The sequence below is a fragment of the Petromyzon marinus genome, chromosome 42 (assembly GCF_048934315.1).
Source record: "Petromyzon marinus isolate PM22_M1 ecotype Great Lakes invasive population chromosome 42, UKy_Petmar_22M1.pri1.0, whole genome shotgun sequence".
Lineage (NCBI taxonomy): Eukaryota > Metazoa > Chordata > Hyperoartia > Petromyzontiformes > Petromyzontidae > Petromyzon > Petromyzon marinus.
Genome location: NC_133708.1, coordinates 5805106 through 5944693, shown reverse-complemented (window position 1 = coordinate 5944693; position 139588 = coordinate 5805106). Strand labels below are relative to the sequence as shown.

Genomic DNA, 139588 nt, shown 5'->3' with positions numbered 1-139588 from the left:
CTGAATGCGCGTGTCCATGTGCGTGCGTGGTGTTCTCTGCGCATGTCCGCATGTGCGTGCGTGCAGTGGTGTTCCTGGAGAACGAGCTGCTCTATGGAGTCGCCTTTGAGATGTCCCAGGAGGCGCAGTCCAAGGACTTCGTCATCCCCATCGGCAAGGCCAAGATTGAGCGGCCTGGTGAGGACGCGACCCTACATTGACCCTTACCTTGACCTTGGCCCCACCAGGTCTGTGAAGGCGTGACGTGATGGCGTGTCTGGCCGTGATCGTGTGGTGTGCCGGTATATCAGGCGGTTGTGTGGTGATTGGAGTGTGGTGGTGTGCATGGTTGTCTGTCGGTGTGCATAGCCGTGGCACAAAACTGTGTAGTTGTGGTATGACGTTGCGTGGTTGTGGCGTGACACTGCTGTCTTCGGCGTGCTCCGTATGGTTGTGGTGGCGTGTGTTGTTATGACACTGTGTGGATGTGCGATGCTGTGTGGATGTGTCGCGCTGTGTGTGGTTGTATGACGACGTGCAGTTGTGTGATGCAATTGTTTGTGGTGTGCCGCTGTTCTTCGCATGGTTGTGCCACACAGGGAAGCACATAACCATCGTGTCGTTTTCGCGCACCGTTGGTCACTCTCTGGAGGCGGCCACCGCCCTCGCCAAGGAGGGCATCGAGTGCGAGGTGAGGAATCGGCCTCAACACACACAACTTGGCCTCAACCCAGACACGCACAACACACACCGGCCTCAGCATGCACGCACAGCGGCCTCTACAGGCATGGCAGCTTGAGCACAGGCACAACGCGTCACTCCTTGGGGAATTCTGACAAATTTCCCACCTGCCCCCTCCCCACCGTGCCCCCCCCCCCCCACAGGTGATAAACCTGCGCACAGTCCGGCCACTGGATGAGGAGGCGATTGAGAAGAGCGTCATGAAGACGAACCACCTGGTGACAGTGGAGGGCGGCTGGCCCCAGAGCGGAGTCGGATCCGAGATCTGCGCTCGCATCATGGAGGGTCAGCCACCTCTCTCGCTCCACCTCTTGCCCTTGACCTTGCCTCTTGGCCACCCATGACCTTGCGCTCCAACCTTTGACCCTTCGCCCGTGCTCGACCGCGGCATAGAATTTCGATTCGGCTGCCGCTGGAGTCGGCTGGTCACGTGACCCTCGACTTGCCCCCTTCCCCCCCCAGTCCCCGCATCCCCATTGTCCCACCATGCCCCCACGTCTCCCGTGTGACCTAGAACCCTGCGTCTCTCCCATGTCCACATCTGCCGCACGTCTCCTTTTTCCACGTCAACCTCGTCTCTCCCTCGTCTCATGCGTCCCACCATCACCCCTCGTTTCTCTATCTGCATCTCCTCTTTATCTCCATCACCTTCCCACCCCCCCTCACCTTCCGCAGGCCCTGCATTCAATCACCTGGATGCGCCGGTGGCTCGTGTCACCGGAGTGGACGTGCCCATGCCGTACGCGCGCAACCTCGAGGAGGCGGCCAACGTGCAGGTCAAGGACATCGTGGCCACGGTGCGGCGCGTGCTCAACCTGGGGGAGGCGCGCACACAGGCCACAGGGCAGCAGTAGGCCCAGACCGTGGGCAGCAGCTGCGGGGCAGCAGCAGCAGCAAAAGCGAGCGGGCGCAATGCGGCACTGGCCTTGAGCTAACGCCAGCACTCTTGCCGCACGGGAACGCACAATCCCTAAGTTTTCCGGGTTCCCCCCCACACACTCCACCTTGGTGGTCCCCGAGGTCCCCACTCAACCCCGGGTTCCCTTGGGGTCTCCCCTTCCGCTCGCTCCAAACCCTTGTCCCCTGTGCTTTGACTTGAATGTAGAACATGGAGCGCACTGTGGGGGTGGCGGGGGCAGGCAGCTTCTACTGTGGCCCCCTCTCAAACACCCACCTCCCTCCCACTTTAACCCCCCACTTTGATCCTGTGCCCCCTCCTCCCCCCCCCCCCCCCCCACTGCCCCCCCACCCATGATGAGCTCCATGTTCCTCTGCTGGTTGGGCGTGAGCACCTGGGCGTGGTGTGACCACTCCTTCCCCCTCCCCGTGTGTCCCCTCGGGTCGGGGCGGTATTCTCCTGTAGGGTCAGACCTCGGTGTGACCCCCGCTCTTGTATTAAACGACCATGTCCCACGATCGCTGTGTGCCTCTTGCTGCCGTTACCGCCAGCGTTGCCGCGTCCACGCTCGCTGAGCCACGGGCAGCGTAGACTTCTTTATTAATCATCATCATCATCATCACAGTCGTCTTCATCACAGTAATTTACATGGGCAGGCCCTGCTGGACCACCAGCGCCGGGCCTGGCGTGGCCGCCCGCGCAGTCGATCTGCTCACGGCGCCAGCTACCGCCCGGGACCACCGGGGCACCGGCTGCCACCGAGGAAAAGTGTTGACGGTGGCGGTGGCGGCGGCGGCAACAGCGGGTGGTGGTACGGTGCTGCAAGGCGGGTGAATTAGTGGGGCACTGTGGGATCGTGGTGTCGCATTGCAAAGGCAGGCGCGTGCGGGAGGATTATGGCACAACGTGCGGTGAACAAGTACAGTGAGGTTGGTGAGTGGGGGGAGGTGTGTGCTGCATATAATGGGTGCGTATTTCGTGTAGCGAGTGTGAGGGGTGGCTGCATCGTGTGCAGTGTGTGTGCTGTGTATTGTATAAGGGGTGAGCGCGGTGTTGATGGTAGTGCCTTGGTGCAGTGTAGACAAGCGAGCGGTGCTCGGTTAGTGTTCAACGTCACACTTTGGCCGAGTTGCGATCGCTGATCGACACCGACTTGAGGCCAGCCTTGCTGAAGCTGCGGATGGAGCCCAGCAGGGCCCCTCGTCCCACGTCCCTCCCAGCCCCAGGGGGGCTAAGTGAGGGGGCGGGGAGGCCCGACAGCGCGGGCGGGGCAGGTGGTGCGGGGCCTGGCGGCGGCGGTGGCGGCGGCGGCGGCGGCGGTGCTGGCGGCGCCCCGATCCCTAAACGCAAAGACGCAGCGAGTCACAGGCAGCCTCCACGTACCGTCCTCCCAAACCGGGGCCGACGCTCCGCAGCCACGAGTACAAAGAGAGCAGCGAGCGTGCGAGGAGGTGGACGTAGGAGGGAGAGGAGCGAGCGAGCGGCCGGGGTTAGTGCGGTAGCGGCACAGCGACACCAGGAAAGCTTCCCCTGGAAGCTGCCACAGACGCCCTGTTATCCAGGCAACGGTTACTACGGGAACCGCTGTCATAGCAACCGCAGCATCCACGAGCCTGCAGTGAGTGTTAGAGCCACGTCTGTTGATTCTGCTGCTCGTGTTGGCTGTGTGGTGCGAGGGCCCGGCGCTAATGGGGGGGGGGGTTATTTGTAATCGATTGCTTACGTGGCACGCGGTCAAGGCTGCGAGTCTGCAGCGTGGACAGAGATAGAGGGGGGGAGAAACAGAGTTACTGCCCACAGTCAGCCCAGAACGGCACTTCGCGCACACCATACTTCGAACACGGTGCTCTAGCGCCACACACAGTAGCACACTGCACGCACAGAATACTGGCATCACGCACACAGCACACTCGGGACAAACTTCACACTCACCCAGGGCACAAACATACCTCGCATACACACACACACGCAGTATATACTCGCCGGACTTGCGCACGCACTCGCATCATTCACGCCGCGCAACACTTCACACGCCGCAGAGTGCACCACTCGTACCGCACACAGCACGTGTTGCCAAGTGTATCCCGTGTGTATCCAAGTCTCCTTTTGTCTCTCCACGTATCTCTGTGTGACCCCGTTTGTCTCTATGTTACTCGATGTCACCGTTCGTGACCCCGTGTGCCCGTGCGCGACCCCGTGTGTGACCATACCCGTGGGAGTTGGCGTGGACGGAGTGGTGGGGGGCGAACTCGTACAGGAACCTGTATGGGGGGATGGATGGGGGATGGTCGACATGGTCAAAGTTGCGACTGGATTCATGTAAAACAGCAAATCGGGCGACCAGGTCTTCACCGCTTCTTCGTTCATCGCGATACAATACGAGTCGTGCAGAGTAAACAACGATACTCGGCTCCCCGTGACGGTGGGGACTACGGGCGGGACTTGGCACATTCCCATAGTAAGGCCAGAGGCAAGGCCGCACTCGTTTTGTTACCTTTGTTCTCCTTCATCTCGTCCGGGGGCCCCCCCTTTACGGGGGTGTCAATGGCGGTGGGGAGGTGGGGAGGTGTACCTGTGGAGGTGCCGTTTGTGGGGGGCTCCTCCGTTTCGTCCGTCGTGAGCTGCCGCGATTTCTATGGTGGGGGGGGGGGGGGGGGGATAGCGGATGTAGGTGATTGACGGCGCTGTCGGTGAGGCCAGGTGGATGGACACGGTCAAAGTTATGTCCGGATTAGCGATTGGTTTATCACTCTGACCAGGACTGCGATGAGGGTTAGCGCAACGAGTATTAACAGCCCCCCCAAAATTCACAGTAAAACAAAGAGGAGGGGATGTGGGGCAGGGGGGGCACACGAAACATTACCTTTGCTCTCTGAAGCAGGGGGCAGGGAATGGGGCCAGAGATTGGAGTTCGGAGGTTAATAGTGATGAGCATTTGTCTTTATAGTTTCTGCCTTAATAGGTGCTCGCTAACAGCACTTGAGCCCAACGGTGCGTGTGGCTCCCCGGCCCTCACCTTGCGAGCGAGCATTTTCCGTTTCTTCTTCTCCTCCTCGGAGCCGTGGTAAGACTGCGCGCGCGACAGCTTTCGGAACTGATGTAACTGCAAAGACAAAGATCTCCCGCTTAGTATTTACAGGACTGTTGGGTCAAGTGCTGTTACGAGTATCACCTATGAAGGCCGGAATGGCACACGAGGGAGAGGGGGTGGCGTGGCCAATACCACGCCCGGCCGCCTTCGTCTCCCGAGTGGAGATGTTTACGCACTGCACCAGGTAATTATTTGAGGCTTCATAGATCTAGGAGAGGCCCAGGACCGATTCAGATAATCATCACTGGTGTTGGCTGTGAGCGAGAATTGAACTTGGGTCACTGGGTTCTTAGTGCAGTGCGCTAACCGCGACAAGGTATAACTGCATGCACGTGCATACAGTGAGGGAAAAAAGTATTTGATCCCCTGCTGATTTTGTACGTTTGCCCACTGACAAAGAAATGATCAGTCTATAATTTTAATGGTAGGTCTATTTGAACAGTGAGAGACAGAATAACAACAAAAAAACGCATGTAAAAAATGTTATAAATTGATTTGCATTTTAATGAGGGAAATAAGTATTTGACCCCTTCTCAATCAGAAAGATTTCTGGCTCCCAGGTGTCTTTTATACAGGTAACGAGCTGAGATTAGGAGCACTCTTAAAGGGAAGCACAGTCGCTCTCCAGCATCCCCCGGGGCACCAGACCTTAATCCCATAGAAAATCTGTGGAGGGAGCTGAAGGTGCGAGTTGCCAAATGTCAGCCTCGAAACATTAATGACTTGGAGAAGATCTGCAAAAAGGAGTGGGACAAAATCCCTCCTGAGATGTGTGCAAACCTGGTGGCCAACTACAAGAAACATCTGACCTCTGTGATTGCCAACAAGGGTTTTGCCACCAAGTACTAAGTCATGTTTTGCAGAGGGATCAAATACTTATTTCCCTCATTAAAATGCAAATCAATTTATAACATTTTTTGACATGCGTTTTTCTGGATTTTGTTGTTATTCTGTCTCTCACTGTTCAAATAAACCTACCATTAAAATTATAGACTGATCATTTCTTTGTCAGTGGGCAAACGTACAAAATCAGCAGGGGATCAAATACTTTTTCCCTCACTGTACATGTACGCACGCTCACATGTATGCACGCGCACGTGTATGCACGCACAACCATCTACGCCTCGGTTGGAATGTGGGCACTGGTGCAACGTGGTCCTTGGTCATCTACGCGATTTTGATGACGATCATCACACATACACAGGTGTACAGTTAGAGCCACACACACGTGGTGGTAGTGGTGATGGGGGGAGGGCCATACCGTGCGCTGGTCTTCATGGAGCCGATTCTCCACTGCCTCCCGTGCCACCTTCAGCGCCTCTCGCAGTCGGCTGGGGATCTGAAAGGCCCAGGTAAAACAGGAGCGCACAGGTGTAAACACACAGGGGTGCGTGTGTAATTAACTGGGTCTGAGGGGGTGCCCCACTCGTACACCAAGCAACACGTGCGTGCCCTCGCACACGTGACCATTCACCAGGCGTGAGTGAGAGCTCGTGTGAGTGGACACGTGTGTATAAAAGCCGTGCTAGGTCACCTTAAACTGTGGTTTCTCTCCGCCGTTGGGCAGCGTCACATCCCGGAAGAGCCTGCGGGACACACAAAGAGAGTCGGTGTCTCGCATTCACCGTGCGCAAGGCGGCAATGCACGACGGCATCTTCGCTCCGCCGAGTGGCGAATGACATCTGAACCGATCCCGAGCCTTGCTTCATCAACCAACACGGACCAGTGTGGTAAAGTATGGTGAAACAATTCCCATAACCAATAAGGTAGAGGATTGTCAAAAGGGCCATAAATTATAATTGTTTCAGCAGGCATTGGGGTGGCTGTCTGTGGTGTTGTCCACTCACCCGCTCGTGTGCCGTGCCGTGCCTCATCGGTGCTCGCTAACAGCACTTGCCCCAACAGTCTGTTACAGGCTACAGGGGGGGGGGATTATTATCTGTGTGTGCGTGTGTTCTTACGGCGTAGCGAGCAACTGCTGCAGCGTGGGCAACCCTGAGCGGAGCGCGTCGGCCGAGAGGATCGACTCCAGCACCGTCGCTGGAAACGCACAGAAGATGGACGCATGGAGCAGACTCATTACATGGCATCCCCCGGGGCACCGTGCAATGGGGCGACTCCCCGGAGCACTGTGCCATGGAGCGATAGGACCGAGCGTAAGCGAGGTGGGAAGCCGGTGCGGGTTTGCGCGTCGTTACCGATGTAGGGCGATGACGAGGGGCCGAGTGAGGGGGCGTCGATGGGGATGGCAGAGGGCGGCGCCCCGTACGCCATCTCGTGCAGCAGCAGTCCGAACGAGAAGACGTCCACTGCGTCCAGCGTCTGCACTCCCAATCGCACACGCAGCACATGGCGCACGTTGCGTGTGTGTACTCGCTGATCAGCGTGGTTGGGTACATACGGTGCGAAAGAAGTTCAACATACGTACATGTGTATATGTTTAACACATAGGCATTCGTGACCAATATCATCCATAAGAGGTTTTTTTGGGTTAGATCGCGTAAATATGTGTCGCTAAAACTCACCACCACCCGAAACAGCCAACTAGTAAGGGTTGCCACACCGGTGTGCTGTACTAGTGACGAATTGGCCACGTTCTGTTTACGTGACAACCCTTACTAGTTAACTGTGTCGGGCGGCGGCGGGTTTTAACGACATATTTAAATATTTACGCGATCTAACCCAAACAACTTCCATTATGGAGGCAGTCGCCCTCCAGCAATGGCGTTATATAGGTGTGTACTTTGCGAGAGTGCAATGATCGTCACGTTGATCTTGGAGTGCTGTGTGTACATTATCGGCGTGTGCTCTGCATTGTATGTGTGTGCTCTGCGAGTGTGTAAGCATAGTCACGTTGATCTTGCGGTACTGTGCTGTGATCCCGCGCATGGCACTGGGCAGCCCGAGCAGCGCGTTCTCCAGGTCGAGCAGACGGCACGCCTCCCCCTCCACGCTCACGTTCCCTGCGTGCACGTGTCCGTACGGGAACCCGCGCTCCTGCAGGAACCGCAGTGCCTGTATACGCACATGCAGGGATAAACATCCCTATGTAGCCTTCGTAGGCTGCGAGGCCAAGTGCTCTAAAAGAGAGCCCGTGTGCAGGCTGGCACGGCACATGATGTGGTTTGATCGGTGTCAGGTCTGGCAACCTTGTCTTCCAAGTGCTGATGTTTACACACAGCACTAGTTAAGGCCTAGGACCGGATAACATATTAGTAACCGTGCACAGGAATCAAATTCAGTTCGCTGTGTTCGTCGCACAGTGAGTCAACCAACCTGCCACCACTTCCCACCATAAACATAAAGATCCCCTGTATAATAACCTTATCAGACTGTTGGGGCAAGTGCTGTTAGCAATTACCTATGAAGGCCGGCACGGGACAGGAGGGAGTGGGTGGCCAGCACCACACCGGGCCGCCTTTGTCTCCCCAATGGCAATGTTTACACACCACACAAGGTACTAATTTGAAGCTGAGTCGACCTAGGGGAGGCCCAGGACCGGTTAAGATAACAAATAATCGTCACTGGTGTTGGTGGCCGTGAGTGGGAATCGAACTCCGGCTATCGCCTGATGAGCCTGGTTGGAATTACCGGCGAAACGTAATACTCAAATTGTAAATGTTGTGGGTATACTTTCCAACACGCCGGAGTGCTGAACTAGCAACCAATTGACAAAAACATACGAATTGGCTGTGTCGGGTGGTTGCCGGTTTAACGACACACTTAATATTTACACGATCTAACCTATAAACCTATATTATGGGAGGTCCTCTTTGCCAGGCACTTCACCTGGTCTCAGGCTCTAGATCACTCTCCGCACCTCTTCGGCAAATAGCACAACAACCAGACACTCACTCGCAGTGGGTGGGCTACTTCCTCGAATATATCAGGCTCCGCAGTCCAGCAGAGTAAACCCCAATTTGCCCCATGATACTCTTTCATGGGGAAACATATTACAACCACACATATATATATACATATGTAGTGACATCGGGGATGTCGCTGTATGGTAATGGCCCGGGAGGGTCGTGGCGTGCGATGTTCCTACGTTGCGGACAGCACTGGGTGGGTCGCTGTTTGATGCCGGCTTTACTATAGCACGGCGTGCGATGCATCGTCATCGCGTACACCCCGTAGATCGGTGTAGTACCAGCCCTAGCGGGACTTGGTGAGCGCTGGGATAGCGCGGGCACCGCGCAGAGCGAGTAGTGCGGGCTCCCACAAGGGGAAGCGGGAGAGTGTCAGCCCAGGGACAGGGTTGCCCCGAGCCATGGCACTCTAGTTGACCCTGTAGACACGTGATCCGGAGTGTCCACTGAGAGGGCCCCAGGTGGGAGGGGGGGGGGGCTAGGGGGTGATCACGTGTCCGGGGAGAGCTCTCAAGAGGGATTGAGAGGGAGCTAGAACACTCGAGAAGGCGGGCGGGGCCAGCCCCGACCCGGGAGGATATAAAGTGGGTCCCTGAAGGAGCCTGGGGCCGCTTCGTCCTACAAGCTGGAAGCTCTTCGTCCTACAAGACATCAACACGTGGCCAGGACCCAAGTGAGGGTCTGAACCTTCGTAGCTGTAACTCCTCCGTATAGTGTAGTTAGCTGGGTGCTCACCACCCTAGGCTGTATCTGGTAAAGGGGCAGTTACCCCCTTGTATATACGTGTTATAATAAATGTCGTGCCTCTAAAGTATAACGTCTGCGACTCAGTTAGACTCACTACACATATCCACACAGGAATACACACACGGACTTATACGTGCACACACAAGGACATAGTGTAACTCTAGCCACCCGGTCCCCGTCACCTCGAGTATTTGGCGTCCGTAGAGGCGCACGTGAGCGATATCCAGCGGCGCACTCCTTCGCGGGCTACAGTACTTGTACAGGAAGTGGTCACGTGGCTTCGTCTGCAGATGTACAGACACACAGAGACGCATGAGGATACACGGAGACACAAGGAGACGCATGAGGACACACGAGGATACACGGGGAGACACGGACAAGGGGACAAGGTGACACAAGGACATGGACACGGAGACACACGGGGACACTCGACACGCCATTAAATTGGCACCAACATTAACACCATACAGACAACACCATGAACATAACACCTCCAATTCAGCTGATGGTTTAACCAACCCCCCCCTAACACAGCTTTCAAAATAAATTAAACTGCACATGTGGTACGGCATAAACGAGCGGCACGCACAACGACCCGGCACAGTCGCAACCCCACACCTCCCCAGTTCTCTCCCCAGACCCCTACGCACCTTGTGGATGAGGTCCCTGAGCGTGCCCTTGTCATTTATGGTGCGCACCACTAACCCCGACGACTCGCTCGCCTCCGCAAAGGCGGCCGGCGCCACGTATGGGTGCTGGGGAAGGGAGAACCGGGGTGGTAACACAGGGTTTGGTACGCAAGGTGTGGTACACACGATGCGGTAGGCACGGTGTGGTATGTATGGTAAGTACAGTGTGGTACGGACAGTGTGATATGTGCAATGTTACGCACTGTGAAGTACACCGAATTCAGTAGGCATGCCATGACATTCACTGAATTGTATATGTTGTGCGGTACGGACGATGTGATATTCTCAATATACACCGTGTTTTACACACAAAGTGGCGTGCACGGTATGGTACGTATGGTATGGTATGCACAGAGTGGTACCCACGACGAATTATGAGTGCTGCGGTACATATGGTATGTTCGGCACAGAACGTGTAACACACGTGTTGTACACAGTGTGGTATGCTTGAGATGGTTCATATCCTACTATACGTGTGCCATGTATGTTTACGTATGTGTTACGTGTGTTGTGTGTGTTTATGTACGCTTGAGTTACATGTGTAGTGTGTGCGTTGTGTGTTACATGTGTGTGTTACGTGTTAGTATGTCATGTGGTACATGTGTGTTGTGTGTGTTACATGTGTATGTGTGTGGTCTCACGCCTCTCACAGAAATGTTAGGCAGGAGCTTCATGGCTGCCTGCAGGTCCTTGGTGGACAGGAACTGATCCGGTCCAAAGTCAGCCTAGTCCAGAATGGGATGGACAAAGACAACGACAAAAGGTGAGTCGGTGGTTGGGTGAGCGGATGGGGGACTGAGCGGGTGAATGGGTTCGCAGGTCATTGATTGGGCGAGGGAGTGGGTAGGTGAGCGGGCAAGTGGTTGGGTGAGCGGGTGGTTTATCGAGTTAGTGAGCTTGTTGATGGCATTGGGCATGGGTGGGCGAGTGAGTGGGCAAGTGAGTGAGTGGGCGAACGGGTGGGTTGGTGCCTGTACGAGTGAGTGGGTGGGTTGGTAGATGGGCGAGCAGGTAACGGTGGATGCTCACCCAGCTCAGAAGCTGCCTGGTCTTGGGCTCCTCCTTGGGTTTGATGAGGAAGTAGCGTTTCCTTATCCTCCACCCTGCGGGCGTCATGATGTCACGTCCAGCACCGTTATTTCTCAACGTGCAGGCACGCTAACCATGGTGCGTGTGGAAATGTGCGTACGTACGTGCAGCACACTCTCGCAGTGGTGGCATAGTGCTTATCCCTTCCAAAGACAAAGATCCCCCATATAGCCTTAACAGAACTTAGGAGCAAGTGCTGTTCGTGAGCTTCTATGAAGACTGACACAGCACGCGAGGTGGGTAGCCAGCACTGTGTACGGCCTGCCTCCCGAGTGGCAATGTTTACACAGTACCACACTCATTTGAGGCCGAGTCGACCTAGAGGAGGCCCAGGACCAGTGCAAATAATTGGCACTGGTGTCAACCATGAGTGCGAATCTAACACATCCCCATACAAAGATAAAAGATCCCCCGTATAGCCTTAACAGACTGTAGGGGCAGGTGCTGTTAGCGAGCACCCCCACACATGCACACCCCTACCCATGTCACGTAGTGGCTCCACCACCTCCCATCGCGGCTCTGAGCGGAAGAACATGGACACCTGCTGCAGCGCGAGCTCTGGGCACCGGCGGGAATGGGCGGGGGAGGAGACACACGTACGAAAGTGGACGTGTCACGTGCAATAACACACAATAGCGGTTGTTGCAGCAATTGTTACTATTATGAGCGGTTGTTGTGTGGCTGTAGCAATTGCAGCGGGGTAGTGTTTGTCGCTCCCTCGTTGTTGTGTGGTTGTTCCGGTAATGCTATGTTGTGGTTGTTGCTGTGGTATGTTTGTCACTGTTCGTGTTTTATGTGAATTACCCTGGGTGTTACTGTAGTTGTGGCTGCTATGTGGTTGTTGCAGCGGCGTGGTTTTTATTTTACACAGCTACTGAGCACAGGCTCAAAAAGGCACAAACCGTCAAGCGGGTAGAAACAACAGCACTATCAAAGTTGTGATAGATAAGGGTTCACACATTTCCGAATTGAGCAAGGTTACTTATTATAAAAGCTTGGGAAAATAGACGTTGGGAAGGAATTCCAGAGTGGAGAAGTGTGAGGGAAGAAGCAGAAAGATAAGTGAGGTTACCTGCAGTTTGGTGAGTGGGTGAGTGAGTGAGACGTTGTGACCTACAGAGTGGTGGTTGCACACATTGTGGAAGAGATGAAACAGCCGGTCTGGTGGAGTCCTCGACATGATACTGCGGCTGTAGTGCAGTAGTTGCAGTAGTGTGTTGATGCTGCCGTTGCAGTAGCGTATTTGTCACTACAGTTGCGGTGTGGTCGCGCCGGTGGGCTCTCTCTCGCGTGCCACACACCGGTGTAGTTTGCCGGGTAGGAGTCGGGGTCGAGAAAGAGGCGGACGGCGGTGCATGTGGCCAGCACAGGATGCGCCGTGAGCGCGTCCAGGTAGAGCTGCAGCCCGCGCTGACGCTCGGCCACAAATTCCCGCTCCAGCTTCCCCAGCAGCCTCTTGGGGGGCAGTGCCAGCGGTACGCCCGACACCTGGAGCGCACGAGCCACCGTCACGCTATTATCACTACAGACCGCAGCATCTGATTATGTGCTCTTTATGACCTGGCGAGGGATACACAGACACCAAGACAAAGATCCCCCCATGCAGCCTTTAACACACTGTTGGGGCAAGTGCTGTGAGCGAGAATCTAATACACAAAGTTTCCCTATGCAGCCTACACAAACTGTTGGAGAAACGGAGCTAAAAACTTGTCTGCAGGGTGGGAGGGAGCCTGTACAGGTTTTATATTAATAAAAAAAACAATGCATTTCCTCTAATGGAGGTTGTATTGTTGATTATTCTCGCACAAGCTTATTTTGGTGTTTCCACCATGGTGCTTGGCAGAACGGAGCACCGGGCGGCTAAAATGCAGCAAGTTGGCACAGCTGGTGCATCTACCAGTCATCTCAGTCAGCCAACCCATGGCACCTGGGTCTGTCCCGAGACCTCCTGTCAGCGAGCCTTCGACACCTCACGTGGCCTCAAAGTGCACCTGGCCTGGCACATGCGCTGTGATGATGTCACCATCACTTAGTGGCGAATGGCAGGTATTGGTTGGTATTGTTATGGTAAATGTGGTTGGTAGTAGTGGTAGTGGTGGTGATGGTAGTGGCGGTGAGAGTGTTGGTAGTGCTCATCGTGATGGCAGTGGTTGTAGTTGTTGTGGCACACGTTTACATCTCACCTGAAGGCTCGTGTTGAGAGCGTCAAAGTCGCTATATCTCTTTTTGACCTGGTGAGGGATACACAGACAAAGAAAGCGATCCAACGCTAAGCCAATACAGACTCATAATAAAGATTTTTGCGTTAGATCACGTAAGTATAAATGTGCCGTAACCCTCCACCACCCGACACGGCCAATTAGTAAGGGATTTGTCACGTACACAAAACGCCAATTAGTTACTACTTCAGCCCACCAGTATGTTGGATAGTAAATCCACAACATTTACAATTTGATTACGTTTCACTAGTAATGACATCCAGCATCATCGGGCGATTTGTCACGTGAAAGTTTTGTTTACTAATTGGCTGTGTCGGGTGGTGGAGGGTTTACAACACATTTATACTAACTCGATCTAACCCAAAAACCTTTATTATTAATATTGGTCGCGAAAGCCTACGTGTTAAACCATAACAGACTGATGGGCCCAGTGCTGTTAGCGACCACCTATAAAGGGTGGCACACTATTGGTGGCCAACACCACGCCCGGCCGGCTTTTCCGATACACAAGCACGCACAATCAAACACACACACACACGTAGGCTGTCGAGGCAATATTGCTGTCAGCGATGGTTGTGGTGACGATGACGACGATGGTCCTCTGTACCTGCCAGCTGTTCTCGGGATTGGGTCCCCGTTGCACTCGCACGATGTATTCCTGCACAGGCACACACGAGGTGGAGAGGGGAGCGGGGGGGGGGGCAGACGGTGGAGTGTGACGGTGCGAACACGGAGACGGCCCAAAGCAACCTCACCACGAGCCCTGAGCCCAGGTTCACACTGCCCGCCCTCCCCCCCCTTCATAACAATCACACGCACAGCCGCTGTTGTCAAATCCACTGCTGAACGAGGGCCTTTCCCGCGCAGTTCGGGTCGTGAAGTGACGAGTGGAGGGTAGATGAGTGGCATGGCGGGGGCTTCAGGGTGACTAGGGGGGGGTTGATCTCGAAGGCGTTAAAACTTGTGGGGTAACCTGGAGGGTGTATCGAAGGGGACTGGGGAAGGCCGAGGAGAACTCGAGGCGGTGCTCATCTCCTTTAAAGCCCGTGATGGAAACTCCACATTCCTATGGTGGGGCGAGTCTATCCAACATTAAACACACTGTTGACTTGATTTGACGCTTTCTGCAGGAATTACTCTTTGTTTTTTTTTCGGTAAAGTCAAGTAGAAATAAGAAATAATAAAAAAATATAATAATAAAATTACATAATAGCGTACGACGTTTCGATTGGAACACAAGCAAACATCATCAGGTACAGTGTCGGCTTCCGCACAACGTGGTACTTATTTGTATCGACCCTAGAAGCAGGAACGATGGGCTAAATAACCCCACAACCAGGGTTTGAACTCGCAAGCCTTCCGATTTGGAGCGCTACCGCTGGGCTACCCGGCCACGTTTACAAGGGCGACTCATCGGTGGCTGAAGGGTGAGTGCGGGGTGAGTGCGGGGTGTGAGTGCGGGGTGCGAGTGCGCGAGTGCGCGGGGTGTGAGTGCGCGGGGTGTGAGTGCGCGGGGTGTGAGTGTGCGCGCTCACCGTGTGCGTGTGCACGTTGTGCGCCGCCTCGATGAAGCACGCGAGTGGGGCCGTGTCGTCCACCAGCACCTTGCTGGGGGCGCGCTTCTCCAGCAGAGACATCGCCGTGGAGCGGAGCAGGATGCACCTGACCCTGGGGCCCCCACCGATGAGACCCCCCCTATCCCCTGATATAATTAGTCCAAGAAATCTCTACCCGCTGGGACCCCCCCCCCCCCAAACCTGAGACCCTATCCCTAAAAGTCCTAACCTTAGAACCCCTGTCAAAGAAACCCCTACCACAGACCCCCCCCACCCCCCCGACTCGTCGGGACCCCTACTCCGGGGACCCCTACCGCCGACGAGGCGCTCCGAACTGCGCGCGCTACCGCGGTCAAATGACCTCTACCCTAAGACCCCCTTAGCCCTGGCAGCGTCTACCCCTAGAACCGCGACCAAGTGAGACCCCTTTCCAGGAGACACCTCAACCCCGGGGACCCCGCCCGGGCCACGGCGCTAGTCGAGTCGCGGTGCCACGGGGGGTGCCCAGCGCGGTGGAGGCCCAGGCGAGGCGAGGCAGTGGGGGGGAGGGGAGACCCTCGACTCACTGCGCGATTTCCCCTCCGCTTAAAAGAGGCCTCGCGTTGCTAGGCGACACCTTAATGAGGCTGCCGATGATGATGGTGGTTGGTGATGGCTGTGATGAGGCGAGGACTGTTGGGGAGGTGCGGAGGTGGGGGGGGGGCTCCGTTGCCCCGGCAACCGCAGCTCCGGTCCCTCGTGAGCGGGGGAGGGGGGGGGGAAGCGGAGTCACGTGTCACGTGCCGCGGCGTCACGTGGCATTGTTCTCGGCGAATCGATGGGAGAGCCCCGCCGCTTTAGCCCCCCCTCTCTCTCCATCCCCTACACCCCCCCCCCCCCCCGAGTGCAGGAAGTGACGTCCGTAGTCGCGTTGCTCGCTCATTGGTCGGATTTAGCTGTTTCCCACGGTCCGGGTCGTTGAGGCCCCCCCCCCCACGTGATGTGTAAATGAGTGTCAAGTGCCGGTCACGTACGTGCCCCGTGATCGCTGTGTCGGATTCCACGTTCCCACGGCGGGGCAACTTGTTGACTGTTGATTCCCCAAGTTAGTGGAGCCTATTTAATACTAATAATAATTACGTGTATATAGCGGTTGTCATCAAGTTTTATTCACGATGTACTTACAAAAAATTCCGCAGACTACCTGCTGGATCTCCTCTCTGTTTCAAAGAACAAATTTGACCTCAGGTCTTCGCTCATTTACCAGCTTCACATTCCCTATTGCCGTACAAAAACTGGAGGAAGGGCCTTTGCTATTGATGCCCCCAGGGTCTGGAATGCTATTGCCAATAAACTGCAACTTGAATCACTACCTATGAGATCTTCACTCAAAACTGCTCTAGAGGAGTTGTACAACCCTAGCTGCCACTGCTATTCAGTGCCCTAAAATATGGCTCTAGATTTTGGTGTTATAATTTATTTATGTAGTTTATTGTTAAAAATTCGGTCACAGTCCCTATGATCACTGTTACTTTGCATTCATGACTTTTATTTTGGTGATTTCGAAAAGTTTTTTTTTTAATTTTGGCCATGTTATTGTTTATTGTAGTACGGAGTTAGACTGATGGCCTTAATCTTAGTTGTCTTGTGGTTGTTGTTATTGACTTGCATCCCACTAGGATTTTTGCATACAGCGTTGGTCTACGGTGCTATTTCAGGAATATTTTGATATTTTTTTCCTGGATTTTCTGTTTGCACAGTCACATAATCACTTTAAGATGTTTTCTTGTTCATGTTTTTTGTTTGTTGCGGTTGCACCCGATTCAAGAGCCGAATGGCTCACAGGGCTATACCAAATAAATGAACTATGAACTAAGCATCTCAAAGCGCTAGTGCAGGACACAGCAGCAGCACTCAGCGTTAACGTAATATAAATACATTTAAAACATAATTTACAACAAAAAAACCCGGTATTGTGCTGACCCTTATTTCGCAAACTGCACTTTTGATCGTGCTGACTGAGCACCGTGTTGGTTTGGTCTACAGTGGAACGTGTGGCAAATCTAGTCACTTTAAGATGTTTTTCTTGTTCATGTTTTTGTTTTTTGTTTGTTGCGGTTGCACCCGATTCAAGAACCGAATGGCTCACAGGGCTATACCAAATAAATTAAACTATGAAACTAAAAACTATCTATTGTGGAGGCCGGTAAGTGGCCGGTGTCGCAAAATCCAATCTGCTCCCCAGCTTCAACCAAGTGTAGGGAGACATTGTCCACGACGCACGTGGCGTTGGAAGGCCCTCGTCCAGCAGGGGTCGTAAATTGGGGCATATTTGCTTATGCCGTGATTGGAATTGGCTCTGTGATATGGTGGAAGGCTATAGTAAATAAGTAATATTTAAAAATATATATTTTTTAAAACACGCTTTAATGAAATGTACCGTACTCGTAATGGCAGAACTCCACCACGACTCCAGGAAGTGGCCCCGAAGCTTGCCACAACGTATGGGGACCGTGGTCATTTACAGCCAACGTGAGTTCAGCGTCGACAATCAGACCCAAGCCGAATCATAACATATAATAAAGATTGTTTAAGAATATATTTTTTTAATGATAGAATATAGTATTGTCATCAGTATGACATAATTATACTAAGTTTGCAGTCGATACCACATTGCGAAGTGGGTTAAAATTGAGCTACAAGATTTGAGGATACAACAGTGAGGTAAATAAAAGCGTGTAAAAAAGATATCAAGTACACTAAACGACGATCTCACCCAAAATAATCTAATTAAGGATCATAGCGCCTTATTGTTTTCTGTCTTGCAGAAATTTTTAAGTTCAATGTTTAGAGTGCAATATGCGTTTAGAGTACAGTATTTGGCTGCTATACATTTCCACGTAAGCCACTTAGTTGAGCTGTCATGTGTGGCAAGTACTCTTCTGAAAAGAGCTTTATCGCTCAGTGGGCCTTACATGGTAAAATAAAGAGAGTAGTTTAGTACGTGCAATTTGTTTGGATTGACTGTGTGTTGCCTTGGTTCGGTCTGGGATTGTTGTTGTTTTGCTGCCTTGCCCAAGCTTGCATTTGTTGAAAAATCGACAGGAGTTTATGTAAATAAGTAATTTGTATTCTTGGTTCTTTCGGTAAAGTCACGTAGAATGTAAATAAAATAATAATAAAATAACTTTATTGCTTTCTTTTTATTATATAAAATAATAATAAAATTATTTTGCTGTTTTTTATTATTTTATTTCCATTCTACGTGGTGGTGACTTTACCGAAAGAACCAAGAAGATGAATCTCTGCAGTCACGAAAGCTTTAAATCGAAAAGTAATTTATACTTAAAGCATACGCCATATTTATTTATTTTCCATGACTTGCGTACCTTTTCTCTATTTTGCACTCCTATTGCATACCTGTCAACCCCTTAGGGGCCGTCGATAAATGACGTCACGCACCTGGGGGAGGGGGGGTCAAAATAGTCCAAAATCGCGTGACGTAATTTGTGGACGGCCCCTTATCAGTGCCTACCTTATTACAGACCAATTCAGACCTTACTGGTCACCCCGTGCCCTTATAAATCTCAACGTTCATCCTAAAAAGTCCCATCAAAAAGCCCCCTGTACAAGAATACGGGTAAACCGTATAGGTTAACAGCTATGCTATTGTTTGTTGTAACGTTCTGACACGCCCCTACCGGACATCCGTAAAAAAATAACTTCACAGCTCATCGGATTCCGACATCCGGTCTAAATAAAGACTCTTGACACAACAGCCCCTCGGTTTATCGGGACTACGCAATTCAAAACGGCTGCCTAACCGTGCTGGGAAATTAGAATCGTTTCCCGTCAGCCAATAGAAACTCTCTGCGCCGTTGACGTCACAAGCTTGTGTTTTCCTCTTTCGGCGAGTCACGTGCGACGAGGAGTCACGTGGGTCTCGCGGCGGTGGGTGGGGTGTCACGTGACCGGGGTAGATCAGCTGATCGGGTCCCGCGTGCAGCAGAGGAACGGTCGGGGCGTTGCTGCTGTTGCTGCTGGTGGTGGTGCCGACAGGAGACGCACACACACACAGTGAGTGGGTGAGTGAATGGGGCTACGGTGGCTGGGAGAAGTTAAATACCTCGCCTGGTATACACGAGGGTTTGTTGACGACCCTGACGCCCTTACTGCTGTATATTTGGGAAGTTTGCGTGCTCTCCCCGTGGTCGCGCAGATTTTTCTCCGGTTCCTCCGGGGTTATCACCTCTTTTAGAATCGTGCGTTTAGGGAGTATTTGGCTGCTATGCATTTCCACACGACGCGCCACTTTGTTGAGATATCATCTGTGGCCTGGTCGCTTCTGAAGAATAGCTCTATAGCTCAGTGGGCCTTACCTGCTAAAATAAAAATCTAAAAGAAGAAACAAAAGCTGTATTATGGAAAAAAAATGTTTTATTCTTTTTTAGTGGGTAGCCCTAATCTCAGAGTCTGCGGACGGGGCTCGTGAATGTCGCGACTTCCAACAAAAAAAGGAGGAAACAGGAGCGACGCTCACAACAACGAGCAGATCGCCGGGCGGGTAAAACGCAGAAAGTGAACACAGTGGCGGAGCACACAATTGGCGCATCTACCAGCCATTCCTAAATGAGTCGGGCCATGGCACCTGGGCGTGTTCCGTTACCTGCTGGTGCTGCTGCTGCTACCAGCGAACCTTCACGCGGCCTCAAAGTGCACATCCACTTTTACACCCAGATTGAAAACTCCAGAGTTTCTTTTGAACGGCTTTTTGTGTTTTAGTTTATTGTCTCCCACCTCCGATTAGCGCGGTTGGCTACGTACGGTGCGAAAGAAGTTCAACGTTTATACATAGCCTGGCACAAGCGCCGTGGTGACGTCACCGCCACTTGGTGGTGAACGGCGGCGGCTGTTGTTGTGTCTGCGAGTGTAAACATCAGCACGGGGGAGACGAAGGCGGCCGGGTCGTGGTCCTCCTGGCCGTTACTTGCCGGCCTTAATTGGTTATCGATAACACACTTTATCCGACAGTTGAAGGCTATAGGGGGGGGGGGGGTCTTTGTCTTTATGTATATATGGTTTATGTGTGTGTGTATAATTCATGCGTACTGTATGCAATATGCGGAGCACGTGCTCAATGAGGTGTCAGGCGGCCCGCAACAAACGGCACACACCAAAGTTGCAGTGGGTAAAGGGGCCGTCCATAAAAGACGTCACGCACCTGGGGGGGTGGGGGATGGTCAGACGTTCGTGACGATGTGTGACGGGGGGGGAGGGTGAGAAATGTGACGTCACATCAAAATGCGCAACTTTAAATACATATAGACAACACGTTCTACTTAATTAAATAGACTTTTTAATAAATGTTTTCTCCTACAACATCAGAGTGCAGCGCCACATTAAATACGCACTACAATGACGATAGTTTAAAGCGACTTGAAGCATGTTTTATATATTTTTGGGGGGGCGGGGGGGGCAGAGCTTTGTGACGTCATATTTGGGGGGTTTGACTTTTTGTGACGCCGTGTGACGAAGGGGGTGGGGGGTCAAAAATCGTCCAAAATCGCGTGACGTCATTTATGGACGGCCCCAAAGAGTTGACAGTTGCGTTGAATTGAGCGAGGTAATGACGATTGTAGGAGCGCTTGGGAGAGAGGAGGAGTCTCCCGGGTTCGATTCGACCATACTTCACCACGCTGGTCAGTGCGGGTTGGTGAATAGGTTGGGGGTGGAGTGGGGGGGGGGCTGTGGTTGGTGGTGAAGAGACCCAGGGCCAGTTGAGATGTTTGCCACTGATGTTAGCCGTGCCTGGGATGTGAACTCTGCTGGCGAGGTTATTAGTACGGGATAATAATCCCGACGCAGCTGCTGCATTTAGCTAAAGCGCTTCTCGGGTTAATGGTTAACGCGAACATCTGCGCTCCGCTCAAACCACCTGTTAATTCAGCCTGCACTTAGAGCAGGGGTCGGGAACCTTTTTGGCTGAGAGAGCCATGAAAGCCACATTTTAAAATACATTTCCGTGAGAGCCATATAATAAATTTTTAACACTGAATACAACTAAATGCGTGTATTTTTAACTAAGACCACCAATTTTGGAATATAATAAGTCTCTGAATATATCCTTTTTAATAACGTTATACCAACAACCAATAATAAATAAAATACTTCTTACCATTAATGCGACTTCTGGTGCTGCATGGTTTTGCTGATGGCTTTGTAGTCTGGTTGATACGAGCTTGCACTCTTTGACAGTAGCTCTTGGCGCATGCCTTCTTTCTGCTGTCCCCCGCTGGATATTTCGATGCAAATGTAGCATGGCGTGTGTCAAAGTGCTGCTTTATATTTGACCGTTTCATCGATGAAATTTTATCATTGCATATTAGATGCACCGCAGAACCTGCTCTCTCCACAAAGGCGAATTTTTCTGTCCATTCGTGCTGAAATGTGCGGTAGTCCTCGTCTTTTTTTTACTTTTCGCCATCTTCTTCATCAAAAGGGTTTGCTCTGCATAAATTAGCTAGCTGACTATTTGATTAAAAGGACGGAAGTTTACTTCTTGACCTCACAACGACCCGTAGGCTACCGCATTATCCAATAAAAAGAGTTTTGGTGTCGGACAGCTGGGATTGGCTCCAGACACCTGCAACCCTGAGCAGGAGCGGTAGAAAATGGATGGATGGATTAAAATGCATGAGAATGTTTTATATTTTAAATGTTATTTTTAACACTGTGATTTCTGTAATGTGTTACTTTAATGTTAGCGGAATGATTCATTACTTATCATGTTAGGAAATGTCAGCTAAGATTTATTTGCGAGCCAGATGCAGTCATCAAAAGAGCCACATCTGGCTCGCTGTGCCACTCCACTCTACTGCTGGATGGATGAGAAAGACCCCAAGCACGCCGTGTCGGTCATGGGGGCTGGGGTGGGGAGGGGAAGTTTATTGACCATACTTCACCACGCTGGTCCATGCGGGTTTTGTTTAAGTGTGTTCGTTTGCTTAAAACTTGGGGCGCTGTTCAGATGTCACTCGCCGCTTATGTTCGCTGGGGTCGGGAATTCAAATTTTAAAATTTGTTAGGTTCGAAGCGCAGTGCGCTAACCACTGCGCCACCACTCCACCGCCGTGCTTACTCCATCGTAGTGTACATTATTTGGTGACGCTCTTGCGTTGCTAGTGGTGCATAAGTGACAATAAAACTCAGCACGTTCGTTAATAACACTGCGTGCCCTTAAAATCATATAATATGCGAAGTTTCGGGAAATGGCACTTTTTTTGCGTTTTTCCATGAAACGTCGCCCATTATATATGTTTTCTTAGGGCCACGCAGTGTTATTGGCACGTGTGCTGGGTTGCTTATATAATGACACACGTGTTTCTGCATTCCCGGCGAACTTGTCGGCGTTGTTTGGCCTGTGGGGGGGGGGGGGGTGCACACAGGGGAGGCTGTCGCGTCCCACGCTTTGCGGTGAGCGTCGGGTCTGCATTCGGCTCCGCGGACTCTGTGCCACATGAGTTGGACTCCCCGTGAAGGGGGGCTCGGCGTGACTGGTGCCCACTCCTGCTCTCCGCCTCATTTGTGTTTTTCCTGGCTCAGCTGGCACGTCCTCGTTTTGTTTCGCCACGCGTGCAGTAGCTTCGTGTGTGCGGTCTGTTTGCTTTGATCACCTTGTTGGGACTGGATAAAACACATTCTCCTGCGGAGGGAGCTGGTAGGAACGTTGGGTTGCTCGGTCAATGGCCAGGGTCAACGGCGGCACCACGTGGTGTATTCCGAAAATATGCCCGACTGTGAGGGCGGGCACAAGCCGGCGTGAGTAGGTGAAACGGTGAGTTTTATAAGGGCACCACGGGGTGACCAGCCCCTCCCCACCCAGCCCCTCCCACCCTCCACCCAGCCCCTCCCATTTTTGGATGCGCGACGGACGGACACAATAATCCCCAGTGGGCTGGTGGTGTAACCAGGAGGTTCCTACCAGTATTACTTTACTTGTCCCAGAAAAGCCTCACCTAGTCTCAAAACTTTTTCAGGAGGGTCCTGTCAAGTTTGTTCGCAGTAGCCAGGGGGGGGAGGGCAATGTAGCTGCTGTGTAGTGTGATCCGAGTTCAGTGATTTGCAGGTGATATCTCAGCATTGGGATGTATAATACCCAGTTACACTGTGTGTGTGTGTTGTGTATTTAGCTGTGGAAGGAAACCGGAGAACCTGCAGGAAACCCATGTAGAACGGAGAGAGAGAGAGTGATGACGTACAGACTCCACGTAGAAAGGCACCGGAGTCGGGAATCGAACCCAGACGCCTTCTTGCTGTGAGGCACGAGTGTCACCACCACACCACCAACCCTGCCGCCCGCTACGTGTCGCCGGCATTGAAATCTGTAAATGGCGAGAGAGCACTCGCCATCGCAACGGAGTAATAGTGCGGGCCCGAAAACCGTGCACACCACTCGAACCTCTGAAACGCACAACGTCAGGAACTGCTGATGGTTTTGGCACGGTGCATAGAGGCCGCGTGCTTTTTACACGTGTTTATTGTCCGTCCCGTGTTATGTCTACCTTTTTTACGCTATGTCTGGTTTGTACTGCCTCGTTCGCTACGAACGGTCGTATTTACAGTCTGTATGTTGAACTCCTTTTGTAGTGTACGTAGCCAACCGTGCTAATTTGAGATGCGGGGGAAGTACAACACCTAAAGGGAGCGATTCCACGAGGACCACAAGCAGCTGAAGCACCGTTATCCCCCCCCCACCACCAGCGCGTGTCACGCTACACAGGGTGATGGCCACCAAGCGGCTGCCTGAGTTGCTCACCCGGGTGCGGACGGAGCTCGACCGCGTCATGGCGTTCTGGCTGCGGCACTCGCATGACCAGGAGCACGGGTATGGCGCAGAGGGGGACGGCACCGACGTCCTAGCCTGACCTCTTGACCCCCTGACCTCAGACCACACACCTCCGGGATGAAAAAGGCTCAGCAGTCGTTATCATTGTCACCTATGATAACTTTGCTGTCAGCATTGTCATAATAATCATAAGCAGCAGCATCATCATTGTATCATCATAGTCATTGTGATAATAATCAACAAACGCATAATCATTGTCATCATTATTACCATCATTCTCAGCATTATTATCATCAGCGTCATCATTGATATCAACGCTGCACGATAATCTTAATTTTCATCATCATTGTCTTTACATATTATCATCACAATCATCGTGGTCGTCATTGCCATCTTTTTTAGCGATGTAATCAAATCATCGTCATTGCTACTGACGGGACTGACCTCCCCCTCCTTCCCAATCTCCCCACCCCAAATCTCACCGCATCATGACCATTGTTTATCATCACTATTGTTTCGATTTAAAGCTTTCGTGACTGCAATGATTCATCCTCTTTGGTTCTTTCGGTAAAGTCACGTAGAACGAGAATAAAATAATAAATTGATAAAATAAAATAACACAATAATATTCTCACGACGTTTCGGCCACAACACAAGCGGCCTTCATCAGGTGAAGGGACGAGACTGTCTGGTAGGACAGCGCTGGAGTGAAAAAGCCTCTCACACAGCTTAAAGGTCGTGATCTGAACGTGGCTTTTTCACTCCAGCGCTGTCCTACCAGACAGTCTCGTCCCTTCACCTGATGAAGGCCGCTTGTGTTGTGGCCGAAACGTCGTGAGAATATTATTGTGTTATTTTATTTTATCAATTTATTATTTTATTCTCATTCTACGTGACTTTACCGAAAGAACCAAAGAAGATCACTATTGTTGTTGTTGCTGCTGCCGATGAGACGGCCCGCACTGTGGTCCCCCACCTTCCCACCCACTCCCCACCTCGCGGCTTGCGATCAGAGGCTTCTTCACGTGCCTGGGCCGCGACGGTGCCGTCTACGATGAGCTCAAGTATGTGTGGCTACAGGGACGGCAGGTGAGTGACGCTACCTTCAGCCGTCTCCCTTCAGCCCTCATCTCTCAATCCCTCACCTCACCCCCCAGTGTTTCACCTGTACAGCGGTGGATCCAAAGGTGGGCGATGGAGGTGATCGCTCCCCCCCAAAAACCTCAAATCTAATTTTGACTAGTAGATTTTCTTTAATAATTGTCTGTCACAAAAAATTAGGCACGATGTGTGAATACAGCAACACCAGAGCCAATACGTGACATGTTTTGTAATCAACGTGGGGCACTGTACCACCCCGCATCTCCTCACCCTACTCGACCACGCCGTAGGGAAGCATCGTTGGAGATGGGGGACCGTCGCAGGTCGGCGTAGGTTGCACACGTTGCCTGGCGTCTCACCAGGCACCCGACGGGTGTGGGCGCCACGACTCGACCTACTGAGTGTTGGAGGCTCAGGATGATGATTCACCAACTCGCAAACACCGCCGTGTGTGCCGTGTGCGTGTGTGCTGCGTGTGTGTGTGCTGCGTTTGTAGGTGTGGATGTACTGCCGTCTGTACCGCGAACTGCCCAGGTTCCGCACGCCACAGATCCTCGAGGCGGCCAAAAAAGGTCCGCACCCAGCTCATCACTTGGCATTCGTCGCTCACCACTCTCACCACTCTCACCAAACTCACCACACTCGCCACACTCACCAAACTCGCCACACTCACCACACTCACCACTCTCACCACACTCACCACTCTCACCACTCTCACCACTCTCACCACTCTCACCACTCGCGGCTTACCGCTCGTTGCTCAACACTCGCCGGTCACCATTCGCAACTCACCACAACAATGCTCACACAGTGCCTATCGTGTTCGCCGCACAGTGCCCCATAAACTGCTTACTTGTGTTCCTCACTCACACCACACCATGCACGCTCTGCTGCTTACCACGCCTCCAACCGCCAGCCTCGTCCTAACCTAGATCACCTGTAATGCTCGGACTGTACCACTGTGCGCCCCATCCCTGTGTCGTCCCCCCCCACCTGCCCCCCCCATGCGGCGGTGCCCGTCGGACCGTGCTACTGTGCTCCGCCAGGGGGGGAGTTCCTGCTGCGCCATGCGCGCGTCTCCGCAGACTCGCCCAAGTGCGCCTTTGTGCTGACACGTGACGGCCGTCCCGTCAAGGTTCAGAGGACCATCTTCAGCGAGTGCTTTTATGTGCTGGCCATGAGCGAGCTGGGCCGCGCTACCGGCGACGCCAAGTACACGGTGTGTGGGCTATGGGGGGGCTGCACGGCGGGCGGCGGGGAGGAGGGGTCCACGGGGGATGGTGGGCGCAGCAGGGGGGGGGGGTCACGGAATTAGGGGGGACGGCGTGGGGCGTGGCGGTCCGCAAGCCGCGCTGTGAAACCGTCGAGCCGAATTCGATTCGCGCTCACGGCCAACATCGGTGACGGATGTTTGAACCGGTCCCGGGACTCCACGAGGTCTACTCAGCCTTAAATGATACTCTGGTTGTGGTGTGTAAAATCTACAGTATTGGGGAGACAAAGGTGACTGGGAATGGTGCTGGCCACCCACTCCATCATATGCCATGCCAGCCTTAATAAGGTGCTCGCTAACTGTGCTTGCTTTAGAGTCGCAGTCATTGGTGAAATAATGTGCCCATTACAAATTGCATTATTATTGATAGCCGGTTAAAAGCTGCATGGGGCATCGTTGTCGTTGTGCGGGAGTTTGTTTGCATGCATGTGCGTGCATGTCTACGCATGTGACTGTATGTGTACGTGCCCGTGCCTCTCCTTGCACGTACGTGCACGCGTTTCTATCTCAGGTGGCTGCCAAGGAGATGATGTCACAGATCGTGCGCTGGGTGCGCGAGGACCCCTCCGGCCTCGGGCGTCCGCAGCTCTCCGGCGCGACACCCGACAGCTCGCTCGCCGTGCCCATGATGTTGCTGTGCCTCCTGGAGCAGATGGAGGAGGCCAGCGAGGAGGGGGAGGGGGCGGTGGGCGGGGGCGATGGCAATGCGGAGCTGGGCCGCTGGTGCGTCGACCGGATCCTCAAACACCTGCAGGTGCGAGCGTCTGGCTGCGCTCCTCGCACGAGCGATGGACGGGAGAGCCGGCTGCACGCCGGGCAGCGTGGGAGACCGCAAACATTGTCCCGGTTAAACCCTCTTATCGCGGTTACCACCATCACCGCTACCATCACCACCATCGCCACTCGGCCATCTCAGGGCTCGCTGCCACCCACCCCCACCACCCCCGCCGCAAGCAACGGGGTGCCTCGCATAGTAGCCACGGTGCCCTCACCTCCTCCACAAGCGGAAACATAGAGAATCGGCCAAACACAGTGACAAACAGTGGAACACGCCGTGACTCTGCGGGTCGTCGTGCGAGTCCGTGGGTCGCTGTGTGAGTATCCGTGTGCGTGTGTATCTGTGTGTGTCTGTATCCGTGTGTATCCGTGTGTGTGCGTGTGTATCCGTGTGTGTCTGTATTTGTGTGTGTGCGTGTGTATCCGTGTGTGTCCGTGTGTCCCCGTGTGTCCGTGTGTGCGTGTGTGACAGAGGGGCGGCTCCGTCGTGCTGGAGACGGTCACTCCCGATGGCGAGGAGCTCCCGGGCAGCGCCGGGCGCCTCCAGAACCCGGGTAACCAACAGAGCTATTGTTGATGATGCTATCGTCATGCTGATAGTGGCGCTGGCTGTTCTACGGCTACTGGTTCTAGTTGTGCTGTGGTGGCGACAGAGTTGCTGGTGGCGCTGCTGTTTGTGCCAATACTGGTCGGGTGAGATTGTCCGTGGTCCTGGTAATGGTGCTGATAGAGGTTATGGTTGTGGTGGTGGAGCTGTTGCTGTATGTGCTGGTGCTAGTAGTCGTGTTAGTCGTGTTGGTTGTGTTGTATGTATGTATGTTGAACTTCTTTCGCACTCTATGTAGCCAACCAGACTAATCGGAGGTGCAGGGGAAGGACAACAAACTAAGCGCAAAAAGCAGTTCCAAATAAATTAGTTTTCAATCTAGATTTAAAATTGCATAGCTCCAGTGACTTCCTAATATCAGAAGGAAGAGTGTTCCAGACCGCTACAGAAGCGCATCTGAAAGCCACGCGATGCGGTGACCGTGTTTGTTCGATGGTCAGCCAAAAGCCGCTGCTGCGAGGATGGCCGGTGCTCGCATGATGGTTTATGCTCCTTGACGAGATCAGCAAGGTGTTGTGGTTGATTAGTAGCAAGCACTTTTGTGCGTAATTCGTGTTGCCGCTGCTGACACTGTTGTGGTGGTGGTGGCGGTGATGGCGCCGGCTCTCGGGGGGGGGGGGGGGGGGTCCCAGGCCACGCCATCGAGGCCGGCTGGTTCTTGCTACAGCGCGCGTCGCGCCTTGGAGACGCGGCACTGGCACGCACGGCGCTCGCCAGCTTCGTGGATGTCCCCTTCAGTGCCGGCTGGGACCCCCAGCACGGGGGGCTCCTCTACTTCCTGGATGCAGACGGGCTGCCCCCCACACAGGCACGGGCAGCAATGGCCACACACACACACGGCATTCTCGTCATCGTCATTGTTATCGTCATCATCGTTTTGATCGTCGTCACGATTGTCATCATCGTCATTGTCATCGTCAGCCACAGTGGTGGATCCTGGGGGAGGGAGCGATTTGTGCGATGCCCCCCCCCCCCAACACCTTGAGAACCCATTTTATTAATTGACATTTACTTGAGAAAATACGCGGCCTGTTTATTAATGTTTGGCCCTATTTATAAGTATTACATCTTGGGACTGCCCCCCTTTGGGAAGTTTCTAGATCTACCCCTGATCAGCCATGATCTATCCACTGCTGCGGTGAAGCCTTCCCAAGCCGTGTCCATCCCTCGTGGTGCCGCGACTTAACAGCACGCGTTGCTCCGTCTCCGCAGTGGACGTGCTCTTGGGCACTGTCGCTCCGTCGCTCATCTCGACCACTGGCATATCTACGCACCCTGCGGGTGCAGATGTGCACTTGTGCACGTGTCCACGTGCGCGTGGACACGTGCGCGTGGACTTGGTCGTGTGTGTGATATTGTGGACGTGTATCTGATTGTGTGTATACTTGCGATTGTGTGTATACTTGCGATTGTGTGTGTGTCCCTCCTGCGGGGTGTGTGCAGTTGGAATGGTCCATGAAGCTGTGGTGGCCACACTGTGAGGCGCTCATCGCCTTCCTCATGGCATTCCGCGAGACCCGCGAGACCCGCCACCTCGACTCTTTTACCCGCGTCTTGGACTACTCCATCTCTAAAGTGCGTACCGCCATGGAGCTCCCACCAGCTTCACCGCCAACTCCACTGACACGTCCACCACCAATATGACCAACAACAACATCATCACCTCCACCACCAAATGACCAACACCACCAACTTCGTCGTCATCGCCACCTCCACGATTAACACAACCAATAACGCCACCACCACCTCCACTACCAAGAACAACACCATCACTTTCACCACCATCACCACCTCTACTACCAACACGACCAACACCATCATCCTGGGAGCGATGACACTTGTGCTGATGTGCGGGAGCGAGATGGATTGTTCCATGGCAGGACTGTGAGCGACGGCCTTCATCCCGCGGTGGATAGACCATGGCTGATGATGACGGTGATGCGTGGCGTGGGATCGGTGCTCCATGTTGGCCGTGTTTCTCTCGTCTTCGTCTATAGTTCTCGGATGCCGATCACGGAGAATGGTACGGGTACCTGGACCGCCAAGGCAGCGTCACGCACACGTTCAAGGGCGGCCCCTTCAAAGGTAGCGCGGTCACGTGGTCAGCCGGCAAACGTTTACACACGCACGCTTGTGTGTGATGGGCTAGTGGGGAGCGGCAGTGTAGTAGTTAGCGCGCCGTCCTACGAACCCAGCGATCTGAGTTGGCCGTGGTGCTGGCCTCCCACCCCCTTGTGTGCCGTGCCGGCCTTCAAAGGTGCTCGCTAACAGCACTTGCCCCAACAGTCTGTTAAGGCTACACAGGGGTCTTTATCTTTTGATGAGCTACTGTGTGAACACCACCGCCATCATTATGGATAGGTGTACCTTGGACTCAGAATTAGCATCTTTATTTAGACCGGAGGAATCCGATGAGCTATGAAGCTCTTTTTCAAAGATGTCCAGTGCTTTCCGCCAATCATCTCCATTCCAAGCCAAGCCTAGCAGCAGCTGGACACATATAGAGTGAGAAATGAAGCCCCGCTGTGTCCATAATCTCCAAATTATTAGTCGCCACTACCGCCGTGAACACATCAGTCAATAATTGGCTGAAAACAACTTGAAGTAAAAACCCAATGCAGAAGCCTCGCGAAAAAGAGTCCTACGACTCGGTGTGGCTCTCCTGCGTAGACAAGTTGTGCTTTTTCTTGTTACATCGTGAAGCATGCGTTGTTTCACGCCCTGCCAGATGAGCACGCAAGATGGGAAGTACCGTTGTGCAGATAATAAGTAAATCAGCGCAATGATTTTGGGTGTGGATATTTGGAAGAGTGGATAATAGGAGGCATTTCAGTACATTCTCAGAGAGCACCTAACTTCACGCAAGTTCTGTGGTGACCTTGCCACTGCATTCTGGCAAATGGCAACCGCGCTCTGTGAATGGTGTCCCGTGGGAGTTTTTTTAAGAGGGGTCCTCGAAGTTTTGCTGGCGACCTGACAATACCCTTCAGATCTATCAACAGATAAGGAAACCGTGATGTGTAGTGGCATGGACAGCATTGTCTGCGATGACTTTTTGACCTTGACCTCTGTTCTCGGTCTATCTTCGCTGTGCACATGTGCCCCAGGCTGCTTCCACGTACCCCGCGCCCTCTACATGTGTGAGAAGATGCTGGCCGACCTGACGGACGCCTCCAAGGCTTCGGGGTAGGCGTCGGTGGGAGGCCAGGGCGTCAAACCCTCGGGCCTCATGGCTGCCAACCAGGCCCAGACCCCACGAAAAAATTAAACCACTAAAAAGGGAAGGTGATTGCACTTACCAGCAGAGGCGCAGTGGGTGAATGTGAGCCCAATCAAAATGCTTTTGTGCTGATTGGTGTGCAGTGATTTAACGAACTGACATGGATGAGTGTTTTGATTGAATTGCAGAATCTATTCCTTTTGGTCTCATTTTCACAGTGTGTGCTGTTTGTCAGTACTGGTCTTATATGAACTGCCTCTCATTTGTACTGCCACTACTGTCTGAATAATACTGGTCGCGAAAGCCTACGTCCATCTCCATTGTGTTTTCCTGTGGCTCGTTGTTTATAGTTTACCACTATCGCTCGTCCCACCTGCCGTCTCATCTGTGCCGATTTGCGCTGCCTGCAATTTGTCTAATTTGTACTGTCCGTACCGCGTCCGTTTTTTTTACGTCTCCTTCATTATGAACGTTGACTATAAAGGGAAACATTTGTGCATTGCAAGCAATCGATTCTCACGCACAAGCGCGATCCATGTATCGCGCCGTATATATGAATCGACTTGAACTGACGAATCGTTATGTGCCTACTTTGCGGGATAGCGGGTTGGGTGCACGAGGTGCGGTGAAAGGTGGGTGGGAGTTGCACACCCCCTCTGCTGCTCGTGTTAATGCACTCGGCTTGCAGCTCCACTGGATTATCATTTCAATGTTTATTGATTGTTGAAACCAAAAAATGAATACAATGCACTAAGCTTATCATAGTAAATGTCTTAAAGCTTTTGTAACGTTTTGTGAACTAATCAATAAAATATGCAATCTGCTGTAAGCTGTAACAAATCAAGTTTTTTTTTAATCATCCAGCAGCCTGTAATTTCTTGGGAAAACTTTGGCACCAAAGATCCGCACTCGTACACTAATTCTAATCTTTATTATACATTAATAAAAAATATATTGAAGGCTATCACAGTGTGAGCGCTGTAGATTTAACATTTGTGCAAATTTGAGGTGCTACACGTTTTGATTAAATCACTTCCGACTCGTTGCAAACTCCGGAGACTACCCGACAATTAATACTGCCCTCTCTGTTGCCACCCTGGGCGTGCCACACTTCCTCTCGCGAGGTTGGGAATCAATTTTAAATGGTGGGCCGATGCATCGTTACAGGCCCCGCAGCCTCTGATCCCTGAGAGGGCCGGGGCATAGCCGCCACCGCCACTGTTGTTGCCGGCAGCCTGTGCTGGACCTGGTGGTGCTGTGTCTCATCCGACCACACCAGGCAGTCGGCCACGCCAAGCGGGCGCGGAGATGGTGCGGCGGAGGCGCCACGTGTGCCAGGCCGGCCGTGGTGGTGTGGCTGGCCCCACGGTTCTCCGGGAGGCACAGCGTTGTGAAGCGCGATCTGCGTGCGGTCGATTGGCCGGCCGTGGGCAGCCCTGCGCAAACAAAACACCCCCTGTTCAGCATTACGCTGTTGTGCAGTTGGCGAGTGCCTATTCAGGCTGATACACGGAGCACTGCGGACCCTGCGTAGTCTTAAGACTTGTTACAAGGGGATGGTTTGACCAGCACCATTCGCAACCATCTTTGTCTCCCAGTGCTAATGTTTACACACCACACTAGGCACTCATTCAACCAAGCTGAGGCCCAGATGGGTTCAGATATTACTCGCCACTGATGTTAGCCGTGGCTGGGAAACAAACTCAGGTCGCCAGATGGCTCTTTGCTTGTGTGTGTATCCCTGAGGTCAATAATGAGATTCTTAATGCACTGAAACCAGAACCCCCAGTGTGGGTGGACGCGGAGCTTCCGAGGATTTCTCTCCACTCGCCTGTAAGTGGTGGCGCCGGAGCTGGCACCGCCACCGCCATCGTCAGGCCTTGAGCTGCCCCGCGCACTGGTGAGGGCCGCCCTGGGCGCGATGAGCTGGGGCAGCAGCAGAAACGGCGATGACGACGAGGTGAAGGCAGGGGGCAGTGAGGCCGGGCGTGGGGGCCGTGCCCCTAGGAAATCCAGGCGGTAGGTGGAGGCGAGGGGCCGCTCCTCGTGCCCCGCGCTGCCCGCCCATGCCACCAACTCGCCGTTGTACACGCCGGCGCTCAGAGCCAGCGGAGTCCTCACGCGCTTGCGGCCCAGACCCTGAGCTCACGTGGAGAGTGGTGGGGTGAGGGGGCAGGCATACAGTATGTGCATCGTGCTAGGATTGGCCATCACACGTGGAAGAGGCTCCAGATTGGAATGTGCGAGCACATGTCGTGCGTCTGCCAGTCAACTCGGTCCATTAACCGATGACACCTGGGATTGTCATCAACGTACCATCAACGAACACCTAGCCTGGCACGTGATTCCATGGTGATGTCGCCATCGCTTAGTCATGAATGGCAGTTGTATCAGCAGTGTTGTGTTCGAAGGACAGGCGCAAGATGGTTGCATTGGCCGTGCATCTCTGCCAGCCCACCACACCGTGTCGCACCGTGCCACACCGTACCGCACCATGCCACGCGCACTCATGCCAGCTGTGCCCGTTTACCGTCTGAAAGTATCCCACGCTGCCGAGGCCGGCGTGGCGGTTGTCGTGGCAGGAGAAGGGGTGTGTGTGTGCCCCATTCTGTAAGGGAGGAGAAACGCAATTCCCAGCCACAACGCAATCTAACTCTAGTCTACAAGCATTAAGCGCATTGGTAGAAGGTCCTTCATGAATACAAAATATTATAGAATTCACAACGCAATCTCATCCAAAACACAGTCCCAGCCACAACACTTTCCAAGCCACAGTAGCGTTGCCGGTTTGGAGTTTTTGTGGTTCGACCAAGTGGCCTTTTGGGTTCCCCGAGCAACAAAATGTTGTCAAAGTAACGAGTGACAAATCTAGCAACTTTCTGAATTGAGGATGATGCAGATGTAGGAGCGATTCCAAGGCGGTTTTTAGGGTGCTGCGTTTAGGATTCTGTGTTGGTTGAACACTGCATGAGACAAGACGGTCTGGTAAACCGAGTCATCGACATATGGTGGAGACATGAACGAGTGAAGTTCACAGGAACATTAACAATGGTGGTAGCGCTAGCAGAGTGACAAGGAGGTGACTGACCGTCCAGCAAGCGAAATCGAGTGCAGGGGTCGGCAAAGACGAACCATTTTTTTTTATCTTTGACCAAAATAGTTCGTGAGCGGCATCACACGCAGAGAGAGCTACTTGTACACAAACACGGCAACAGGTATACAGCAGGTAACAAAGACATGCCTTAAATTAATAAAGTATGTGATGGAACAAACTGCGTCTATTAAGTTTCCCCCGCCCCCTTTATTCTTCAACAATTCAGTTTACAGACATTTAATAGCGACCCATTCTCTGCCATATTTAATACATTATCTTTAAGTTAAATTATGTTTGAAGATTTACGTGTTGTTAATTTTTTTTATTATTATCGACTACACGCAAGGGGGAATCCAGATAAGATTCGCGTGCCGGCTTCGGCGCGGCAGGTTGCCGGACCCCTGATCGAGGCGACTTTCAGTCTCAATTTTCGGTGGGCCCTCGATTCCAAAGAGCTGGCGGCAACACGCGCGGCCAGGCCGGCCCGATCCCGGCCCCCGGGGCTCACCCGCGGGTGGTGCAGGCGGCGCGCGAACGCCAAAGGCGGCGTGGGCCGCGCGGCCTGCCGGAACGTCTGGTCCATGTCGTTGCGGGAGCGGCTCCTGAAGTGTCCATGGAATCCGGTTGGGAACTGGGACGGCGACAACAAAGCGCGGCCAGGTCATTTGCTCTACACTGGAACTTTTATTATGTTAGCTCGTAAGGGCCCATCGAGCCGAACAGCTCTCTTTTTTTGTTGTTTTTGCAACGGCGAACGCAGCAGCCCAAGACCGTCCGGCAGCGGCCGCAGTTAAAAGAACACTGCAGGGTGGGAATGTGCAAACAAGGAGCGAAGACAACTATCTACATAAAACTCATAACTTACAGCAAACAGGTTAAAACAAGTGCCCTAAAAAAACAATCCTGTAACTGGCGTGTGTAAATACTGTAAACTATAATAACGTTGAATTTCGATTTAAAGCTTTCGTGACTGCAAGGATTCATCTTCGTTGGTTCTTTCGGTAAAGTCACGTAGAATGAGAATAAAATAATACAATAACACAATAAAACGTCGTGAGAATTTTATTGTGTTATTTTATTATTTTATTCTCATTCTACGTGACAATAACACAATAAAACGTCGTGAGAATTTTATTGTGTTATTTTATTATTTTATTCTCATTCTACGTGACTTTACCGAAAGAACCAACGAAGGACAATAACGTAGCTTCGGGAAGAGGTGATCGTGCAGCGTGACCTTGACGCACATGGCTAAAGTGGTACATTTGGAATACGGTATTAAGATTACGTGGCCCAACCCGAAGATCAATTATGAATCTCGATATTGGCTGTAAAAGAAAAAAAACGGACTTGAGCCCAGCATATTCGTGTGCACGGATGCAAACCACTGCTGGATGAGGGTCGAGTCGTGTCCATGTGGGTCTTCGGGGGTCGTTTGAGCATACTTCACCACGGTGGTCAAGCGCGGGTTGGAAAAGGCCCACGACCGATTAATAAATCACTCGCCATCGTTAATTAATTGCGAGGCGCGCTAACCACTGCGCCACCACTCCACCCCACAAATCGAGACCCACGGCGAAATCCCTCGTGTATTTAGGGCGCGCCACACTTCCGCACAGATGGATTCAATCAACTTGCCGTGCTGCCATCTACCAGCAATGGCCAGCCTTAGTGAAGTATGGCCAACTAACCCGCCCCACGACCCGTAACCGCGTGGGGAGGCCCTCATCCAGCAGTGGACTGGCCCAACACGACTTGTTGCGGCGCCGTGACGGGATAGTTGAGATCCAGCGAGGCTTTGCCGGGTAAATAATTTACATTATCGTTGCCGAGTCATTATTGTGATGAACCACGACCGCGGTTCATGACTACATGGTCTGGAATGCACTCCGCGTTGTCTCAAGCTGAGCAGACGTGAGCCTGGATGATGCTCGAATGGGCCACCGTGCATAAGCAAGGTGTCGTAGGCTGCTTCATGGCTACGGTGTGGGCAGTACAACAAGTCCATTGCTGTACTCTGCCTTGATGCTCCCCCCCGCGTCGCTTTCACCGACCCAGTGACCGGCGTGGTGAAGTATGGTCAAATACCCCCCACCCACCACCACCACCACGGCTCGCACGTGGTGGTGGTGTGTCGAGGCCCTAATCCGGCAAGGGGGAATTGACAGCACGGGCCGAATAAACATGTGCACACACACACATTTACATCACTGTTATTACTCTTAGCATCATTATTATTTACAGTGCAGTTGTAATGCGCGGCGTCTCTCACCCACGAGCCGGTTGCGTCGCTCGCCATTGTCCAGCAGCGTCGGCAGTGCCTTTGCCCCCTTCGTCTTTATGACGACTCGTAGTTTTGTTTGTAACTTTAAGTTGTTGTCTTTGTTACGATGGCTCTAGAAAATGTAATCTCCCCTCGCCTTTAAAAAATAACCTCAAGGGAGACCGCTTCCCAAGAGCGCCGCGCAGGCCCCGTAAACGCGTTGGCATGGTGACGCCATAAGTTGTTATTGCTCATTAGCTATGCTAATATATGCAGGCGAGGCCAAGTGAAAACATTGAATGTATTATGTTAATTTTTATATTGCCGCCGTGGCTTGGTACGTCGACATATCTGAATAAATTATGTTAATTTGTATATGCGGCTTGCCGGGTTGGAGCGCCTTAAAAACGTATTTATGTTAATACGAATGTTGGGTGGGTCAAACTTGACATCTCTTAATGTTCGACGGCTTGTGCACCAGACCTTATTTATTCACGATGTACTTACATAAAAATCCGCAGACTACCTGCTGGATCTCCTCTCTGTTTCAAAGAACAAATTTGACCTCAGGTCTTCGCTCATTTACCAGCTTCACATTTCCTATTGCCGTACAAAAACTGGAGGAAGGGCCTTTGCTATTGATGCCCCCAGGGTCTGGAATGCTATTGCCAATAAACTGCAACTTGAATCACTACCTATGAGATCTTCACTCAAAACTGCTCTAGAGGAGTCGTACACCCCTAGCTGCCACTGCTATTGAGTGGCCTAAAATAAAATAAAATGTTTTGCTCCGGATGACCGTTGCAAAGTATTATCTGTATTTTGATTTAGTGTGCTGATCCTAAAGGTGCATTGAAAAATGTGATACTCCGACTCATGCTCCTGTCGTTTTTGGAGTCACTCATGCAGCCAGCTATGGCTCTAAGGTTTGGTGTTACATGTTATTTATGTAGTTTATTGTAAAAAATTCAGTCACAGTTCCTATGATCACTGTTACATTGCATTTATGGCTTTATTTTGGTGATTTCTAAAAGTTTGTTGGTTTGGCCATGTTTTTGTTTATTGTAGTACGGAGTTAGACTGATGGCCTTAATCTAAGTTTTCTTGTTGTTGTTGTTTGACTTGCATCCCACTGGGATTTTTGCACACAGCGTTGGTGTACGGTGCTATTTCAGGAATATTTTGATCTTTTTTTCCTGGATTTTCTGTTTGCACAGTCACATCATCACTTTAAGATGTTTTCTTGTTCATGTTTTTGTTTTTTTGTTTGTTGCGGTTGCACCCGATTCAAGAGCCGAATGGCTCACAGGGCTATACCAAATAAATGAAACTATGAAACTAAACTATGAAACTATGCTCGTGCAATACAAAGGCGGGGCCCAAACTACACTTTTAAATAAATTATGTTAATTTTACCGGGAGAGGAAAGGCAGTCGCTATATGAATGCTGTTAAGTGGGATCTCCAACCCTTATCATTGCTAAATCTTGACTTGAAGCTTTCGTGACTGCAGGAATTAATAGGTTAAAATTTATTTTAAAAACAAAAAACTACATTTCGATCACAACACAAGCGATCTTCATCAGGAGGAAAAAAAGAGTAGGATACCTGCTGAAGGCAGGCTGTTTTTATAGTTTTTAATTAGTGTAGCCCAAGGGTCATAAACGAAGTGGGCGGGGCTAGTGATGTTAATGTGATAAATTAGCATGTTAGTGTGAGAGATTAGCATGTTAATGTGAGATCACAGAGCGGCCTCCACGACGAGCACGCGGAGGTGGCTATGTTAATGTGAGATTAGCGTGTTAATGTCAAAGATTAGCATGTTAATGTGAGGGATTAGCATGTTAATGTAAGAGATTAGCATGTTAATAAGATCACCGAGTGGCCTCCACGACGAGCACGCGGAGGTGGCTATGTTAATGTGAGAGATTAGCATGTTAATGTAAGAGATTAGCATGTTAATGCAAGAAATTAGCATGTTAATGTGAGAGATTAGCATGTTGATGTAAGATCACTGAGTGGCCTCCACGACGAGCACGCTGAGGTGGCTATGTTAATGTAAGAGCTTAGCATGTTAATGTAAGATCCGAGAGCCGCCAAAGAATACCTTATCAAAGCTGTCAGCCCATACTGTTAACCCGTATTCTTGTACAGGAAAATTGAGTTTTCAAGTCCATACGGCGTACAGCTGCTTCAATACGGGCAAACATTTTTTGTGTTTCTCCCTTGTGATGGGACTTTTTAGGATGAGCGTTGAGATTTATAAGAGCACGGTGTGACCAATAAGGTCTAAATTGGTCTGTAATAACGTAGGCACTGATATGGGGTTGACAGGTATGCCTTATTAACTCGGCGCGATGAAGGGCCATTGCCTGAAACGTCGCCTGTTATATATTTTCTTTTAAGGTCAGTGTTATTGAATGTGTTAATTTTTTTTCAAACTGTTAATTTAAGGTTTGAACGATAACCGGCAAACTATTAACCGGCTAACCGGTTGCAAAAAGTCAAAGTGATGATCAATTCCAGTGTATGTTTAGTCGTGGGGGCACTGCTGTGTTCACGCGTAAATGGGCGCGTTTGTTTGGCTGTGTCGGGTGGTGGAGTGTGCACGACACACATTGGCACGCGCGGCGAGGCAATCTCACTCGGAAATCAATTATGAGAATGTTGCACGGTAAAACAATTTAAATATCCAATGTGAAGTGGTGAAACTATTGCATCAACGCAAAGAGACAAAGCTTGAGATTATGACTTTATTATTGCAGTAACCTTGATACACGTCAACAGTATTTGCGGTATAAATTACACAGAGCAAAGCGTGGGTCCCCGTGGGTGGTTGCCGAGTAACACCGCCAGTGTTAATCGCTTTCAAAAAAAATTAGTGACAAGAGATATTCAATGGGTTTTTTTTTGTTTAGCTTACGACTGATACGAAATTAACGAGTTTGAGTGAAAACACAGAGCTAATTTTGGAACGTTATTAAGATATTTTTTTTAAAAATCTAGCTCAGTGCAGTTCGTGTTACGAAGACACCAATACAGTTAGAGACTGCAGTGCCCAGAGAACGATTGCTTACGGGCGCTTTATACATTTTCATTATTATTCAGTGCACTGGAGGAGAAAATGGAAATTGGCTAGAAACGTATAGCATTCAAAAACATGACCGTGTTCACCGATTGGCTGAGCTGATACTGGGAGGAAATAATTGAGCGCCCCTCATACTTTGGGAGGAACTGTTTAGACTGCTTTCGTAGCCCCGACTGAATGACTCTGAAATCATCCATAGGTTGCCGTTGACCAGACTTGGAACGAAAATAGAAATACTGACTCAACACTGTACGCCACATGCCACCGTGTTGGCGTCAGCAAGTATTTTCTCAGCCAACGCGCTTCAATCGCTGGACAAAATCAGTGACGTGCGGTGAGGTCAATGGCTGGGGAGGCACTGGCTAGTGTCAGAGCCAGATTCACACACTGAGGGGGGCGTGTTAGACACGTCCCCTTCAGTGAGGCAGATGTAATAGCTGCCTCCCCTGGTGCTTCTTTATTGCAGTTTCATGCCGAGACCAGCGAGCCTAAATATCTTTATACACATACGTGAAATAAGTTACCTGGAGTATGGAAGGCGAGGACATGAAATGAAGGGGTCTACAAACATTACATTGGTGACATACTAAGATAGTAACATCCAGTTACTGAGGGGTTGCACAATCAGAGGTGAGGCTGAGCTCGTTGCTGCCTCACCTTTCATCTCTTCCTGTATTTGCAGTGGAGCTCCGCAAATTTGGTGATTTTGACTTTAAAAATTATTGGAATCAACACAGAAATTACATTTATAACACAGATCAGTGGAAAAATCTGAATATTTATTTTATTTGATTCTTTTTTTTTACTTTTCGTAACAGCTATTTTCATTGGATAATGACAGGTGAGGCTCTGCCTCCCCTGCCTCCCCTGACCGAACGTCCCTGGACGAAATTCGTTTCGAGGAATCTCTTTAATATTTCAGCGAATTGTAGCGCCTCTAGTGGCTGCAGGTTTCATGGTAACCGATTACACACATCATCGTACATCTCTCAAAGACATGTGATGCAACAATCCACGGAGTCGACCCACGCAGTAAACGTATTCTCGTATGTGCTCCGTCCTTAAGCTGCCACTGTCATCAGGCTTGGCCATCGTCCTTTATAGAAACGTGTTCCGACCCCAGCCCACCGACTATTTTGTTTCTTAACGGTCATTACGATGTCTCTAACTTGCGCTTGTTTCTGAAATCCAGTTGAAAGGTGCACAAAGAAGCATGGAGAGGTGCATGCTTGGAATTATACGGAGACAGAATTAAACAACATCTATCCTCACACACGCGATTCACAACTTTAAATAATATCGCAATCTTGAAAATCAATATATTACCCTATGCGTCGTTTCGCTAGGTTTCTCCTAAGCTGCGTATGCTTTATCGCAGTACATTACATTTCGTCCACTCAACCAATATATTGCAATGAGTAAGTGCAATAACCTACATTAGTGCTTATTGCTTCCAGTGTTTAAGAAAATTATGCGACCCAGGACACAATCCCACTTCTCAAAGTGCAACCCTGGCACCGCCAACTGCTTCTAAACTGGCTATGTTCCCAACTGCCTCGAAAGTGACCCTCCAATATAAAAAAAATCATCCCTCCGTGTCTCTGTAGCTGACGTGTAATGGGTCAGCTGACCAGGCCCACGTGGGTAAGTTTGAGCCACAGATTTATGGTAAACGACAGACGTTTAACGATTCCAGCCAATCCAGATTCCACACAATCGCGACGATTGAGTACCGCAATTCGACTCAAGGACCGCCGGTTGTTTCTGTGGTGCGAGCAGCACCTCTAGTGGTTACAGAGGTCACGTGAACCAATTACACGTGACGCGTATAAATTAAACAATTGAGTCAGATAAACGCTTAAATGCACACGTCAACTTTGCAAGATTTAATTTAAAAAATCTCTTATCCCCGATTAATCCCAAACGGTATCAATGTCAGGGCGTGTGACGAAGAATCCCTTTGGACTTCCCGCAGTGCGATTCTTCGCGTTAGAGAAGGGCCCGCAGAAAAGGATGACACTTACCCTGCCACTGCCACAGAAAGTAATGTTTCCCACATGACAGTTAAACTGATACTTGTAATTCTCACACGGTGACATTTATTCAAATCAAGCGGGGAACCAACTTTTTTCTCATAATTTTTTTTTGCATGCACGTGTGCGTGCAATTCCTGGTATCTGAGTAAGTTTTGTGCTGAGACCATTAGCTCTTTACGCTTGAGAACCTGGTTTATTCACAGTGGCTGGGCAGCAAAATCCTCAATTCGAACTCAGGATTTCAGCGGTGACGGCTGAGTGTCTTTGAGCTACCGGGCCACCCTCTGTTAGAATCGACTAATGACTGATGGATCGATACACGCCGCCTCGTAAACTTTGTGGCCTCGTAAATGCCATGGGTTGGTCAGGTGTGAAAGGTGGCGGTGCGAGTGGGCGCTCAGTCGCGCTTGCCGGCACGGGGCTCCAAGTATGCACCGCCGCTGTCGCCACCGCCGTTGCTGCCGTTCGGGCCGTCGAAGTCAAGACTGTGGCGGAACGCAGCGAGGAGGCTCGAGGCCTTGCGGGGCCGCTCCATCACCACCGAGTGGCCGCAGCGTTCGAGTAGGTCCACACGGCATGACGGCAGCACGGCCTCCATCACGGTGGCGCCAGACACGTCCACCACCTGCAGGTGCGCTTTATGTTTATGCTTCATTTTTGTGCTAGGTTTTTATGTTTTTCATTTTCTCAGTTTGATGACCCACATAACTCTTATGAGACTCAATCCTTGTCTCTTGAATTCTCACTGGGTTATACAAAACGAACCTAAAAACTTGAATCTAATCATGGCCCAGCATCCTGTGCACCATCAAACTGCTGGCACGTGTGGATGGTGAATCACTGCATGGCTGACAATCGCTCACAGAGAGACACGCATGCGTACACATGTCTAAGTGAGCAATATCTTTCGGCTCATACGTGCACATGCGTACCTTGTCCTCCTGGCCCCATATGACCTGCGTGGGGGTCGTGATGAGTGGCAGGGCCTCCTGCAGGGCATGACGAGATGACTCACTGGTGATCGCCAAAAACACTACACAGAGAAACACGCACAGCCACAGTGCCAAACCACGTCAGTTCAACCGGACCACTGTCTTCCTTTTTTTTTCATACAGCCTGAGAGCAACGATTAGAGGTACACCTCTAAGTGATTTAGCCATTTCATTGCTTAGTGTAGGAGTTGGTGAACTGCAGATACAACCACTCACCCACTCACCAAACTGCCCAAACCCTCGCCCACTCACCCAATTTCTCGCCTACCCGCGATGAGCCTGGTGCGGCAGTCACCAGCGGTGTGGTGAGCTGTGTTGGCAGGTGGCGTGGACACGTATGGGGGAGCTGTGGTAGCGTTGTGGCCGTAATCGTTTTGCAGGGTTCATACTGGTGAGAATAGCTAAATGAGAGTGCTGTGCGGTGCTTGTAACATGAGCAGTGCAGTGCCGCGTCTCTCACGCTCTCTGTAAAAGTCGTTGTTCTGGCACCGCAACTCCACCAGGGCTTTCAGGATCTACAGAAGCAAACGTCAAAAATTTGTATATGTTACACGTACACAAGATAATAAATAACAACACATTATGGTAATAACATAATACATGTGTATATGTTACCTGCTCTGAAATATAGATTGGAAACATTGAAATTGACACAGAAAATCGAACAAAAGCTAAAAGTGCATAATGAAGCATGGAGAGGTGAACACTTGACATTAGACTGAGGGACGGAAAGAGGAACACGTGGATTAAGAAACACGCGCAAGCTTGATACATCATCATTCTGCGCATTCGGAAAAGTGGGCTCAGGGAGGACGCGTCACACACGGTAAGGAATGAAGATAGCCGGCAGTCTCGACAAACGATGGAGCGGCATCCAAACGACAGAACACCCGCGAGAGCTCGTCCGCCGCGGACAGGGAGTGACGAATTTGGCTCACGTGCAGGAGCTGGAACGGCGACGGTACGGACGGGCGTTCACCCAGCAGTGGCTCGACAACGGGGCTGTGAATGCGCATGAGCAGTCGCACCAACCTGCTTGTGCAGGCGGATGGGCGCGTAGGCGCACAGGTCGAGCATGCCGCGCATCTCGCTCGGCGTCTCCGGGATGAGGCTGATGCGAGCGTTGCGCATGTCCGTGCCCTCCAGGGCGCGCAGCTCGCGGATGAAGGGCGTATCGCACGGATACTGTAGGCCTGCACCGCGACCGCAAGAGGAGGGTGGCAGGGGGGTGTTGGGAGGGGAGGATGACAAAGTAGGATGAGCAGGTGGGTGGGGTGGAGGGGGGAGCAGCGAGGTAAGGGTACCACGGGACAAGCATAAAGAGGTTACGTTTCGGGTTTTACAAACAAACTAACGAAAATATTCGAATTTATGAGGTGTGTTGTTATGATTCGGAGCAGTGTAAGCGCGATGGTCAGCGCACTACGCTACACAACTGCCAACCTGGGCTTGATGCCCAGCCACCCACTCATTTGCCGTGGTGGCCTTTATGGGTGCTCACTAACAACACTTGCTCCAGCAAGCCGTTAAAAGTTGCAAGGGGATCTCTGCATTGTGTGTTGGTGTGTTCGTGTGTGACACAATCACCTGCGGGGCAGATGAGGGTGATGGCGCACAGCTCCTTCGGGTGATGGGCAGCATAGACCCCTGCGATGCAGCCCCCCATGGAGGTGCCCACCAGGTGATACGGGCTTGAGTCGAGTCCCACGGCACCCACAAACTATGGTAGAGCCAAACAAACACAAAGGCAAACAAAGATAAAGATCCCCCATAGAGCCTTGACAGACAGTTGGAGCAAGGACAGTTAGTGAGAAACTATGAAGATCAGTATGGCACAGGAGTGGATGGGTGGCCAGCATCACGCCTGGCCACCTTTGTCTCCCTAGTGGCAATGTTTACACATTTTTATTTGAGGCTAAGTCAACCTAAGGGAGGCCCAGGACTGGTTCAGATAATCATAACATGTGTTGGCCGTGAGCGGGAATCAGTTTCTTAGCATGGTAACCACGACACCACTGCTCCCCACAAGCGTGCACACACACCTTAAACACAGTACACACACCGCAAGCATTTTACACACACCACACAACACATGGACGTGCTTCTTGGCTCGATGTGACATCTCCTTTGCCCTCCGTCCCTTGCAACTGTATCCAAGGTTACCTGGTGGATGCGTGCCACCTGCCCCTGGATACTGTAGTCTTCCCCGGCGATACGGCTGGTCCCCTCATGCCCCGGCATGTCCACGCTCACCACGCGGCACTCTAGCTCCAGGAACTGACAAGAGGGGAAACACAGGGAGAAGAGAAGGATGTCTTGAACTCGGACTTGAACCAGGGAAGGCAGCTGACAGCACGAATGGTTGGGGGTAAGAAGCTTCAGGCCACAGCGGCAGCAACAAAGACAGAGCGTTCAAGGTTATATTGTTTAACCAGGTGAGAACTCTCGCACCAGGATGATCTCATTTGCAAGAGTGACCTGGGGCATAAGTCTGCCAGTATTGGTCTACCATTGTGATGTAGAATCCCAATTGACGAATTTGTAGTATCATTTTGAATTTGGCAAATTTGAACCCTGATGCCGCAACACATTGGCCTGCTCTCGCAAATGATGCCAGGTAACCTTTAACGTCCACTGAGAAGTAGCCGGTGCGTCGTGGTATTATTACGGTTGTGACACCCACAGTAATAACCAGGGCAGCCACTGCATTCAAACCGTGAACCTCTGCAACAAGCGGTGATTGCTCGACCCCTGGGCTGGGTCACCACCCCGAGGCGATGTCACCACCTCAGAATCTCCCCTTCGAGTAAAAAGTGAAAGGGGGGATGTAGGCCCAGGGCAACTCCATGGAGGATCTTGATGATGGAGATTGCGATCTTGTGGTTATGATTGGAGTTGGAACCAGCGGAGGGATCCGGGTATTGGGGAGATGTGGTCTCGTTGATGGGTGTGTATCTTAAACTTATTTCGCACTGTACATAGCCAACCGTGCTAATCGGAGGTGTGGGCCTATGAAGACCGACACGATACACGAGGTGGTGGGTGGCCAGCACAAAGCCTGGCCACCTTTGTCTCCCTAGTGGCTATGTTTACACATTGACCGTGAGCAGGAATTGAACTCGGGTCACCGGATTTGTAGCGCAGCGCACTAACTGCTACACTACCGGTCTCCAATAGAGTTGATACAGGAGGATTCCGGATTGTCGCGGCGAGACGTGTCTCTTCATGCGGTACAGAGTGGTGAACATGACACGGCCTAGCTACAGCGCGTTCACCGCTTGTTGCAGAGGTTCGCGGTTGAAATCCCGCAGCCAGCGATGATTAATGCAGCAGGTGTATTAGCCATTACTTGAGAGGAGAACAAACGTGCGCACCCGCAGCATCGGCAGCCACATGTCCTTGTGCGCAGAGAAGCCATGCAGCAGCAGGATGGCCGGGCCCGCGTTGCTCTTGGCACCGCCGCGCTCCATGTAGCAGAAGGTGTAGCCAGCGACAGTGACGTGCTTCACACGCAGGCCCAGTCTCTGCCTCCAGAACCTTGGCGCAAACAAACAGAAAAACAAAGGCCCCGACATGTAGCCTATAACAAAATGTTGGAGCAAGCACAGTTAGTGAGCACCTATAAAGGCTGGCACGGGACACAAAGGGATGGTGTTGCCACGACTAGCACGCTCGTCCGCCTTTATTTCTACAATTCTGATGTTTACACACTGCACCATGTACACATTTGAGGCCAAGTAGACCCGAGGGAGTTACAGGGCCGGTTCAGATATTTATCACCGATGTTGACTGTGAGTGGGAATAAAACTCAGGTCGCTGGGTTCATAGTGCAGCATGCTAACTACTATACTACCACTCCTCACAAAATAAAAACAGCCGCATTTCGCCAATAAGTGCCGTTGATGTGACCACAGCACTTGTGCCAGGCTAGGTGCCAGGGCTAAGTTGGGGTTGAGATGATGTTCAATGCAGATGCGTGTACATGTTAGACTGACGTTGAGTTGGGTGTAAGACTGGAGCAGTTTGTGTTTGTTTGGAGGGGTCTCCCCTGAGAGAAAGAGGGTGACAGTAACCGTGAATGTGTGGGGGTGTCCCCGTGGCGCTCTTGCCGCCAGGAGGGTTCGGCGCGCACCAGTTGAAGGCATGGAGGTAGACGGTGGGGCACAGGAACCAGGCGAGCGCCAGGGTGATCACCGGCACCGATATTGTGCCGCCGACCACCAGCACCAGCGCGACCGTGTTTGTGGACATACTGAGACAAACAGAAACGTTACGAGTCAACATTGGTCAGCAGAGTCGATTAATCAGCTAAAAACGGTAATGAATACTCGTGGTTGGCTACTTGGGACCCTCTAAATATTATCGGCCGCTCCGACACTCTACCTCCCAAAGGCGGGCAGCTCCCTACAGGCCACACACATGATCCTGATGACATCATTAAGTAACGCTTATCACCTCCTGTCCAGCGGCACACGAGGGGGCAAAGATTAGATTCCGCCCCTGCACCAATTTTTTTTGCATTATCCAATTAGGGTTGGGGTCGAGAAATCGAACTGATAATTGGTAGAGTTGTCGATGATTTAAATAATCGGAGAGCAATATTCACTGGGGGAATTTCTCAACACCGTCAGTGTTTTCTGCAGCGCAAACATCGCGTGCTTCTCATACATCTCCACACAGGGTAGCTCATTTACTTATCAGCCGTGATCTCTCCACAGCAAGAGGCACTACACGGTACTTTCGCACCTGCCCTGCCACACAGGTGTTCATCGCATGCCTGTCAAACCGAGATACTATATTTTTAAATGCTCAAAGAGCTGGAATTCGGCCTCATTAAGCGACGAACCAGATTTATTGACTGGGTTGAAGTCCATCGGTACACTTGTGAGCCCAGTCTAATCACAATTGGACAGGCCTGGGCTCGAAAGCGCTCCGAGCCATCCAGCCACTTGTCACTGACAATGATGGGCAGACATTCATCCAGCAGTGGACAGCTCATGGCTGATGTTGATGATGGGCAGGCCTTCATCCAGCAGTGGACAGCCCATGGCTGATGATGATGATGGGCAGACCTTCATCCAGCAGTGGACAGCCCATGGCTGATGTTGATGATGGGCAGACCTTCATCCAGCAGTGGACAGCCCTTGGCTGATGATGATGGGCAGACCTTCATCCAGCAGTGGACAGCGCATGGCTGATGGTGATGGGCAGACCTTCATCCAGCAGTGGACAGCCCATGGCTGATGATGATGATGGGCAGACCTTCATCCAGCAGTGGACAGTCCATGGCTGATGATGATGATGGGCAGACCTTCATCCGGCAGTGGACAGTCCATGGCTGATGATGGGCAGACCTTCATCCAGCAGTGGACAGCGCATGGCTGATGATGATGGGCAGACCTTCATCCAGCAGTGGACAGTGCATGGCTGATGATGATGGGCAGACCTTCATCCAGCAGTGGACAGTCCATGGCTGATGATGATGATGGGCAGACCTTCATCCAGCAGTGGACAGCGCATGGCTGATGATGATGATGGGCAGACCTTCATCCAGCAGTGGACAGCGCATGGCTGATGATGATGATGATGGGCAGACCTTCATCCAGCAGTGGACAGTGCATGGCTGATGATGATGATGGGGAGACCTTCATCCAGCAGTGGACAGTCCATGGCTGATGTTGATGGGCAGACCTTCATCCAGCAGTCGACAGCCCATGGCTGATGATGATGGGCAGACCTTCATCCAGCAGTGGACAGCGCATGGCTGATGATGATGGGCAGACCTTCATCCAGCAGTGGACAGCGCATAGCTGATGTTGATGGGCAGACCTTCATCCAGCAGTGGACAGCGCATGGCTGATGATGATGGGCAGACCTTCATCCAGCAGTGGACAGTCCATGGCTGATGATGGGCAGACCTTCATCCAGCAGTGGACAGCGCATGGCTGATGATGATGGGCAGACCTTCATCCAGCAGTGGACAGCCCATGGCTGATGATGATGGGCAGACCTTCATCCAGCAGTGGACAGCGCATGGCTGATGATGATGGGCAGACCTTCATCCAGCAGTGGACAGCGCATAGCTGATGTTGATGGGCAGACCTTCATCCAGCAGTGGATAGCGCATGGCTGATGATGGGCAGACCTTCATCCAGCAGTGGACAGTCCATGGCTGATGATGGGCAGACCTTCATCCAGCAGTGGACAGCGCATGGCTGATGATGATGATGGGCAGACCTTCATCCAGCAGTGGAAAGCTCATGGCTGATGATGACGGGCAGACCTTCATCCAGCAGTGGACAGCGCATGGCTGATGATGATGGGCAGACCTTCATCCAGCAGTGGACAGCGCATGGCTGATGATGGGCAGACCTTCATCCAGCAGTGGACAGCGCATGGCTGATGATGGGCAGACCTTCATCCAGCAGTGGACAGCGCATGGCTGATGATGACGGGCAGACCTTCATCCAGCAGTGGACAGCTCATGGCTGATGATGACGGGCAGACCTTCATCCAGCAGTGGATAGACCACGGCCTTTGCCTGGCGAGTCGTACGCATTGCAGGTGGGAGACAGCCGTGGGGGGGTGGCTGTGTGATCTCCCTCACGATGCTTCGGCCCCCCCCACCCGCCACTGTCGTTGATGAATGAGCGAGCCCCCCTCGAGTTATATAAACGGCGGGCGGAGGCAGCAGCACGGATCACAATCGACTCGCTCGTTCGCTGCTATCGCGTGTGACAAACAAATACAACGACGACGGGGGAGCAGTTGGCGCCAAGTTTCAGGCTCGACGGCCCGAGGCTTACAAAGAGGGACAGACAACACTGCGTAGTGGCCATTGTACATTTAACTTAACATTCGCGGTTTTACAACGGTGCGCGTAGAGCAGTTTTTTTTTAACAACGGTAACGAACAAACAAAACAACATAAAACACATTCGAGGCCATCAATTCGTGCAATAGGAGGTGCGGTAACAGCAAAACTAAAATTTATTACGGGGCGGGGCGGAAATAAATCGAAATGACTTGTGCGGAGAATTTTTTTGTATATATATTTGTTTTTACCTGAGGCGAGTTACTGTGTCTCTCCGTCTCCTTGCGTGTGTGGCGCGCGCGCGCGTGCGTGCGCGTAACCCCTCCCCACCCCTCCACACCCCCCACCTCACCCCACCTGGAATCGCCTCGACGCGGCCGCGCGCAAAGGTCGCGCGCGAAGGCCCCGCGCGCTTCCCTCCCCCCCCCCGCCGCCACGCAGCCCAATCGGCAGCGAGGCCGCCCCGGGCCCTGTCGCGAGACGCGCTCCAGCCAATCGCTGCTGAGGAATAACTCAACAGGGGGCGGGTCGCCCGTGCTATTAGCACCGCCTCCACCCCAACGCCCTCCCCCCCCATCGCCCTCCCCCCCCATCGCCCTCCCCCCATCGCGCTCCCCCCCCCGTCGCCCTCCCCCCCGTCGCCCTCCCCCTCGTCGCCCTCCCCCCCGTCGCCCTCCCCCCGCGTCGCCCCACCCCCCGTCGCCCTCCCCCCCCGTCGCCCTCCCCCCGCGTCGCCCCACCCCCCGTCGCCCTCCCCCCCATCGCCCCCCCGTCGCCCCCCCCGTCGCCCCACCCCCCGTCGCCCCACCCCCCGTCGCCCTCCCCTTCACCCCACCCCCCTCTACCGCCTCACGCGCGACGCAACCAATGCGGTGCAATGTCATCCGGTCACTCTAAATATATCATGAGAAAAATGACGTCACGCGGTTACCGCACGCGTCGTGCGAATCCGCGTCACGTCGTTCGAGTCGTTGCGAGAGCCGCCGACGTCACGCGTTTGTGCCCTCGCATCGAGACTCGAATGACGTGACGCGCTCAGCTCGACGCGTGCGGTAACCACGTGACGTCATTTTCTCATATTTCGAGTGACCGGATGACATTGCACCTCATTGGATGCGTCGCGCGCGAGGCGGTGGAGGGGGTGGGGCGACCGGGGGGTGGTAGCTATGACGCATTCCGATTTAAACCTTTCGTGACTGCAGGGATTCATCTTCTTGGTTCTTTCGGTAAATTCTAGATTTAAAGCTTTCGTGACTGCAAGGATCCATAATCTTTGGTTCTATTGGGTAAAGTCACGTGGCTTTTTTCACTCCAGCGCTGTCCTCCAGACAGTCTCGTCCCTTCACCTGATGAAGGTCGCTTGTGTTGTGGCCGAAACGTGATTTTTGTTATTCTATTTTTTTTACCTACGTGACTTTACCCAATAGAACCAAAGAGTATCTTTCGGTAAAGTCACCACCACGTAGAATGGAAATGAAATAATAAAACGTAATAAAATAAAATTCTCACGACGTCACAGCCACAACACAAGTAGCCTTATTCATATTCTTAGTTTTTTCGGTAAAGTCACGTTGAAGAGAAACAACAAAATAACAAAATATATATAAAACAATAAAAAATTCTCACGACGTTTCGACCATAACTCAAACGGTCATCATCAGGTGTGTCGGTTTGCATAAATTTATTTTTAAACGGCACATTTATTTATTTATAAAAAACGTTGGCGTCACGCGCAGCGATTGGCAGTTTGCCCAGGACTAGTCCATCTATTTGAAACTGACGCCATCCAGACTGCCACTCTGCGCCCAACCTTATGGAAGAGGTACGTGGATGACACTTTTGTCATCTGGCCACATGGCCGGCCTGCTCTAGACCAATTCTTCGACCACATCAATTCCATACACCCAGCCATCAGATTTACCATGGAAGTCGAAATAGATGGCAAGATACCTTTTTTGGATGTCCTAATTAAAAAAAGAGACCTGATGGTTCAATGAGCCACTCTGTCTACAGGAAAGCTACCCATACGGATGCTTATCTGAAACCGGATTCCCACCACCATCCATCACAGAAGAATTCTCTCATCAAGACTCTGTATCATAGAGCCCAATGCATATCCGACCAGGAACACATAAGCAGTGCACTCAAGCACGTACACCAAGCTCTTAGGGCTAATGGTTACTCCGACTATACAATCCGCAAAGCTATCACTCAAACCATGAAGAAGAACCCTCTTGAGGAGCCTTTCAAAACCATCACTTTACCCTACATTGCTGGGATCACAAAAAAGATCTCCAAAATCTTGAATAAACACAAGATCCAGGTCCGTTTCAACACATTACATAAAATCCGTGATCTGGTTCCGTCTGTAAAAGATGTGATTCCGGACATACAATACCCTGGTGTCTACAAACTAAGTTGCCTCTGTGGTAGTAGTTACATTGGAGAAACCAAACGCCATGTCTCGGACCGCATTCGTGAACATAAAGCAGACCTTAAACACGGTAGGACCAACACCTCGGCCGTAGCAGATCATTGTTCTAATTCAGTAGGCTCACATGCCATTGACTTTTCCAAGACGGAGGTTCTTTGTAAGCCATCTGGCTTCCATGAGAGATTCGTTCATGAGGCTATCCACATATACAAGCACAGAGACAATTTCAACCGAGAAGATGGATTCTATCTTAGCAATCATTGGAAAGATTTGATAAATCATTTCAGTTCTTGATTGATTGTTCACGCTTACAGTGGCTTTCAGACAGCATACATTATAAAAAATTTCGTCTCCCCCCTCCTCTTTTCAAGAAAAAAAATAGATGGACTAGTCCTGGGCAAACTGCCAATCGCTGCGCGTGACGCCAACGTTTTTTATAAATAAATAAATGTGCCGTTTAAAAATAAATTTATGCAAACCGACACACCTGATGATGACCGTTTGAGTTATGGTCGAAACGTCGTGAGAATTTTTTATTGTTTTATATATATTTTGTTATTTTGTTGTTTCTCTTCAACGTGACTTTACCGAAAAAACTAAGAATATGAATTACTGCAGTCACGAAAGCTTTAAATCAAAATTTAATCGCCTCTACGGGGAGGGTTTTCACATAACTTTAAGATCCTTCAACAAACTCCGGGATAAGAAAGCTCAGCTGATCGAGTCTCTCACCTTCCTGAAGAGATGCCGCGACTCTGGGGTAATACCAATCGCATTTACACTGACCTCTGCTGCTGTAACTTCTTCTAATGCGAAACGAATTCTTTTCAAAACTAGCTTAGCTCTTATCTCAGAAAAAATCAGACTTATACGCACAGAACTAGATCAGTTAGACAAGACACTCTACAAATCACACTTATCATTGACGGCAATAATGTCCACATCGGATTGGGAACATGTAGACAATATGACTGCCTCTTCAGCTGCTACTATGTCGACCAAATGTAAGGAAAACCTGATTTCCAAATTTAACCTCCTCTTCAACAAAAGACCGGACCCACACACCAAAAAGTTAGACGTTAATAAAGTCGTAATTAATCGCAGTAACAGTTCTATTTCCGATGGTCTGAAATCCGTTTTAGCTAAAGGTCTAAACTTTGCAGTCACACCTAAACACATACCAGTTAATGATATAATTGCCCAAGTAGACGTTGCTCTCAGGGGCCTGGGTCACATCGCTGCAGACGTAGCAAGATCTGAAATCGCTGCAACCCTCAAAAACGCTAAGATGCCAGCTAGCAACCTCAGCAAAGATGAGCGTTTTGAATTATATAAATTAAAAAAGAGGAATGATATTGTAGTTCTCTCAGCTGACAAAGGCAATGCTACTGTCATCATGGATAAAATAGAATACAACAACAAAATTAAAGAATTACTCGACGATGGTAGTTATACAAAAATAAAAAGAGATCCCACCAACAGCCTCGTCACACAAACCAACAAAATAATTTATGATTCAACCGCATTAATTGATCAATCTAAACAGTTTTCGTTGAAACCTTCTGCTGCCAGGCCACCAAGATTATACGGCTTACCAAAAATACATAAAGTTGATACACCTCTTCGTCCCATAGTCTCTACTATCAGCTCCCCCACCTACAAACTAGCTCGTTTTTTGTCTGAAATCCTGCGTCCTTTCACTGGAAAGACCACCTCTGTGGTACAAAATTCTACTCACCTGGTATCAACAATCAAGGGTATTTCCCTGTCCCCAGACGACCTGCTTGTCAGTTTTGATGTATTTTCCTTATTCACCAAGGTTCCTGTACCTGACACCATTGCAATCATTGAAGACTTGGTTCATCAAGGACTAAACACTGAGGTACCCCCCCTGGTGAGACACTGTTTAACCAATACATACTTCACTTGGAATGGAACTTTCTACAAACAAACTGAGGGCACCCCAATGGGCTCCCCCCTTTCTCCAGTTATAGCTAACATTTTCATGGAGAAATTTGAGACTGACGCCATCCAGACTGCCACTCTGCGCCCAACCTTATGGAAGAGGTACGTGGATGATACTTTTGTCATCTGGCCCCATGGCCGGCCTGCTCAAGACCAACTCTTTGACCACATCAATTCCATACACCCAGCCATCAGATTTACCATGGAAGTCGAAAAAGATGGCAAGCTACCTTTTTTGGATGTCCTAATAAAAAAGAGACCTGATGGTTCAATGAGCAACTCTGTCTACAGGAAAGCTACCCATACGGATGCTTATCTGAAACCGGATTCCCACCACCATCCATCACAGAAGAATTCTCTCATCAAGACGGCACCATAGAGCCCAATGCATATCCGACCAGGAACACATAGGCAGTGAACTCAAGCACGTACACCAAGCTCTTAAGGCTAATGGTTACTCCGACTATACAATCCGCAAAGCTATCACTCAAACCATGAAGAATGACCCTCTTGAAGAGCCTTTCAAAACCATCACTTTACTCTACATTGCAGGGATCACAAAAAAGATCTCCAAATTCTTGAATAAACACAAGATCCAGGTCCGTTTCAACACATTACATAAAATCCGTGATCTGGTTCCGTCTGTAAAAGATGTGATTCCGGACATACAGTACCCTGGTGTCTACAAACTAAGTTGCCTCTGTGGTAGTAGTTACATTGGAGAAACCAAACGGCATGTCTCGGGCCGCATTTGTGAACACAAAGCAGACCTTAAACACGGTAGGACCAACACCTTGGCCGTGGCAGATCACTGTTATAATTCAGTAGGTTCACATGACATTGACTTCTCCAAGACAGAGGTTCTTTGCAAGCCATCTGGCTACCATGAGAGATTCGTTCATGAGGCTATCCACATATACAAACACAGAGACAATTTCAACCGAGAAGATGGATTCTGGCTTAGCAATCATTGGAAGGATTTGATAAACTATTTCGGGTCTTAATTGATTGTTCACGCTTATGGTGGCTTTCAGACAGCATACATTAATTTTTCGTCTCCCCCCCCCCCCCCTCGTTTCCGAACATAGATGGACTCGTCCATCTAAACAAACTGTCAAATCGCTATCCGTGGTGCTAACATTTAAAAATAAATAAATACAAACCACCACTTCTTTAAAATGTTCTTGCCATTGGTTTTGACACCTGATGATGACTGCTTGTGTTGCAGTCGAAACGTGAGAATTTTATTGTTTTATATATTTTTTATTATTTTATTGTTTTCCTTCAACGTGACTTTACCGAAAGAACCAAGAATATAATACCCTATACTTTAGACTATAAAATATTAGACTTGTAAAATTACACTGTCTTATTCTATCAACCCTACTGTATACCACATTACTGTATATTTACTATACAATTACGATACTATATATTGCCCCATGAATTATGATAAAATATTACAATGTTATACTATTTATTATTATACACCATGCTATAAGCCATACCATTGACCGTCGTGTGAAAGGTATTAAGAGGCAGTGCGATCTTCTCGATTGAGACAATTTCAACCGAGAAGATGGATTCTGGCTTAGTAACCATTGGAAAGATGTTATAAACCATTTCGGTTCTTAATTGATGTATTTTACGGTGACCTTCAGACCGCAGTCCATTCGCAGGCAGTTTAAATCGCTTTAAACTATTGTAATTGTAGTGCGTATTTAATGTCCCGCTGCACGCTGATGTTGAAATCCTGGTTTATTAAAAAGTCTATTTAATTAAGTAGAACGTGTTGTCTATATTTAAAGTTGCGCATTTTGATGTGACGTCACATTTCTCAAACCCCTCCCCCCGCTTGTCACACGTCGTCACAAATGTCTGACCCCCCCCCCCCCCCCCTTAAGCGCGAGACGTCATTTATGGACGCCCCCTTGTATTTTTACTGAGGAAGGTTGGTTTGTTGCTGTTCATCCAGCGGTGGATAGAACACGGCTGATGATAATGAATGTAATCTCGCGTGAGGGAAAATAATTAAAGATTCATGCGATAACCTGTTGCATGACACACATTGTCCCGCCGTGACATGCCACGAAAATGCGTCATCGCTTAAAGAACGTCGCTCCGCGGGGACGTCATCGCGCAACACCCGACGCGATCCAGTTCCAGTGCGGTGACGTCATCGCGCAACACCCGACGCGATCAAGTTCCAGTGCGGTGACGTCATCACGCAACACCCGACGCGATCAAGTTCCAGTGCGGTGACGTCATCACGCAACAGCTGACGCGATCGCGTTGCTTAGGTGTGACGTTCCCACACAGCGTTTCCGCTGCCTAAACTATACTTTACGGTGCGGCCGCGCAAATCGAATTTGACGTAATTACTTAACACATCGATGGACGTCATCGCGTGGCGAAATTGTGGTATGTCCTTATAGAGAGGGTGATGTCACCACGTAGCACTTGGAGGTGGACCCAATGACGTAATCAAGTCGTTCGCGTCGCCCGGGTCACGTTCTCGTGACGTCACGACAGAGCGGCGCGCGAGTGACGTCGCGATGGAGTACATGCGCATGGTGAAGCGGGTGTGGGACACGTACCGCTTCTATGGCGGCCTGCGCGGTTCGCTGTGGCAGATAATGAGGTGAGAGGGACCGCGAGGGGATCAGGGATTCAGGGGACCAGGATAAGTGAGGACCCGCGGCGAGACGCGGCCTAGGGCCCGCGTTCCTCGCTGTCATTGCGACAGGGGTCATAGCGTCACGCTACACGTGCGTATTATAAACGCCCTGAGGGCAGATTATCGGTGTCGAATGCAATTTTACAATGCACCAAATATGCCTTGAAGGCAGCTCTGTTGTGACGGAAGCAGGAACTAAATATTTGCCACCGTTTCGAGCAATGGTCCTTTTTCAGTGTACTGTAAAGAAGAGCTGTTGCCTGTAACGTTGACTCTGTTCGTGTTTCATTCCCAGGCCCCTGTTATTGACGATTGTGCTGAGCTGAATTGTTGTTAATTGTACGCCGCTTGGAACGCAGTGGCAACCAAATGTGTTAAGTTTAACGTCGAGGCCGTTGTCAACACACTGCTGGTTTGAACAAAATAAAGAATATGTTTTACCCTTTCTGGCAATAACACGGGTGTTAAGATATTCTTGGTTCTTTCGGTAAAGTCACGTAGAAGGGAAACAAAATAATAAAAATATAAAACCAAGAATATGAATCCCTGCAGTCACGAAAGCTTTAAATCAAAGGTGTTAAGATGTTCAAAACTGATTGGCTCTACACCAGAGCCTTCTTTGGGGCCAAGTCTCGCCACCAGTGTCAGACCAGAGAACAACGCCAAAGGCGGACAGTACCAAGGCAATGCATTTGTCAGAGCATTTATAGCTTGGGGTTGAGCAGCTACAAAATGGGACCTTTTGCCGGTATTAAAGTATGAAAAAATAAAAATAGGTTTACCCTTTCTGGCAATAAAATGGGTGTTAAGATGTCCAAACACCAAATAGAATGTATAATAATAGGGGTTTTCCCCTTTTCTTTCTGGCTACAAAACTGAAACCTTTTTCAAGGATTCATGTCTGCATTAACCACAATACTTGCAGTCAAAATGCAAACAAAAAACATACTCTGATAATAAATGCATTGTCCTTGAAACTGATTGGTCCACACCAGAGACAGCTTTCTTTTGAGCCTCGTCTCAATTGGTGCTCGACCAGATGACGCCAAAAGGCGTGACGTAGAACCAAATATAAAGCTTTTGCAAGGAATCGTGTCTGCGATCTTTGTACTTGTTGGCTTTTTGGTGTTGTTCTCTGGTCTGACACTGGTGAGAATAGGCCCTAGAGAAGGCTGCATATATTATCAGAGAATGTTTTTGTTTGCATGTTCACCACAAGTACGTGTGGTTAATGGAGACTGATTCCTTGCCGACGGTTTCTATTTGGTGTTTGAACAACTTAACACCTTTCTAGATTTGAAGCTTTCGTGACTGCAATGATTCACACTCTTTGGTTTTATCGGTAAAGTCACGTAGGTAAAAAATAAAATAAAAATAAATGAAAACAACTTAATTACATTTTGATTTCAAGCTTTCGTGACTGCAGTGATTCATATTCTTGGTTCTTTCGGTAAATACTCTTTGGTTCTATTCGGTAAAGTCTATTCTTTCAGTAAAGTCACGTTGAAGGGAAACAACAAAGCAATAAAATATATAAAACAATAAAACTTAATTAAATCACGACGTTTCGGAGGCAACACAAAGAAGCTTGTGTTGCCTCCGAAACGCCGTGATTTAATTTAGTTTTAATTTCTTTTATTTTTACCTACGTGACTTTACCGAAAAAACACAAAGAGTAACTTAACGCCTCATGTTTTGTTGCCACCAAGGGTAAAATCTATTCCTATTTTTTTAAATATAGTTTGATACTGGCAAAAAAGGTCACACACTGCTTGTTGAAGCGCTTCCCCACACTGTCAGTCAGAGGTTGCATGGCCATACTTCACCACTGCCAGATGTGTCACTTGCAGCCTTAAACGCGACCACGTTTCCCAAATAAATGGCCCTCCACTCCCTCCACTGGCTGGCATTCACCAGGCTGCCAGTGCAATAATTGCTGTACAAGGTCGCACTCATAGGCTTCAAGATCCTCCATTGACTCGCCCCTGCCTCCCTTATCCCCATTAGAGACGACGGACTGCATTGCATCGCCTTGTGCTCTGTAATGTTTTGTTGGTGTCAGATCTATGCGAGTGTCTCAGTTGTCATCCCGCATCGAGTCCTTTAGCGCATCCACTGCCATATATTTCTGCACTATGCTGACTGAGCCTAGGCCCAAAACGTCAAGCGGGCAGCAATGAACGGCACTATTAAACACGTTTGTTACATTGAACAAGCATATTATACGAGCTTGGGGGTAAGATTATGGGAGGGAATTCCAAAGTGAAGCAATGCGAGAAAAGATGCAGAGAGAAATGTGACTTGCAGTGTGTTGAGCGGGTGAGTGTTTGAGTTAATGAGTTGGTGAAGGAGTGAGTGAGTGTTGTTATGACCTGCATTGCAGTGATTGAATAGTATTGATGAGACAAAGCAGTGAGACTGGTAGACTGCAGTAAAACAGGCATTGAGCGAGTGACTGGACTCTCTGTGTCGCTCCCAGGATGGACGAGTTCCGTATCGGCACCCTGGTCGGCACGGACAAGTATGGCAACAAATACTACGAGGACAAGCGCAACTTCTTTGGTAAGAGTCCCCGCAGAGACCCCTATCACCAACCACTTGCCTTGCTACCCCGTGCCACCAATGAGGCAATCGCTTACGTCAATGTGTTAATTTTGCGGTCAATATCAAAACAAATGTTTTCTCCATTTATAGAATATGGGCATTCCATTATATACATGTTATTCTATGGGCATTCATTTTTCCCATTTTAAGCTATGTGCATTTTGTTTTTCCCATGCTAGCCTATGGGTATTGGTTTTTCTCTCATTCCTTTCAGTTTGTCCGTTAATAAAAAAATCTTGTTAATTGACAATGGCCTTGAATGAATGAAAATTGAAAATTTTGATAAGGCTACGACTGTTTCGTGACTTGAGTCTTTGATGAAATTAACGAGTCTCAATGAGCATGCAGACCAAGATAATCTAGTTACATTATTAGAGATCAAACATAACAATTGGGTATATAATTCTATTTGAAAAATTTCACTGAGTACATAATTTGGCTGACCGCTTAATACAATGAGGTTTGGGGTGGGGGGGTGGGGGGTGGAATAATGGGTTCTTCCTTCGTCTGTCTTCGTTACCGTGTTATACTCAGGCCGGCACCGCTGGGTGGACTACACGTGGAAGATGAATGAGAAGAACACGTTCTGGGACAAGGACGGCAGCATGGTGCCTCCTGAGTGGTGCGTCTTCCCCTCTCGTGTTCACTGTCTGTCAAAAGTCAAAGTGATTGCCCATCTCCTTTTACAGCCCTGATCCAGTGGTGCAAATTGGACGTTCCAATTGTAGGGGAGAGCCTGTCTCGGGTAAACGCTGTTGACTTCCCCCTCAAGTGGTACTTTTATGGACCCTGTAGGATTGATGGACTTCGTCAACCCCCAACCAGGAGTTCAAACATGCGATTGGGAGCTGCGTGCTGTAATACTGAACCACCTCCCACCTAGCCGGTTACTGTCTGTGCTGCCTGATCTTGATATTATGCTGAGACTCGGAAGGGAGGCCTGTTTATTTATATATATGCTATCATCCCATTATTTGGCTGTTTCCCAATGCTCCACCGCCCTCTCCCTTCTGCCCTCTGTTCCGCCACAGGCACCGTTGGCTGCACAGCATCGCAGACGAACCTCCGACCACACATCCGCCAGAGCAGCGGCCGTTCATATGGAAGGAGCACAAAATGAACATGAGCGGCTTCAACAAGCAGTACGTGCCCTACTCGACCGTGCGTCCAAAGATCGAGTCCTGGGTGCCGCCCAGTGGAGCCACCTCCCGCTGAGCTCTCACACACACACACACACGTGTGTACGCGTGCAAGTATGAGTTCGTGTACATACATGTGTAGACTTGGGGTCTCTGCAACGAGCTCTGCAACTCGGGTGTCGTTTTGCCTCTTGGGGTGTGACAATTCATCGATTAAAATAAATGATTTAATACGAGCCGACCGGATATATTTTCCATGCAAATTGTTTGAGAATGCTAGGGCGTAATCGAGGCAACCTGCCCGATAATTGAAACGGGGCATCGCAAAACAATTTTTTTTTTAAATTAATGCGCGACTACAGAAATGTCACGGCTTATTGAATTGCAGATGAGTGAATCGTTGCATCCCAAGTTTCTGTTATCATCTGTGAATCTATGATACCCGAGTCCCTTACAAACACATGTTTTGAAGAACTCCCCAGCCATCACAAGCGATGAAGTCAAAACTTTGGTGAAGTTATAGCGGAACTGTGCAGGCGCCTGAATAGAGTGCGTTATCTGCGTTTGTAAAATAATAAATCTCCGCCCTGCCTTCGCGATGCTCTCCGCATGGTCTCACTTTGCACGGTCATGTGACTCGCCATGGATGCCGGTGCGGGGCAGGAAGGGTAAGAGACCAAGAGTGAGAGGGGAGGATGCAGTGGAACGAGGTGTGAGTTTGGTGGATGCGATGTGTGAAGAGGCACGGCAAATATGCTCGCGGAGAGAGAATTCGGGCAACCGACGCCATGCAACAATGTCACTTTTGGTTCACAAGATGAATGTCTGTTGGTCTGTATGTAACTCTGGATCATGTTGATCTATGTAACTGTGTGGGAGAAAAATACAGTACCTGGAGAAAACCCACCATGAATACAAGAGGTTAGCTCAGAGCAACTTTGGGCCAATGTTGGAATGTGGTTGGAGCTGTTGTACCGATGTTGGCCCAACGTTCCATATTTACTGGGCAGCTAGATTCAAGCATGGCTCTACTGTCATCTGTCCACCTCACGGCCCAAGCCTACAACACATGTATTGTATGAGTGGGCAAAGTGCAAAGAGCTGGTGCTTGTATTGCACATTCACCTTCCATATTAAAGCCACACGTCAAAATCGCATTCAAAATCCGAAAATAAAAGTATCCGGTTCAATCACCTCAGGATCTGGTTTGTAAGGTTAATTAAAATATATATCGCTATTAGATTAGAAAAAAATAACACCGAGGTTTACGGGTGGTGGAGGATCTACGACACATTTTATTTATGCGACCAGACCAAAATAATATATACACACACGACTCCCTTGCTCCAACGCGATTGGCTCCGATTGCATTGACGTCACAGGGAGGGGAGGGACTTTCCAAGTCGGCGTTACGTCACCGGCCCCCTCGCGCGCGTGCATCTTCCCGCTACGGAAAGCAGGCCACCGACACCGCAAGAAGTGTGTCAGACGGTCTGCCGAATTCCGGAAGACGTCTACCAATAAAACACGGACACCTGGTTCAGGCTACGCGCCCTGGGGTGGGCGGTCAACGTCGCCTGCCCCCACCCCCACGACGCGCTGAGATCTTCCGGAAGTTCCCGAAGATTCCAGAAGCCATCTTCCGGAAGACGGAAGGCGCAGAGTGTCAGGGCCCTGATTGGGCATTTAACGGAAGGCGTCTTGCGTTAACAATAACAATTGTAACCCCCCCCCCGCTCTCTCTCCCTCACGGCGACAATACCTCGTTGATCATTTTATATCGAAGTTTAAACTCTCCGATTCTTCTACTCGCGCGACCTTGACGAGACGACAGCGCCACCGCAGCTTCCACACACGGCCCGATCAGACTCGGCCCAGCCCGGCGGCGTCCTTGCTTCCTCCGCCCTCCCTGCACCTCCCGGTCTCGGCTGGGCGTCTCGCCCGGCTCAGGGCGCCGCTTCGCCCGCAGCTCAACCAGGCAAGGTGAGGGGGTACGGGAGCCCTAAAGCCAGGCCCCTCGCGGCCTACACAACAACAAAAGGGGGAACGGAGACCGGGGTTTGGGGTTCAAGGGGAATCGGGGTTTGGGGTCGAGGGTGATTTGGGTTTGGGGGTCCACGAGGACCTGTGTTTGAGGCCAAGGGGATCAGGATTTGGGGACCTGGGATTTGTGGTCCGAGGGGACCTGGGGATTTCGGCCAAGGGGATCGGGGGTTTTGAGACCGGAGTGCCATGTCTTCGGGAACCAAGGGTTTTGGGTTCTAAGAAAAGCCTGGTGTATGGGATCAAAGGGGACCTGGGTTGGAGATCCAAGGGCAAACCGCGTGTGGGAGACCGGCGTGTGAGAGGTATTGGGTGACCGGGGCTCCGGGTGCCGAGGGAAATGCGAGATTTCATTGGTTTGGGGCTGTGTTCTGTGTGCTGTACATGAGTCTTATGCTTCAGTTTTCTTGAGCTTTGGGGGGGGGGGTCCCTGATTTTAGGTTATCTGGGGTTTGGGATTCACAGGATGCCTGTGCTCGAAGACCCGCACCGTCGAGTCTGAGAAGTTGTAACGCCGGGGGTTGAGAGTTTGCGGGGGGGTTGGGTTCTTAACTGGGGGGTTTACGGCGAGTGTACAGCAGGTTCAAAATCTTCGATCTCCCGATGATGTTTGTGAGGGTGGAGGGGGGGCGGGCAGAGTTGTAAAGTGTAATGGGTGGTGTCTCGGTGTTTGTCAAGGGTTTTGAGATCTGAAGATTTTAGCTTCGGAGTTCCAGTGTTTTGGGGTCCTAAGGCTCGGAGCTTAGTGTACCTGGGTTTCAGGGGTGCGGACGTAGGTTCAGCGGCAGATATTGGGCGTTTCGGGGGGTTTCCTGGGTTCAAGAGCAAGCAGTGGGTGTTGGGGGGTGGTTCATGGGTTCATGGTCTGGGGCAACAACAACAACATTCTAACTTGAGGCAAATTTGTAAAGTAGTGATAGATGAGTTGGACGTTTTGGCACTCAAAAAAAATATTCTTGGATGTCTGCTTTGCCATATTAGTAACTCGGCCATGGCATGACAACATAAAACCTCTGAACATATTTGTAAATAACACCGTGACCTTAAAAGGGAGCATACATAATGGACGACATTTCTGACAATGCACCTTCATTGCACATACATAAGAGACGCTAGAGAGGTCATGGATAGTAAGAGTTGGAGACTGCACCTCGTGACTAGTTACCTAATAGTAGCTATTGGCTAACAAACAAAACCCTTAGATAATCAAGAAGCATCACCACTAAATTATCCATAATAGAGGTTTTTTTGGGGTTAGATCATGGAAATATTTACACGATCTAACCCAAAAAACCTCTTATGGATGATATTGGTCGCGAAAGCCTACGTGTTAAACTACTAAATTGACTCAATTTCATTAAAGGTAACATAAAATGTTGCTGGCATGTTGCTGGCACATTGAATTGTGGGAATGTTTGTCAGTGTGAGCACGTGGCACAAATCCCCTTAGCAGTGGCTTCATGGCCCCAATCACTGCCTTACATTCCCGAGTTAGAGAAATCTGAGTCGGGTCAGATAAGGTTATTGTGCCAAGCAGATTCATGGTTTTACTATGGCTGAGAATATCATTATTCAATATGATGGGATAAACTGTGGCATTTCCTTGACAGGATAGAAGTAGCGTGCATGAATAGATTTGCTGTACTGCCCTGTGTAGCTCTGAGCAACCTATATAACCAATTTGACACTTTATTCATGACCGCCCATCTTCCAAACAGGGTCGATAAAATAGACACCACTTTTGGGGGTAAGTCAACAATAGTTGTCTTTTGGATATATTTTCTTTTGCCGTAGGAATGTGGAATTTCCACCACTGGCTTAGGATGGGCATCACCTCAATGCTAATTCAGCTTTAAAATAAAATACCTTGACTTATCCAATTTAAACTCTATCCAGGCTTAAATTTGCTTTGCATTTGAGCTGCCATGATATTGGGTGCATTCCAGGTATTTTGATCATAAGCTTTCTGCCCATGTGCAGTGTTGCAATGCATCATCATCAGTCATTGTCTATCCACTGCTGGATGGAAACCTTTCCACTCTGCCACCATCCATCAAGGTGCAGTGCTGCTACAGTCCATATCATGCACATGAGCCGATCTCATCACTCTATCTCCAATGTCCTCGTACCCGCCAGGTTATGTAACTATATTTGGTTTACCCATGTTTGTTATGTGTTGAGGACAGCTTGAGGAGTCCGTCATCCATCAGTAGTTTGATCATGGCTGGTAATAATGATTTTTATATTTATCACAGATCATACAATGACCGGTACAAGGAAATTATCACAGCTGTGAGGCAGAAACAAGACTGCTTGGATTAGAGAGCACGTAGGTTGGAGACACCATATTGATTCTGAATAAAAGTGGGTTTGGGCAGAACACGTTCTTTGGATGGACGATGGCCATTGGTAGGGGCTAACGATGTAGTGGCAACCAAAGGAGAGAACATGCCTGGAGTGGACATCTACCTCCTTAATGGGGCGATGAAACTGGCTCATATGCAGCTGGATGGATTGCTGCATATCGAGACCGTGATATCTGGCAAATGCTTTGGGAGGTTTTCATTTAGCAGTGGACTAATCAAGGCTGATTATGACAGCCAATTGATGGCCAAATCGCCCGGAATCCGACCGGGTCTCACCAGATCTCATAAGCTAAGCGGGTTTGAGCCTGGATTAGTGCTTAGATGGGCAAGCATCATACATGGAATTGATTGGAACATCTGGCATTTGCATCCCTCATCCCGTCTCGACACAGATAAGAGTAGTTCTAACGCATTAGGTGTTCCACGGTTTTTTTTTACCTTCTCACCCCTCTTCCTCCTCTCCCTGGCGGTTTTTATCTCTCTCTGCAGCAGCCACGGCCACGAGACACGCAAGATAGAGAGGGAGGCGAGGAAGCGCGCGGGCCCGAGCGAGAGAGGCGCAGGAGCCGGGAAGAAGGGCCGCATGGCGAACGCCGGCACTGGCACCGCCACCGCTACAGCGGCGCGGACACGCAGGCAGCAGGGCGGGCGGCGCGGCGGTGATGGCGGTGGTGGCGGCGGTGGCGGCGGTGGCGGCGGCGGTGGTGGTAGGAACCGGCACAAAGGCGCCCAGGGGCAGGGCACTGGCGGTGGAGCGATGCGAGCCAAGCAGAAAGAAGTGGGCGGTGATGTCGGCAGAGGCGCTGGTAATGGTGAAGCCTAATTTCTTGTTGTCAGCCTGTGATCTTGCATTGGAGGGCAAAGGCCTCTCCCATTCTCTTCTATTATTTTCTTTCTTTTTTGAGCCTGGCCTGTGTGTAAGCCAGTGGGTTCCTATGTGAACTCTGTATTAATCTATGGGTATCTCTATAAGAGTCTGTTGTAAATTCCCTTGCTATACAGATACCTTGCCAATTTCATCCCATTCCTCTACTTAGTTGCTTCTGTCCTGTCATGGCCACTCAACTGTGTGATGTCGTTTTGCTGCAGCTGTCTCTTCCTGTCTTTCCTCTTCTTTTTTCCACTCCATGGATTGTGTCATCTCTCAACGCTTGTTCTCGTGCTGTCGCCTGTAGGTGGTGACAGTTTTTCTGGGTGTGCTGGAAAAGGTTGAGAAGATAAATGTATATATTATATATTTATCACATTTGTGCTATCGGTGTCTGATCTGTCTAGTTTGTATTGCCTGCACTATCGATCTTTTGCTCTCCATCTCCTTTTGTATTTTATATGTTGCCTGTCTTGTCTGTTGTGTCCAGGCATTCTCTGCTCCCTGTCTAGTTACGTGATATCCCTACTACTTCATTCTGTCACATTTGTTCTGATCACCAGCCTCATGCAAAAACATGTGTGGAAATTTACATGAACACAAAATAATAACTTATCACATGATGCATATAATTTGCGAGCTATTTTCATGTTATCCGATTAGGTGAGTAATCAAACATGTAATTGGTAATCATTTATTTAAATATCGGATATCCCCGCTGTGGTTGCTTAGACTCGTATTTACCCTGATGATGACTAGAGACTTTCACGCTGCCACTTGGCCGAGTATATGCACTGACCCCTGACCTTTCGGTGCTGCCGTGTTTGGCATGGACACAGCTGCGGCAGCTCGGACCGGTGGCGCCGCGGCGTGCGACAGTGACATGGGCATGGAGTGGACGCAGAGCGGAACCCAGGTGACGGTGCGGCTGAGACCACGCGGGGGCGGTGCGGGTGGCGGGGGCCCAGGAGGGGGGGACCTGAGCGACTTGCACAAGGGGGCAACCTTCACGGACCACGCGTGTATGGTGGCGCTGCCAGGTTTGTGTTTCTGTGTCTATGTTTGTGGCCTACCATATATGCGTCTGTGTGAGTCGGCATGCCCAAGTACCGTCTGTTTGACTGAATAGTGAGGGGGGGGTGATACTGGCGCAGCATGGCCTACAGAAGATGTACAGAAGAATGCAGAGGTGTACTTGCCAATGACCGGTACCAGCATTGTCAAATCGGCTTCTGTGGAGCAGGCTTGTGACGGATGCTACTGGGCAGTTGGAAGTAGTCCCTCTTCAATAATAACGGAGGGTGGAAGCGATGCTCACAACAATGAGCAAAACGCCAGGTTGCTAAACTACAGCAAGTTTGCATAGTGGCGAGCAAAGGATTTGCATCTGCCAGTCATTTCAGTTAACCCATAACACTTAGGTCTGTCTCATGATCTGCCAGCAAGCTTTCTACACTTCACGTGACCTCACGGTGCATTTATCCTAACACACACACACTATGGTGACGTCACTGCCGCTTAATGACGAATTGCGACTGTTGTCATTGGTGTGTGTGGCTGTGTTGTCATTGTGCATTTAATCAGATTAATGTAGTTGTGCATGTCATCGTGTGTGTGTGAGTGGGGGGCCTGCCCATACCCATCTCAAGAATATTAATAATACAATTTATTTGCACTCATATTTCACAATTTGGACACACTGTTCGATCGATAGCTCGGAGGCGCGGAGCCAGTGCTCAAAGTCCCTCGTCCTCGTACGCCAGCCGATCCTGAGCATGTGAGCCTGAGCATGTGAGCCTGAGCGTGTGAGCCTGAGCGTGTGAGCCTGAGCGTGTGAGCCTGAGCGTGTGAGCCTGAGCGTGTGAGCCTGAGCGTGTGAGCCTGAGCGTGTGAGCCTGAGCGTGTGAGCCTGAGCAGGTTGAGCCTGCATAGTCGAGCATAAACAGGTGAGCCTTTAGCTGTTGCTTGAGTGTGGATGGTGCTTGGATGCTGCTTGTGTGCAGTGGGAGAGTTCCAGACGGCTGGTGCAGCTTAGTAAGTGTTGTCAGTCTTGTTTTTGCGTTGTGATTTTGTGTGCGTTATCAGTGTGTGCGTGTTTGTGTCATCGTGTGTTGTGAGTGTTGTTGTGAATACCTATTGTAATCGATGATGTGCAACATCAGTGTCCATGTGGTGATGTTTACGTGCGCGCGTGTGTGTGTGTGCGCGCGTGTGCGTGTGGGCACAGATGGAGGTGAGTGGCGCTGTGAGCTGTACGGGGAGGTGGAGGCGTCTTGCTGCCGCGCCGAAGTGAAGGAGCGTGGTGGGGTGCTGCAACTCACCATGCCCAAGCGCATCCCGTTCTACACGTGGCCCGCACTCACCACAACGGTGAGTCTCGCTCACCAGCACACCTGCACGCTCACCAGCACACCTGCACGCTCACCAGCACACCTGCACGCTCACCAGCACACCTGCACGCTCACCAGCACACCTGCACGCTCACCAGCACACCTGCACGCTCACCAGCACACCTGCACGCTCACCAGCACACCTGCACGCTCACCAGCACACCTGCACGCTCACCAGCACACCTGCGCTAATGGTTGGTGCCCAGCGACTGTTTGGCTCAGCTCAGAGAGAAAGTTTCTGTGAGACAGTCCCATGTGAATGTCGGGTTCTTAGTGTAGGGTTCTTTGTGCACTGTTTCCATTGTCCCGTTCCCCCCAATCTCCTCTTCTAAGCAGCACGCCATTGATTATAAATGACAAGTCAAAAAGTAACATAGCAGCAAGACTAGTGTAATTGTGATTGTGTTAAACTAGCGACTGTTGTATTGCGTGGCGGCACACCACGAGAAGGGGGGTACAATCTAGGGGGGGGCGATGCGTGGGAAAAGAGAAAAAAACGGGAGAATGGGAATTGAGAGTAAGAGGATGAGACAAGTTTGGCGAGGTGTGGTCAAACATAACCCCGTTATCGAATCGTATCCAGCAGTGGATTGACATGAGCATTTTTATTAAATATAAACTTTTTCTAAAAGTTCACACAAAAACACGGTTACTTCGACATTGTTCACACCGAGAGCCGTCGCAGCATTCACTTTGAGCTGTTGTTTGTCACACAGTGTGGCATGTTTATTTGTAGCAGCTTTCACATCACTTGTGACAAACGTAACATACATCATCAGCCATGATCAATCCACTGCTGGATGAAGTCTTCCTCGAGCCATCCTCACAAGATAGCATGGATAAGCCTAACACAAACTCGGGTAATCTGAGAGGTGCTTGAGGGCAGTTGAGATGGAGCGATGACATCAGTTCACGTGCGGAAGTGAGATCGGTTGTAGCAGCAATGGACCGTGAGGGATGGAGATGACGTGGGTAAACCTTCATCCAGCAGTCGATAAACGGTGACTGATGATGATGAATGGGACGCTGCGGAGACCCTGTACATTTTGGGTTCTTTTTGCAGAAGAAGAAACCGGCGGATGAGGTGACCGAAACATCCGGTGTCTCCCCACCCCGTCTTGCGGAATCGGCAAAAGCGACCACCGGCAACGGCACCGGCATCGTGCCCCACCGGTTGCTCGCCAGGGAAGCCGAGGAGACGGTGGCGGCTCTGGCGCCAGCACTGGTACCATCGCTGGCTGAGGCAGCGCCGCCGGCAAACGCCCCTCCCAGGCCTGTTGGGAAAAAAGGCAGCTCTGGCGGCGGTGGTGGCAGCGGTGGCAAAGCTGCGGTGAAAGCGGCTGTACAGGGAGCGGTGGTGGAGGCGGCGGTATCGCCACCTACTGTGGTGGAGGACGCTGCGTCGACCACCAGGCCTGACCTCACGCCGGTGTCCGCCGATGGTTTCTCGACGGAGCCTGACACACAGGCCCCGGCGGGAGTCAAGGTTGAGACCCCTGTTGAGACCACATCGCTTGAAACCTCTGTAGAAACCCCTCTACCAACCCCAATTGAGAGTCAGGTAGAGACCCCTGTACAAACCCCTATGGAGAGTCAGGTGGAGACCCCTGTTCAGACCACTGTTGAGTCCCCTCTAAACACCCCTTTGGAAAGCCAGGTTGAGACCCCTGTCGTCACACTCATGGAGAGCCAGGTGGAGACCCCTGTTGAGAGCGTGGGGCAGGACATGGAGGTGGCAGTGGGAGACAGTCCACCTGTGACCACGGCTTTGGATTCAGGGGGGCAGCCGCTGAGAGCAACAGGCAAGGGGAGTGGATCGAGCCATCGCACGGTGGCGTCCTTGTCGTCACCGCCGCCGCCCCAGGAGGAGGATTTGACGAGCGTGGAACCCCCACAGGAGGTGATCTTTGCAAGTGGAACCCGTATACCGTGTGTGCTTTCACTACACATCCTCTTGTCCTGCGGTGATTGGGCTTTTGCCACTGCGCAGCTCCCAGACTATCGAACACTTGGCCTTCGTTAATAAGACAATCCGAGTCTTAAGATCTATTGTCTTGAAAACTCATCTTTAAATTGGCCTTCATCGCTAGTTCTGTCCCGTTCACCCTGGTTCTGTTTATTTCCTGATTTCCACACACGGCGCATTGGGATCTACGGATGGAGTGGGCCTTACAAATGTAAATTATGATTTATTATGACTTGAATTCAGTGAGGTGTGGGGCTTGATTGTACACCGCAGGTATGCCAACAGTATTCCATTCAACTTTAGCCGCATTTGTGATTTGTATTGAAGGTGGCAGAGTACAGTCTGCAGCCCAATGCAGCAGAGCTGAAAGCAGGAACAAGTCGAGTGGACCGGGAGGAGTTGGGGTCGTCGGTATCATCGGAGGCGGGGTGTGAGACCTTCAACAGCCCACTTCTGATGTGCACTGGTGAGTTAGACTATGTGCGCTAGCAGGTGAGTTTGTGTGTGTGTGTGCCCTTACTTGCATCTCTACCTCCGTGTGTGTGTGCGCGCAATGTCCTTACCTGTTTCTTTACCTGTGTGTGTGTGCACAATGTTCTCCCCTGTGTCACCACCTCTGTGTATCTGTGTCCGCGTGTCGCTCCCCGTGTGCCACTGCCGGCGCTTCCTCGGTAACCAGCCCCGGAGCCCCGGCGCGTGTCGTCCCTACGACACGGCTGGTACGAGGTGGGGGCGGACGCGGTGGGGGTGCAGGTTTACAAGCGCGACATTGCGCCCAGCGACACGCACGTCATCTTCCGCGACCACGACTTCACGCTCATCTTCACCAGCAGGTGAGGTCGCCGCAGGAGATACGTGGCTAATAAAACTATAGCCGGGCTCTGAATTCCTTGGCAGCCGATGACTCTGCCGGTCGATTTATCGACCAATCTGATCAAATAACAGCTGAGCAATTAACTTGCTTCCCTCTGTGTGCGCGCGCGACTGTCAAAGCGACCGGAAGTTCTTGGAGAAGGAGGGCGTGGCGGGCAGTGGCCCCACGGTGTTCAGCTGGCAGGTGAAGCTGCGGTGAGTCCACGGTGGGGGGGGGGGTGGCGGGGAAAAGGTGGAGGTTACCTTTTATAGGCGCTCACTAACAGCACGAACATTCTTATTCTTGGTTCTTTCGGTAAAGTCACTTAGAAGGGAAACAATAAAATAATAAAAATATAAAACATTCTTGTTTGGACTATAGGGTGGATCTCTTTGTGTGCGTCCACGCAGGAACGGCATCACCCCCGACGAGTGCTCCTTCGTGAACCGGATGGCGGTGGTGGAAATCAAACTGCGCAAGAAGCAGAGCCAGAAATGGGGCGCTCTCGAGGCTCCGTCCAACCAAGGTCTGGTGCGATCACGCACAAGCGCGTGGCGTGTGCTCGTGTGTCGCCCCTCACCGGTTCCTTCAATCGGTGGAATCCTTCATTCAAAATCCGGCAGTGCCCACTGGGACGCCGCCGTGGCGATTGATTCGTGATCGAGTTTTGGGTGACGCCGCGTAGTGATCCGGTCTGTTTCATGGCATTTAGAGAGCCTCCGCCAACTGACACGGCCAGGAGGATTTAATGCGTTTGATTGTAATTGTTTCGACCAAACGGTAAGTTTGAAGGACAATTCTCAGAACCAAATATGTCAATTGGATACGACGTTTCGCTTGAAACTCCGTCGGGCATCCTCGAGACGAGAGAACAACACGCGGTGCAACCTAGGAGACATCTAACCTCGTCCGTCGACCCCTGGCCCCGCTCACCATCCCCGCACCTCGCTCGTGGACCCGTAACCCCGTGCGGCGCGTGTTTGCTTATGGCAAGGTCTCGTTGCGCTGCCTCCAAGGTGCAGTTGGAGGCGCCAGGGTGGCGTGCCCAGCGAGCGAGGCGTGGAAGACTGCGGCGCCCGCCGGGCAGCAAGTGGGACAGCCGCCGGCCGTGGGCCAGCTGGGCGAACCGCTCGCCGAGCCCAGGGCCAACCGCACCGTTGGTGTCGCCGCCAACACGACGGCGACAGCGGCCGCCAGGGCCGCGAATGTCGCCGAGTCCGAGATGGAGGTGGCGGTGGCGCCGGCGGGGCTGGGCTGCGCTCCGTGCGTCGGCAGCGGGGGCGCTGCCGCGGCGGCCCAGAGGACGCTGGATCGCGGCGCGGTGTGTGTTTGGCGAGGCGGCGAGTCGGCCCACGTGATCGTAACGCGTTGCTCGCTTGCACCAACAACGTTTTTTTGAATTCGTGACGTTCTGAGTTGCAGGCCCAATGACCAAATGGCCCAAAACGTCAAGTGGCTAGCAAGTACAAAGGCAATTTATTTTTGCTTAACACATAGTACGTTACTCTTTGTTTTTTTTCGGTAAAGTCACGTATAAATCAGAAATAATAAAATAACATAATAGCGTGCAACGTTTCGGTTGCAACACAAGCAGCCATCATCAGGTACAGAAGAGCTAAATTTACGAGAGAGGGGAAACACATAACCTCAGATGTATATACAGACACCCAAGTAGGGGGAACTAACACAGATCCAACAGGGGACACAGAGAGAGAAGCATACCAAACAGACAGGGTTTAGCAAAATTTGGAAACCATATAAAGCAACACAGACGGTCGGTCAAAACACAATTAACGCATAGTCCGGTTGATCACGCTATTTCATAGATTGCTAAATTGCAAGTTAAGTATGAAACTCAAAATACAGACCGCATATACACACACACAGACATCCAAGTAGAGTGAACCAGCACAAAGACAAGCACACAGTGAAGTCGCCTTATCTGTGCCTGAAACGACATAGTACATTTCTGGCACAGATATGCCACCCAAAGCACCATTGCATCAATACACCCATAAACATAACAATAAACATTTATAATAATAAACAACAAACGGCAATGTCAAAGTTGAAATAACTAACAGTGTAATACTTTTATTGATTTTAACAAGGCTATTTTAAGAGCTTGGAGGAACGAAACGTTGGAGGAGGGAATTCCAATGTGGAGCAGTGTATGGTGACACTTCGACGTTAAGACATCGCGTGACATATGTTGCCCTCCAGCACACGTTTTTATTATGCGGCTCGCCAGAAAGTATAGTTAAAGACCCCGTCTCTACTTAGACAACAACACTTTTAATCGACGTAGCGTCGAAATGCAGTTGCATTTCGAGACGCTTTGTATGTATGTATGTTGAACTTCTTTTGCACCGTACGTAGCCAGCCATGCTAATCAGAATATACTGGTGGAATTCGATGAGCTATAAAGCTCTTTTTCACAGCTGTCCGGTAGGGACGGGTAAGAACGTTACAACAACACAGTACAAAAACACGATAGTAGTGCAAAGTACAAGAAAGGTAAACAAGTCACCCAAACCCTTTGGGTGACTTATTCTAGATTTGAAGTTTTCGTGACTGCAAGGATCCATACTCTTTGGTTCTTTCGGTAAAGTCACGTAGGTAAAAAAATAAAATTAAATCACGACGTTTCGGGCGCAGCACAAGCGCGCGCCCGTCATCAGGTGGGACAACCACAGCAAGAAAACAAATTGCTGAAGTGGGGATGGGCCCGTCCCCCTTTGTTCTCCCTTCCCTCGTGCTCTAGCAGCCCCACCATTCCTCCCGCCCCACCCACCCTCCACCCCCCCCTCTGCCTCCCCTCCCTTGCAGCGGCTCTCTTGACCACTTCAGCAATTGTTTTCTTGCTGTGGTTGTCCCACCTGACGACGAGCGCCTGTGTTGCGCCAGAAACGTCATGATTACATTTATTTATTTTATTTTTTCACCTACGTGACTTTACCGAAAGAACCAAAGAGTTAAGGATCCTCGCTGTCACGAAAACTTCAAATCAAGAATAAATCACCCAAAAACATACAAATAAAACTAAACCATCCCCATCCTACCAGGCAAAGCCCACTGAGGTATTAACTTATTTTTGATAAGCGTTCTGGCCAAAAATGTTTGCGCGACAAAAGCAACGTAGGAAAGAGGAAAGAGAGCAATACAGCGGCATGGCCTGGGACCGAGCAACTGGGGTCCGGCACCACCACCAACAATATCAAGGAGCCGTGATGGCCGGGGCAGCCAGGGCAGCAACAACAAGTTCCGGGGTATTCTTGAAGGAGGGGCGGGGTCATTCTTCAGATATACTTTTGATTTGAAATAATAATTTGCACAGCTTCAAGTGTCATTTGTAGAAATTTTCGGGAAGAATTGAACGGCTGATTAATCATCGTGGTGATATTGATGGCTGTTGCATGTTCCGTCCTCAGCCCCCGATGGTCCGCTCTGGTCGCCGTGACGACGATGAGGGGGAGGACGACGACGAGGAGGAGGGGGCAGTGGCAGGGGCAGCGGTGGCTATTCGTTGTCACGGTGACGGGGACCGGGAGGCGGTGGAGGGCCGTCGCCACGGTTACACGGGGCTCATCAATCTGGGCAACACTTGCTTCATGAGCAGCGTCATCCAGTGCTTGTCTAATACGCGCGAGCTCAGGGACTTCTTCCTTGGTGAGAACCAGCAGCACCAGCAGCACCAGTAATAGCGGCAATGTCACCAGTTTTAGCACCTGTAACGGTAGCCATGTCTGCGGTGGCACGAGCAGCTTTGGCAGTACTTGTTGGGGCAGCAGCTGCTTTGAGAATGGCAACCAAACAGTTGTTAAGCAGTGGCGTTGACCTGGTTGTATGCCGTCTCCCCACGCTCTCCCCACGCTCTCCCCACGCTCTCCCCACTGTCTCCTCGCTGTCCCTCTCCCCACTCTCCCCTTTGCCTCTCTCCCTCGCCCCGCTTTCCCTTTCCCCCCTGTCCCTCGCCGCGCTACTCCGCTACTTGACTCGTGCAGACAAGGGCTTCGAGGCCGAGCTGAACATGGAGAATCCTCTGGGCACGGGCGGCCGCCTCGCCTCCTGCTTCGGCCGCCTGTTGCATACGCTGTGGAGCGGCACGCAGGACGCCGTGGCGCCTGCCCGCCTCAAGGTGCCACGTCGGGGAGGAAGGGGAGGAGGGACAGGGGTGTGCGTGCACACGCATTTGTGCATTCGGTGGCCGAGCGTGGTGCGGTCCACCCACCCCCTCGTGTGCCGTGCCGGCCTTCGTAGGTTATACTCGCTAGCAGCACTCGCCCCAGCAGTCTTATTGAAGGCTATTTGGGGGGTGGGGGTCTTTGTCTTTGTGTGCAGTCGGTGGTGGGTGGCAAGGCGTGCCAGTTCACAGGCTACTCGCAGCATGACGCGCAGGAGTTCATGGCCTTCCTGCTGGACGGGCTCCACGAAGACCTGAACCGCGTGCGGCACAAGCCCTACACGGCCACCGTGGACTCGGACGGGCGGCCCGACGCGGTGCGACACGGTTGACATGGGCGACCACTGAGCCCCTTCGTAGTTGTCTGCTCGTTCATCCTCGCATTGTTAACCAGCTCCGTCCTCTCGCTTCGTCACGGTTTTCACAAATGAATCGCTTTTTGACAGCAGTAGCGGTGTCACTCGGCACTGGGCGAAAATTAATTGCATAATTTGCTCTCATCAGAGCTAATTGTGAGATCCTTCAAATGCGCAATCCTCGGTCGCCTGTTCTGCCGGGCGGTGACGCAGCCCAGCGGCAGAGGTTTACGGTTTCCAGCAGCTGCCCTGGTTAATACTGCAGTGTATGATAACCCTAAAAACATCGTGAGCTGTCTGCTTCGCCCAGTGGACATTAATATATTCCTTACTTCATTCGTAAGAGTAGGCCATCGTGTGCCGGCGTTGGAGTCCAAATTTGCCAAATTCAAATATACTGCAGATTACTCAATTGGGATCACCCACATAGCAGCAGACTAATTCTGGCAGACTAATGCCCCAGGTAACTTTTTTAAATGAGACTCCTATCCTGGTCTCTTGAGTTCTCACCTGGTTGAACAAAATTAACTTAATCCTCCCCTCTCCTCGCACTACGTTCGCCCCCTTCCTGTTCACCAACTCGCCCGCTCACCGTGGCGCCGCCGGCGCTCGCTCGCTCGCTCACTTGCTCACCCGCGCATGCAGGTCGTGGCGGAGGAGGCGTGGGCGCGTCACCGGCAACGCAACGACTCCTTCGTGGTCGACCTCTTCCAGGGGCAGTATAAGTCGACCCTTGTGTGCCCGGTCTGCAGCAAGGTGGGGGCCCCCTCCCCCCCCTCCCTCCACACCTATGCAGTTTTCCCCTCTCTTAATAGCCTAGCACCTGGGCCCCTCCGGCCCGTGGGCCCCAGTGCAGTTGCATTTGCTGCACACTCGGAAGCTACGCCACTCATTTTGGCGATGACCCATGCGTGACCTCTGCTGACAACGTGTACCCGAGGCAGAATGTCAATTCACCGCCGCTGTGACATTGAACCCATGACCAGATCACTTGGTATGCGTCCGCGACCCTGTAAGACCTCGGAAGCTAAACAGGCTTGAGCCTGCATAGTGGTTGGATGGGCAACCGCCACGCACAAACACGTTAATTGCAGGGCTTTGAGGATACGTGTAGGGCAGCAGAGGGTAATGCAGAGGGATATATGCTTCCACGTTCTTGCTCTCTGCCTTCAACCTGCACTGACCGTCACTGCCAAGTAATCTGGCCACCCACCCCTTCATATGGCGTGCTGGCTTTCATCGATGCTCGCAAACAGCACTTGCCCCAAAAAGTCTGTTAAGGCTACACGGAGATTTTTGTTTTTTTGTGCGATAGAGCCCGCGGCCATCCTAACACGTATCGCATTACTCCGTACCGTATCTACCCCTCCCCCCCCGCCCATGGTTTCTGCCGAACAGGTGTCGATCACCTTTGACCCCTTCCTGTACCTGCCCGTGCCACTGCCGCAGCAGCAGAGGATGCTGAACGTGAACTTCTACTCTCGAGACGCGGCTTCCTCGCCGCGCGAGGTGACAAACACTGCCGCTCCCAACGAACACAGCTACAACCGCCCCCTATTGTCAAACACAACGACAGCTGCCCCCGTTTAAACGCAGCTACAGCCGCCCCCTGTTAAACGCAGCTACAGCCACCCCCTATTGTCAAACACAACGACAGCTGCCCCCTATTGTCAAACACAACGACAGCTGACCCCTGTTAAACGTAGCTACAGCTGCCCCTTGTTAAACGCAGCTACAGCCACCCCCTGTTAAACGCAGCTACAACCGCCCCATATTGTCAACGACAACGACAGCTGCCCCCTGGTAAATGCAGCTACAGCCACCCCCATTGTCAAACACAACAGCTGCCCTGTCAAATGCAACTTACGGCCGCCCCCGATTGTCAAATACAGCTACAGCTGCCCCCTGTTGAACGCAGCTACAGCCGCCCCCTGTGAAACGCAGCTACAGCCCTGCCCCTGTGTTCGGAGACACTGTGGCACGATGGTCATCGCGTCGCGCTACGATTCCGGCGCCCCGAGTTCGATTGCCGCTCACGCCCCTGTTGGTCGCATCTGCCGACAACGCCCCCTCGCGAGTCCGAGCCACGGCCGCCCCTGTTCAATGCGATCCCCGGGGAGGCGACTGCCCGTGCCTAACTTGTAGGTGGTCACCACCAGCACGGGTGACGCCATTTTCTCCCATGTGCTGGCACCGTGGGCAGGTGACGGCAAGCGTTGACAAAGCGGCCAGGGTGTTGGAGGTGCTGGATGCACTGTCGGAGCAGACGGGTGTGGAGCGGGAGAACCTGCGTCTCATTGAGGCACGACCGCACTCTAGTCACTCTCCCTCTCTCCCACTCGCTGCGCTCTCAGCAACTTACGTGCTCTCACCCAATCACACACCTCACCGCTCATTCACTCACAACAAGCACCTACTCGCGTAGTCACTCACCCACTCGTACACTCACAAAAGCACACGCTCGCTCAGTAAAACAATGCTTACTCGCATAAACATATGTGTACATGTGTGTTTGTGTATATCGCCCGCGTGTTTGTGTGCGTGTACGTGCATGTGTGGGGAGCAGTTAGCGCTGCATTGCGCTACGAACCCGGTGACCCGAGTTTGATTCCCGCTCATGGCCAACACCAGTGGTGATTGTCTAAACCGGTCTTGGGCCTCCCCTAGGTCGACTCAGTCTCAAATAAGTACCTGGTGCAGTGTGTAAACATCGGCACTCGGGAGACAAAGGCGGCCGAGCTTGGTGCTGGTCACCCACCCCCTCGTTGGCCGTGCCGGCCTTCGTAGCTGCTCGCTAGCAGCACTTGCCCCCAAGAGTCTGTTAATGCTACACGGGGGATCTTTGCCTTTGCAGGTGTGCGGCTCGGCATTGCGGCGCGTGCTGCTGCCCCCCCAGCCGCTGGAGGTGCTGCCCCCGGGCGGCCGCCTCCTCTGCTTCGAGCTGCCGGCACCAACGGGGCAGCACGAGCAGCTAGTGGTGATGTCCGTCTCGCAGGTGCCCGCCCGTCCGCCCGCCCATCCGTGCGCTCACTCCCTTACCCGTGCCCGGGCTAGCACACTGACACAGCCATTATGAATCTCCTGAGAGAGACACCCAGTCCCAGTAGAATTGAACCCAGAATCTCAGCAGTGATGGCGCAGTATCTCTGACGCGGCCATTATGGACCTCCTGGGATACGCGCCCGGCACCAGTGATTGAACCCAGGCAGTTTATGGTGTTGGCAATAGTGCACTGGACTTGGCCATTGTGATCCCCTTGATAGACCCACCACCAGTGATTAATCATGGCGTCTCAGAGGTCCCGTCTCTTTACCCCGACACAGCCATTATGAAACCGCTCTATGCGAATCATTGATGACCAGGCTGAGACCATGAACTCGCGATGCTAGAACCCGGTTTAATCACAGGCAGCCGACACTAGGATTCAAGCCCAGGATACCAGCAGTGCCGGCTCAGTGTCTCTCTCCTCTGAGCCCCCCCCGGTCACCGCGAGCCGCGCGCATCCTATTTTTACGGAGCTAAGAATTTCCTTTGGTAAGTGCAGACCACTCGGAATCATTGGAAGATCACGCATTCTCTTCTGCTGGCCCCGTAATCCTCGAGTCTACAACACCTGTAATTCCCTTACAGTTTGACATCCAACTCCTTACCAGGCTCAATCCTGTTTGGCTTCCAATATCCATTTCTGTCCGATGCTGAAGCGTTGTGCTAAGTGCCGCCCCGCCCCCTCTTCCCTACCGCACGTAGCGTCTCATGGTGTCTGCTGTGCCGGTGCTCGCCTGCGCGTTCTGCCGCCAAACGCCGGGTCCTGCCGCCCGCCTGCGCCGATGCACCAAGTGCTTCTGTGTCAGCTACTGCAACACGTGAGAGAATGCTGTTAAAGACAGGGGACCACCAGCTGTGTCAACCACAGCCACCATTGTTAGCCGCAACTACCACTGTCAGCCACAGCCACTGTCAAAAACAGCCACAACCAGAGCCACTGTGGTTGACAGTGATTTGGTACTGATGTATGTATTTCTGTGTGTGTGTGTGCATACAATAGTTGTTGTGGTGAGTTTTTGTTCGTATACCCTGCGTATTTATGCATGTGTAAATACCCATACAAGGTCTTCTTAGGAGCTCGCAAACAGCACTTGCCCCAACAGTCTGTTAAGGCTATATGGGGGATCTTTTTTTTGTGCAGTTCATGCCAGAAGAGCCACTGGGAGGATCATCGCCACGTGTGCCGCCCGGAGCCCGTGGGCAGTCCCTTCGTGTTGGCACTGCCGGCCACGCGGCTCACCTACGCCGCGCTTGCAGAGGCAGCCAGCAGCATGGCCAGGTGGTTACGGGCCGCGACTCGCCAAAAACACACACACACCTTATACACTCGCCAATACTGAAGCCCGACCACCTACGTTTCCCCAGTGTTGATGTTTACATACGACACCAGGTATGAATGTAAGACTAAGTTGACGTAGGTGTGGCCCAGATAATCGTCACCGCTGTTGGCCGCGAGCGAGAATTGAACTCGGGTTGCCGGATTTTGTAGTGCAGCGTGCTCACCGCTACCGTACCGATTCCCACCTACACACGCACACATGCACCTAGACACACGCCTCATACGCGTGCTGTCTCTGTCCGTCAGGCTGTCGGTCACGGTGACGCCACTGCCCAGGGAGTCTCCTCCTCCCGTTCCTCCTCCCCGCGACTCCCCGAGCGACGACCACCTTGCTGCGCCGGCTCTCCCCTGCTCTTCCCACCCAAAAGCTGAAGCCGGGCCCAGGCCGACGGTGTCAGGCGAGGCCCAGGGCTCGGCGGAGCCTGACGGGGCCCGGGCCGCGGCACCGGCGGCGATGTCCGCCGAGGGAGAGGAGGCTGCGGCGAAGGGGGGGGTGGCACGAACAGGTGAGCGTCGCCGGAGGTGATGATAATAATTTACATTTGTAACGCGGGGCATTTCATCTGTAGATCCAATGCGACACTGTGTATGGAAAGCAGGAAATAACAGAACCTGGGTTCACGGCCAGAACTAGGGTTTTAAGTCCAGTTAAAAGAGGTTCGTTTTCAAGACGGTCTTATATATAGCTAACGATCCTGATTGTCTTAATAGCAAAGGCAAAAGCGTTCCAAAGCTTGGGAGCTGCACTCGCAAAATCCCAATCACCCCAGGACCAAAGCCTTGACCTCGGAGTACTTAGAAGAAGGTGATCCAAAGATCAATGCTGATGAATGTTGTTCCTTGTGCACACTGGACTTGCAATCCAGATGTGGCTGGTTCGATTTCCTGGCATGGCGATTTAAACTATGGGCAAGTTTTTGATTCCACTCCCCCCCCTGCCCTCTGTCCACCCACCTATTCTTGCCTCTCCCCCTCTCTCCCTGACCGTGGATTATTTTAGCCGGAGCCCAGTTTCCATTCGTGCTTCGTCTGGTGGAGAATGGGAAGGAGTCGGAAATCGATGACAAAGGTACGGCGTGTACACGTCTGCGCACTTGCTCGCGCGTACACATACACACAAAGATCCCCCGTATAGCCTTAATAGACTGTAGGGGCAAGTGCTGTTAGCGAGCAACTATAAAGGTGACCAAAACCGTGCCCGGCCGCCTTTGTCTCCCTAGCGGCAATGTTTACACATCGCACCAGGTACTCATTTGAGGCTGAGTCGACCTAGGGGAGGCCCAGGACTGGCTCAGATAATCGTCGATGGTGTTGGCCATGAGTGGGAATCGAACCCGGGTCGGCAGGTTCGCAGCGCCGCACGCTAACCGTTCCGCTCTCCACACATCAAAGATCAAAGATCTCCACACATGCACACACATACACATTCACACACACTGCACGTATACATTTTTATCAGCCTGCATAAACATGTGCACGTGCATATGCGTATACACATACGCACGGGCACATGTGTGTGTACACCTGTGTGCATGTTTCAGGCAAATGTGAGACCCAATCTGAGACATAATCCCAAAGTACTGCCCCATTGTGTTACTATTACATCCACTTAGTACTGCATTGACTCGGAAACATGCCCACATGGGGAGACGCTTAGACTTGCATAGGGATGCCCTCACATTTTGGCGCTCTCTGAGTCTGGGTCTATGGGAGTCTGTGGGTCTTTGTGTGAGTGTACGAGCCACTGTTTTCTGCACAACGTCTTGAGATGCAGTCACATTGTGACCTCGCTGTATCAATCCACACTGTACCCGAATTGTGTCGCTCTGCGTCTCTGTCGTGTGTTCGGACTCAGGCGAGATGCCTCTGGCACTCCCCGTCGACGCGCATCTTGTGCTGGAGTGGAGGAACCACGAGCGTTACCGCGACGCTGTCGCCGTGGTGACCCGGGAGATGGGAGGGGCGACCGGCGGGGTCGTGACCCTGCAGCAGTGCCTGCAGCTGTTCACGCGGCCTGAAAAACTGGCACCGGAGGAGGCCTGGTGGGTGCAGAAAGCACACGCGCGCGCACACACACATACCTGTGTGCATCCATATGTGTGTTGTATGTGTAGCTGAACCACCCACCCCCTCGTGTACCGTGCCGGGCTTCATCGGTGCTCGCTAACAGCACTTGCTTCAAAAGTCTGTTAAGGCTATACAGGGGATGTTTGTCTATTGTCCATATAGATCTGAAAGTGGAGTGGCAGTACAGTGGTTAGCGCATTGCGCTAAGAACCAAGTGACCCAAGTTCGATTTCCACTCACAGCCAACACCGGTGACAAGTATCTGAACCGGCCTTGGGCCTCCTGGAGGTCGAATAGGCCATGAGTACCTGGCGTGGTGTGTAAACATCAGCTCTGGGGAGACGAAGGTTACCGTGCGTGGTGCTGGCCACCCACCCCCTCGTGTCCTATGCCAACCTCCATGGGTGCTGCTCGCTGACACCACTTGTCCCAACTGTTAAAGGCTACGCGGGGGGGGGGGGGGTCTTTGTCTTCGTGTGTCACGGCAGGTACTGCCCCGTGTGCAAGACCCACCGGCAGGCGTCCAAGCAGCTGTCTCTGTGGCGCCTGCCCAATGTGCTCATCGTGCAGCTCAAGCGCTTCTCCTTCCGCAACCTTCTGTGGCGCGACAAGCTCAACAGCATGGTCGCCTTCCCCGTCAGGTGTGGTGGCGTGTGTACACGCACTCATACATGTACACGCGCACCCGTACATGGACACACGCACATGCCTGTGTGTATACACGCACACCTGCACGTGTGTTAACATACACAACCATACGTATACACAAGCATACCGGTGTGTGTACACACACTCCTGCACTTGCACACAGCCACCTGCACACACACTTGACACTGACGTTGGCCGTGGCCGGAAATCAAATTCAACTCGCCAGGTTTGTCGTGCGATGCGCTCAGCACTGTGCCACTGCTCCCCACAAGCACGCACACTGTTGCACACACACACACACACGCGCGTGCACACTCGCATACTTTAGCAAAGTTCACATCTCACCACCCTGACCTCCTTGTGATGTTGGTGACCCCGTAGGGAGCTGGACCTGAGTGAGTTTGGGGTGCGTGCGACGCGTGGCGGAGGCGGTTGCAGCGGTGGCGGCGTGGATGGTGCCGGGGGGGGCGAGGGCCCCGGGGGTGGGGGACCCCCACCGGTGTACGACCTGTACGGAGTCATCAACCACTACGGGGGCATGGTGGGGGGCCACTACACGGCCTTCGCACGACTGCCGCACGCTCACGACACAAGGCACAACCACATCGGTATGTGTCCAGCACAAACACCATCAGGGCCACACCATCGCCAGCACTGCCGCACCACCACCACAATTACTGCAGCCACCGCTCGGAGCACCACCAACACACCATCACCACCATGATCGCGGTGGTGATCACGCTACCCTTACCGGACTCGGACGGCAATCCGCACACTCTCGCACGCGCGTGCCGTGCTCACCGCACTCTCACTGGCCCTCGCACACCACACCCACAGCACGATCGCAGCAGTTGACGCGTTACACTCGGTGCACTTGCACTGCGACTCTGACCTCGACCGCGGACATCGCTCGCCGCACTCGCTCACGTCGCCCTCGCACGTCTGCTGCAGATGCCGTGCGCGTGTCGCTCACCGCGCGCATAATCGCGCGAGTCGCTCACCGCCCCGTGTCACTCTGCTTTGTAGGTTGGCGGCTGTTTGACGACAGCGCGGTGGTGGAGGTGGATGAGTCGGATGTAGTGACCCGCCACGCCTACGTGCTGCTGTACCGGCGCCGCGACTCGCCCGTGCCACGCCCCTCCGCACCACCAGCCCCGCACGCTGGGGTTGACCCTGGTGCTGCCGGCGCCGTCAGCACCAGGGTGAGCGGCTCGCGGGGCGTGGTTTTATCCAGCGATCGATTCTGTTTATAACAAATTTTACATTTTCAGAAACACTGTGTGTGGGCTTAAAAGTTATGGTGGGTCGCACTAACGTTGTGCAACTCTCTTCCTTTGGGCATGATTGTGTCGGTGTTGTCTTTGTGGTGTTCTCTCGTGTTCGTGTTGTGTTCACCGCCGTATCCTTGATCTGGTTTTGTGTTATTTTTCTTGGTGTTCTCGTACAATGTATGATTTCAATGTGGTTTGCCATATTTAATGTTTTCTGGTTTAATTTGCATGAATGGCGCTAGATTTAAAATACAGTGAAACCTTGGATTGCGAGCATAATTCGTTCCGGAAACGTGTTTGTAATCCAAAGCACTCGTATATCAAAGCACTCGTATATCAGTTGTGATCACGTGACGCTCGGCAGACAAAGCGTATACGTACTACTACTCGTATTGCAAGACCTCGCTCGTTTATCAAATTAATATTTATATAAAAAAAAATTGCTCGTCTTGCAAAACGCTCGCAGACCAAGTTATTCGCAATCCAAGGTTTTACTGTATTTTTGTGCCTGGAAGTACAGCAGAGCGGTAAAAAAAATGCTGAATACAATGACAATTTATGAGAAGCTGATTTCGTGATAGTTGTCATATCATGTAAGTACATCACGGGAGCGACCGGCTGCAACGTTTGGTTGATGCGTCGGCGTGTCTCATCATATGCGTTCCCCCCCCTCTCTCCGACCTCACTCGGTGAACGGAGTTGGCTTCAGTGCACGTGTTTTTTACGCCACCGAAGCGCCCGCGTGCCAACCGGGGGGGGGGTGGGGGGGGGTTCTCTGGAATGGCGAGCGTGACGAGGGCGAGTGACGCACGGCGGTTTCATCGCGGAAGGAATGTCGTGTTTCTGGTCGATTCACTCGTGTCCCACGTGCGCACTCCGACCATTGCTTCAGGGTTCGTTGCCGTGGACGGGAGCAGGGTCAACTTAGCGAGTGATTCTTACTTTTAACTTGAGTCTGACGAATATTTTCCTCCAATTCTACGTACAAAATTTACTCTGGTGAGAGAGGCGGATGGATTGACTCTCACATACCTGGTTTCCAATTCACTTGTTGCAAAAAAATGTGGTTTACTAAATTCAATAGGGACTTGTACCAATACTTGAAAAGGGGCAGGCAGTGGACAGAAAAAAAATGCGGTTTACTAAATTCAATAGGGACTTGTACCAATACTTGAAAAGGGGCAGGCAGTTGACAGCATGGACCACTGGGGGACCACTGGGGGATCACGGAAGGGGGTGGCAGCAGAGGAGAATGAGCGACCTCCCACTGAGCGATCAACTGGATTTGACCGATGAACGATCCAAACTCCACGCGAATCTCGCTGCATGTTTCCCGCACGTGGCTTCTAAAAACCGCGTGTGCCATTCGTTCGCTTCCGCCCCCCCCCCCCCCACTGTACTGCCTGCAGGATGAGGCGCCAGGCGATGGCGCGGCGGAGCTGGCGGCGCTGTCCTCTGCCGGCGCCAGGCTGCGCGAGCCGCCTGCCCAGCCCGCAGTGCCGGCCTCCCCGCTGGCATTCACCGACATGGAGGAGGTGGACTGATGATGCGGTAGCGAGGAGGGCATGGTGGCGGCGGTGGCGGTCAGGGTGGTGGCGGTGCTGGACCGCGTTTCCCAGTCCCTCTTTCCAGTGGCAGCCACTGGACGTTTTCAGCTGCGAAAAAAAAAGAGAGTTCGGTCAAAATTTACGAGGTCTTCGACAAACGGCGGCGACCGTGAGGGTGGGCCGAGGGTGGGGTGGAGGGGGCAGGGAAAGTTCAGCGGAATATTTTGACATCTGTGGTATCAATCGACGTCGTAGAAAAGAATCCCCGCCTCTCCTCCGTAGTTTGAAGCGAGTCGCATCGCGAAGGGCGTCGTCGCTCGGTCGTGCTCGTTTTGCGGCGTCGATTGCGGAGCACTGATCCACGAGAAAACCCAGCGGCTCTACCACACCACCCACACAGGCTGGAAACGGCTCGATGTTCCGGTCATAATCTGATCGGTTCCTCGCGACGCGGGTTTGTGTAAAATTCACTCGTCAGTAGCACGTGGCAGGGCTCCTATTTTTGTTGCACGTCCATCCCCAAACTCTCCTTTTTTTATTGTGGGAAGTTTATTTACTTTCCGCTAAAGGTCGCGGATTGTATAACAACACCGATTGAGTCCCTTACTTTTAATTTGAATATGAAATAAGGTTGCTAAATCGTTAATTGTTTCTACCTATTGGGTTTTCTATTATACGCAAACATCGTTATAAGTCATTTATCGTGGGGTATCCGCAGTATGACACATCGAATACTACTGTAACATATTTGGCGGTGTTAATGATTAGTACTACATTACCCTGTTTAAGCGCAACATGTTGTCATTTGCTGGAGTTTGTTACAAACTTGCTTCTGGAATCCTGAAGGTCATAGAGAAACGGGGGTTAGTGGTGGCTCTGGATCGGGGGTTGTACAGTTGCGGGTGGCGTCGTCGTGGGAGGATGTGGCGGGGTATGAGCGTGGGTGTGTCACTGGTGATGTCTGGAATCCACAGCACTTCTCTCTGACTCCAGGACCTGTGGCCCGTCCCTCCATGCCCCTTTCGGCTGTGACCTCAATGTCAGGCTACGTTGGGCAGGGTTAACCCGGACGGGCGAACCGTAGAGGCGCTCCACGGGGATGAACTCTTGCTCGTGCAGGTCTCCACACCTTCCAATCGTCCGGCACGAGTGGTGCGTGTGCACAGAGGAAGAGGAACTGAAGTCCCAGGAGCCGGGCTGCAGTCGGTTTGCCATGCGTGGCTGTTTTGTAAGGGGTTATTGGGAGCACGTGGAGAGTTGGTACGAGCTCCTCCCCTGCAGAGCGACTCTGACCCACGTCCTCCTGCGTCGTGACATCCAGTGTGTTGAGACCCTCGCCAGGTCGCTTGTGTCTGTTTTTTTGATCTCCTGTGACCTCCGCCCCCCCTCCCTCCCTCCCAGGGAGGGATCATGGTCGCTTGTGCGTCCTGGTCGCCGTGCGCCCGCCCATTGGCCGTTGCGCAATGTCGCGCGTTTATTGCCATTTTTCCACTGCACTACCGAACCTCGCCTGGGCTGTGCCGAACCAGCTTGGCGCAGTTCATGAGGCGCCTGGTTTTTCCACTGTAGAATCCGAGCCGTGTGCCGCAATTTTAACACGTAATGAATAATTCGAAGACGCATGATGCTGCGTTTTGAGTTGCACTTCTGTTGCCCCTGGGCCTGTTTGGCACCACGCTGGATTCAGATGTTTTGCAAGGCCAGAATGATCACAATTTGTTTTTGACTCTGAAAACGGCAAGTGGAAAAACGACCCCTGTACCACGAGCGCCTTGCGCCGGCTCGGTTCGGATGTGCCAATGGAAAAAATGCTTTACGCTTAACGATTATAAAAATACAAACCCCACACGGTTTTCTTCGGGGAATGAGTTTGCACACTTGTTGCACTGCATGTACAGACGAGACGATAGCGTTAATAATTATGAGAGGTGAAAAAGAAGTGACGCCTCTGTTTCCACTTTGTGGGAGACGTGTGTGTGTGTGCCGTGCTTGCGTGAAGATTGTGTGTGTGCGTGAGTTGATCCTGCTGCTCTTGTACCCCAGTCCTTCTTTACCCAGCTCCTAGCATTTCTCAAAACCATCATCTTACTCCCCCCCCCCACCGTCGAGAGTTTAATCTCTGCATGGTTTGTCCGACTCGGTCACCCAAAAAATGTATCGGCACTCGTCACACCATTTCTGGTATAACTCCTGCTCTATGGCTGTGTACAGAAGTCACCTACCGCCTACTCCAGACTATCAGCGACCTGGAAAGTATCCATCGGTGTGCGGACAGAAATGACGATTCCTGCCCCAGTCGCTCCCAGATTTTTCTGCGTCCGCCCTTGAACCTGCTGCACGCGACGCCCACTCGTGGGCCTTTCTCTGCCTCGCGTTTTTTTTGCGTGTCCAATTTTGCACCACTGCTTCCTCCTGTTTGTGCCTGTCCAGTGCATCTCCTTTACAGCACAACGTCGCATATCCGACTCTCATGTGTGTAACGTGGTCAGATTGGTGGACATGTGGAAAATGAGTCGCGCAAATAGGCGACTGTAAAAAAATGAAGCGCAGACTCTTGTGAAGGTGGGGAAATGCTTACTTGTGTACTTGAGAAGTGAGCGATTGTACACAGAGTTAAGAAAAAGCATGACTCCGTGAAACAGTCACATTTTTGATCGTCTAGGCAAATGCGAATCGCGCCGTGCGCCCATACTGCGCTTGGTGCGGGCGCGTACTTGGTCATGACTAATATGTGACGGTCGGATATGCGACGTACTGTACCTGCCTTGTATCCCCCTTTCTCCATGCGTCTCGTTTATCTCCCTGAATCATTCTCCCCCTCTTCCCTCCTCCAGAGGGTACACAATGAAGTTGAGATTTTAGTGCTGGCCAGCAGCGCTGAACGTTGCCTGGACGGGTGTAACGAGCGAGCCAAGCGCCCACCTGCACTCACTGAGGTTTTACACGTTCTCTCCCTGCGGCGTTTATAAAAACCGCAGAGAAGAAGAGGAGCGATTTGAGTGGAGACAATTTTACCCCTGACCTCCGTTCTGCTTTGGGTTTAGGTCTGCATTTGTCGGGTTTAAGAAAATCCACACAGGTGCAGCGGTGGGGGTCCTCGAAATACCGGGGTGATTCAGAGCTAGTGTCCCTAGCGTATCCGATTTTCTTCGCAAAACTACGTTACTTCCATGAAGACCCAACATTGAGCCCATTTTCAGGTTGTGATTTTAACGTAACATTCACGTTACGTTAAGCCACATAGCATCGAACGTGAATGTTATAACGTAACTTTGGAACAATTTAAATGTAGCAACTCGGTCTGGAGGTGTGGTGAAGCAGTAACTTTACAAGAGGTACTCTGCAGTACAGTGCAATACAAAACTGGGACTGCCTGGCACGTGGTGGCTCGGCACAGCGCGAGGTTAACAGTGGACAGCCAAGTCGGCGTATCTTTGCTTTTTAACGTTCAAACTCGCTTTTTGCCCGGTCCAAGGACGGGCGTATTGCAGTAAATCTTAAACTTGTAAGCAAAAATCAGACCGCGACGTGATATTCATTGCATTAATGCGTGTGCAATTTGTAAGGGTGCGGTGACACAGACCTATTTCATTTTAAGGTTATAATCCCTTGTTCATCATGACGTCCTTTTTACTTTGATGTCTCAACAGCGTCACGGAGATCACGTGACGTGAGGGTTCTGCCTTTGTAGTGAGGGTTGTAAGTTGACGCGGAGGAGGGGGGAGGAGGCGCCTCGTCCCCCCCCATGTGGAGTGACGTCAGCCGCTAATTATTATGTATGGAGGCTGGGTGTCCATTTGGAGGACGTCACCTGCTCATGAATATTAATGAGGGGGCTGGTCGCTGTGGAGTGACGTCACGAGCGTTAAGGACACGTTCCTGGGTGATTATAGTAGGTATATCTGAAATTTGGGAGTGCCATTTTCAATCTATTTCAACGCGGGAAACGGTATAGCCACCCACACGCTCTTTTCAAGGACACTGCTGTGTTTTTGGTTTTGTCGATGGTTTATATTTTTCTTCTGTCCCATGGCATGAATGGCTTTGGGTTTAGAGAGACCTTTGTTTAACCCCTAGGTGAGAGAGGGCAGCTTTTGTCAGCAGTCCCCAGACACGATGAAGAGCCAGCCACTCTGCATGTTGTCCGCTGGGTTCGTGACACCCCCCCCCCCCCCCATTGGCTCAAGTTATGCACCAGGAGTGACCACACCACGTGGGGGTCGTGCGCCGCATGCGACTCCCAGGCATGGTCAAGTTCGGCTCGACGCAGCTCATTTTGGATTCGTCAATAAAACTTTATTTGGAGGGGGGAAAAAAAAACCGAAAACATCTGCGTGAGTGAGAGGTGCCCGGTGCACTCGCCCCATGGCAGCGGAGCCAGACAAGTCCTCCCGACGAGGCGCTGCCACCGATTTATAAAATGCAAAATCCTGCGGTACCGGCCGTGTGCCCACCCCACGTGACCACGTGTGTGTGTGTGTCTTGAGGTTTGGGGTCCCACCCCCGTTTAACCGTTACAATCGTACAATACAACTTTAATGTATAGATTGTCTCAAATAAATAATGTCTAAAGATGCTGAACAACAGGAATGCTTTTCACAATTAAACATCGGTGGCCGGTTGTATTAAACCTGGCATCGACCCACACCGGTGGGTCGATGCCTCGGTTGTGAGCAGGTCTGGTTAGCTTTGCTCCTCTGGCAGTTATATTATAGCAAGTCTAGTTTTCAGTTTCATTTATTTAGTTGAGCCATTCGGCGCTTGAATCATTACAGCACAGGTGAACACATAGTGAACTCATTCAATCATTACAGCACAGTGAACTCATTACAGCACAGGTGAACACAGTGAACTCATTCAATCATTACAGCACAGTGAACTCATTACAGCACAGGTGAACACATAGTGAACTCATTCAATCATTACAGCACAGTGAACTCATAGTGAACTCATTCAATCATTACAGCACAGTGAACTCATTACAGCACAGGTGAACACAGTGAACTCATTCAATCATTACAGCACAGTGAACTCATTACAGCACAGGTGAACACGTAGTGAACTCATTCAATCATTACAGCACATAGTGAACTCATTACAGCACAGGTGAACACGTAGTGAACTCATTCAATCATTACAGCACAGTGAACTCATTACAGCACAGGTGAACACGTAGTGAACTCATTCAATCATTACAGCACATAGTGAACTCATTACAGCACAGGTGAACACAGTGAACTTATTCAATCATTACAGCACGGTGAACTCACAGCACAGGTGAACACAGTGAACTCATTCAATCATTACAGCACATTGAACTCATTACAGCACAGGTGAACACACTGAACTTATTCAATCATTACAGCACATAGTGAACTCATTACAGCACAGGTGAACACGTAGTGAACTCATTCAATCATTACAGCACAGTGAACTCATTACAGCACAAGTGAACACATAGTGAACTCATTCAATCATTACAGCACATAGTGAACTCATTACAGCACAGGTGAACACGTAGTGAACTCATTCAATCATTACAGCACATAGTGAACTCATTACAGCACAGGTGAACACAGTGAACTCATTCAATCATTACAGCACAGTGAACACATTACAGCACAGGTGAACACAGTGAACTCATTCAATCATTACAGCACAGTGAACTCATTACAGCACAGGTGAACACATAGTGAACTCATTCAATCATTACAGCACATAGTGAACTCATTACAGCACAGGTGAACACATAGTGAACTCATTCAATCATTACAGCACAGTGAACTCATTACAGCACAGGTGAACACATAGTGAACTCATTACAGCACAGGTTGGCTACGTGTTGTACGAAAGAAGTTCAACATACAGACTTAAGCATTTAGGTAAATCCACAATTTCGGATGTATATTTTTCTACCCTTTCAAAAGGTGGATAATCATTAATTTAACCATTCAGTGGTTTATTTTTTCATAAAATGTCAAGTAATTGCGACTTGATCAGGGGCAAATGCTCTTAAAATGTCAATGTCGGACGTACGAAAAACAAACGGAGTCATAAGGGATTTCCTGCTCCAATGAGCAGTGACCTACAGAGCCAGTGGTGGAATTTCCACATTCCTATGGCGGGGGCGAGTCTCTTCCATCGGACAATCACTGTTAATTTCACCACAACGTTTGCGACCCGTTTTAGTGACCTGAGGGATGATTGGCTGAGTCGACCCACAACGAGGATTTTATTGCCCGTCACAAAACTAAAATTACTGTACCTTCAAAATTATTCCCCATGCGTATTATGTTGAATCTAAGGTTGCCGAATTTGTGTAACTGCCCTACCTGTAAACCCCTTATCGGTGCCTACCTTATTACAGACCGATTCAGACCTTATTGGTCACCCCGTACCCCTTATAAATCTCAACGTTCATCCTACAAAGTCCCATCACAAGGGAGAAACACAAACAAATAGACACAAATTATGTATGTTTTCCCCGTATTGAAACGGGTGTGTGCCGTGTGGACTTAACAACTCAATTTCCCTGTACAAGAATAACGGGTAAATCGTATGGGGTTGACAGGTATGAACTGCCCATCTTGGGAAATTCCACCCACACAATAGGAATGTCGGCTATTGGACGCTTGGTCACACCCGGTGACACTTAACTTCAGTTCAAACTCCCGCCTGTGTTTGTGTTATTACTACCAGTTGATATCCAACCTGAGACAGTCTAAATGTTTTCATTTTTTAAGAGGCTCTGATTAAAATGGGCTGCACTGCGGCACACACTGCCACGTGACGGTTGTGCTCACGTTTGTGGTGTACAGCGGTGTAAAATATTTTTAAATACTATTTTCTTCTCACTGTTCAAGTGTTTCATGAAACTGGTTATTTCCCCGTTAAATTGTCTCCGGTTGCGGAATGCGTAACCGCGTGGGATTGGCTGGGTGTGCGCGCGTTCCTGTCATGTGATGATGGTGGAAGGTGGTGATGGTGATGTTGACGATGCCACTATTTGATATAAAGCCAGTGTAATGACTCCCGTCTCTCTGCTTTGATCTGGTTTAGTATGCTTGTGGGGTTTTTTTGTTTGTTTAAATAGTCCAGGAAGTCCAGGGGTCTTGACAGTGTCTCCCTCCCCACTCCCCTTTGTTGACAATTAGGACACCGGAACATTTTGAGAAAAACAATTGGAAAAGAGGCAATTCCCCAAACCGCGTGGATCAGGGACCCCCAATGAGTGGCGCTGCGTCCCAGAAACAAGATCTGGGCGGCGATCCCACATGGGCCCTTACCTGGTCAGGGTGGTCCAGAGCCAATGGTGGAAATTTCACATTATTAGGTTGCTGACTTCCCCACAAAGCAAGGGCGTTTTAAGTGAGACGTGTCCGTATTGTAAAAACTTGACCCCTAACTTTAAATGTGCATGAGCAAATGTAATTCTTGAGTAATTTGAAATGTATTTAATGTTTGCCAAATCGTCCTTTATATTGCTGCATGGTAAGTTAGGATCGTGACTTTGTATATACAGCGACTGAAATATAAAATAAACATCTTAATTTATATTAAAAGTGTCTGCTGTGGTGCACACCTGTTGTGATAAAGTACTTGGGAAGCAAGGATTATGGCAGTAAAGAAAGTGGATTCCTGCATCCATCTGTGCAGACCTTTTTGCAGCATCAACCCCCTTCTTGTGCTCTGCGGGGTTTCTCCTGAGTTCACTTTCCTCCCACAAGAAGCCAAACACTCGTTACAAAAATAATCATTCGTAAAGATAATGTGGTTCTTGATATGCATATTTAATATTAATATTCGTAACTGCGGGTATTCATCATGTGTCTGTTCCCCTTATCAGTGCCTATCTTATCACAGACCGATTCAGACCTTAATTGATCACCCTGTGCCCTGATAAATATCAAAGTTCATCCTACAAAGTCCCACCACAACAACAGAGAAACACAAACAAATAGACAAAAACATATTCTTAGTTTTTTCGGTAAAGTCACGTTGAAGAGAAACAACAAAATAACAAAATATATATAAAACAATTAAAAAAAATTCTCACGACGTTTCGACCATAACTCAAACGGTCATCATCAGGTGTGTCGGTTTGAGTTATGGTCGAAACGTCGTGAGAATTTTTTTTTTATTGTTTTATATATATTTTGTTATTTTGTTGTTTCTCTTCAACGTGACTTTACCGAAAAAACTAAGAATATGAATTACTGCAGTCACGAAAGCTTTAAATCAAAAGACAAAAACATGTTGGTCGTATTTAAACGGCTGTACGCCGTATGGAACAGAAACTCAATTTCCCTGTACAATTGTAGTGGAGTAAACAATACGCATAGGAATTGGCCACATACAGTACATACAGACAGACAAGGAGAACGGGTCACATGAGGTCGAACAGGTGGTCGAGTCACGGGTGGCGTAAACAACCCGAAGTAATTAAGGGAGTCGTGGCACGAGGGTTGTGATTGGTCGAGAGGCTGTTAGCGTTAAGTGGTGGCGTCTCGATGTCTGAAGGAGGGGACAGATGCGAGCTGGCGGAAAACGGCCAGCGAGCCACGTGGCAATTAATTAAGGCTAATGCGAAAGGGGATAAAACGCGAGGTGATTTGAATGGAGAGAGAGTTGTTGCTGGGCAGTTGTTGGCGAGAGGTGGAGAGATGCGAAGAGGACAGCTGGCAATGTTAGGGAAGAATAGATAGAGAGCCGAACCCCAAAGACAGTAAATAGCGATAGGGAGAGTTAGCGTTAGCGGAGATAGAGTCACTGTGTGTGAATAGATAGATGGAGTCACTGTGTGTGAATAGATAGATGGAGTCACTGTGTGTGAATAGACAGACAGGCTACTGTGTGTGACTAAATAGAAGAAGAACCACTGTGTGTGGAAGGGAAGTCCCTGCGTGTGAAGAGATAGCGGCGATACTGTGTGTGAGGAGATAGAAGACGAACCACTGTGTGTGGAAGGGAAGACACTGTGTGTGAAGAGATAGAGGAAGAAACACTGTGTGTGGAAGGGGATGCACGGACGATGCTGAAGTAAATCGGAGTGTCCGAGTTGGCGGAGCGCGAAGAGAATTACTGTGTGTACGGAACGATGGAATAAAAGTAATGGCGGAAAAGAGACGGTTGTCGTCCGAGTGAATTCACGGCACTACATTTGGTGTCAGAAAAAGTACGGAACACGCCACGATGTCAAGGAAAGCGGCAAAGAAAAGAAATGTGCCAGTGGACTCGGGCGGCGACAGCGACAACGACGATTTGCAGCCCGGCCAGATGGCCGGCAGTACTCCGGACGGTGACAGCGGTTCGGGTGGTGCTGAAGGCCCGGGATCGCCAGAGGATTGGCGAGTCCTCATGACCCAGTGGGAGGCCAGGATGGAGAAGTTGTCGGAGGAATTCCAGAACTTCTTGACGGAGAACCGCATTCAACTACCCGTACCGGGTCCACCGCCGGAGGTTGCCGCTCAGCTGGAGCGGTTGGAAGATTCTGACGACGAAGACGACCAGTCGGAGGGACCGCCACGACGGCTACACGTACAACGATTTGAGGCCAAAGTGGGAGATTGGATGGCATTCATACGAAGATTCCGTGCGGCTTACGAGTCCCTGAATTGGACGGAGAGTGCCGCGTTACGAGCACTGCCGACGGCATTGGATGATGACTCCTTAGCGACTTTTAACGGATTCCCTGCCACTGTCAGAAAAACATTGGACGGTGCTATTGCGGCAATGAGGAAGGTCTACGAGCCGCGGTCGGTCGCCAAACGTCGATTTCAACAGAGGAAACGGGAGGCCACGGAGTCCCCCCTGGCATTCCGCAGCGCCTTGCTGGCCCTCGCCCAGGTTGCGTACCCGGCGATGGACGAGGAGGGCTGGGACTCCCTGCTGCAAGAGAAGATGTTACAGCTGGCGAAGGAACTGAAAGTCGTCTTGTCGCTTCCGGACAAGGATGATGACGATGATGTGTCATCGTTGCTGATCGCCAGGAACATACAAGTCAACCTTGATATATGAGACGAACCAGCTGCTGCGGTAGCGCAGCCGTCACTGACGACCCCTGCCGGGGCTGCGAGCACGGTGGCGGTGGTGGTGGACGAGACGCCGCCGATGGCAGCGGCGGCCGGGGTGTCGACCGGAGAACGACGGCGTCGTCCCGGGGTATATGGAGACGGCGTGCATCGGATATGCTACGAGTGCGGGCGGAGGGGTCATCTCGCCCGCGACTGCTGGAGACGAAGAGGTGGTCCTCTGTGGGCGCCGAACAACTACAGCGGGCGGTTCCCCCAAGACCAAGGATCCCGGGTGAGTCGAGATGCATTCAATACACGGCCGCCCTATCCACATCACTCATCCGCGTCATCTCAACCGTATTCATCGGGTTCGGATAGTATGCATGGCCGGGATATGTGGGGCGCGTTGGTACATCGTGTGTTGGGGGCCGCGCCGGGATCGTCGGATGTGATGGCATGTATTCAAGGTGTTATGGTACGGGTTATTGTAGATACCGGGGCATCGGCGACTCTCATTTCGTTGCAAACTTTTCGGTCGCTGCCGACGTCGCCCGGATCGTTAGCGCCAGTGGAAGGGCCATTTGTAGCGGCAAACGGGGGTAGTTTGGGCATTATGGGCTGCGTGGTTGCGACAATTCAAATTGGGGAGGTTATTGTGACAGTAAGTGTTTTGGTTTCAACGGCCTTGGCGGTACCGTGTTTGTTGGGCACGGATTTCTTGAAAAAGATGCCAATTAAAATTTCATATGAAAAAGGTTGTTTGGAATTACCGTCGGGGAGATGTATAAAATTTTTGGGGACGCCTTCGAAATTTGCGGTGGCGAACGCTGTGGTGCAGGCCGTGGTGAGCCGCACCGTGCGCGTCCCGCCTGCATCGCAAATATTGGTACCGCTACGGTTAAAGAAGGAATTGCCTTGGGATGAGCTACAGGAGGGAGTGCTGTTGACACCCTCAAATGCTGTGTTGAGAATGCCCACCGTGGTAGGAGCTTTGACCATCATACCAACTTATTGTGATCACTTCATTCAAATTGTAAACACGGGGCACGAAGAGGTTGTTATTCAAGGGGGCACTACGTTGGCGCACACAACGGGTGCGCCGGGTCCAGAAACAAAAACATGTTTTGCTACGGGACAGGATAAAATGTTGTCAAGGGAGGAGGACGATCCGGAATGGTTAAGGGATCTTTACAAACAAAACCCAGAGTTATCGCCTGTGCAACGGTCGAGTTTGCATGCGTTGCTAGTGGAATTTAAGGATGTGTTCAGTTCAGGGAAATACGACGTGGGTCGAACGACGTTGTTGCAGCATCGTATTGACACGGGGAACGCACCCCCGATCAGGCTAAATTCGCATCGTGTAGGTCCTCTTGAGAAAGAATGTATTCGGCGATCTGTTGATGAAATGCTAGAGCAGGATATTATCGCCCCATCGTCCAGCCCGTGGGGAGCCCCTATTGTCCTCGTTAAAAAATGTGACGGAACCATGCGATTTTGTGTTGACTATCGGAAATTGAATAAAGTTTCGGTGGTGGAAGCGTACCCGCTTCCACAAATTGATGATTCACTGGACGCCCTGTCCGGCGCCAGAATCTTTTCGACCCTCGATTTGTTGTCGGGCTTTTGGTAATTGCCCCTGGATAAGGAGTCAAGACCTAAAACGGCATTTCGGACACCACAAGGATTGTATCAATTTAACGTGCTCCCGATGGGACTCCACTCAGCGCCGGCGACCTTCCAGCGATTAATGGAACTCGTGTTGTTGGGCCTGCAGTGGGAGTCATGCTTGATATATTTAGATGATGTGATTGTTTTCAGTAGGAATTTCGATGAACATTTGCAACGGCTGCGCGCCGTTTTTGGCAGAGTGCGGCGCGCTGGATTGAAATTTAAACCACAGAAGTGCCAATTGTTAAGAACATCGGTGAAGTATTTGGGGCACGTCGATAGCGCGTCAGGAGTGGCCACTGATCCGGAAAAGACGAGTTGTGTGCGTACATGGCCAATGCCGAAAACAGCAGGGGAAGTGCGTAGCTTTGTGGGCTTTGCGTTGTATTATCGGCGGTTCGTTAAGGATTTTGCCACGATTGCTCGACCATTGCATACGCTGACCGGGAAAAGTGTGAAGTTTCAATGGGGGATTGCTGAACAAAAATCGTTTGAAGCGTTGCGGGCCGCACTGGCGAACGCACCGCCGTTGGGATACCCGGATTTTACGAAGCGATTTATACTTGACATGGATGCCTGTGATACGGGCATAGGCGCGGTTTTGTCACAAATGGTTGATGGCGTCGAGAGAGTGGTGGCATATGGCAGCCGGGTGTTATCGCCGGCGGAGCAAAAATACTGTATGACGCGTAGGGAATTATTGGCGATTGTCCATTTTGTGCGCCAGTACCGACCGTATCTATACGGCAGGGAATTTTTGATCCGCACTGATCACGCGGCACTACAGTACTCGCTGCGCGTGGATCAGCCGTTGGGGCAAATGGCTCGCTGGATTGAGACCCTCCAGGAGTACTCTTTCACGTTCCAGCATAGGAAAGGAACGCACCATGTAAACGCGGATGCTTTGTCGAGGTTGCCGCGACCGGCTGAGACGTGTCGGTGCACAGAGGGCTCGCTGCGTTGCGGCCCCCCACTGCAGGAGGTTCCGCAAACGGTCGCTGCAGCAGGTTCGGGGGTGCCAGGGATAATCCCTGGAGCAGAAATTGGACTGTTGGGGTTGTCATTGAAGCAGTGGAAGCAACTGCAGGTGGAAGATTCCTCGCTGACCAGGATGAGGCTGCGTGCCTCTCGTTCAAGGGGATCGGAGGATCGCCCATTTTTGATGTTAACGGAGGGGTTGCTTGTTCGCTGGGATGTGGAAGCACAAAAATTGTGTATTGTTGTCCCGAAGGTGTTGCGGGGGAAACTGATTAACGAGATACATGAGAAATTGATGCATCTGGGGGAGAAGAAGACCGCGTTGACGGTGGGGAGTGAATTTTACTGGCCGGGAATGTTTAACCATGTGAAACAGCATGTAAAAGCGTGCCAGGAATGTGCACGGAGGAAAGCGCTGGCACGGCCATATCGTGTCCCTTTGCAATCGATTCAAGTTTCGAGAGTGAACGAAATTGTGGCACTAGATATTTTGGGTCCATTCCCCGTCACCCCCCGAGGGCACAGATATTTGCTCGTCGGGGTGGAATACTTAACTCGTTGGCCGATGGCATGGCCGCGAGTAGACCAGTCAGCGACGTCGATCGCTGAGGCTTTCTTGAAAGGATACGTATTAGATAAGGGGGCCCCGGAACATTTGCTTACTGACCAAGGCAGAAATTTTTCATCGAAATTGATTAAGGACGTGTGTGACTCGCTGGGGACCAAAAAGATCCGGACGTCCCCGTACCACCCGCAGACTGACGGGATGGTCGAGCGGCTGCATAGGACGCTGACGTCCATGCTTAGTCACCAAGTAAACACCGCTCAAGATGATTGGGATCTGCATGTTGCAGCGACGCTGGCCGCGTATAGATTGGCCCTGCATGCCTCAACGGGGTACTCGCCATTTTTTCTGATGTATGGACGGGAACCGGAAGCGCTGGCTATTGTAAAATTGGGGATTCGAAAACGGGAGAAATCTACGACGGTGCCTGCTCCGATGCAGGTGGCTTTGGACCGTCTAAGGGAAGCCCGAGAGGCTGCATTGCAAAATACGGAACGACGACAATCCGCTAACGAAAGATTGTTCGGCAGGCAGCGGCCACGAGAGCTGTGGAGTGTTGGAGATAAAGCCTGGTTGCACTGCCCCATGGTGCCGGTGGGAACGTCCCCGAAGTTTCACCGCCCCTGGCAGGGGCCCGTTGATATTGTGGAGGTTTTACGGGATCAGAGTGTGCGAATAAAATTCGGTCGTCGGACATGGTTTGTTCACCCGTCGCACCTGAAGAAATTTGTGTTACCATATGATGCGTCATCCCCCATCCGAGAGCGGCCTGTATTGGATGTGTCCGACGAACCTGTGGGGAGGTCACAAGTGCGCGTGTCCCAGAGATCTGCCCCCCATGTGCCTGCAGGATCGCCCTTTTTGGGCAGGGTTACCGACCGGACGCCGATTGAACGGCCACAGATCCGGAGCAATGGCCGTCCCGACCGTGAACGACGGACAGGCCCGCCAGCTGAGTGTCGCTGGGACAGGGATGGGCGCAGGGTTCATTGGCAAGACGAGCGAGGCCCTCCCTTACCGCAGGGTATCCCGTGCAGGGGAGATGGACCGGCAGCGGGAACCCGTTCCAGGAGGAATACAATACATTGACTTTGGGGGTTGGGAATTCTGTATAAAGGTGTTGTGTGCGTGTCGTTGTGTGATTGTACAAAATGGTTGTGTATTGCAAATGCGTTATGTATATATGTTGTAATCGTTCCGTCCGCTTCACTCCACTACTCCAATTCGAGTATATCGTAGCCGGGGACGGCTAGGTTCTTTCATCACGGGGGGGGGGGGGGGGTGATGTAGTGGAGTAAACAATATACGCATAGGAATTGGCCACATACAGTACATACAGACAGACAAGGAGAACGGGTCACATGAGGTCGAACAGGTGGTCGAGTCACGGGTGACGTAAACAGCCCGAAATAATCTTCTTTGGTTCTTTCGGTAAAGTCACGTAGAATGAGAATAAAATAATAAATTGATAAAATAAAATAACACAATAATATTCTCACGACGTTTCGGCCACAACACAAGCGGCCTTCATCAGGTGAAGGGACGAGACTGTCTGGTAGTTACTGCAAACAAATCAACCCATACGCTTTCTTGTACAGGGAAATTGAGTTTTCTGTTCCATACGGCGTACAGCCGTTTAAATACGGTCACATTTAGTTTTTGTCTGTTTGTTTCTTCCTTGTGATGAGACTTTGTAGGATGAATGTTGAGATGTATAAGGGTACTGGGTGATCAGTAAGGTCTGAATTGGTCTGTAACAAGTAGGGCACTGATAACGAGTTGGACATGCACGCCTCTTGTTGCTTCGGTCCACCTACTATTTGGAGAATTAAGTGCTGTAACGTCGCTGTTGAGTAACTTTGCTATTTAAAACCCGGTCACATCGGGAAAATGTTTTTATTTGAGTCTCATCGAGAACCAACGGTGCTATTTCAGGAATATTTTGATGTTTTTTTTCCCCTGGATTTTCTGTTTGAACAGTCACACATAATCACTTTAAGATGTTTTTCTTGTTCGTGTTTTAGTTTTTTTGTTGCGGTTGCACCCGATTCAAGAGCCGAATGGCTCACAGGGACTAACACCAAATAAATTAAACTATGAAACTATGAAATTTTGATTTAAAGCTTTCGTGACTGCAGTAATTCATATTCTTAGTTTTTTCGGTAAAGTCACGTTGAAGAGAAACAACAAAATAACAAAATATATATAAAACAATAAAAAAATAAAAAAATTCTCACGACGTTTCGACCATAACTCAAACGGTCATCATCAGGTGATGATAACCGACACACCTGATGATGACCGTTTGAGTTATGGTCGAAACGTCGTGAGAATTTTTTATTGTTTTATATATATTTTGTTATTTTGTTGTTTCTCTTCAACGTGACTTTACCGAAAAAACTAAGAATATGAAACTATGATTAAAATGTCCAGTCTGCAGCTCGAAATTAATAACCATTGTTTCTTTAGCCTCGCTATGTCGCTGATGTGAAGGGCCATCGCTCGAAACGTTGGCTATTAAATAGTTGTTTTCCTCCGCCGTTTTCTAACGCCACATAGCATTACGTACGAGCGTGTTGAGTTTTATTGATTATTTTAGTTTTTTTGTTTAAAGTGTCGGCGAGTTGCGCCCCCGTTGACGCCTCAACCCACAAACAATTCACCTCTAGCCCATTTAACAACCCCCTCCCCTCCCCGGTCACCAGCAGTTAAAACAGTAACTTTACTCAAGGAGTAATTACTCGTAATTTAGCGTCTCACTATGAGTAAAGAAATCACACGCATTCTAATTTAAAATTAAACTCTACTTTATTGACGCCGTGACCGAACACCCGGGGGCCTAGGCGCTCCCCCCCCCGCGCCGCAGGGGACAATCCGCTAGGCAAGACCGTAGGCTTCGCTCGAGGGCCTACCGCGCTCTCCTCCTCCTCCGGGTTCAATGGACACGGACGCGTGCGGCCGGGCGCCTCTGAGGGAGGGCAACGAAGCCTCCCTGCTACCGTGGGACCGCTTCGCAGCCTGGGCCAGGGCTATTTGTGTGGTCACGTTCGACTTGGAGCTCGGCCAGGCGATGGAGGTAGGGCCAGCGGGAGAAGGCGGCGTCCCTGCCCGGCCGGGTCGTCTAGGCGAGACCGAGGCGTCGGCCTGCTGAGCCAGGGGTCCGGCTTTTATTCGGGTTGCAGTTTTATTGCTAATGTTCATATTGTTGTAAAGTGTTTCATGTGTCGTACCAAACCTGTGGTTCTTAATCGTGAAGAGGTGTAGTGTTGGGTTATGAGGAGGTGTGTTTGTGCCGAGGTTTGCTGGTGGTGAGGAGGTCTTTGTCTTGGGCGGTAGTGAGGAAGTTTTGTCTCGGATGGTGAGTAGTGTGGTAGTAACGAGGTGTGTTGATGATGAGGTGTAGTGTGGTAGTGACGAGGTGTGTTGATGGTGAGGTGTAGTGTGGTAGTGACGAGGTGTGATGATGATGAGGTGTAGTGTGGTAGTGACGAGGTGTGATGATGATGAGTAGGTTGTAGTGACGAGGTGTGTTGATGAGGTGTAGTGTGGTAGTGACGAGGTGTGTTGATGACGAGGTGTAGTATGGTAGTGACGAGGTGTGATGATGATGGTGTAGTATGGTAGTGACGAGTTGTGTTGATGGTGAGATGTAGTATGGTAGTGACGAGGTGTGTTGATGATGAGGTTGAGTATGGTAGTGACGAGGTATGTTGATGATGAGGTGTAGTGTGGTAGTGACGAGGTGTGATGATGATGAGGTATGGTATGGTAGTGACGAGGTGTAGTGTGGTAGTGACGAGGTGTGTTGATGATGAGGTGTAGTATGGTAGTGACGAGTTGTGATGATGGTGAGGTGTAGCATGGTAGTGACGAGGTGTGATGATGACGAGGTGTAGTGCGGTGGTGACGAGGTGTGTTGATGTTGAGGTGTAGTGTGGTAGTGACGAGGTGTGATGATGAGGTGTAGTGCGGTAGTGACGAGGTGTGATGATGGTGAGGTGTAGTGTGGTAGTGACGAGGTGTGTTGATGATGAGGTGGAGTATGGTAGTGACGAGGTGTGTGATAGTGACGAGGTGTGATGATGAGGTGTAGTGTGGTAGTCACGAGGTGTGTTGATGATGAGGTGTAGTATGGTAGTGACGAGGTGTGTTGATGATGAGGTGTAGTGTGGTAGTGACGAGGTGTGTTGATGATGAGGTGGAGTATGGTAGTGACGAGGTGTGATGATGATGAGGTGGAGTATGGTAGTGACGAGGTGTGTTGATGAGGTGTAGTATGGTAGTGACGAGGTGTGTTGATGATGAGGTGTGTTATGGTAGTGACGAGGTGTGTTGATGATGAGGTGTAGTATGGTTGTGACGAGGTGTGATGATGATGAGGTGTAGTGTGGTAGTGACGAGGTATGTTGATGATGAGGTGTAGTGTGGTAGTGACGAGGTGTGTTGATGATGAGGTGTAGCATGGTAGTGACGAGGTATGTTGATGAGGTGTAGTGTGGTCGTGACGAGGTGTGTTGATGTTGAGGGGTAGTGTGGTAGTGATGAGGTGTGTTGATGATGAGGTGTAGTATGGTAGTGACGAGGTGTGTTGATGGCGAGGTGTAGTATGGTATTTTGTTATATTTCCCATTTATCTCGAGCATCACTTTGCAGCCTTCTTTGTTAACAAGTTATCTGTCTGAGGAAGTGAATGTTCTTGCTGAGTTGAACATTCAAGAGTTGTTCTTTGTCTCTCTGTGTGCTTGTACACGAGTCTGTGTCTCATATTGTTCTGCCTCTCATATTGTTCTGTGTCTCATATTGTTCTGTGTCTCCAATGGTTCTGTGTGTCCATGTGTCCCTGCATGTCCATGTCAACACATTCCGGTGGAGGGATTTAGTAGGAACGTTGGGTTGCTCGGTCAATGGCCAGGGTCAACGGCGGCACCACGTGGTGTATTTAGCAAATTTGCCCGACTGTGAGGGCGGGCACAAGCTGGCATGAGTAGGTTAAACATTGAGTTTTATAAGGGCACCACGGGGTGACTAGCCCCTCCCCACCCCCCACCCAGCCCCTCCCTCCCCACCCAGCCCCTCCCCACCCTCCCCACCCAGCCCCTCCCCACCCTCCCCTCTCCACCCAGCCCCACCCCTCCCATCTTTGGATGCACGACGGACGGACGGACACAATATTCCCCTGTGGGCTGGTGTAACCAGGAGGTTCCTACCAGTATTATTTATGTCTATGTGGGGAGCGCTAGTCGAATGGTTAGTGCACTGTGCTATGAACCCAAGCACCTGAGTTTGATCCCTGCCCACGGCCAACATCAGTGGCGAATATCTGAACCGTGCCTGGGCATCTCCTCGAGATCGACTCAGCCTCAATGAGTACCAGATGCGGTGCGTAAACATCAGCAGTGGGGAGACAAAGGCGGCCGGGCATAGTTTCTGCCACACCACCCCCTGCGTCGTGTGCCAACCTGCCCTTAAAAGGTGCTGACCGGCAGTGCTTGCCCCAACAGTCTGTTGTTTAAGGATATAGGAGGGGGGGGGGTGATCTTAGCGTGTGTAACTTTGTCTCCATGTGTCTCCGTGCCTCTGTGTGTGGACAGCTCACGTACCCGCCCCACATTCAGCTGACCGACAAAGAGGTAGGTGGACCCTCACTCAACCCGTGGCGCCCACCCCGAGTCACCCCAAGTTTCCTCCTCGAGGCCCCGAGGTTCTGGGTGCTTCCTCTGACCCCGTGATAATCGGTTCCGGGTCACCTCGAGAACCGATCCGGTGGCTCGCACTCTCCACCGGCAATCGCTCCCCTCTCATCTCCTCGCCGCACTCCACAAACCGCTCCGACCGCGACCTACCCCTTGAATTTTCCGCGTATTTACGTTTGACCATTTGACCCATTCGCAGTTTGTGATGCTTTTGTTTTTTGTTGTTGTTGTTGTTGTGTGTGTCTGTGTTTTTTTTGTTCCTCTAGAAAACCAACATTTGTTACTTATCATTTCCAGACTCTAATTCAGGTAGAGTTGCGGTGGTGGGTGTGTTTTTTTTAATTTTCCCAACGTTTTTTTCTTCTTCTCGTCACTGATTAAGTTGTGACACGTTTCCCCATACCTGTCAACCCCATACGTTTTAACCATATCCTTGTACAGGGAAATTGAGTTTTCAGGTTCCACATGGCGTTCAGCCATTTCAATACGGGCAAAAAAAATGTTTTTGTCCATTTATTTGTGTTTCTTCCTTGTGATGGGACTTTGTAGGATGAACGTTGAGATTTATAAGGGCACCGGGTGACCAATAAGGTCTGAATTTGTCTGTAATAAGGTAGGGCACTGATTAGGGCTTGACAGGTGTGGTTTACCTTGAAGCTCCACATCGCGTGCATCAGCCCCCCAATTGTTTTACGGGGCTCAAGTGATCGACCGCAATATGAAAAAACAAAATACACAAACTCCGTGATTTGTTGCCGTGGAGCATCGTGGGTAATGGCGTACAGGTTTCCCTCGGTCTATGCTGCCGTGGTACAGTGAGGGATAAAAGTATTTGATCGCCTGCTGATTTTGTACGTTTGCCCACTGACAAAGAAATGATCAGTCTATAATTTTAATGGTAGGTTTATTTGAACAGTGAGAGACAGAATAACAACAACAACAACAAAAATCCAGAAATACGCATGTCAAAAAATGTTATAAATTGATTTGCATTTTAATGAGGGAAATAAGTATTTGACCCCTCTGCAAAACATGACTTAGTACTTGGTGGCAAAACCCTTGTTGGCAATCACAGAGGTCAGACGTTTCTTGTAGTTGGCCACCAGGTTTTCACACAACTCAGGAGGGATTTTGTCCCACTCCTCTTTGCAGATCTTCTCCAAGTCATTAAGGTTTCGAGGCTGACGTTTGGCAACTCGAACCTTTAGCTCCCTCCACAGATTTTCTATGGGATTAAGGTCTGGAGACTGGCTAGGCCACTCCAGGATCTTAATGTGCTTCTTCTTGAGCCACTCCTTTGTTGCCTTGGCCGTGTGTTTTGGGTCATTGTCATGCTGGAATACCCATCCACGACCCATTTTCAATGCCCTGGCTGAGGGAAGGAGATTCTCACCCAAGATTTGACGGTACATGGCCCCGTCCATCATCCCTTTGATGCGGTGAAGTTGTCCTGTCCCCTTAGCAGAAAAACATCCCCAAAGCATAATGTTTTCACCTCCATGTTTGACGGTGGGGATGGTGTTCTTGGGGTCATAGGCAGCATTCCTCCTCCTCCAAACACGGCGAGTTGAGTTGATGCCAAAGAGCTCCATTTTGGTCTCATCTGACCACAACACTTTCACCCAGTTGTCCTCTGATTCATTCAGATGTTCATTGGCAAACTTCAGACGGGCATGTATATGTGCTTTCTTGAGCAGGGGGATCTTGCGGGCGCTGCATGATTTCAGTCCTTCACGGCGTAGTGTGTTACCAATTGTTTTCTTGGTGACTATGGTCCCAGCTGCCTTGAGATCATTGACAAGATCCTCCCGTGTAGTTCTGGGCTGATTCCTCACCGTTCTCATGATCATTGCAACTCCACGAGGTGAGATCTTGCATGGAGCCCCAGGCCGAGGGAGATTGACAGTTCTTTTGTGTTTCTTCCATTTGCGAATAATCGCACCAACTGTTGTCACCTTCTCACCAAGCTGCTTGGAAATGGTCTTGTAGCCCATTCCAGCCTTGTGTAGGTCTACAATTTTGTCCCTAACATCCTTGAAGAGCTCTTTGGTCTTGGCCATGGTGGAGAGTTTGGAATCTGATTGATTGATTACTTCTGTGGGCAGGTGTCTTTTATACAGGTAACAAGCTGAGATTAGGAGCACTCCCTTTAAGAGTGTGCTCCTAATCTCAGCTCGTTACCTGTATAAAAGACACCTGGGAGCCAGAAATCTTTCTGATTGAGAGGGGGTCAAATACTTATTTCCCTCATTAAAATGCAAATCAATTTATAACATTTTTGACATGCGTTTTTCTGGATTTTGTTGTTGTTATTCTGCCTCTCACTGTTCAAATAAACCTACCATTAAAATTATAGACTGATCATTTCTTTGTCAGTGGGCAAACATACAAAATCAGCAGGGGATCAAATACTTTCTCCCTCACTGCAGATGCATTCCATCTACAACTACCGCATAGCGAAACCGCACGAGGCATATTGCCTGCCGAGAAGCACGCACAGTACACAGGCTGTGTAGTCCCCCTCTCCGACCACGTAGCGGCACATGAGTGAATTCAAACCGAACCCGAGTAAATTTTGGGTAAAAACCGCAAAATCGCACAAACCCAACCCACGTACAGTGAGGGAAACCTGCATGGGTTTTTGCAGGCAGTATCACGATTCATCATCCGTTTTTGGGTTCCGTCACTTAACTAAATGACCACATCATTGCGTGGCCTAATCATATATAAAAACAACGAATGATAATATTGGCTGCAAAAACCCATAAACGGGAAGTGAACTTAATGCGTTTAGAGAGAACATACGTCATTCTGACTTTCTGGATCTTGCTCTGATGAAGGTTGACATAGTTTTAAATTAAACGTCGCATATCTCTGTCTGCTAGATCTGGTTGTGGGAATTGTTCTCCAACTTATCACCGAGTGAGCTGAAACAAAAATAATCGACGTATTGTTAATCGCTTGCGCATGTGACGATGCATTTTTTTGGCTGTGACCGGTGGTGGAGGTCTTCATTACAAAAATGCGTGCCAGGTCACTTTTTGCCCTTACCCAAAAGTCAATTATTAATAAAGTCAAGTTCTGTATATACACAAATGGACACAAATAGATATAGTCCATTGGCCTATCGGCTTTCCTGACCAATATTATTCAGCAAGCAAACTCTGGACCAGTTTCGACTCTTTGGGTCCGATCAGCAGAGTCAAATGCAGCGAGTGTGCCAGATATTCATATATAGATTCAGAACAAACAGATGGATCCATTACAACCTTGAATCGATGAGTCGGCTAACAGTTCCAGCTCTGGTCACCTCTCGTGTAGATACGAATTGAGTAGTGGCTATAAACGGAAGTGTCTGAGTTAAGTGAATCCAGCTGCTGCCTTCAGAGCACAGTGAGCGAGTGGCCCTCAGGCCTCCCGAGAAGGCGGTTCCCGTCGTGATCCCCTTGCGCCCTCCTCCTCCAGGTTGCCACGGCGACACTCAGTTCTGCTTCCGAATCCGGCAGAGCCCGAGCCGGAAGTCCCCCGCTACCGCCCGGGGCGGCTGGGTGGATGGCGACGCGCCTGGCATGCTGAGGGTACGGGGCCGGGGGGGCTCGTGGCCGGGGTGTGGGGTCAGCGGGTGGGGGCCAGGGGGTGGGACGAAGGGTAAGGGTTGGGGAGTGAGATGTGAAGGTGAATTCAACAGCAGCCGTAACATGTGACGTCTGCAGCTAGGCCAAGTTATGTGGAATGGCAAGGTCCGTAGAGACGCTGCAGCTCTCGTGTCAATCTACTTCTGGATGGTGATCTCCCCATGCCTGTACGGGTACGTAGGAGTCACTTGGCTATGCTTCACCATGCTTGTCAATGCTGGTTTCCATGGAAATCAGATAGCCATCTCCCCTGTACTGCTTAGCGTTGTACCCATGGTGGCGCCACGGGAAGGGGGGGGGGGAGAGTCAAGGGGGCGATGCATGGGCAAAGGGAAAGGAACAGGGAAGAGAGAAGAGAATAGGAGATGAGAGGACGAGGATGGGGAAGGAACGGAGGAGAGGGAGAGGCTACATGAGGGCCTCGACGCTGCTGCACAGAGGAGGAGCAGCGTCTGTTTGCAGAGTGGGTGACGGGGAGAGCAGAGTGGTTCAGAGTGGGGGTAGCCACTCTTGTCTGTCTCCGGCACGCACGGTTTAAACGTGCGCGTTGTGAGCGTAGGCGTTGGGGGGGGTTGTTCACGCCTGCTCCGCATCTCCCCATTCTGCCCCTGCAAACAGAGGGACCCCACTCACTACTATGGCTACGTGTACTTCAGGCAGGCCAAGGACAAGTCACTACGCAGAGGGTACTTCCAGAAGGTGCCCACTCACTCACTCACTCACCTCTCACACACTCAATCAATTACTCACCTACTGACTCGCTCCTTCACTCCTGTTTATTCACTCGCTCACTCGCTGACTCGTACGATCGCTTGCCAGCTCTGACTCGCTCACTCACCTGGGAACTCACTCATTCACTTACACACATGCTGACTCACTCCCTCGCTCATTCTATCACTCACTCACTCGGACCTAATGACTTGCTGTATGTGGCTATGTAGATGGCTAAATAGATTTTGGGGCTGGTGTCATATCACAGCACTGCAGGTTGTTATTCGTAAAAAATCATTACCTGAAGGGGATTTTGTCAATTTACAACTAAAGGTTAAAATGGATGAGCTCCATCCGTCTTAAACAGGGAGTCACGGCCACTCTTGCAGAAATAACTTGGGTAGCGATCAACCTGGATTCACACCCAGGATCTCAGAAGTGCCAGCTCAGTGCTCTGACTGCATTCGCCCTCTGAGCCACCGGGCCACCTCGATTAACGTTGTTAATGACGGTTCGATTCTTGCCGTCTCTTCTGCTGCTGTTGCTGTTGCTGCTGCTGCTTCTGCTGCTGATGCTTATTGGCACCGTCTCTGCCGCCAGTCGCTGGTGCTGCTGAGCCCGCTGCCGTACGCAGGCTTGTTCGACGCGATTCTCCGCACCATCGCTCCGGGCTTCTTCGAGAAGGCGGAGCCCTTCCTGGAGGCCGGTGAGTTTGACCGCACAAACGGCTACTTCACACAGCTATTTCTGTCACAAGCTAATCCCTCGGCTATTTCAATGCTAAACTCTCCTGCTCTGATATGTTAACTCCTTTGTCAAGGCTCTTCACACTTCTCACCGAGCTTAAAAGACGCTACGGTTTACTTTATAATGGTTGGTAATTGGAGGCCTTTAGCGTCCATATACTAAATGCCTCTGTGGATATGTAAACTTTGACTTTAACACAGCTATTTCTGTCACAAGCTAATCCCTCAGTTTTTTCAATGCTAAATTATCCTGCTTTGATATGTGAACTCCTTTTTCAAGGCTCGCCACGCCTCTCACCGAGCTTAAAAGACGCTGCGAATCTTAGCAGCGTTAATTGAAGCTCTGTCGTCCCGACAGTTCTGTTCTTTCACCTGAAGAAGGCTGCTTGTGTTGTGGCCGAAACGTCGTGAGAATTTTGTCTTATTTTATTTTATTATTTTATTCTCATTCTACGTGACTTTACCGAAAGAACCAAAGAAGGTAAGGAGTGAGTTAACCATGCTGACAGAGATAGGACAATCGCCGCTTAAACCCTGTGGTGACACCCACACATGCGTGCGTTCCTGTGTGTGTGTAGCGGCAGTGGAGTTGTTAGTGCACTGCAACATAAACACAGCTACCCAAGTTCAACTGCCGCTCACAACCAATAATAGTGGCGTATGTTTGAACTGGTCGTGGGCCCTCCCCTAGGTCGACTTGGCCTTAAAAATTGGGACCTTGTGCATTGTGTAAACATTATCACTGCGGAGACAAAGGTGCCCAGGCATGGTTCTGGCCACCCATCCCCTCTTGTGCCATACTGATCTTCGTACGTGCTCACGAACAGCTACACGGGGGACCTGTGTACTCGTGCGTGCGTGTGTGCTTCTTCGCGTGTGTGTGTGTGCCGCAGTGTGCAACGACATGGACCAGTGGCCTCTGCCGGTGGCCGGGCAGACGCTGAGCCTGCCCATCATGGGCACCGTCATACAGGTGCCAGCGGCGCAGTGCCACGAGCGATCCGCGAACCCTCGACCCCTCCTGTCATGCCACACATCTCCGAAAAGATCACCGCCTCCGTGTTGACACACCGCCTCCGTGTTCACACACCGCCTCCGTGTTGACACACGGCTCTCCGTGTTCACACACCGCCTCCGTGTTGACACACTGCCGTACGTGTTCACACACCGCCTCCGTGTTGACACACTGCCGTCCGTGTTCACACACCGCCTCCGTGTTAACACACGGATCTCCGTGTTCACACACCGCCTCCGTGTTGACACTGCCGTCCGTGTTCACACACCGCCTCCGTGTTGACACACGGCTCTCCGTGTTCACACACCGCCTCCGTGTTGAGCTCTCCATGTTCACACACACCGCCTCCGTGTTGACACACGGATCTCCGTGTTCACACACCGCCTTCCGTGTTGACGCACGGCTCTCTGTGTTCACACACCCCCTCCGTGTTGACACACTGCCGTCCATGTTCACACACCGCCTCCGTGTTGACACACGGCTCTCCGTGTTCACACATGGCCCTGGCCCAGTCAGAGCGGTGATGACCACCACCACCACAACGATGACGATGATGATGATAATGACCACCACGATGTTTTCAGGTTCGCATCCCGTCGCGGCAAGACAAGCCCGGCGCGGCCTTCTTGCACGCCACTCAGGAGGTGAGTGGAAACTCCGGTGCGACAGCAGCCCACAGGGAATGTTGCTGCCATCTGTGTGACGCTTTTGCTGGTCGCTGGTCACGGCCAAAACGGCGATTCTTACCTGGTGCGTTTCGGTGCTTACCATGAGTGGTGTGGTGCTGAGTGCGTGTGGTGTGGTGTTGAGTGCGTGTGGTGCACTTAATTTTTGTTACATTCGACCTTTTGAGAATTAAAAAAATCGGGTCGACTGTCATGCGACGAACATTACAACTCACATGCTGTGCCCCCATGCTGTGTGTGAACCAGAACCTGAAGGGATCTCAGTTGTAGTTCTACGATATCCGTGATCTAACACGAAGGGTGGCGTTGCTCTGCGAGAAGCCTCGATGGATTCTTGTTCTCGTACCTCGACGCCGAGAGTGCAGTCAGGATAAACTTTGGGCTAACTGTGTAAAACTTGAAAATGTGTCCATCGAACCGGATCACATGACTTCTGTTTGGCCAACTCCCACTCTGAATCCTTCCCGTCTCTCCGCGACCCCCGTGTGAGAACAGACTCAGCTCCAAGCAGCTCACTGCTTGCTCGCACCGTCTCTCTCCCTGTCTTGCCTCCCGTCTCACCATCACCACCCTTTCTCCTTCCCTTCCTGCCCGGTACACCTTCCTACTTCCTGCTGCTCGTCTTGAGCCATGCCCTCTTTGTCTTGACCTCCCCTCCCCGTCGTGGCGGTGGTGCCACGGGTGAAAGGTTTTATAATAAACTCTACTGAGACTGTGCCGCGTCCTTCGCAGAACCTCTACGCCGTCTCCACGGTGTTGCCCAGCGTCCACCAGCCCGACCTCTACCGGTGAGACCAGCGCAGATCTCGACGGAGACAGCATTGGTCGCACCGCTCAGCTGGAGCCGAGTGGGGCTCCCGGTTTCCCGGGTGTCAACGTCAAATATTTTTACAATCATCATGGGCACAATTTTGACCTTTGATGTTGTCATTGTATCTTCGTCATCTTTGCCGTAATCTTCTCCATTAACAGTTGGTTGAGCCGTTTCCCACGGTGGTGTGGTTGCCATGCTGGTGACATTGTAATTGTAAACCTTACCACAGTTGCGACGTCACCACGGCATTGTTGTTACCATGATACTGATGTTGCCATAGCTACGTGGGTCACAGCGGTGGCATGGTTGCTGTGGCAATACCGCTGCTGTGTCGTCACGGTTGTCGTGGCGACAGCACAGTTACCATGGCGGCAGTTACTATGGTAACACAGTTGCTGCGGAGGCCGCACCGCCGTTGACGCGGTGGTTGCTGCGCGTGTCCCCGCAGGAGTTTCCGCCCCGTGCTGCGGCACGTGCAGATGCTGTGGGAACTCGTGCTGTTGGGGGAGCCTCTGGTCGTCATGGCAACCTCTCCTGCCGACACCTCACAGGCAGTGCTCGCCCTCGTCAGGTGAGCGAGCATCGTCGTGACAACCGTGTCCCCTTCCGTCGCTGTCGCCCCCACCGGGCCCGGCGAGCCGCCTCGCTGACCGGGCATGTGGTTGGACCGCGGTAATGATTGACGGTGTTCTTGGTTCTTTCGGTAAAGTCACCGCCACGGAGAAGGGAGACAATAAAATAATAAAAAAATATATAAAACAATAAAATTATCACGACGTTTCGACCGCAACACAAGCAATCATCATCAGGTGTGAAAACCACAGCAAGAAAATTTGAAAAAAGTGGCGGTTGTTTTTTACCGTTAGCACCACGGAGAGCGATTTGGCAGTTATTCAGATGGACGAGTCCATCTATGTTCGGAAAAGAGGAGGGGGGATGACGAAAATAATGGATGCGGTCTGAAAGCCACCGTAAGCGTGAACAATCAATTAAGACCCGAAATGGCTTTTCAAATCCTTCCAATGATTGCTAAGCCAGCATCCATCTTCTCGGTTGAAATTGTCTCTGTGTTTGTATATGTGGATAGCCTCATGAACGAATGTCTCATGGTAGCCAGATGGCTTGCAAAGAACCTCTGTCTTGGATTGACGGTGTTTGTGTTCCCTCTCATTGTTGTGTTTATTTGTTGAGCACAGGTGTGCAGTCGTTTATTGTAATCGGACAGCAACTAAGCGCGCTCGCGATAGCGTAATAGAAGTAACTAAATGTCATTTTGGATAACAAGACCCAAACTCGCACAGGACCCATAGACTCACAAGTGTTTTGCCGTCTTCTGTTTCCTTACCCAGCTGTATCGCCCCGCTCACGTACCACAGCGACTTCCGTCCATACTTCACCATCCACGACAGCGAGTTCCAGGAATACACGACTCGCACACAGGCTCCGTGAGACACGCACACACACACACATTCACACACACACACGCACATTCACATAGATAAAGATCCCCCATATAGCCTTAACAGACTGTAGGGGCAAGTGCTGTTAGCGAGCACCTATGAAGGCCAGAACGGTACACGAGGGGGTGGGTGGCCAGCACCACGCCCGACCGCCTTTGTCTCCCTAGTGGCAATGTTTACACACCGCACCAGGTACTCATTTGAGGCTGAGTCGACCTAGGGGAGGCCCGGGACCGGTTCAGATAATCGTCACTGGTGGTGGCCGTGAGCGGAAATCGAACCCGGGTCGCCGGGTTCATAGCGCAGCGCGCTAACCGCTACACTATCGCTCCCGTGAGACACACACACACTCAGACACACATTCACCTGTACACATACACACACACACAGGCTCCGTGAGACACGCAAAGACATGGGGAGACACTGACACACACACACAGGCTCCGTGAGACACACACACACTCAGACACACATTCACCTGTACACATACACACACACAGGCTCCGTGAGACACGCAAGGACACGGGGAGACACTGACACACACACACACAGGCTCCGTGAGACACACACACACTCAGACACACATTCACCTGTACACATACACACACACAGGCTCCGTGAGACACGCAAGGACACGGGGAGACACTGACACACACACACACACAGGCTCCGTGAGACACACACACACTCAGACACACATTCACCTGTACACATACACACACACAGGCTCCGTGAGACACGCAAGGACACGGGGAGACTATCACACACACACACAGGGACACAGGGAGACACTGACACGCACACACAGGCTCCGTAAGACACGCAAGGACATGGGGAGACACTATCACACACACACAGGCTCCGTGAAACACGCAAGGACACGGGGAGACACACACACACACAGGCTCCGTGAGACACGCAAGGACATGGGGAGACACTGACACACACAGGGACACAGGGAGACACTGACACACACACACAGGGAGACACTGACACACACAGGGACACAGGGAGACACTGACACACACACACAGGGAGACACTGACACACACAGGGACACAGGGAGACACTGACACACACACACAGGGAGACACTGACACACACAGGGAGACAAGGAGACACTGACACACACACAGGGACACAGGGAGACACTGACACACACAGGGACACAGGGAGACACTGACATGCACACACAGGGAGACAAGGAGACACTGACACACACACACAGGGAGACACTGACACACACATACATGGACACAGGGACACAGGGAGACACTGACATGCACACACAGGGACACAGCGAGACACTGACACACACACACACACACAGGGAGACACTGACACACACAGGGAGACAAGGAGACACTGACACACAGGGACACAGGGAGACACTGACACACACACATACACAGGGAGACACTGACACACACACACAGGGAGACACCGACACACACACATACAGGGAGTCACTGACACACACACACAGGGACACACTGACACGCACAGGGACACAGGGAGACACTGACACACACACACTCACAAGGACACAGGGAGACACTATCACACACACACAGGGAGACACTGACACACACAGGGAGACACTGACACACACAGGGACACAGGGAGACACTGACACACACAGGGAGACAAGGAGACACTGACACACACAGGGAGACAAGGAGACACTGACACACACACACAGGGAGACACTGACACACACAGGGACACAGGGAGACACACATGGGAATGCAGGGAGACAAACAAAGACAAAGGCCCCTCGTCTAGCCTTTCTATACTTTTTGGGGCAAGTGCTGTTCGTGATCACGTATGAAGGCCGACACGGTACACTCGAGGGTGGGTGGCCAATACCACGCCCGGCCGCCTTTGTCTCCCCAGCCGCAATGTCTACACACCGCACCGGGTACTAATTTGAGGCTGAGTAGACCTAGGGGAAACCCAGGACCGGTTCAGATGACCGTCACTGCCGTTGGCTGTGAGCGGGAATCGAACTCGGGGGGGGGGGGGGGGGCGGGTTCGTAGCGCCACTGCTTCCCGACACACAGACAAGACAGAGAGACACAGACGGGGATACGCGCGGCTGGGCTGAGACCCCGTTTGGTGCCATGTGCCCGCCCCCCCCCTCTCCCAGGCCCCCGGTGATCCTGGGCGTGACGAACCCATTCTTCGCCAAAACCCTGCAGCACTGGCCCCACATCATCCGCCTGGGCCACGTCAGCAGCAGCAGCGACGGTGAGAGAGGGGTGACGGGGCAGGGGGCGACCCCTTCGCGCGTTGTGCCAGCCTTCGCGTGCGCTCGCCGCGACAACTTGCCCCGACAGCCTGTTGAACGATATTAGGGGGATCTTTGTCTTTGTGCACATGCAGGCGACGTGGGGAAGTCGGTGAAGGTGAAGAAGCAGGTGAAGCTGAAAACGCTGGACAGTGAGCCAGGTGCGAGTCTCCCGGCATGACACACGGATGCGGTCCCAGACCTGCTGCACACACACAGATCATGTGAGCCGCGCGTGGGTGCGTGCGTGCGTGTGTGCGTGTGTGCGTGTGTGTGTGTGTGTGTTCCCCACACACACAGATGAACATCCGTGGAGGGATGCAGGCAAAGCCGATGAGTCAGATGCCTTCTATGACCTCCTGTCACAGGTGCTGGCTAAAGTGGCCCCTCGGGATAGAGTCATCATGTTGGGTGACTTCAATGCCCGAGTTGGTCACCTGGTCTGGAGTGATTGGAGGGCATGGGCCAGATCAGCTCAATAACAACGGTAGGAGGCTGCTAGATTTTTGTGCAGCCCATGGGCTTGTAATTACCAACACGCTGTTCCGGCATCGGCGCATCCACACAACATCATGGATGCATGCCGGGTCCAAGCAAGAACATCTGCTGGACTACATAGTGACGGACCAGCGGATGCGAGCCCATGTCCTTGACACCAGGACCTACCGTGGAGCTGATCTGCCCTCTGACCATCGACTAGTCATCTGTAAGATGCGCCTGCCATTCTTCCACTCCGGTGGTGGGTATACACCCAGGACCCCATTCCGATCTAAAGTGGCCTGGTCTCAGTTATCTGATGAAAGTTGCAAGCGAGAATTTCATCATCGCTTGCGGCTGGGATTGGCATCGTCCCCGACTCCTCCTGATGTCGAGGGTAAATGGGCGAGGTTTAGGACTGTGACTCATGCAGCTGCAATGGCTGCTTTTTTGGTACGCGGTCCAGACGTCCCCAGAGACCCTGGCTGACAGAGGAGGTGTTCAGGATGGTTGAGAAAAAGCGACAGGCCCACTGCCATCGGCTACAGAATCCCACGTCAGAGAATGAGGAGGCTTACCGCAGCCTTCGCTCGGAGGTTCGGAGAGCCGTGAGGCGCTGCAAGGATGGGTGGTGGTCGCGGGTTGCTGAGGAGATGGAGTCTGCCTCAGTGGCCCGTGATCACAAATCTCTATTTAACTCCATCAAAAAAGTAACCTGCAGCGCCACACCTATTACCATCATTAGGGGAAAAAACGGTGATCCAATCTCCGACCCCCAGGAACAGGTTTGCAGATTTGCTGAGCATTTCTGTGAGGTCCTGGGGGAGGGAAAATCCCACAGCCAGGAAAACATTGTGGCACAAAGTGAGGATGACCCTGCTGAGGCTGCGGTGCCTCAAATATTGGAAGAAGTCACCCCCTGTGAGTGGCTGGCTGAGGTGCCATCTGTTGAGGAAGTACTGAAGGCGATCCGGAGTCTGAGACCAGGAAAGGCAGCGGGCAGAGATGATCTCCCAAGCGAAATGCTGAGGGAGGGTGGCGTTTGTGCACAGACTGCCCTATATGACATCATAACAAGAGTCTGGACCACTGGACGGGTTCCGCAGGATTGGAAGGATGCCCTGGTGGTCCCCCTTTTTAAGAAGGGGGACCGCACAGACTGTAATAACTACAGGGGCATCTCACTCCTCAGTGTGCCGGGAAAGGTCCTGGCAAGGATTATTCAGCATCGCCTTGCCAGGCACGCTGAGGAGAGGCTTGCGGAGCCCCAATGCGGTTTCAGGATAGGGCGGTCCTGCACAGATGCCATATTTTCTGTCCGTCTGCTACAGCAGAGGTGTAGGGAATTCCAACAAGACCTACATCTCTGCTTGACCTGGTCAAGGCCTATGATACCATCAGTAGGCCTGGGCTCTGGGTCGTTCTTCGTGCTTTTGGAGTACCGGACCCTCTGCTCACGATCATTAAGGACCTTCATGATGGTGAGCGGGCCCGGGTAAAACTACGTGGCCGGGAGTCAGAGCCATTCCCTGTACACCTTGGGGTGCGACAGGGATGTCCTCTGGCTCCCACATTATTTAACATCTATTTTGACCACGTAGTTCGTGAAGCCTTCAATAGCTGTACCGGGGGAATCTCCATATGGTACAGATATAATGGGAGGCTGATCGATGCCCGGGTGCGGTCAAGGGATGGCTCCCTATTGGTCAACCACGTTATGTATGCTGATGATTTGGTAATAGCTGCTCAGTCAGAGGAGGAGTTGGAGACGCTGCTGCTGAGACTGGAGCGTGCCACTAAGAGGTGGGGCCTTACCATCAGCCCCACCAAAACTAAGCACCTGCCTGGGTATTTTGTACCATCGGACACTCCACCCCCACAACTCCCGATCGGTGATGGGGCAGTTGTGGAGAGAGTGGAGAGTTTCCCATACCTGGGCAGTGTGCTTATGACTGGCTCCAGTTTAACAGCAGAGGTCTCACTCCGAATCAGTCGAGCGGCAATATCTTTTCATCGGTTGCGTAACGCTGTGTGGAAGCTACCTGGTCTGTCGCTCTGCACTAAGCTTTAGGTCTTCTCGGCCACGGTCATTCCCTCCCTTCTCTACGCTTGCGAAACGTGGGCCCCCCTAATGGAACATCTTCGCCGGTTAGAAACATTTAGGCTGGCCTGCCTACGATCTATCCTGGGTTTAACCAGACTGGATTGTGTGAGGAGCTCACAAATCCTTGAAAGATCTGGGCAAGGTCCCATCGGTGAGCTCCTCCGGCGGGCAAGGCTGCGATGGCTGGGTCATGTAGCCCGCATGCCCAGCCACCGCATGCCGAAACAGCTTTTGTTCGGCCGGATTGAGGGGGCAAAGCGGGCGCGGCACGGGCTAGAGAAGAGATGGAGTGATGTGGTACAGGAGGACGTGGAGCTGAGTGGACTTGCCGATGACTGGTACCAGAGGTGTCAAGATCGGCCTCTGTGGAGGAGGCTCGTGAAGGATGCTACTGGGCAGTTGGAGGTAGTCGCCCTCCAACAACAACGGAGGGCGGAGGAGCGACGCTCACAACAACGAGCGGAGCGCCGGGTGGCTAAAGCACAGCAGGTTGGCACAGTAGGGGGCACAGGTGGTGCATTAGCCAGTCATCTCAGTCAGTCGACCTATGGCACCTGGGTCTGCCCCGTGACCTCCTGCCAGCGGGCGTTCGACACTTCACGTGGCCTCAGGGTGCACATAGCCTGGCACAAGCGTCGTGGTGACGTCACCGCCACTTAGTGGCGAATGGCGGTTGTTGTTGTTGTTGTGTGTGTTCCAGGTGTGTACACGGCTTACAAACCCTTCCTCAGTCGGGACAAAGCTATCCTCAGGGAGCTGGAGAAGGTGAGACATCAGCGCCAACGCTGCCATCATCACTACCATCGCCACCATCACTGTCTCCACAATCCCAGTCGCAATTACCACCACAGAAGCTGTGTGTTCACGGTGTGGCTGTTGTGTGGGAGTGGTCTGTATGGTGTGTTCGTCATGTGGTTGTAATGTACTGTGTGTGTGGCAGGGACGTGCGGGCAGGGGAGGCAGAGCCTCACCTTTCATACTCCAATGAAAATAGCTGTAAGGAAAAAATAATAAAATAAAAATTAAGATTTTTTTTTTTTCCACTGATCTGTGTTATAAATGTCATTTCTGTACGATTACAATCATTTTTTTTAGTCAAAATCGCAAAATTTGCGGAGCTGCAAATACATGAAGAGACGAGAGGTGAGGCAGCAACGAGCTCAGCCTCCCCTCTGATTGCGCAACCCCTCAGTAACTGGATGTAGCGCGGGCAATAAGCGCGTGCCTGTTACTATCTCTCTGGAATGATTGGAATCATTCAGAAATTACATTTTCAACACAGATCAGTGGGGAAAAAGATATCTTAATATTTATTTTATTATTTTTTACTTTTTGTAACATCTATTTTCATTGGAGTATGACAGGTGAGGCTCTGCCTCCCCTGACCGCACGTCCCTGGTGTGTGGTGGTTGTGGTGTACGTAGCGAAGTCGTGCTGTATGTGTGTGTGGGGTGTTCATGATGTGTGTGTGGTGCATTAAGTGTATTTGGTTGTGGTGGGGTGTGTGTGGTGTGGTTGTGGTGTGGTTTTAGTGTGTGCGGTTGTTCACAGTGGTTGTGGTTGTGGTGTGTGCGGTTGTTCACGGTGGTTGTGGTTGTGGTGTGTTGTGTGCGGTTGTTCACAGTGGTTGTGGTGTGGTGTGTACGGTTGTCCACGGTGGTTGTGGTGTGGTTTTAGTGTGTGCGGTTCACGGTGGTTGCGTTGTGGTGTGGTGTGTGCGGTTGTTCACAGTGGTTGTGGTTGTGGTGTGTGCGGTTGTTCACAGTGGTTGTGGTGTGTGCGGTTGTTCACGGTGGTTGTGTCGTGGTTGTGGTGTGGTTTGTTTACTGCAGGGAGAGCCCCAGACCCGGCCGCCCTCGGCTCAGAACTCGGTTTTGCGACGGCAACTGCTGGAACTCACACAGAGCTTCATCATCCCTCTGGTAGGCACACAGCAGTCTCGCTCACCGGCGTCTCGCTCACCGGCGCGTCTCGCTCACCAACGCGTCTCGCTCACCGGCGTCTCGCTCACCGGCGTCTCGCTCACCGGCGCGTCTCGCTCACCGGCGTCTCGCTCACCGGCGTCTCGCTCACCGGCGCGTCTCACTCACCGGCGTCTCGCTCACCGGCGTCTCGCTCACCGGCGCGTCTCACTCACCGGCGTCTCGCTCACCAACGTGTCTCGCTCACCGGCGCGTCTCGCTCACCGGCGTGTCTCGCTCACCAACGCGTCTCGCTCACCAACGCGTCTCGCTCACCAACGTGTCTCACTCACCGGCGTCTCGCTCACCGGCGCATCTCGCTCACCGGCGCCTCTCGCTCACCGGCGTCTCGCTCACCGGCGCGTCTCGCTCACCGGCGCGTCTCGCTCACCAACGCGTCCCGCTCACCAACGCGTCTCGCTCACCGGCGCGTCTCGCTCACCGGCGTCTCGCTCACAGGCGCGTCTCGCTCACCGGCGCCTCTCGCTCACCAACGTGTCTCGCTCACCAACGTGTCTCACTCACCGGCGTCTCGCTCACCAACGCGTCTCGCTCACCGGCGCGTCTTGCTCACCGGCGCGTCTCGCTCACCGGCGTCTCGCTCACCAACGCGTCTCGCTCACCAACGCGTCTCGCTCACCGGCGTCTCGCTCACCGGCGCGTCTCGCTCACCAACGCGTCTCGCTCACCAACGCGTCTCGCTCACCGGCGTCTCGCTCACCGGCGCGTCTCGCTCACCAACGCGTCTCGCTCACCAACGCGTCTCGCTCACCAACGCGTCTCGCTCACCAACGCGTCTCGCTCACCGGCGCGTCTCGCTCACCAACGCGTCTCGCTCACCGGCGCGTCTCGCTCACCAACGCGTCTCGCTCACCAACGCGTCTCGCTCACCGGCGCGTCTCGCTCACCGGCGCGTCTCGCTCACCGGCGCGTCTCGCTCACCAACGCGTCTCGCTCACCGGCGCGTCTCGCTCACCGGCGCATCTCGCTCAATGGCGTGGCGCGCTCATCAGTGCATACTAATCAACATGACACCTTCCCGAGCAAGACGGCTCACTTATCAATAACTGGACGATTTTCTCTTCGGCGAGTCCCACACAGCAACGCGGCATCACGTTGCTGTGTGGGACTCGGTGTTCAGCGTCGTCGTTACGGGATTTGCCGTTACGGGACTCGTCGCTAGGGGACTCGTCGTTATGGGGATTCGTCGCTAGGGGACTCGTCGCTAGGGGACTCGTCGCTAGGGGATTCGTCGCTAGGGGACTCGTCGCTAGGGGACTCGTCGTTATGGGGCTCGTTGCTAGGGGACTCGTCGCTAGGGGACTCGTCGCTAGGGGACTCGTCGCTAGGGGACTCGTCGCTAGGGGGCTCGTCGCTAGGGGGCTCGTCGCTAGGGGACTCGTCGTTATGGGGACTCGTCGCTAGGGGACTCGTCACTAGGGGGCTCGTCGCTAGGGGACTCGTCGCTAGGGTGCTCGTCGTTATGGGGCTCGTCGCTAGGAAACTCGTCGCTAGGGGACTCGTCGCTAGGGGACTCGTCGCTAGGGGGCTCGTCGTTATGGGGCTCGTCGCTAGGGGACTCGTCGCTAGGGGACTCGTCGCTAGGGGACTCATCATTATGGGGCTCGTCGCTAGGGGACTCGTCGCTAGGGGACTCGTCATTATGGGGCTCGTCGCTAGGGGACTCGTCGCTAGGAGACTCGTCGCTAGGGGACTAGTCGCATAGGGGACTCCTCGCTTGGGGACTCGTCATTATGGGGCTCGTCGCTAGGGGACTCGTCGCTAGGAGACTCGTCGCTAGGGGACTCATCGCTAGGGGACTCGTCGCTAGGGGACTCGTCGTTATGGGGCTCGTCGCTAGGGGGCTCATCACTAGGGGACTCGTCGTTATGGGGCTCGTCGCTAGGGGACTCGTCGCTAGGGGACTCGTCGCTAGGGGACTCGTCGCTAGGGGACTCGTCGTTATGGGGCTCGTCGCTAGGGGGCTCATCACTAGGGGACTCGTCGCTAGGAGACTCGTCACTAGGGGACTCGTCGTTACGGGACTCGTCGTTATGGGACTCGTCGCTAGGGGACTCGTCGCTAGGGGACTCGTCGCTAGGGAACTCGTCGCTAGGGGACTCGTCGTTATGGGGCTCGTCGCTAGGGGGCTCATCACTAGGGGACTCGTCGCTAGGGGACTCGTCACTAGGGGACTCGTCGTTACGGGACTCGTCGCTCGGGGACTCGTCGCTAGGGGACTCGTCGTTATGGAGCTCGTTGCTAGGGGGCTCGTCACTAGGGGACTCGTCATCTGCCGCTATCCGAACCCCCATCGACTCGTCGCTAGGGGTCTCGTCGCCAGGGGGCTCATCGCTAGGGGACTCGTCGCTAGGGGACTTGTCGCTAGGGGACTCGTCGCTATGGGACTCGTTATCTGCCGCTATCCGAACCCCCATCGACTCGTCGCTAGGGGACTCGTCGCTAGGGGGCTCGTCGCTAGGAGACTCGTCATTATGGGGCTCGTCGCTAGGGGACTCGTCGCTAGGGGACTCGTCGCTAGGGGACTCGTCGCTAGGGGGCTCGTCGCTAGGGGGCTCGTCGCTAGGGGGCTCGTCGCTAGGGGACTCGTCGCTAGGGGGCTCGTCGCTAGGGGACTCGTCGCTAGGGAACTAGTCGCATAGGGGACTCGTCGCTAGGGGACTCGTCATTATGGGGCTCGTCGCTAGGGGACTCGTCGCTAGGAGACTCGTCGCTAGGGGACTCATCGCTAGGGGACTCGTCGCTAGGGGACTCGTCGTTATGGGGCTCGTCGCTAGGGGGCTCATCACTAGGGGACTCGTCGTTATGGGGCTCGTCGCTAGGGGACTCGTCGCTAGGGGACTCGTCGCTAGGGGACTCGTCGCTAGGGGACTCGTCGTTATGGGGCTCGTCGCTAGGGGGCTCATCACTAGGGGACTCGTCGCTAGGGGACTCGTCACTAGGGGACTCGTCGTTACGGGACTCGTCGCTCGGGGACTCGTCGCTAGGGGACTCGTCGTTATGGAGCTCGTTGCTAGGGGGCTCGTCACTAGGGGACTCGTCATCTGCCGCTATCCGAACCCCCATCGACTCGTCGCTAGGGGGCTCGTCGCTAGGGGGCTCATCGCTAGGGGACTCGTCGCTAGGGGACTTGTCGCTAGGGGACTCGTCGCTATGGGACTCGTTATCTGCCGCTATCCGAACCCCCATCGACTCGTCGCTAGGGGGCTCGTCGCTAGGAGACTCGTCATTATGGGGCTCGTCGCTAGGGGACTCGTCGCTAGGGGACTCGTCGCTAGGGGACTCGTCGCTAGGGGGCTCGTCGCTAGGGGGCTCGTCGCTAGGGGGCTCGTCGCTAGGGGACTCGTCGCTAGGGGGCTCGTCGCTAGGGGACTCGTCGCTAGGGGACTCGTCGCTAGGGGACTCGTCGTTATGGGGCTCGTCGCTAGGGGACTCGTCGCTAGGGAACTCGTCGCTAGGGGACTCGTCGCTAGGGGACTCGTCGCTAGTGGACTCGTCGTTATGGGGCTCGTCGCTAGGGGACTCGTCGCTAGGGGACTCGTCGCTAGGGGACTCGTCGCTAGGGGACTCGTCGTTATGGGGCTCGTCGCTAGGGGGCTCGTCGCTAGGGGACTCGTCGCTAGGGGACTCGTCATCTGCCGTAATCCGAACCCCCATCGACTCGTCGCGGCCTTCGGAACGCACCAGCCACCACGCAGCTGGTGCGGGCGCTGCCACCGCCACCGTTATCGCCGACTAAAGACTTGCAAGAGACAATGCAAGCGTTGGAATCCGTGCGTAAGCGTGATTTTTATTCCTGGTTGTCGTCATTGTTGTAAATGTTGTTTAGGAGCGGTACGTGGCGAGCTTGATGCCCCTGCAGAAAAACATCACCCCCTTCAAGGTGCCACCATCACAAACACCATGACGCGCCTTCACCATCCCCAACATCGTTATGAACACCATCACCAGAACAAAAAAGCTAAAAGAAACCCACACAGTGTAAGAGCAGTGTTGGCCAGACATCTCAATGCTGAAAACTTACTTACAAATCACCCGGTTGGAATCACATAGCAGCAGCAACATGGTCCCCCCGTACTGCGAAAACTTGGCAGGATCCTCCTGAAAAATGGGTTTTGAGACTCGGTGAATATCTCCCGGGTAAACAAGCATCATCACACTCTTTGGTTCTATTCGGTAAAGTCACGTAGGTAAAAAATAAAATAACAAAAATCACGACGTTTATTTTTTACCTACGTGACTTTACCGAATAGGACCAAAGAGTATGGATCCTTGCAGTCACGAAAGCTTCAAATCTAGAAAAGCATCATCATCATCTTGTAGTGAGATGACTGGCGCACATGATTTGCTGCACGCATCACGGGAATAGAATTGACTGGTAGTTTCCTTGCCACTGTGCCTCCTGTGACCTCCGTGACCTAAAACGACCTCCCCGTGATCTCCTTGTGACCCCATGACCCCATGACCGCTCTGTGACCCGATGGCTTGTTGCCACCCCCAACACACAGAGCCCCCCTCCTCTGGGCCCATTTCAGGCGGAGGACTTCATCCGCACGCTGGAGAAGAATGGCCCACAGCTCACGTCGCCCATCAAGGGGGACTGGACGGGGTTCTATCGGTACTCACGCCACACACACACACACATCCTCCGCGTGGCCTACATGGGGCCAGTGATGGTGTGATGGTGGCGACGGTGTGTGGCTGATGATGGTGGTGACGATGTTTGTGTGTTGATGGTGTGTGATTGATGATGATGGTGGTGTTGATGGTGTGATAGTGCGGTGTGGCGTTGTGCGGTTGATGATGATGGTGGTAGTGACAGTGTTTGTGTGTTGATGGTGTGCGGTTGATGATGGTGGTGGTGACGGTGTTGTGTGTGTGCGTGTGATGGTGCGGTGTGGCATTGGGTGGTTGATGATGGTGGTAGTGACAGTGTTTGTGTGTTGATGGTGTGCGGTTGATGACGGTGGTGGTGACGGTGTTGTGTGTGTGTGATGGTGCGGTGTGGCGTTGTGTGGTTGATGATGGTGGTGGTGACAGTGTTTGTGTGTTGATGGTGTGTGGTTGATGATGGTGGTAGTGAGTGTTTATGTGTTGATAGTGTGCGGTTGATGAAGGTGGTGGTGATGGTGTTGTGTGTGTGTGTGATGGTGTGCGGTTGATGATGGTGGTAGTGACAGTGTTTGTGTGTTGATGGTGTGCGGTTGATGATGGTGGTGGTGACGGTGTTGTGTGTGTGTGTGATGGTGCGGTGTGGCGTTGTGTGGTTGACGATGGTGGTGGTGACAGTGTGAAGTAGCGGTGTGTGGCTGATGGTTGGTGACAGCGCGTGTGTTTGTGACGGTACGGTGCGTGCCGTGTGGTGCTTTAGACGGTTCGTGCGCTCCCCTAACTTTGCGGGCTGGCTGCGCGAGCGCCACGGGGACATGCGGCTCAAGCTGGAGGCCGTGCACATGGACATGATGGCCAACGCGGTGCGTGCCACCACACGCCTCCCTCACCACTCTCTCGTTCACATCGCAAACACTCGCCACTCACACTCGCTACTCACACTCACCACTCACACTCGCCACTCACACTCGCCACTCACACTCGCCACTCTCACTCGCCACTCACACTTACCACTCACACTCACACTCACCACTCACACTCGCCACTCACACTCGCCACTCTCACTCGCCACTCACACTCGCCACTCACACTCGCCACTCTCACTCGCCACTCTCACTCGCCACTCACACTCACCACTCACACTTGCTACTCTCACTCGCCACTCACACTCGCCACTCACACTCGCTACTCACACCACTCTCTCGCTCGCATCGCAAACACTCGCCACTCACACTCGCCACTCTCGACACTCGCTACTCACACTCGCCACTCTCACTCGCCACTCACACTCGCCACTCTCGACACTCGCCACTCTCACTCGCCACTCACACTCACCACTCACACTCACCACTCACACTCGCTACTCACACTTACCACTCACACTCGCCACTCACACTCGCTACTCTCACTCGCCACTCACACTCGCCACTCTCACTCGCCACTCACACTCGCCACTCTCGACACTCGCCACTCTCACTCGCCACTCACACTCACCACTCACACTCACCACTCACACTCGCCACTCACACTCACCACTCACACTCGCCACTCACACTCGCTACTCTCACTCGCCACTCACACTCGCCACTCACACTCGCCACTCTCACTCGCCAATCACACTCACCACTCACACTCGCTACTCTCACTCGCCAGTCACACTCGCCACTCACACTCGCCACTCACACTCGCCACTCACACTCGCCACTCACACCACTCTCTCGCTCGCATCGCAAACACTCGCCACTCACACTCGCCACTCACACTCGCCACTCACACTCGCTACTCACACCACTCTCTCGCTCGCATCGCAAACACTCGCCACTCACACTCGCCACTCTCGACACTCGCTACTCACACTCGCCACTCTCACTCGCCACTCACACTCGCCACTCTCGACACTCGCTACTCACACTCGCCACTCACACTCGCCACTCTCGACACTCGCCACTCTCACTCGCCACTCACACTCACCACTCACACTCACCACTCACACTCGCTACTCACACTTACCACTCACACTCGCCACTCACACTCACCACTCACACTCGCCACTCACACTCGCTACACTCACTCGCCACTCACACTCGCCACTCACACTCGCCACTCTCACTCGCCACTCACACTCACCACTCACACTCGCCACTCTCACTCGCCAGTCACACTCGCCACTCACACTCGCCACTCACACTCGCCACTCACACCACTCTCTCGCTCGCATCGCAAACACTCGCCACTCACACTCGCCACTCACACTTGACACTCGCTACTCTCACTCACCACTCTCACTCGCCACTCTCGACACTCGCCACTCTCACTCACCACTCACACTCGCCACTCTCACTCGCCACTCTCACTCGCCACTCACACTCGCCACTCACACTCGCTACTCACACTCGCTACTCTCGTTACTCACCACTCACACTCGCCACTCACACTCGCCACTCTCACTCGCCACTCTCACTCGCCCACTCACCCTCCACTCACACTCGCTACTCACACTCGCTACTCTCGTTACTCGCCACTCACACTCACCACTCACACTCGCCATTCACACTCGCCACTCTCACTCGCTACTCACACTCGCTACTCTCGACACTCGCCACTCACACTCGCCACTCTCACTCGCCACTCACACTCGCCACTCTCACTTGCCACTCTCACTCGCCACTCACACTCGCTATTCACACTCGCTACTCTCGTTATTCGCCACTCACACTCACCACTCACACTCGCCATTCACACTCGCCACTCACACTCGCTACTCTCGACACTCGCCACTCACACTCACCACTCACACTCGCCACTCTTGACACTCGCTACTCTCACTCGCCACTCATACTCGCCACTCACACTCACCACCCACACTCGCCACTCTCACTCACCACTCACACTCGCTACTCTCGACACTCACCACTCACACTCGCCACTCACACTCGCCACTCACACTCACCACTCACACTCGCCACTCTCGACACTCGCCACTCGCCGCTCACACTCACCACTCACACTCGCCACTCTCACTCACACTCGCTACTCTCGACACACACCACTCACACTCGCTACTCACACTCGCCACTCTCACTCGCTACTCTCGACACACACCACTCACACTCGCCACTCTCACTCACCACTCACACTCGCCACTCACACTCACTACTCTCGACACTCACCACTCACACTCACCACTCACACTCACTACTCTCGTTACTCACCACTCTCACTCGCCACTCACACTCACTACTCTCGACACTCACCACTCACACTCACTACTCTCGACACTCACCACTCACACTCGCCACTCACTACTCTCGACACTCGCCACTCACACTCACTTCTCTCGTTACTCACCACTCTCACTCACCACTCACCACTCGCACTCGCTACTCTCGACACTCACCACTCACACTCGCCACTCTCGACACTCACCACTCTCGACACTCGCCACTCTCACTCACCGCTCACTCGCCACTCTCACTCACCACTCACACTCGCTACTCTCGACACTCACCACTCACACTCGCTACTCTCGTTACTCGCCACTCACACTCGCTACTCTCGACACTCACCACTCACACTCGCCACTCACATTCAGCGCTCACTGTTATCACGAACGCACTCGTCCACTCTCGCTCACATCGCCAGCAGTGCCATTACCAGTGCTGTCATCGTGACATCATCACTCATTTACATTGTCATCATTGCTGTCGTTGACAGTATCGAATTCCAGCTCCATTGCCCGAGCTATCGGTTTGATTGCCGCGTGGCAAACGCCCCTTGCAGGGCATGTTCAGGTGCGCTCCCCCGTGAGTCTGGGGAGGCGACCGAAGTGACTTTGCTCTGTGCTGTCGTCTTCTGGCGGCTTTATCCAGCACGAGGTGATGCACAGCCGGCTGTACCTGTGAGTGCACTCGCGCGTGCGTGTCCGTGCGTGTGCGCAGGACCTGAGTGGCTGGGTGCGAGGGCGCAGCGAGGTGGAGTCGGTTGACTGGGTGATCAAGCTCCGTGAGAAAATGGTAACGCAGCCTTGACGTTGCGCCCTCGGCTCACCCCGCCCAACATGGCGCTCTCTGCCGCCCTTTACCCAACATGGCGCCCGCATTTCGCTCCCTAGCCAACATGGCGCCCTCCTCCACCCCCTACCAAACATGGCGCCTTCCGCTCAACCGCTCTTAACACGGTGCCCTTCACTCTTCGCTACCCATCATGGTGCCCTCTGGTCGCCCGTCATCTCTCACACCCTGCACTACATGGCGTCCTCCTTCAATACTGACCCCCCCCCCAACTCAACATCGTCTCACTCGACCACCTACCCCCCCGCGACCCCCATGATCCCCATGCCTCTGTGACCCCATAACCCCGGTGCCCAGGCACACGTGACCCAGGCACAGGTGAGCGTGGGAGCGCAGACGCTGGTGAAGCTGCGCGCGCACGTGGACGCCATCATCTCCTCGCTGCCGCCCGACCTGCAGGGCGTGCTGGGCAGCGGCGGCTAGGACGCGTGTCTCTACACGTCTCATCTCATCTTCCATGTCCCCGTGTCTCTGTGCCGCCATGTCTCCCTTCTACGTCTCTCATGCTCGTGTCTACATGTCCTCACGTCGTTGTTTCTCCTCGTGTCCTCTCTCATCTCCTGCGCACCCACGCCTCCCATGTCTCCCGTCATCTCCGTGTCCCCAGGTCTCCCCATACTTCCCCCACGTCTCCCCGCGTCTCCCGTCGTCTCCGCGTCCCCCTGTCCCGCATCTTGCCTTGTCCATTAGCCGGTGGTATGAATCGCTGTTTGCCCATCGGGTTGAAACACGGAGCGGCGATGCTGGCGGTGACGGCGCTGGGCTGAGCCGGGCCGGTCTCGGCTGCTCCTAGTGTTCTTATAATTAGTTGTGTACATATACAAAGATAGCGGTCCCCCCTGTAACCTTATCGGATTGTTTGGGACGAGTGCTGTTATTGAGCACCTATAAAGTCCCGGCACAGCACGTGAGAGGGTGGTCAGTTCCATGCCCGGCCGTCTTGGTCTCCCTAGTGACAATGTTTACATATCCCACCAGGCACTGTACTCATATGAGGCTGAGCCGACCTAGGGAAGGCCCAGGACCAGTTCAGATAATCGCCAATGGGGTTGGCCGTGAGCGGGAATTGTATCTGGCACGCTGGGTTAAATTCACACGCACACACAAGTGTACATAATACACACAAACAAGGAGAAGTGCATATAGACATGCACGTACACACACGCTGACTGATGCCCACTTGCAGGCCGGTGCAGTGTACACGCACAGGGACAGCTGCCACTGGGAGGGGCGGGGGGGGGGGTCCCGTAGGTGAGACTGCAGCAGGTCCATTGTAATGTTTGAGATGGTATGTGATGAAAGGTGCTTTTAAGTTCCCGAGGGATTTAAAGCACGTGCCCTGTACACCGCATGTGCAGCAATACCTCGGTTTATGCCGGGGGATGCGTTCCTCAAAAGGTAAATATCGAAATTGCGTCAAAGCAATTTACAGAGTAGGTTGAAGCGAAGGCTGAGGGGCGACGAATATGAGAAAGGACGGACGATGCTGTTAGCGACGTGTGGGTTGAGGTGACGCAAATCGGCGAGCAGTGTTCACCAAAGTGACGACGTAAATCGGGGTATCACTGTACATACACGCAGAGCCCTCCCATGGGTCCACGGCGAATTGGAGCGACGGCCCCGGACCCCGCGCTTTGGGGGGGCTCCCCGCGCTTCGACATCAACGGTGTCGGATGTAATACTTCCGGTTTAGTTTGAAGGCGTCGAGAGAGCCCACAGTGGGATTTGTCCCGGGTCTCGCAACCCCCTGTGGACAGCCTCTGCATACACGGACACGTGCGCGCGATTCCCACTCGCTGCGATCGCACGGTCGCGATCCCTTCGTCTGGTTAGCGTTGTAGCGGGACTCGTGGCCGAACCGATGGGATTTAATCGATGGATTGGCGTCGTCGCTGCGGTGGTTTCGCAAGGCTCGTAACATAAAAACTGAGAAACGGTGTTACGGGAAACATTTCATTCCGAAGCAAACTGCCGCCGGACAATAACTGAAATCGCTTTTTGGATTCCCGCGCGGAGCGTGAATGAGATGAGAATGAGTGAACAGGTTCAGTGAGCCCATAGAAGTGAAAATTAATTCGTCGACATGACAGCTCTTGTGTTGTTTTAAGGCCACAGAGATGTTGACAAACGTGTTGCGGTTTTTGTTGTTGCTGTTCGTGTGCCACTGCCGGCTGAGCAGCGGAAACAGCAGCAGATTGTTTAAAGTGTTGAAGAACAACCACAGGACGGAGCGAGGATTGCATTAATTTTACGCGCGCAAATAGAACCACGACGAATCGCGTTGCATATGTATCGTCAGCACAGAAAGTCCTCGTTTAACGTAGTAGGTGCGTTCCTGGAAAAGTGCCGTGTTAAGCGAAAAAATTTCCCCCGGACGTAATGTTGATGAATATTTTGGCGACATTACCGTGCTACGCGCAATGAGATGGCGGGACCATTAACCAAGGGTAAGCCGCCACGTTACCCTATCGTTCCGCGTTCTGTATCATACCGCCCGGCTGTGCAGCTCGAGAAAGTTAATCGTCAGCCGCGTCATGAACCGCGTTGTATCGGTGCACGTTGCAGGATAAGTGTTCCCTAATGGAAGAACCGCGTTGTGGCAAACATGCGTTATCGTGTGACCACCGCGCGTTAAGCGAGGTAACTCGCCGTCCGTGTACTGTTGACGCCCATTGTTACGATGACTGGTGCTGCCTGTGTAAAGCCGAGTGATTGTTGCCCTGTAAGTGGGGGGGGTGGGGGGAGGGGCCTTTGCTCAACCGGGCCTCTTGGCGAACTGAATAAAGACGGCCGCTCGCACGCACAGCTCCAGGCTGCTCCTCAGCCTGGCCCCGGGCTGGGTGTGTGGGACGGACTTTTTTAAAAGGCCCATAATGCATTCGTGATATATATATTTTTTACGTGCCAGCCAAGCGGCCGTGCGTAAGTGCGTAAATTTAACGAAACATCTCTGCTGGATGTGTGATTTACAATGTGGAGAATAAACAATAAGATGCAAAATATGCGGCTTAAAAGAAGATTAATATCAGTTCTCTCTAGATCATAATCATGTATCTCTCTGTACGTGGTCACTTTCACCAATGTCATCGCTGTGCTTTTGGCACGTAGACACAGAAAAGAAACATTTGAATCCGACCAAATGAAAATATGAAATATCCAACATTTAAATCCAAATACCTGCATCCGTTATCCGAAATATAAAATCGGATCCCGGTCTCATCCCTATCACAGACTGTGATGGCGAAAGGCCATCGGGTTCACAGTCGTGGCCATACGCATCTAACACACGACGAGTCTCGCTCTACGGGAGTGCCGTCTCGTTCAGTATTGGGACACACTGGTCAGGGTTCACACCTTCTCAGCATCTCCTCGATGACCCCACTTCTCACCACCACCACCCTCCTCCTCGCCCTCCTCCTCGCCCTCGCCGCCGCGTCCCAACGCCACTGCCTCCCGTGGTAACGCGGCCTGAGGACCATGAACGCCGCGCACGAGGCCGAGCATGCGGCCAGGACGGCGAGCAGCAGCAGCAGCGACAGAGACACGGCGGCCGTGGCCGTGTCCTCGCCCAGGCCGGGCCCTCCGTCGTCACCATCCCCGGCACCGTTCCCAGCTCCTTCAACGTCACTTTCAGCCATTCCTGCGCCTTCCACGTCGCCTGGCGCTGTGCCGGCGTCGCCTGTCTCTGTCTCGTGAGCAGCACTTGCGTCGTTTGGCCCAATATCATCATCGTGGTCATCGTGACGGTGATCTGGGTAGTCATGAGGATGCTCGTCGCTTGGTCCTGTCCCACCGCCACCACCACTTGCTTCATCTCCATCACCATCGTCACTGCCTGGTCTCGTCCCATAGTCATCGTCCAGCCCTCCTCCCACTTCACCTCTCGATGCTTCTCCCGATGCCTCCTCGTCGTAGCCGGCGGAGTGGTCAGGCGGGTGAAGATGTAAGCGAGCTGTGGGCGGGTGAACTGTGGGAGGGTGAGCTGTGGGAGGGTGAGCTGTGGGAGGGTGAGTTGAGGGAGGGTGAGCTGTGGGAGGGTGAGCTGTGGGCGGGTGAGCTGTGGGAGGGTGAGCTGTGGGAGGGTGAGCTGTGGGAGGGTGAGCTGTGGGCGGGTGAGCTGTGGGAGGGTGAGCTGTGGGAGGGTGAGTTGAGGGAGGGTGAGCTGTGGGAGGGTGAGCTGTGGGCGGGTGAGCTGTGGGAGGGTGAGCTGTGGGAGGGTGAGCTGAGGGAGGGTGAGCTGTGGGCGGGTGAGCTGTGGGCGGGTGAGCTGTGGGAGGGTGAGCTGTGGGAGGGTGAGCTGTGGGAGGGTGAGCTGTGGGCGGGTGAGCTGTGGGAGGGTGAGCTGTGGGAGGGTGAGCTGAGGGAGGGTGAGCTGTGGGCGGGTGAGCTGTGGGAGGGTGAGCTGTGGGAGGGTGAGCTGAGGGAGGGTGAGCTGTGGGAGGGTGAGCTGTGGGAGGGTGAGTTGAGGGAGGGTGAGCTGTGGGAGGGTGAGCTGTGGGCGGGTGAGCTGTGGGAGGGTGAGCTGTGGGAGGGTGAGCTGAGGGAGGGTGAGCTGTGGGCGGGTGAGCTGTGGGCGGGTGAGCTGTGGGAGGGTGAGCTGTGGGAGGGTGAGCTGTGGGAGGGTGAGCTGTGGGAGGGTGAGCTGTGGGCGGGTGAGCTGTGGGAGGGTGAGCTGTGGGAGGGTGAGCTGAGGGAGGGTGAGCTGTGGGCGGGTGAGCTGTGGGAGGGTGAGCTGTGGGAGGGTGAGCTGAGGGAGGGTGAGCTGTGGGAGGGTGAGCTGTGGGAGGGTGAGCTGAGGGAGGGTGAGCTGTGGGCGGGTGAGCTGTGGGAGGTTGAGCTGTGGGAGGGTGAGCTGAGGGAGGGTGAGCTGGGGGAGGGTGAGCTGTGGGAGGGTGAGCTGTGGGCGGGTGAGCTGTGGGAGGGTGAGCTGAGGGAGGGTGACTTGAGGGAGGGTGAGCTGTGGGTGAGGGAGCTGAGGGTGAGTGAGCTGTGGGCGGGTGAGCTGAGGGAGGGTGAGCTGTGGGAGGGTGAGCTGTGGGAGGGTGAGTTGAGGGAGGGTGAGCTGTGGGTGAGGGAGCTGAGGGTGAGTGAGCTGTGGGCGGGTGAGCTGTGGGCGGGTGAGCTGTGGGAGGGTGAGCTGGGGGAGGGTGAGCTGTGGGCGGGTGAGTTGAGGGAGGGTGAGCTGTGGGAGGGTGAGCTGTGGGCGGGTGAGCTGTGGGAGGGTGAACTGTGGGAGGGTGAGCTGTGGGAGGGTGAGCTGTGGGAGGGTGAGTTGACGGAGGGTGAGCTGTGGGTGAGGGAGCTGAGGGTGAGTGAGCTGTGGGCGGGTGAGCTGTGGGCGGGTGAGCTGTGGGAGGGTGAGCTGGGGGAGGGTGAGCTGTGGGAGGGTGAGTTGAGGGAGGGTGAGCTGTGGGAGGGTGAGCTGAGGGAGGATGAGCTGTGGGAGGATGAGCTGTGGGTGAGGGAGCTGTGGGAGGGTGAGTTGAGGGAGGATGAGTTGAGGGAGGGTGAGCTGGGGGAGGGTGAGCTGAGGGAGGGTGACTTGAGGGAGGGTGAGCTGAGGGTGAGTGAGCTGTGGGAGGGTGAGCTGAGGGTGAGTGAGCTGTGGGAGGGTGAGCTGTGGGCGGGTGAGTTGAGGGAGGGTGAGCTGTGGGAGGGTGAGCTGTGGGCGGGTGAGCTGTGGGAGGGTGAACTGTGGGAGGGTGAGCTGTGGGAGGGTGAGCTGTGGGAGGGTGAGTTGACGGAGGGTGAGCTGTGGGTGAGGGAGCTGAGGGTGAGTGAGCTGTGGGCGGGTGAGCTGTGGGCGGGTGAGCTGTGGGAGGGTGAGCTGGGGGAGGGTGAGCTGTGGGAGGGTGAGTTGAGGGAGGGTGAGCTGTGGGAGGGTGAGTTGAGAGAGGGTGAGCTGTGGGAGGGTGAGCTGAGGGAGGGTGAGCTGTGGGAGGGTGAGTTGAGGGAGGATGAGTTGAGGGAGGGTGAGCTGGGGGAGGGTGAGCTGAGGGAGGGTGACTTGAGGGAGGGTGAGCTGAGGGTGAGTGAGCTGTGGGAGGGTGAGCTGAGGGTGAGTGAGCTGTGGGAGGGTGAGCTAAGGGTGAGTGAGCTGAGGGAGGGTGAGCTGGGGGAGGGTGAGCTGTGGGAGGGTGAGTTGAGGGAGGGTGAGCTGTGGGAGGGTGAGCTGAGGGAGGGTGAGCTGGGGGAGGGTGAGTTGAGGGAGGGTGAGCTGTGGGAGGGTGAGCTGTGGGAGGGTGAGCTGTGGGAGGGTGAGCTGTGGGAGGGTGAGCTGAGGGAGGGTGAGCTGGGGGAGGGTGAGTTGAGGGAGGGTGAGTTGTGGGAGGGTGAGCTGTGGGAGGGTGAGCTGTGGGAGGGTGAGCTGAGGGAGGGTGAGCTGAGGGAGCGTGAGCTGTGGGAGGGTGAGCTGTGGGAGGGTGAGTTGAGGGAGGGTGAGCTGTGGGTGAGGGAGCTGTGGGTGAGGGAGCTGCGGGTGAGTGAGCTGTGGGTGAGGGAGCTGCGGGTGAGGGAGCTGCGGGTGAGTGAGCTGCGGGTGAGGGAGCTGTGGGTGAGGGAGCTGCGGGTGAGTGAGCTGTGGGCGAGGGAGCTGTGGGTGAGGGAGCTGCGGGTGAGTGAGCTGTGGGCGAGGGAGCTGTGGGAGGGTGAGCTGTGGGTGAGGGAGCTGTGGGTGAGGGAGCTGTGGGCGAGGGAGCTGCGGGCGAGCTCTCCAGCAGGTGCTCGATCAAGCGAGCTGGGAATGAGTGATCCGTGGGTGAGCAGCCGAGCGAGCGAACCAGGGGTGAGTGATCTGTAGGCGAGCGGCCAAGCAAGCGGTCGAGAGGGTGAACCGCGAACGAGCATTGGGGTGAGCGAGCGGTGGGTGAGCGCTCAAGAGAGCGAGCCGTGGGCGAGTGCGGGTGAACGAGTGGGCCATCATCGGTGGAGGATTGTCGGGATGAGCGAGCCAGCAACGCCAACGCTGCGGTGGCGGCGGTGGCTACTCGCCCGGCCGTGACCCGCCTGGCAGTGCCGCTCGTCCTCCCCGCGTTGATCCCGGGAGCGGGCGACGCGTTGACCCCGGGAGCGGGCGACGCGTTGACCCCGGGAGCGGGCGACGCGTTGACCCCGGGAGCGGGCGACGCGCTGGTGCTGGCGTCCTGGTCTTGGGCGAGGTGGCGCAGCTTGTGGTGGTCGCCGCCTGCCGTGTCGATCGCGACAAAGAGGCGAGATCATCCGCGCCACTCACACTCGAGGCATGGCGAAAGCAGTGGGTGTGCAGGACCGACATGATACCGTGCACATACCGTGGTCATTTTTGCCAACCACACCCTGGATCTCTCTCTCTCTCTCTCCCGCGGGATTTCAGGATCTCTGAGTCTGTGGACATTTTTAGAGGTGACACAGCGGGTTGATGAAGGGGAGGAGGATGATGGTGGTAGTGGTGGTGGTGATGTGGTGATGAGGTGGTGAGTCTCTGCAGCGGAGCCCCGGGAGGATAGCACGATACATCTCTCTCGTGAACGGTGGTGGTGATGATGACGATGGGAGTGATTGAACAGCGGGTTGATGAAGAGGATAACGATGATGGTGGTGATGATAGTGATACATTAATGGTGGTGATAGTGGTGATGTGGTGAGTATCTGCACCGTGGCCCCGGGTGTAGTACACGGTAAATCTCTAGCGGATGGTGATGATGATGACCACGATGATGGTGGTGACGGTATAGTGACGGTGGTGATGTGGTGAGTCTCTGCACCGTGGCCCCGGGAAGAGAAGAGGGTGAACCTCTCCCCCACGCGTGCGCGCACGCAGCTGGAGAGCAGCGGGCACGACACGAGGAGGCAGTTGGGCTGGCGGGGTCCGCGGAGAGACACGAACACAGCCACGTGGCACGCATCACCTGAACGACGCACCACCAACACGTGACCACACCACCAACACGTGACCATGACCACCCACACGTTACCATACACCATCGACACGCCACCATACCATCGACACGTCACCATACCACCAACACGTCACCATACCACAAACACGTCAGCATACCACAAACACATCACCATACCGTCGACACGTCATCATATCATCACGTCACCATAACACCAACATGTCACCATACCACAAACACGTCAGCATACCGTCGACACGTCATCATATCATCACTTCACCATAACACCAACACGTCACCATACCACCAACACGTCACCATACCACCAACACGTCACCATACCACGAACACGTCACCATACCACAAAGACGTCACCATACCACCAACACGTCACCATACCACCAACACGTCACCATACCACGAACACGTCACCATACCACCAACACGTCACCATACCGTCGACACGTCATCAAATCATCACGTCACCATAACACCAACACGTCACCATACCACCAACACGTCACCATACCATCAAGGACCCTAACACGAGGACGACGTCGATCGAGCCGGATCGCTTCTCTAACCCCTGTTCATCGTGATCCAGCCCCTTGAGATAGAGACCCAGACAAGGAGAGAGAGATACCGATAGGGAGGCAGCAGGGGAGAGAGAGGCTGGGCTCACTGTGGAGGCAGCAGCAGCAGGAGGTGAGAGAGAGTATGAGGAGCTGGGCTCACCATGGAGGCAGCAGCAGGAGGTGAGAGAGAGAGTGAGGGGCTGGGCTCACCATGGAGGCAGCAGCAGGAGGAGGTGAGAGAGAGTGAGAGAGGGGCTGGGCTCACCGTAGAGGCAGCAGCAGCAAGAGGTGAGAGAGAGAGAGAGGGGCTGGGCTCACTGTGGAGGCAGCAGCAGCAGGAGGTGAGAGAGAGAGTGAGGAGCTGGGCTCACCGTAGAGGCAGCAGCAGCAAGAGGTGAGAGAGAGAGAGAGGGGCTGGGCTCACTGTGGAGGCAGCAGCAGCAGGAGGTGAGAGAGAGAGGAGCTGGGCTCACCGTAGAGGCAGCAGCAGCAGGAGGAGGTGAGAGAGAGAGAGAGGAGCTGGGCTCACCGTGGAGGCAGCAGGAGTGCGCGCAGCGAGCCCGGGAGTCGCGCCGCGCCACCAAGAGGACGCGGGCGCCCCTCGCCGTGGACTCGGCTAGGTCGAGCGCCGCGCGCGCCTCCCCCCGCAGGGCGCACGGGGGGCCCGCGCCGCGCGCCACCAGGAGGGGTCCGGACGCGCGGTTTCCATCGCGCCCGTGGTGGTGGCCACAGTCGCGGTGCACGGGAAGCGCCGGGCAGCCACGGGGGAAGAAGAGGAGGAGGGCGAGGAGGAGGAGGAGGGCGAGGAGTGGGGAGCCGCCGAGCGGTGATGTTGGCGTCAGCCGGAGCGACATGCGGGGCCGGGGCGGTCGCGGAGCGGGGGAGCTACTGCTGCTCGAGGGGGGTCGGCAGCGCTCGCCGGCATGGCTGTGCGTGCCGGGAACTCAGCCCACACTCACCAGCCTGCGGGGAGAGAGACAGCGCACGGACTCACCACCCAGCTCACCCACACTCGCCGCCCTGCCAGGCGTGGTGGCTCGGCAGGGATGATTATTGTCTGGGACTCTGCTGAGAGAGAGAGAGAGCGCGTGCGTCCTCCTCCACAGCTGCTGCAGCTACTGGCCACCTCACGGACCCCCGCACCGAGAGGATGGCCTGTCAGACAAAAGTCCAGAACCACAAAGCGGTTAGCGAACAGCCGCGCAGCAACGCTCGCTAACCGCTGCATCACCACTCCCCGAAGGACACCAAAGAGACACGCCGTTATCCTCACAAATGAGCGTGCAATGCGGCTCAGGGGAGGTATGGACAAGGACCAGCATGCTTACACACAGGGCGGCACAACGTCATAGGCGCAGTGTTATTGTCCGAGCGATGACTGTCGCTTTAGCGCCATGGAACCGGCCTCATCATAATATAAAGACACAAATCACAAAGCAGGTATAACTGCAACCTCCAGGGTCGTGTTCAACCTTTCAATAATTATAACTTACTTATTTATCCAGGAAAGTTCGAACTGAGTTCTAGGACTCTTTTATTTCATGAGGGTCCTGCCGCTGCTACATTTGGGTTTCTATTTTAACATGTCTTTCGCCCAAATTCACGATGAGTTGTGTTCATTATTACAGTATTATTGCTATGCCACGTGGCAGGAAACCGGAGTAGCTGGACTAAACGCACGCGCGCGTGGACTCCGGCTGGGGTCTCAGCGCGCAAGCCGGGATCGGCAACCTCGCTGCGAGAGCAGAGCGAGGAACCAACTCCTCCTGGTCGCCCCTCTTCTGTCCTCGCAAGGCAGCGCCAGGAGCCGCCTGCTGCCCTGACAAGGGGGGCCCCGCCGCTCGGTTTACCGCTCACCGTGAGCGACCCTGAGCCAGTAGGCGGGGAAAACGATTCCACGTTCCTATGGAGGGGGTCAGTCTCTCCAGAGGGCAACCGCGGTTTGACTTCCCACAGATTGGTACATATTTTAACTGACCTCGTGAGGATGATGAGCCGACATCCAGTCGCGATTTAAACTCAAACCCATGGGGCGGACGCCAAAGCCACGACTGCGCCAGAGTGAACTTTTAAGTATATTTGTTTTAACCTCGGCAGCGGGTAAATCCTATGGAAAGTTGACCTTGGGTTGAAAAGCGAAACTTTTGGAGAAAAAAAAAAGTTCCTTCGGATGCAGCAGAGCAGAAGCCTCACCTTGCCTCCCTCGACGGCAGGGCCCACGCCGCACGTCAGAGAGGAATGCCGGGGCCGTGGACATGGAGCGGAGCGGTGGCTTTGTGCGTAAGTCTGGTGAAGAGAAGGGGAGTGAGAGAGGGGGGGTGGCGAGAGGGAGGGAGAGGCTGCAAGGATGAGACGCCGTATGTGCCCGTGGGATAATGAGGCGCGCATGATTGACAAAGCAATTGTGGGATGCGTCTCGATTTCCCCAGAAACAGAGAGGGCAGTGTGGCCGGTTCCGCTGCTGCTGATGCTACCGCTGGTGGTGGCGGTGGTTGTGGCGGCGGCGATGGTGGTGGTGGCGGTGGTGCTGGTGGAGGAGGGAGTGCCCCCCCATCCTCTCGCTCATCCGTCCGCACCCTCCGCGATGCAATGGAAGTACAATGCGGATTCCTGCAGGAGCGTCTGGATGATGCCGCACCTCCAGACGACGTGCAATTCTACACAGAAAGCGCGGTCAGAGGCAGCGGAAAATAAGGAGGTCTTGATCCTGGGATTGAACTGGGACAGGAGGCTGGCAGCACGGATGGCTGGGAAAAGAGAGTTCTCAACTAGAGAAGGCAGCGGAGGAGAAAGGACGAGCGCCCACTGAGCCAAAGTGTACAGCGCGTGAAGGAGAGTAGAGAGTGAAATAAGAGGGGAGGAGGAGAGTTCGTGCAGGGGAGCAGAGTGAG

At 52.5% G+C, this 139588-nt stretch overlaps 9 protein-coding genes across 21 annotated transcripts in view; 5 read left to right on the top strand and 4 right to left on the bottom strand.

Moving 5' to 3' along the window:
• Positions 1-2136, top strand: part of PDHB (pyruvate dehydrogenase E1 subunit beta) — a 7189-nt gene extending 5053 nt beyond the window's left edge. Inside the window, exons 6-9 of the mRNA XM_032969506.2 lie at positions 67-177; positions 579-670; positions 864-1005; positions 1396-2136. Coding sequence (XP_032825397.1) covers positions 67-177; positions 579-670; positions 864-1005; positions 1396-1574 — 524 coding nt within the window. The 3' untranslated portion in view covers positions 1575-2136. The remainder of the gene's footprint in view (positions 1-66; positions 178-578; positions 671-863; positions 1006-1395) is intronic.
• A 65-nt stretch (positions 2137-2201) lies between these two features.
• Positions 2202-15709, bottom strand: PXK (PX domain containing serine/threonine kinase like). 4 transcript variants are annotated; one of them, XM_032969505.2, is made up of 19 exons: positions 14859-15121; positions 13931-13981; positions 13288-13335; positions 12406-12592; positions 11585-11662; positions 11045-11118; positions 10666-10740; positions 9977-10081; positions 9509-9610; positions 7564-7725; positions 6909-7032; positions 6672-6750; positions 6244-6295; positions 5971-6048; positions 4635-4721; positions 4191-4251; positions 3829-3879; positions 3342-3366; positions 2847-2958 (listed from the first exon to the last, which is right to left on the bottom strand). In XM_032969505.2, the coding sequence occupies exons 1-18, from the start codon at positions 14958-14960 to the stop codon at positions 3353-3355; spliced, it is 1530 nt and encodes a 509-aa protein (XP_032825396.1). In that variant the 5' UTR covers positions 14961-15121; the 3' UTR covers positions 2847-2958; positions 3342-3352. The 4 variants fall into 4 exon arrangements, 3 of the variants coding, with proteins under 3 accessions (XP_032825394.1, XP_032825396.1, XP_032825392.1); XM_032969503.2 differs by lacking the exon at positions 3342-3366 and having other exon boundaries at positions 2202-2958; positions 14859-15707; XR_012946557.1 differs by having other exon boundaries at positions 2860-2958; positions 3342-3879; positions 14859-15709.
• Positions 14729-31510, top strand: RENBP (renin binding protein). 3 transcript variants are annotated; one of them, XM_076073464.1, is made up of 11 exons: positions 14729-14750; positions 23619-23742; positions 24717-24792; positions 25301-25376; positions 25851-26023; positions 26589-26831; positions 27327-27408; positions 28094-28269; positions 28905-29036; positions 29459-29546; positions 30569-31510. In XM_076073464.1, exons 2-11 carry the CDS (start codon positions 23642-23644, stop codon positions 30649-30651), a joined length of 1230 nt encoding a protein of 409 aa, XP_075929579.1. In that variant the 5' UTR covers positions 14729-14750; positions 23619-23641; the 3' UTR covers positions 30652-31510. The 3 variants fall into 3 exon arrangements, with proteins under 3 accessions (XP_075929579.1, XP_032825474.1, XP_032825473.1); XM_032969583.2 differs by lacking the exon at positions 14729-14750 and adding an exon at positions 18793-18935; XM_032969582.2 differs by lacking the exon at positions 14729-14750 and adding an exon at positions 18793-18943.
• Positions 31376-36306, bottom strand: CIMIP7 (ciliary microtubule inner protein 7). Its single transcript, XM_032969584.2, has 5 exons — positions 36048-36306; positions 34284-34406; positions 33212-33289; positions 32513-32820; positions 31376-32117 (listed from the first exon to the last, which is right to left on the bottom strand). Exons 1-5 carry the CDS (start codon positions 36072-36074, stop codon positions 31820-31822), a joined length of 834 nt encoding a protein of 277 aa, XP_032825475.1. The 5' UTR covers positions 36075-36306; the 3' UTR covers positions 31376-31819.
• A 2470-nt stretch (positions 36307-38776) lies between these two features.
• Positions 38777-49391, bottom strand: LOC116951134 (monoacylglycerol lipase abhd6-B). The gene is made up of 9 exons (XM_032969578.2): positions 49324-49391; positions 46286-46405; positions 45528-45690; positions 44317-44430; positions 43741-43873; positions 43186-43346; positions 42614-42668; positions 42094-42194; positions 38777-41786 (listed from the first exon to the last, which is right to left on the bottom strand). The coding sequence occupies exons 2-9, from the start codon at positions 46402-46404 to the stop codon at positions 41559-41561; spliced, it is 1074 nt and encodes a 357-aa protein (XP_032825469.1). The 5' UTR covers position 46405; positions 49324-49391; the 3' UTR covers positions 38777-41558.
• Positions 49392-55847: 6456 nt separating this feature from the next.
• NDUFA12 (NADH:ubiquinone oxidoreductase subunit A12) lies at positions 55848-60382 on the top strand. The gene is made up of 4 exons (XM_032969763.2): positions 55848-56006; positions 58522-58604; positions 59181-59268; positions 59678-60382. The coding sequence occupies exons 1-4, from the start codon at positions 55921-55923 to the stop codon at positions 59859-59861; spliced, it is 441 nt and encodes a 146-aa protein (XP_032825654.1). The 5' UTR covers positions 55848-55920; the 3' UTR covers positions 59862-60382.
• A 142-nt stretch (positions 60383-60524) lies between these two features.
• Positions 60525-91757, top strand: LOC116951260 (ubiquitin carboxyl-terminal hydrolase 19-like). 6 transcript variants are annotated; one of them, XR_012946554.1, is made up of 27 exons: positions 60525-61768; positions 64684-65000; positions 65902-66102; positions 67290-67432; positions 68516-69352; positions 69746-69884; positions 70098-70251; positions 70412-70486; positions 70682-70797; positions 71288-71592; positions 73703-73940; positions 74276-74409; positions 74613-74771; positions 75456-75566; positions 76209-76319; positions 77014-77112; positions 77665-77805; positions 78558-78673; positions 78997-79134; positions 79441-79700; positions 80195-80263; positions 81050-81236; positions 81750-81902; positions 82291-82517; positions 82936-83111; positions 84590-90004; positions 90061-91757. XR_012946554.1 is itself a non-coding variant. In XM_076073463.1 (26 exons), the coding sequence occupies exons 2-26, from the start codon at positions 64778-64780 to the stop codon at positions 84722-84724; spliced, it is 4647 nt and encodes a 1548-aa protein (XP_075929578.1). In that variant the 5' UTR covers positions 60525-61763; positions 64684-64777; the 3' UTR covers positions 84725-91757. The 6 variants fall into 6 exon arrangements, 4 of the variants coding, with proteins under 4 accessions (XP_075929578.1, XP_032825652.1, XP_032825653.1 ...); XR_012946555.1 differs by having other exon boundaries at positions 84590-90388; positions 90469-91757; XM_076073463.1 differs by having other exon boundaries at positions 60525-61763; positions 84590-91757.
• Positions 91758-100385: 8628 nt separating this feature from the next.
• Positions 100386-131245, top strand: DENND6A (DENN domain containing 6A). Of its 3 annotated transcripts, none has more exons than XM_032969551.2 (20): positions 100386-101027; positions 103543-103581; positions 103911-103953; positions 107110-107222; positions 107898-107978; positions 108591-108696; positions 109630-109709; positions 110336-110395; positions 111170-111225; positions 111700-111822; positions 112601-112696; positions 114861-114961; positions 115097-115162; positions 118283-118347; positions 119415-119504; positions 123394-123447; positions 124100-124182; positions 124936-125038; positions 128114-128188; positions 128543-131245. In XM_032969551.2, exons 1-20 carry the CDS (start codon positions 100890-100892, stop codon positions 128666-128668), a joined length of 1698 nt encoding a protein of 565 aa, XP_032825442.2. In that variant the 5' UTR covers positions 100386-100889; the 3' UTR covers positions 128669-131245. The 3 variants fall into 3 exon arrangements, with proteins under 3 accessions (XP_032825442.2, XP_032825440.2, XP_032825444.2); XM_032969549.2 differs by having other exon boundaries at positions 100388-101027; positions 124073-124182; XM_032969553.2 differs by lacking the exons at positions 100386-101027; positions 103543-103581; positions 103911-103953; positions 107110-107222 and adding an exon at positions 107305-107452 and having other exon boundaries at positions 124073-124182.
• Positions 131001-139240, bottom strand: LOC116951241 (uncharacterized). Its single transcript, XM_076073632.1, has 6 exons — positions 138891-139240; positions 137227-137660; positions 135988-136131; positions 134539-135428; positions 131600-131713; positions 131001-131081 (listed from the first exon to the last, which is right to left on the bottom strand). The coding sequence occupies exons 2-6, from the start codon at positions 137549-137551 to the stop codon at positions 131001-131003; spliced, it is 1554 nt and encodes a 517-aa protein (XP_075929747.1). The 5' UTR covers positions 137552-137660; positions 138891-139240.
• Between the last annotated feature and the right edge of the window lie 348 nt (positions 139241-139588).

Excerpts from the sequence above, each read along its gene's own strand:
- PXK (XM_032969501.2), bottom strand. The coding sequence starts at position 14,960 with ATGTCTCTGCTGGAGAAGCGCGCCCCCAGCAAGGTGCTGGTGGACGAC. Across the intron at positions 10,741-11,044 it reads CCAGGCAGCTTCTGAGCTGG|GCTGACTTTGGACCGGATCA; the intron begins GTGAGCATCCAC and ends ATTCTGGACTAG. Across the intron at positions 6,296-6,671 it reads CAGCAGTTGCTCGCTACGCC|GCTCTTCCGGGATGTGACGC; the intron begins GTAAGAACACAC and ends TGTGTCCCGCAG.
- RENBP (XM_076073464.1), top strand. The coding sequence starts at position 23,642 with ATGGCCACCAAGCGGCTGCCTGAGTTGCTCACCCGGGTGCGGACGGAG. Across the intron at positions 27,409-28,093 it reads CGGGCGCCTCCAGAACCCGG|GCCACGCCATCGAGGCCGGC; the intron begins GTAACCAACAGA and ends GGGGGGTCCCAG. Across the intron at positions 28,270-28,904 it reads ACGGGCTGCCCCCCACACAG|TTGGAATGGTCCATGAAGCT; the intron begins GCACGGGCAGCA and ends GGGTGTGTGCAG.
- CIMIP7 (XM_032969584.2), bottom strand. The coding sequence starts at position 36,074 with ATGGCGAGCGACGCAACCGGCTCGTGG. Across the intron at positions 34,407-36,047 it reads GCGACGCAACCGGCTCGTGG|TTCCCAACCGGATTCCATGG; the intron begins GTGAGAGACGCC and ends TCGCCGTCCCAG. Across the intron at positions 32,118-32,512 it reads TCCGGCGCCACCACTTACAG|GGCTGCCCACGGCCGGCCAA; the intron begins GCGAGTGGAGAG and ends TTGTTTGCGCAG.
- LOC116951134 (XM_032969578.2), bottom strand. The coding sequence starts at position 46,404 with ATGTCCACAAACACGGTCGCGCTGGTGCTGGTGGTCGGCGGCACAATA. Across the intron at positions 45,691-46,285 it reads TACCTCCATGCCTTCAACTG|GTTCTGGAGGCAGAGACTGG; the intron begins GTGCGCGCCGAA and ends GTTTGCGCCAAG. Across the intron at positions 42,669-43,185 it reads CCATCCGCCTGCACAAGCAG|ATCCTGAAAGCCCTGGTGGA; the intron begins GTTGGTGCGACT and ends TTGCTTCTGTAG.
- NDUFA12 (XM_032969763.2), top strand. The coding sequence starts at position 55,921 with ATGGAGTACATGCGCATGGTGAAGCGGGTGTGGGACACGTACCGCTTC. Across the intron at positions 56,007-58,521 it reads TCGCTGTGGCAGATAATGAG|GATGGACGAGTTCCGTATCG; the intron begins GTGAGAGGGACC and ends TGTCGCTCCCAG. Across the intron at positions 59,269-59,677 it reads AGCATGGTGCCTCCTGAGTG|GCACCGTTGGCTGCACAGCA; the intron begins GTGCGTCTTCCC and ends GTTCCGCCACAG.
- LOC116951260 (XM_076073463.1), top strand. The coding sequence starts at position 64,778 with ATGGCGAACGCCGGCACTGGCACCGCCACCGCTACAGCGGCGCGGACA. Across the intron at positions 77,806-78,557 it reads TGGTGATGTCCGTCTCGCAG|CGTCTCATGGTGTCTGCTGT; the intron begins GTGCCCGCCCGT and ends TACCGCACGTAG. Across the intron at positions 79,135-79,440 it reads GCAGCCAGCAGCATGGCCAG|GCTGTCGGTCACGGTGACGC; the intron begins GTGGTTACGGGC and ends TCTGTCCGTCAG.
- DENND6A (XM_032969549.2), top strand. The coding sequence starts at position 100,890 with ATGGACACGGACGCGTGCGGCCGGGCGCCTCTGAGGGAGGGCAACGAA. Across the intron at positions 115,163-118,282 it reads AACGCTGGACAGTGAGCCAG|GTGTGTACACGGCTTACAAA; the intron begins GTGCGAGTCTCC and ends TGTGTGTTCCAG. Across the intron at positions 124,183-124,935 it reads GACTGGACGGGGTTCTATCG|ACGGTTCGTGCGCTCCCCTA; the intron begins GTACTCACGCCA and ends GTGGTGCTTTAG.
- LOC116951241 (XM_076073632.1), bottom strand. The coding sequence starts at position 137,551 with ATGTCGCTCCGGCTGACGCCAACATCACCGCTCGGCGGCTCCCCACTC. Across the intron at positions 136,132-137,226 it reads GCACTCCTGCTGCCTCCACG|GTGATGCGTGCCACGTGGCT; the intron begins GTGAGCCCAGCT and ends TGCGTCGTTCAG. Across the intron at positions 131,082-131,599 it reads ATCGAGGAGATGCTGAGAAG|CCCGGGGCCAGGCTGAGGAG; the intron begins GTGTGAACCCTG and ends CCACACACCCAG.